The following is a 133,569-nucleotide window of genomic DNA, read 5'->3' as shown; positions in this document are numbered from 1 at the left end:
ACCGAGAAAACTAACGGCCGCAACTATGTGAAAAAACAGTAAACAAAAACAAATATAAATATACACCGAGCAACAAACAGACAACCACCGAATTACATTCTCCTGACTTTTTGCATGTTTAATCCCGTCACATCATGTATGTATAAAAAAAAAAGAAGATGTTCTATGAGTGCCAATGAGACAACTCTCCATCCAAGTCACAATGTGTAGACAGTCAACAAGTATAGGTAAAAGTTACTTAAGCATTTCTTTATTTTACAATCAAACTTACTTAATTCTTCGATACAATTTGAAACAGCTATTTTCCTTAAACATTTTAAAGGATTTTTACCTTGAAATCATAATTTTAACAAGAAATCTTCATACCAAAGTTTTTGATCAGGTTGGCGGATATTTCTAGGCTATATATGATTTATTCAAAAGTGTTATTTTATTATTGAGCAGCTGGTTATTCCAGTGGATCCTTCTTGCCGCAATTATCATGATACCAGGGTTGTCATTTGTCCAGAAAACTACTTTTAGTAACATCATTTATATTGTGTGTATTTTGAAAAAGACAATTGCCACTCCTATAAGAAGCTGAACTAACAATGTGTCCCAGTTATTCTATCCGAAATGTTCTTTTATCATTTGTGCAAGGGGCTTCCTCACTGAGATGAGTTATGGCATACATAGATATAGGAAGATGTGGTGTGAGTGCCAATCTGCATACTCCGCCTTATGTGTCCATGTGTCTCACTTTGTTGTCAATTCAATATTAGAATACATATTCAATTTTGAGTTAAGATCGAGTTTTGATTTACCCATCACTTACTGCGTATTTTTGGATTTATTTTTGTCCTTTGTTACTGTGTTGTGTTTTTTTTTTAGTTTTTTTTTTTTGGGTGCTTGGTCCAATTTTGACAAGTCAAGCTCTTTTTGAAAGTTTTTTTCTATCTGTTCTAATATCAAACTGGTACCCGACATGTCATGATCATCTCATTTTAAATGTTTCACATTGAATTATATAGTGACCAATTGTGCACACAAAAAAGAGAGGTAAAAGATACCATGCAAAGAGATATTCAAACTCACAAGTCAATGCCATGGCAAAAAAATAATACTGACCAAAAGACAAGTTAAATTTACACAGGCAGAAAAGAATACTAAAGACTGAGCAACATCAACCCAACCAAAAACTGGGGGAGATCATATATATATAACTATTGTATAAGGCAGTACGACAACCCGTAGTTTATAGCCTTGTCCCGATGACTTTGGTGGCTATAAGTGACTCATTTGTTACCATACGTACAGCTATCATGACTTATTATAACGAACTCTTTCAAAAATAATAGTGGTGCCAAAAGAAAATTCTGAATTGTTCATTTTAACAACCATTATTGTTAAAAACAGCTATAGAATAAAACAATATATAAACACGGACGGCAGTGTATAATTCTCTATATATAAATTACATACAAGCTAATACTAGTACTGACAATTCAAACCCAACGCACGCAATTGATATACGACTGACTTGTTTATATACAGAAGTTAGCATGCAGATCAGTCCATCTGATCCATTAAAATTATTACATTATTGTCGTAATTTTGAATCGTTTTTTTTTTCGTTACTAAGAAAGACTAAACAAGACTGCAATCTAGCTACATTTGTACTTCGTATGACTAAATATGAAAAAGATTAAGATATAATCAAATAGAGCTAAGGAAAAAAGATGAAAATATAATAACATATAATGAGGCATCTCTTGTAATTCCAGTGTTTTTAAATGTTTCCGTTTGGTTTAAAAATCAAATTTTCAACTTGAAAATAAAGGGTCGTCTAAATTTGCGTATTATTCACACAAGTCCAATCTTCTATCTAACTATATGGATAGGATATGAATGACTACATTTTAACCCGGGACCATTTATCTGTGTCAATCAACAGCGATGTTTTCCACTCATGTCTGAGAGTTGTTTTATTGAATGCAGGACAGAAAGTCACAGGACAAAAAGTCACAGACAAAAAGTCACAATTCATTTTTTCTGATTATTTTCTTTGAATAAAAACCGCTTATTTCTACTAAAAATATGTTTGTATTTTTCTGGAACTATTGTATAAAAACTAACTTTGTAAACAATATTTATCAAAAAAATTTCAAAGATGATCAAATAATTGTTAAAAAAACAAAATGTCAAAGTGGGTTGTCACTTAAATGGCTTCATAGTGCCAAGAAATATATCTTTTGCATGATTAAAATTAAATAAACCTTGATTTTTCAGGCATAATGACACATTTCCTAAACTTTAGTATGAATATATGTATTTAAAAGTAAATATTTCAAGATATTTCTCTTATATATTCAAACAATTGTCAACAAATTATTTGTGACTTTTTGTCCTGTGACTTTTTGTCCTACCAAATTTGTGACTTTATGTCCTGTGACTTTCTGTCCGTTTACCGTTTTATTGTCCCAGTCCAGTCGTTGTTTTAGATAGTATTTGAGTTGGTTTTGTTTTTATTGGCTAAGCGGTTGTGTTCGTTAATATCAGACTTCTAAATTTTAATTTAGGAAGTGAATAGTATAACAAATATGTGTAGCCTCCAATAATTTATTCGCAGTCAATTTATACTTTTGCTTTTAGAGTTTGAAATATCGTATAATGCATATTTCCGACTATCTTTTTTTTAGACTGTAATTTGACCTCTATATATCTTTGTAAATTTGTTTGTGTACTGGAGTTAAAGTCTCATTTTCACTGAGTCTGGCATGCATGGATCTCTTTTTAAAATTTAGAGAAGGGCTTTTAATGTAAGTCGACCAGTTTGTGATTATATTTGTGCATTTATTAAAATCAAATTCATTACTTGAAGAATTAATCTCAGTAAAAAGGAAAGTACGTTGTCCGTTATTATGATTGGAGTAAACTATTGGTACCACCATTAACCTCTTTTATTTCAAACTTCAAACTAACTGTGTACATGTACTAGTAATTATACACTATACATCTAATAAGGAAAATAGTTCAAGCATTTAGGGCTATATCGATTTTGACGACATTCCTAAATAAACCCTTGCCAAAAGAATGTGTATTTACGATGAGATAGTTTCTCCTCATTTTCTGCCGAAATCACACACATGAAAAAGGGGTTCATATCAAATTTTCGATGTTAATGATCGCAACAAGAAACATAAAATTATTTGAGCGACAGGCCCCATTTAATGACAAAACTGAGGTTAGGTCAGACATGTATTTAGCACAGCAAAGTATTTCTTAAAACTGTACCTTTAATTGTACACTTTTTAGAATCGGCTTACTCTATAAAAAGGTCAAGACAGTTTGAACCACAGGTATTAATACATTAAATTTAGACACCAAGTGCTTCATAAATAAATATTTAGTGAAATTATGAAAATTTGCATGCCGTTGACATGTAAAACATTAATTGACTAGCTTGAATTATAGAATACCAAAAAATAAAATACTTTTAGGCTATATAAAAAAAAGAAGCAAAATGAATGCTAAATATTTTCAACTACATGTACTGGTCTAGTCAGAAAAGTGACATTCTTCAAAACCAAACCGGCAAATCAAAATGAAAGATAAGTCACACAATTGTAATGTTAAAGCAAACTTATTTCAGATTATACATCAGAAAAAAGATAAGTTAGTGTTGTATATTCGTGAAATATTTGCCGCTGAACTATTTATTGCTCAATAAGTTGAGACTTATATGATTGTTGAATTATAACAATGCTATATACTGGTATCCCTAATTTTGTGGTGATATGCAAAGATCTGCAAAGTGTTCAGTCGAACTCTTCATCGATGGTGCTTAAGAAAAAAACAGACACGCGCCAAGCATGAAGAAACTGAGAACACTGATCGTTTTTTTTTAATCATTCGATGATATCAAATCTTACATTTGATGATGCTTTATAGAGGGCGTAAAGAGAGGGGGTAGGCTCTTATCATAGAGTATAAACATACAATTGATTTTGGTATTTTTAGAACACTGTACAACGTGACTTAAGTATCGCAAGAAAAAGTTTCACGAAAGTTGTGAGGGGAAAATGCATCAGCTTGAATAGTTCTTATGGTGCGAGTTACACCATATTCCCCTAACTACACGAAAGAAGGCGAAATAAAATTGCCATTTAACGATGAACGAACAATTAAAACTTTCTTGCACATTGATCTTTTTACCGATTTCACAAATTACGATGAATAACGACAACCTTTTTCACGGCTGCACGTGGAAAAAAAATGTCAAAACATGTTGCACGAAAATAACCCTTTACATGTACCACCCTCTTTATATCAAAATACAGAAATTGAGCTATAGTTTCATCAATATATCTTCATTGATAATGATATTCATCATGCTATAAGAATCTTCATTTATTTCCATATTGTCGGGTGTTTCAAATAGTATTCTAGAAAAGAATAAAAGAAAAAACTTCGAATTCTAGCCTGAAAATTAAACAAAAATCACTGGAAATACGCATTCGCTACGTGAACTCAAGTTAATTCAAAGATGGCCGGATATATGGGAAATTTCCCCGAATATATGAGATGTCCAATTAATCAATTACGGAGGATATCGTGCATGTGCTTGTACGGTAATGTGTTGACGTTACGTTACGTATCATTTTAGTAACGTCATTGAAATATGTATGGCAACGTAATCATGTGAAAAAACAACGTCTCGGCGCTGAAAGGGTTAAAATTGTTACACGATGGTGACTGCTGTACCGATATTTTGACTATTTATTGTTTCTGTTTAGTAAACGCATCACTGTAAATATAACCGAATTTGATGAAACTGTCATCAAAGTGAGAGGGTTAGCGCTATCATTCTAAACCCGGTTTAATCCACCATTTTCTACATTTGAAAATGCCTGTACCAAGTCAGGAATATGACAGTTTTTGTCCATTCGTTTTTAATGTGTTTTGTTATTTGATTTTGCCATGTGATTATGGACTTAGACTTTCCGAATTGATTTTCCTCTGAGTTCAGTATTTTTGTGATTATACTTTTTGACTAACAGTTCGAACAACTGATGTTATTTAACCCTGCTGACTGCCATTGGCGATTGCCAAATAAAATTGATCACAAGATGTAACATGTGTAACAAAATGGATCTTAATATAAATTTAATACTAAACAGAAAACAATAAACTTGTGGCCAAGATGTTATGCCACAAACATAAGGTGTCAATATATTATTTTTTTTTTGTACACCAGATCCGAATTTCGACAATAAATGTCTCTTCAGTGATTGGATCGAAACTGTATTTGGAAAGCCAGATAATTTACCCTGAATTTAAGATAGACTCTTGAATTTAAAGTCAATATAGGATGAACGGATCATATAAACCGGAGGGAAAATATTTATATATATTTTTTTGATAAAAACAGACTATTTCTTTGCATAATTTTATTCAACAATATCATTTACATATATTGACAATGTAATTGCGCTTTGGCACAGAGTATTCAGCAAATGAGGTATAAAAATTCCAGAAAAAGTACATAAAAAAATGGGTAAATTGCTGCCAATATTTTTTTTTTTTTTTTTTTTTTAAATAATAAGAGAATCCATTTCAGATTATGATTTGCATTACTTAAAATGCAGCTGAATCAATAGCAATGTCACCTTTATAATAAATTAGTGAATTCCCTTGAAAAAAAATAAGAAAAAAATAACATGGAATGAAGGTTATATTGAAAATTTTAGTAAATTTTTTTAACAGTTTTAATAAATGGAAAACTATTCAATTGAATATGAAAAAAATATAAATAAAATAGTATAAATTTGCAAAATTTCTATCAAAACAAAATACAGATCTGTAATTTAAAAAAAATAAGTTTAAAAAATTTTGAATCTGAATTTACAAATACAAAATGATGCATAAACTGCATTACTCTATCTAAAATGATCTCAAATAGAATTTTTTAGAATCCCAGACAAAAATACCAGATCACACCCTCACTCTTAAAAAGAAAATTCAAAATCCCACACCAAAGTACCAGATCTAGCCCCTACCCTTTAAAAAGAAAACTTTGAAGCCCAGACCAAATGGTAACTATCTGATTTGTAGCAGGTCAAGTTTACGGTCATATTCCATACACGCCAGTGACTTACAACTTTATCATGCAAACAAGAGGTTGCACCCTGTCTCCAAATCATGTAGTACTGATGCACAATTTAAATTCTGTGCTGTTTTGGTTAAATTTAATTTTAGTTCAACAGGTTTTAGAGCAATGCAGTTTTTCACCAGTAAATTAAAAAAAAATATGAAAGCCCTTTTTCTCCCCCACTAAAAAAAACCATGAAAAATATAAACTAATTTTTGGATTTAAATTGAACCTTATCAGATTTTACCATGAATAATAGTTAGATCCCAGTGACCTACTTTTGTCAGAAGGGCAGCCCCTACATAGACTCAATGAACTGATGCAATACCGTACTCTTTAAACTTTAACCAAATTCAAATGTAATAAATACAAAGTGTCAGATCTACTTCTACTATAAACGCATCTATAGTTGGATTTTATCATTTCAAACTATACTAGTCACATGCAAAAAATATCAAAATTAAATTTAACATACTAGTCACATGCAAAAAATATCAAAATTAAATTTAACTTAACAAAATGTAGACTAGTAATAATGTTCAGGATATATATTTAAGAAAATCTTTTAATTTAAAGAAAAATTCAAAAGCTAAGATAAAACAGCATAGCATAAAAATATTGCTATGTATAAAAGGGCAGGATATATAAATGAATTTAAATACTGTAAATTTGATTCCCTGAGATATAAATATATACTGCAAATATCAAAACATAGATCACTAAATTGAAATGATTGAACATTTTGTCAGTATAAATGCTGAAAATAGTTTGAACTATATAGAATGATTTATGTATAAGTGTGAGAAATATGTAGTAGACTTAATCTAAAAACAAAATGGTGGTCTCTCCTGGTGAGCAGGTTTCCTAGCTGCACCCCTTGGTGCAGGTCTTCTGGATTCACAGGATTGCTTTGGAACAATCTTGGATTTATCTATCATTTGAGATCCTTTAACAATATCAGGGAGCTTGAGAACCTCTGATTGTGTGCCCTCATCTTTCCTTGTAATTACTGGCTTATTCTTGAATATAACCTAGGAAAAATGGTAAATAAATTAATGTGGTTATAATAAGAAGTTTGCTTACAAATCACCTTCTTCCATTGGTATTTTTCAGGAGACAAATTTACATATGACATTTCAAAGGGTATCATGCAGATTTGTTGAATGACACGTGGGAAAGTCTCAACCAATCAAATTATTATATATACCAGATTATAAACCATCAACATGATCAATATGTATAAACAGTGGAATAATATATTTCATTTTATCTGCCTTACTGTTCTCTTATCAGATGATATTACCTTATTGTCCTTTTATTAATGTCACCAGTCAACATTATATTTTATTTTATCTTCTGACAGCCCTCTTATCAGATGATATTACCTTATTGTCCCTTTTATTAATGTCACCAGTCAACATTATATTTTATCTTACCTGTCTGACAGTCCCCTTATCAGGTGTTATATCTTTTATTTATATCCCTTTTATTTATGTCACCAGTCAACATTATATTTTATCTCACCTGCCTGCCAGCCCTCTTATCAGATGATATTACCTTATTGTCCTTTTTATCTATGGCACTAGTCAGCTTCCTATTTTATCTTACCTGTCTGACAGTCCCCTTATCAGGTGTTATTACTTTATCATCCCTTTTATTAATGTCACCAGTCAACATTATATTTTATCTCACCTGTCTGACAGTCGGCCCTCTTATCAGATATTATTACCTTATTGTCCCTTTTATATATGGCACCAGTCAGCTTCCTGTTTTATCTTACCTGTCTGACAGTCCCCTTATCAGGTGTTATTACTTTATCATCCCTTTTATTAATGTCACCAGTCAACATTATATTTTATCTCACCTGTCTGCCAGCCCTCTTATCAGATGATATAACCTTATTGTCCTTTTTATCTATGGCACTAGTCAGCTTCCTATTTTATCTTACCTGTCTGACAGTCCCCTTATCAGGTGTTATTACTTTATCATCCCTTTTATTAATGTCACCAGTCAACATTATATTTTATCTCACCTGTCTGACAGTCGGCCCTCTTATCAGATATTATTACCTTATTGTCCCTTTTATATATGGCACCAGTCAGCTTCCTGTTTTATCTTACCTGTCTGACAGTCCCCTTATCAGGTGTTATTACTTTATCATCCCTTTTATTAATGGCATCAGTCAACATTATATTTTATCTTACCTGTCTGACAGTCTTCTTATCATGCTGGTTCCTTGGACCATTTAGTGTACCAGTTTTATTTGGATATGTTTTTCTGTTATCTCCTACAGAAGGAGCTGGTCTCACAAAAACATGATTCTGCAGGATAGGTGTACTGTTGGACAGCTTTGGTTCTGGAGCCTTCATTCTCCTCTTGGTACCAGTGTTGAAATCAGTGAAGTTTTCCTTGGCCAAAGAATTCATGTTTACACCTTTTCTTGGTGCTTTTGGTGCATTCTTCAATGGTGGCAAAACTTTGTGCTCCCCAAGTTTTGACAGATCAAGAGGAGGAACAATAGGCTTTTCCTTTTTAGATTTTAGCATGTCTAGCTTTGACATAATGAGGGAGAGCTCAGCTTTCAAACTAGCAATGCGCTTTCTTGTGCTTCTCTCCTTTTGATCCAATTTATTACATGCGATGTTCAGAAGGTCAACCTCTTTGCTCTTGCTTTTGTTCTGCCCACTGCAACTTCTACTAGCCAATTCCAGCTGTTTCTGGATGTAGTACTTCTCATCTCTGAGAACTGTGTGCTCATTCTTGAGTTTATTGATCAGATATTGGTTCATTTCCTTGTGTGCTTTCAAGCTATCAATATCATTCTCAATGTTATCCAGGAGGCAGTTTAAAGCATCATCCATTTCCTTATTGAGTTTATCAATATCAGCATCTTCGTGTTTATACTTCTTCAAAATATCCAGTAATCTATTAAATACAAGTAGTTATAATCAGTTATGAAATGGAGATAATTAAGAAAAATAAAACAGTATTTCTAATAAACAACATTATGTTGCGTAGGTAATTTCCTTAATTTTTCTGTTTGTAAATAAGCTATTATTTTCAAATTCTGAGATATCCTCAATAAAAAATCAAAATCATTTCATCTCGCCTGAAAATCATGTGTTTGTGAAATTTTATTTTATACTGAGGTGCTTGCACCTGCATGCTCAAAATTCTTTAGCTTCCAGTGACTAATATAAGTTTGATACTGGGAGTGTAGTTAATGTCAGCCTATACAAATATATTTACTGTCAGAATGTTACATAGCCAAAATCTTAGGAATATCTAACTGATGTTAATTGGTAAGTTGAGTTTGATAGCGAACCCTATGATAGTTTTCCATAGATTCACCTGCAAGTTACCTGTCGATTTAAACTTTTGGCAGTTCTATTGTCCCATCTAACAAATACAACAGGTATTGTTCTCTGTATAGTTTATTCACCAGGACCTTTAAATTTCAAGGGGTACAATCAAAATCACGTGATGGATATACACACACCGGAAGTAACAGTCGAACAGACCGCTTGAAAGGTAAGGAGTCGTATTTACTTGTTTATATCAATAAAATTTAATAAATAAGGTAGTGCACCGAATGTCGGATACTATCTAGTTTTGAAATACACAATTATCCTTGCTGAAAAGCGTGCAGTTAATGCTAACACTTCGACACAGTTCCAAAATTTCACCAGATAACACACACACCTCATATGTTTTTATAACAATTTCTGAAAAGTCAATGTTATTGGAGTTTTTAGTGGAAAAAAGAATGTATTTTTTAATTCATCATCTTTAATTTTGATTTAATCAATCAAATAATTACGATAAATGGTCGTTTGACAGGAGAATAGCCGATTTTCACAAACGATACCACACACACCCCATTAATTTAACGGATAACACACACACACAAACACAAACCGAAACTGAAGGTATGTACAAAGTTTCAAGCAAAGTCAAATGATGTATTTTCCTACATTATACTAAAAACATAAGAACAATTTAATATAAGCCTCAACCTATATAACATTTGAATTGAAAAGCAATCTCTCATCGCTTTAATTTTCTTATATATATGTCGCGTGGTGTATCTTACAAAACCTGGTTAAAGGTCTTAAAAATTTATACAAGTGAACTCGGAATGGTGTTCTGTTCGACAAATCATTTTGAAGCTTTCACGATCTTGATTGTTTTTCTGAATGTTAATCGAAGGGATTTAACGCATTTGTATAACGAAGGGCGAACAGGTTTGATTAACATACAGAACCGAAATCATCTCATTTGCATATCAATATAAATACATAAATTTCAGTTTTCCAACCGTAAAAGGGCTTTATAGCCAGTCATAGTCGTTAACCTCTCCCGTAGTAGTAACTCACGCATGGCATGATGATTGTTTGTTTTTACTTTCTTTGCGATTAGCTTAAATAATGCGTGTGTGTTATCCGTTGTTTTTTTTCGGTGTGTGTGGTATCATTTTTGAAAATTGGATTTTCGACAATAAACCAAGCGTTTATCGTAAAAAAAATTATTGTATAAATCAATAGTAGCGGTGTTGAATTGAGACATGCATTTATTTTGCCAAACAAATCATAAAGAAAACAATTTTATGAAATTTTGATTAAAAATATTCAAAGTGTGTGGTTATCCGTTGAAAAAATATTGAGTGTGTGTGTTATCCGTCGGAAATTTGGAACTGTGTCGAAGTGTTTACAACAACTGCACGCTTTCTAGCAAAAACAATTGTGGATTTTAAAACTACATACTATCCGACATTCGGTGTGCCAACTTATTAATCAAAATTTAATTGATATAAACAAGAAAATGCAACTACTAACTTTTCAAGCGGCGAGTTCGACTGTAACTTCCGGTGTGTGTATATCCATCACGTGATTTTGATTGTACCCCTTGAATTTCTCCCAAGAGAAATCTATCACTCATTGATTAATTTACCTGAACAAAAAATTGAACTGTCAATGATGGAAAAATACTTATACCAATACATTTTTTTACTAAGAAAGGACTCGCAAAACTGCATGTGGTGTTGTATTTATTCAATACTAAAAACTCGTTTTTAATGTGTGCAATATTAATACTGTTATAAAAATTAAAAGTTGATTTCTGATCATATATTCAATATTTTTGTGTGTTTGATAAATAAAAATTTGAATATTATTATTTTTAAATTAAGGTCTTCATAAACATAGTCTATAAATTAACAACAACAAAAACATGCAAATTCATTGGAAAATACTAAAAAATGTGTCTAAAATAAACTTTTTATTATTAAATCAGATTTTATATTGAACAGATTGAAAATATATTTAATGATATATTGAATAAATACAATATTGCATACAGTTTATGTGAGTTTATAGAAGTATTTCAATAAAAAAAAGAAATTTTTTTGGTCAGGTAAATTAATCAATGAGTGATATATTTCTCCTAGAAGAAATTTAAAGGTCCTGGTGAATAAACTATACAGAGAACAATACCTGTTGTATTTGTTAGATGGGACAATAGAACTGCCAAAAGTTTAAATCGACAGGTAACTTGCAGGTGAATCTATGGAAAACTATCATAGGGTTCGCAATAATATGAAAATTATACCATTACACAGAAATATTCATGAGTTTTTTTAATTCATCAATTACACTTTATCCTTCTTCTTGGGTCGATCATGGCCATCAATGGCATGTGTAGTCGTATCAATCTCGATAGCTCTAGTAGTAGTATCATCCTTGACAGCTCTAGTAGTAGTAGTATCAATCTTGATAGCTCTAGTAGTAGTGTCATCCTTGACAGCTCTAGTAGTAGTAGTATCAATCTTGATAGCTCTAGGAGTAGTAGTGTCATCCTTGATAGCTCTAGGAGTAGTAGTATCAATCTTGATAGCTCTAGGAGTAGTAGTGTCATCCTTGATAGCTCTAGGAGTATGAGTATCAATCTTGATAGCTCTAGTAGTAGTGTCATCCTTGACAGCTCTAGTAGTAGTAGTATCAATCTTGATAGCTCTAGGAGTAGTAGTGTCATCCTTGATAGCTCTAGGAGTAGTAGTATCAATCTTGATAGCTCTAGTAGTAGTATGAATCTTGATAGCTCTAGGAGTAGTAGTATCAATCTTGATAGCTCTAAGAGTAGTATCATCCTTTGATAGCTCTAGGAGTAGTAGTATCAATCTTGATAGCTCTAGGAGTAGTAGTATCAATCTTGATAGCTCTAGGAGTAGTAGTATCAATCTCGATAGCTCTAGTAGTAGTATCATCCTTGATAGCTCTAGGAGTAGTAGTATCAATCTTGATAGCTCTAGGAGTAGTATCATCCTTGATAGCTCTAGTAGTAGTGTCATCTTTGATAGCTCTAGGAGTAGTAGTATAAATCTTGATAGCTCTAGTAGTAGTGTCATCCTTGACAGCTCTAGTAGTAGTAGTATCAATCTTGATAGCTCTAGGAGTAGTAGTGTCATCCTTGATAGCTCTAGGAGTAGTATCAATCTTGATAGCTCTAGGAGTAGTAGTATGAATCTTGATAGCTCTAGGAGTGGTAGTATCAATCTTGATAGCTCTAGGAGTAGTAGTATCAATCTTGATAGCTCTAGGAGTAGTAGTGTCATCCTTAATAGCTCTAGGAGTAGTAGTATAAATCTTGATAGCTCTGGTAGTAGTGTCATCCTTGATAGCTCTAGGAGTAGTAGTATCAATCTTGATAGCTCTAGGAGTAGGATTATCAATCTTGATAGCTCTAGGAGTAGTAGTATCAATCTTGATAGCTCTAGGAGTAGTAGTATGAATCTTGATAGCTCTAGGAGTAGTAGTATGAATCTTGATAGCTCTAGGAGTAGTAGTATGAATCTTGATAGGTCTAGGAGTGGTAGTATCAATCTTGATAGCTCTAGGAGTAGTAGTATCAATCTTGATAGGTCTAGGAGTGGTAGTATCAATCTTGATAGCTCTAGTAGTAGTATTAATCTTGACAGCTCCAGGAGTAGTCGTATCAATCTCGATAGCTCCAGGAGTAGTAGTATCAATATCAATAGCTCCAGGAGTAGTAGTATCAATCTCGATAGCTCTAGGAGTAGTAGTATCAATATCGATAGCCCCAGGAGTAGTAGTATCAATCTGGATAGCTCCAGGAGTATTATTATCAATCTCAATAGCTCCAGGAGTAGTAGTATCTATCTCAATAGCTCTAGTAGTAGTATCAATCTCAATAGCTCTAGGAGTAGTAGTCTCAATCTCAATAGCTCTAGGAGTATTAGTATCAATCTGGATAGCTCCAGGAGTAGTAGTATCAATCTCAATAGCTCCAGGAGTAGTAATTGCAGTTCCTGGTATAATCATCTCTAAAGCAAAAATCATTAAACAATAAAAGAAAAATGCAAGGTAAAGCATTAATTTTCAGATTTTTCTACAAAAGCAATGATCTGTAAATTTGTTCACAAATTGTTTTTGAAAAGATGATAAAAGTATGCATTTTGAGATAATTTCTTCTGCAAGTGCAGTGTCTATAAGGGCCCAATATAAGAATGAAAAAAATTGTAAGTTAAGGTCAAGGATCAGTAAATGAACTGGGACAATATCCCTAATGCGCCTCCGATTGAGGAACAGAAAAGTTGTTTGTAAACAAAAAATCTCTGTGTAGTGATATTGGACATGTTTCAATTGTTAACAAGTGACTGAGCTTAACCATTTGTGTTGATCTGGAAAGTATAGATCCTTAGAATAAATGTTTAAAAACTATGGAGTTATTATATGTATTCAAAGTAATAAATTTTCAAAGACATTATTGTGTGAAAAAAGGGACTTTTTACCATGAAGAGCCGCATCACAAATAGTGGAATATATTAGCAAGCAAAATCGAGGGAATTGTGCAAATGATGATACAAGCAAGAAAGTAACCACAAAGCATCATTATTATATACTTTTTAAGAAATAGCTGCTAGCCATTAAAAAAAAATTGGCCATTTTCTAAAATGACTGTTTTCTTCAGTTTGAATATACTGATTTTTCCGGAAAACTTTTCTTTGAACTTCTTTTAGTAAAAAAAAATTATCAGGTTTGGCGGCTACCTTCCTTACATCACATTTTCATAAAAAAAATCAGTATTTGACATATCCAGTATTTACGCATGCGCGAAAATGTAACAAAATTCTTTCAAAAACATTTGAACTATTTACTATATATTTAGTGTTTTTGGATTGCTAATGATATTATGAATAGACCACTTTCGAGTTCATCCGTCACCGGAAAAAACTCGTCAATTATACGCGCCTTTATCATCGTCATTTGTGCGTTTGGGGGCGTCGTCACTTCCTTCCAATGTTGAGCGAGTGGTTGGAAAACTATAATTCTATATTGTACGAATTATTCGGCAAATTGAATTCTCAAAATTGACAATCAACACTGCTGTCATTAGGGAAATGTCAGTAAGTACCTACAGAGCAACCATTATTTCTAGTTTATCCTGCACAAAGACGATCACTAAGACGCTTGATGAACGTAAATAGTGCAGGGATACAGGCGAGCCCCTCTATCTGGTAAATGACGTCATAAAGGCGTGTATAATTGACGAGTTTTTGCCGGTGACGGATGAACTCGAAAGTGGTCTATTGGTTTAATAACATTTTTCAAGGTTATGATACACATGTGTTTAACACTTTTGCGCATGTGCTTACTATTTATAGACATCAAGAGCGAGAATAAGGCGAAAATGTGGTGAATCCCGTAGAAACATCAAGTGTAACTGCAGATCAGCCACTTTTGGAAATGCCTAGTGAGCAAATTCACTGGGAATTGCCTGATTTTTACGGAAAAGATAAGTTTATCGTCATGTTTGGTGGATTGCACATTGAAATGACTTGTTATAAAACTCTGTGTGATATATTGCGTGATAGGGGATGGACGTGTTGTCTTACTGAAGCCAATATTCCAACATCAAGAACGGCAAATTCTTGTATGCATGTTCAAATGTACATAGGACTAGACAGGCGCTTCAGACAACTTCATGTATTTTGCTTGAACTGTTAATTTCGGATTATGAAAGCTAAACTAAGAATTTATAATTATGTCATGTGACGTTCAATGATTTAAAACACTGGTGTATAGAGTCATCTCAACTACAGTTTCATTCCTGGCGTTCAATTATAAATTAAGAACTTCTTCTGATTTTGGTATTATGCTAACTTCATGAGTGAGATTTTGTACTTTACAACACTCCATATAAAGCATGATAGCGTATTGTTTTAGGTCTTGATCATGTAAATTATGCTCGAGCGTTACCGACCCATCTCCAAGATATGACTTCCCTTCCCAAACATCACCCACAGGTGGCAATAGAATTTGAAAATGATAATTTCACTGTACGTAAGACCAGTAAATTTCTTTCTTATAACACAATTGATCATGCACAAAAACAGAATAATGTAATTGTGAAGGTCGATGTTGGTGCCATAGGATTAACCGAAGATCCAATTTAGACAAATGGATGGTAGCTGGACTAGGAGTCAGTATACCAGAAGATGAATTTGAAAGATTTTGTGGTTTGGGTCATTCTATAACAGATGAACGACCTAATGAAGACTCTACGAAAACACAAAAAGATGTCTTTAAACAGCTTTTAAGACTTTGTAAAGTGATGAACGAGTTTGGAAATTCAATTTTAGAAGACTCGTCAGATTTGTAAAAAAAAATACTCCATTTAGGAAATTGTTGAACAAGTAAAATATGTAAATAAATTCCAAGATATTGGTCCAAACAATACGAAGATCTTTTGAAGCAAAGGCAAAACGAAGGAGAGCCTGCTTTTTATAACCAAATAAAAATATCAACTTCTTTTTTGGCCATAAAATGAAACTGGAAACGTCTTTGTCAAAAACAAAGCTAGAAACCTTAAAAGTGATTGCGATATCTTTTCTAGACTTTTCATTTCTTGTCACAGTAGACAGTTTTACCTAGAATATTTCTTTATCCATAAAAACCAAACTTCTACTCCGTCTTTATCTCAATATGTTTCTTGAAATAGTGGTATTAAATCGCTGCAAATGTGTTTACTTGAAACATTCTGCGATTTTCTGATCCAAATTCGGACACATTTATCGTTGGTGGGACAGCAATGGTTAATTCCAGGTCACAAAATTGGGCAAAAATATTTGATAATTATGCAAATGATGTCATACTGCCTTACATAAAATTTTGCATCGATAAGTATTCAAGAGTAGACATTGCGATTGATGTTTACTTAATGAATAATTTAAAGGCTGTGACAAGACAAAGGCAAACATTTTGTGCCAGATGGAAAGGTGTTGGATCTGGTAGAACACCAGGGGTTTTGAGTAGTTTTCTCTGTGAAGATGACAACGAAATGAAATTGTTCAAGTTTCTTGCTGACAAAATTGCTTCTTAAGAGACTAATAAAAATGTGTATGTTACTCATGGTGAAAATATTCTTTGCAATTTCAATAAGGATACTTCCTATCTACCCCTTGTAATCATGCAGAAGTAGTAGATACACGAATGATTGTCCATGTGCGGCATGATTATGAAAAGTGTTGTAAAATGTAATTTTATATAGTACTGACACAGATGTAATTGTGAATAACAGCAATTGCAAAACTAGGTAGGACACATTGTGGATAGGTTATGGAAGGAATAAAGACTTTTGATGGCTTCCTGTACGTGACTTATCAAATGCGTCTGGTCCTTGTGTAGCTAAAGGATTTTCGGGGTATGCTAATTTACGGAAAAATGAATCGCACTTCGTACACCGAAAATTTAACCACATATGTGAAAATGTCTCAGCTTCGAAACAAGCCATCATACATATACAAGTTTACGATATGGGCTGAGCTGGAGAAGAAAACGTTACCATTACGGCCTATGGGGAAACAATTGCGCATATTGCCCCAACTAATAGCTTATTTACAAACAGAAAAATTAAGGAAATTACCTACGCAACATAATGTTGTTTATTAGAAATACTGTTTTTTTTTCCTTAATTATCTCCATTTCATAACTGATTATAACTACTTGTATTTAATAGATTACTGGATATTTTGAAGAAGTATAACCATGAAGATGCTGATATTGATAATTAGAAATACTGTTTTATTTTTCTTAATTATCTCCATTTCATAACTGATTATAACTACTTGTATTTAATAGATTACTGGATATTTTGAAGAAGTATAACCATGAGGATGCTGATATTGATAATTAGAAATACTGTTTTATTTTTCTTAATTATCTCCATTTCATAACTGATTATAACTACTTGTATTTAATAGATTGCTGGATATTTTGAAGAAGTATAACCATGAAGATGCTGATATTGATAAACTCAATAAGGAAATGGATGATGCTTTAAACTGCCTCCTGGATAACATTGAGAATGATATTGATAGCTTGAAAGCACATAAGGAAATGAACCAATATCTGATTAATAAATTCAAGAATGAGCCCACAGTTCTAAGAGATGAGAAGTACTACATCAAGAAACAGCTGGAATTGGCTAGTAGAAGTTGCAGTGGGCAGAACAAAAGCAAAGAGGTTGACCTACTGAACATCGCATATAATAAAAAAAAACGGTTTCTTTAGCAGCGGAACATGTAATAGCTTGTGTTTTGGTACTATATCACGACAGACGTGTTCTGTCCATATACTGCTGCTTAACATCGCATATATAAACAAACATTATGTCAATGATTCTACAAATTCTTGAAAGAGTATCGTGTGGTTATTTATACATCCGCAAGTTAACAAGTAAAACACCCAGACAAACTGACATCTTTGTTAATATTTTTTTTGTATTGTATAAAATTTATTGTATACAAGTCTACAAAAACGTTTTAAAAAGTTTACTAAATGGTTATTGTTCCATAAGTGTACAATGTATGCTCGAAGTATATATAGAATCAGTACATGATACACAACATGCGACAAATAAAGGGGGTAGTAATAACAGGAAACTAAATTAAACTAAGGCTTTGATGGATGTAAAAGAGGGACGAAAGATACCAAAGGGACAGTCAAACTCATAAATCTAAAACAAACGGACAACGCCATGGCTAAAAATGAAAAAGACAAACAGAAAAACAATAGTACACATGACACAACATAGAAAACTAAAGAATAAACAACACGAACCCCACCAAAAACTAGGGTTGATATAAGGTGCTCCGGAAGGGTAAGCAGATCCTGCTTCACATGTGGCACCCGTCGTGTTGCTTATGTGATTACAAATCCGGTAAATAGTCTAATTCGGTAGGTCACATTCATGAAAGGGAAGGGGATTGTAGTTTCGACGTAAGGAACATATCCGATATAATTTGTGAAACGGCTATTCCATAACGGTCAACCAACTCGTGATGGCGTCCGTAAAATTTACGAAGGGATGATTTCAACTTCACCATTTGGAACTCTTGGTTTAATAGCTTCCTTGTGAGCAGTAGCCCTCTATCAAGAAAATCATGATAGGAAATGCAAGCCAGGGAATATCGTATCAATTGGGAGATATATACCCCGTATGCAGGTGCTGCTGGAATGTTGCTACTTAAAAATGGAAAGTTCACAATTGGAAAGCTGAAATCATCTCTTTTGTCGTAAAGTTTTGTTTTCAACCGACCCTCATTGTCAATTTCTAGATGTAAGTCAAGATATGAAGCCGACTTAACTGTATCTGTAGTATCCTTTATCTCCAATTCGATGGGATAGATGCGTTCCACATAGTCACCAAATTTTGAATTGTTTAGTGAAAGAACGTCATCTATATAGCGGAAAGTAGAGTTAAAGGATATTGCTAACTTCTTATCTTTCTTCCTAAGAAGTTCCTGCATGAAGTCAGCCTCATAATAATAAAGAAACAAGTCGGCAAGTAGAGGGGCACAGTTTGTTCCCATTGGGATGCCGACAGTCTGTTGAAAAACACGTCCTCCGAACGTTACAAATATGTTGTCAATCAAGAAATCAAGCATCTTGATAATATCGGTTTCAGAGAATTTTTTGTTTGAATCAGAGTGATTCTTTACAAAGTATGATTTATACCTCCCTAAGACAAGATACTTGTATCTACGTTGGCCATTCTTTTTTATGAAGCAAAGTAATACCAACTCTTTCAATTTGTCTTTTAGTTTGGAATGTGGAATACTTGTGTACAGAGTAGAAAAGTCAAATGTTTTAATACTGTTATAAGATGAAAGAGAGTTAGATTGTATGTACTCTAAAAGATCTTTGGAACTTTTAAGCCGTAGTATCCACATCTGATTCACGCCATCTCTAGAATAGGCAGTTTCACAATAACTTTGAAGCCCGTCTTTGATTGCTGATAAAATAGATGTTAATAATTTAGAAAGAGGTTTCGTGGAGCACTTGGAAGACCCAGCAATATACCGTTGTTTGTAAGGACACTTATGTAGTTTAGGTATCCAATACAGTGCATGATGGAAGATCCAGTTCTTCATCTTTTGTTGTAAACTTCAATAAAACTGGAAGTTACATAAGGGGAACAGGAAAATAAGAATATATTGCATCACTTACAACCACCTTTAAATTGACCAGTGATACTGATTTTTTATTCATTACTGACCAGCGAGATAATCCAACGATTTTTTAAGGGTCCATATGAAGTGTGGACCTAAATGTTCTTTATCTTTAAATATAACGCTTATTCTGTAAAATCTTCAATTTACGATTTTGTAAAATGCTTCTATCATTTAATGATTTCTTAATTCTGTACATGGTCTACACTATTGTATTAAATAATTATTTTACTTTCCGTTGTTATTCTTTATAATTTTGCAAACTTTCAAGTTTGTTCAATTTTGACAATTTTTATATATACATCGTGTAAAAACATTTCCAAGGAAACCAAACATACGGAGGTTGAGATATGACATAAAAACAGATGTACATATATATTTATGTTTAATATGCCTACAAAAATACACCCCTCCCCCAAACCGAAAAAAAACCCAAGAAAAAAACAATCGCACACAGGTTGAGACATGACTGGAAGACTGGAAATATTGTGTTTTGTTATTTAGTCCATCTACACAAACGAGGGGGGACCTTTAACGGAATCCGTGATCGGATGTTTTTCAGCACGGGATTTCGGGATTGATCCTGTCTGGATCCGGCTAGTCTTTTTTCGAATTTCGGGATGACGGGATTTAAATTTCTATTTAAAATTCGGGACCTCGGGATTTCATGTTTTATAGTCCGGGATTAGGACACCCCCCCCCCCCCCCCCCCCCCAATCGACAAATGCGTAATGCATATCATAAGATGTCTTTTCTTTTTTAATTTTCTTTTGGCCTTGTGTTGTTGTCTGGTTGCTGTCTTATTGAAGTACTGACTACTTACGGGATTTACATTTTACCTAAGGTACTGAAAGTCTGTGACACTGTGCATATTTTTCAGTAGGTATATATAGTAGTAGTATGATATAGAGATGATCGATATAATCTCGTTCTCGACCTTCCAGTTTTATGAGTGAAATTGAATTGAGAACAGTTCTATTTTATATTTGAGGTGCTACTTTCAGCTAGGGACTAGGGTACATTTTTTTTTAATTCGATTAATTTTTACCCATATATATATAACAATTTCTTTTGAGGAGACAACCATACGAATCAATACTATTAGGATACTAAGCCATGTATAAATCTTCAAACCATATACTATTATACATGTATCTATTTAAAATTTTGTGTTCTATTTTTAACATCGAAATTGCAGACGTGAAAGAAAACACCATTAAAAAAACAACGTTAGAATACAAAATGTGGAGATGGATTAATGATCGTGAAACATTTATAAATGTCCCAAACTTGTCTTACCGTACAATACTAAGTTTTAATATTAATGTCCCAAACTTGCACCCCTTCTGCTTATTTTCTGCTACACATGTCTTTTCCCAGTGAATATAGGGTTTTTGTAAGGACAGTTTTGATATACTACATAATTATATACAGAATACTTCCGAGACCACACTGTTTTTTCTCTCATCACAATTATGTAGAAATAGTAGTGAGCAACAGTTTCCACACTTGTTTTAACTGGTCAGCAGATATAAAAACTCTACCACCCTACGTCCCTGACGCCAGTCAAACACCTGATTTTGAAGATCGTCTTCATGACTGTTTTCATATTCATTTTCAATTTTTAATTTTAGAAAAAACAAGTTCATTCTCCGTAGAAGTAACATACTTTCCGTCAAATTTACCGTTAACATGCCAAGAAATTGCCTCCGTTGAAATTCTGCAAACACCCCATAGAGCAAATTACATGGATAATTAATATTGACCATTTGGTATATGGCTGTGTTCTAAGCGACACGTACATGAAGGTCATAAATTAATTTCTTCAATGAAATCAAATCTTTAGCTACTAATGACTGCCGTAGGGGGTCGACCGGAATTTTTAGCGAGGATTTCTTGGCATGGAGTAACAGATAGAAAACTCAGGGTTGGAATTCATATAACAGAAAAGGGGCAGTGGCAAATATTTCATGTATATTTTGAACATGGAGAGAATTTACCTGCACCTTTCGCCAAAAAAAAATGTCTTTTTCTTATTTGTGCCTTCCGACTTTATGTTTTGAATTGTAGTTTCACTTTCCATATTCGATATTTATTCAAATGTAAGCTCCACATGGTCAAGGGGTACAATCAAAATCACGTGATGGATATACACACACCGGAAGTTACAGTCGAACTCGCCGCTTGAAAGGTTAGTAGTTGCATTTTCTTGTTTATATCAATTAAATTTTGATTAATAAGTTGGCACACCGAATGTCGGATAGTATGTAGTTTTAAAATACACAATTGTTTTTGCTAGAAAGCGTGCAGTTATTGCAAACACTTCGACGGTGAAATTTTGGAACTGTGTCGAAGTGTTCGCATTAACTGCACGCTTTCCAGCAAGGATAATTGTGTATTTCAAAACTAGATAGTATCCTACATTCGGTGCACTACCTTATTTATTAAATTTTATTGATATAAACAAGTAAATACGACTACTTACCTTCCAAGCGGTCTGCTAGTCTCGATTACCCAGAAGCATATTTAAATATAGCGTCTGGGGTGATTAACCAGACTGGTCAAATATTTATAGGGGGCGTAACAAATAATTAAATATAGAACATATATATAAATAGCACTTCCGCTATCCCCAATATCTTTTTTCTTTAAACAATAGTAAACAGTGTAGTAGTAAATGTAAATGTATATATGACATTCTTGTAGCTTACTCTATGTTGATCTATGTTGGCCAACTTGCTGATGGGAAATTTTAATGCAAACATGAAGTCAAATAAAATAGAACTACTGGGGGAAAAGAAAAAATATTTCACACGTATTCATGTTCTCAAAGTTCTTGTCTGAAACTGAATGATTTATAAACATGTAATAAAGATCTAGAGTCAAAATTAAGCTTTAATTGGCCGTACTTTATATTCAGATTTCGGATATTTTTTTCGTTGATTAAAATTACTTTATATATAAAGTTTTACTCTTTTTTCTAGTCATGTTTTTATCTAATTTTTTATTGATCACTGTACTTTTCTAGTTTTCGGCCGGTTTTTTCACCCCTGGTTTCCCCATTACCTGGGTACCGCAGACGGCGGCACCTAAACGCCTGCCTCGTTTTATTCTGAGACCTAGTTACGGCCCTGTGTAAATATTATAGCACTCGTCATAGGCGGACCCCCCCCCCCCCATTTTTTTCGTAAGAAAAATGTGGTTGATTATATCGGGAAACACAGCATGAGTGAGTGTAGTTCCCCTCCCTAATGACAAGTTCTGGATCCGCCACTGTTCGTGTATAGAGAATACCAAGCTCTCTACACGTTTAAAAATGAGTCCCTAGGTGGACCGTTATACCTAAATCTATATTTCTGCTTCAATACAATATACCCTTATTTTTTAGTGAGTCATAATTTCTCCAACCTGTATTCCGAACGGACTATAAATAAGAACCTCCATTTTATAATTATTGTTAATTTCTTTTCGTCCTGAACATTATCATTATTTACCACAAGACGATAAAAAAAGCAACCCACGATCAAACTATTCTTATATTAGTGTACACAAGTCCATTGTTTCTCTCATCTTCATACTATAAAATACCACCATTCTCCAGCTTCTATTCTCTATTCTTTGTATTGTATCAAATCGTCCTAAACATGCATGAAATATTTGTCACTGGACATTAAGCAATCAACCATCAGTATAGTGTTTCACCGTTAGTCTCTATTCTTTATTTTTTTTTATCCATTTTTCCTTTCTTTGTCTCATTATTCTCAGTTCCTTTTTTATATATATATCTGACGCACTTACCTTACAAAAAAGCACACATCAAGCTACGTCTATGTAAAGAAAAACATCTCATACAAATACTAAGATTGCATATGTAGAAAAACTTCCTTAACAAGTATAACTGGTATATCAGCGAGATCACACAATGAGCCAACTCAATTTCCATTTACAAAATTAACTGATCTTAAAACTGCAAACGACAGAATAGTCTGAATGTTTCTTAGCTGTTACACCAATAATTGCCTAATCCTTTTGGGAAGAAAATATTTAGGAACCAACTTTCACACAAAACCACTTTGCCTATGTAGCCCGTATCCATGGAGAAATACAGAATTTAACCAGTTAGTCATGAAACCCAATACTCTTTGAATGCATGTTTGAATCATGTACATGGAAAAGATGGAATGGGATTTATCCCATACTGCATAGTAACTTGTAAAAAAAGATAATAACTTATGATCAAAAGTGTATTCTACTTCTCCAACTCTTATAATTTCCATCATGTATGAGCATGCAATAAAGGACAGCTTCACAAGAACAATAGCTTCTGCTGTGAATCTTTTATATAAAAATAAGGAAATTGGTATGATTGTTTGCGAGGCAACAACCCAGCAGAGTTCAAATAACATGGATATACGCAAATGTGATCACTGCATGGCCTTCAATATTAAGAAAACTCCCTACCATATAGTCAACTATTAAAGGGCCCGACATGAAAATTAGATACAATTCAACCGTAAACACTAACTGTTTAATTGTTCATATGATTTTTAATTTGTTAATACAAATCTTATTTCTCTAACATATCTGACAACAATGAGTTTCTTGATATTTGTTCCATTTAATCAATATACGTCTGTGTATTTTTTTCGCTTTGTGGCGGCTGTCAAAATAATGTATACCCAACATTGTTGGTACTGTGATCTATTTATACTGATTGATGCTTCAGTAATTAAAAAAAATTCTTTCAGTTTGAATCTTGTTTATGTTTATGATACAATGATAATCCTGAGTATTACATTTTTTTTTAATTCTTCACATTTTACAAATAATATCTGTGTCCATAAATCATCATTGGTTTGTCTACAAAAGAAAGTAAATATTAAAATCATATCAATTTTTAGCCATAGCATATATATATTAAAAACAAATTGTTTAAAAAATCACCATAGAAATATATTGTATAAATTATTGTCCTGGTGCAAGCTGAATCCGGCTTCAGGGTGCAAGATTATTTCGCTGCGTTGAAGACCCGACCCATTGGTGACATTGGGCTGTTTACTGCTCTTTGGTTGGGTTGCCCAGTGTCTCTTTGACACATTCCCTGTTTGTATTCTTTATCCAAACCATGCATGGATTTTTCTCATTGTTGAAGGCCATACAGTTGCTTATAATTACTCACATTCAATTCATTTGAACTTGGTTGGATAGTTCTCATTGGTATTCATACTGCATCTCCTTATTTGTGTAATGTTGAGCTTTTGGCAATTTTATCTTCAATTTTTGTTTTAGTCTACATGATAAACTCTTAATCATAATTATGTCTACTTTTCGTAATTTATGTCATTGGGTTCACTGGTTGCTGCCTCATTGACACCTCTGTTCATTAATGCTGAATATATTGTTTAACCATTGTTAACTGTCTTTCGTTTTGCAGAAAATCGAATGTATAATTTCATTATGTAAAAAATGGCATCTTCTTGATACACTTTGTTTTTCTCTGAATGTGTACATCATTGTGTATCTCTACTCCCCCCCCCCCCCCCTTTTTACACATATCAAAATGCAAATCCCCTTACTTAGATAGATACAACGAACTTATCTTGGATGAAGGTGATATTTCATAGCAGTTTTCCATCAAGTATTTATAAAGTGACGATACTACACATCCACCCAAAATGTATTTATAACTACGTACATGACCGTTCGAGTGGTCCCAGTCAACATAACAATTAACATTTATTGTATAATTATAAACTCGTTTTCGTTGCACGGACATGCATGAAAGAATATAACTACTCGGTGTATCAGGTTGCATTGCAATTTATGTTACAGTGTGTGTTGTTATAACATCTTACCAAGGTTGGATGTGCTGGTTTTTCCTTCGCGTCCATGCCCATGAAAGCCATGCTGTATGGTGTTTTCCATGAATTGTATGTCGTCACAAAAATATATAAATAGCATTCAACAACAATCGGTACACTCGGGCTTTGCAATAATATTATCGTCATGTCATTTCTTCCGAAGTCAATAACCAACTTCTTGGTTATTCGTCTTGGACATTATCTCTTACAACAAGTTAAAAAAGCCGATACTATTCCGAATGTTATAAATTACCATTTTTACATCACTTCTCATCCAGACGCTCTACTTTGAAAAATAAAGCGGCTGGATGATCGAGACTAGCGGTCTGCTCGACTGTTACTTCCGGTGTGTGTATATCCATCACGTGATTTTGATTGTACCCCTTGATGGTACAAATCACGTGATGCAGGAATATAATATCTTGGAGTTACGACTATTTCTTTCCTTTCGGGTGGAGACTCCAAGCATAGATGTAATACCCGGGTATTACATCTATGCTCCAAGCAAACAACATGCATGTGTATAACGGCACTGTAGATTTTCGTATTAAATAAAGAAAGTTGCCGGTCCGGTACATGAATAGATTGGTAAGAAAGCAAGGTTTTAATTTTAATTAGATTCGAAAGCTTAATTCGAGGGTTGAAAATAGAGAGCACAAAAAAAAGGGGGGGGGGGGGGGGGTCCACAGGGAATATTTGTATCTGATGAACTCTATATTTGAAAGGGTTATTTTTTTATGTAATTAAAAAAGAGAAAAACAAATATAGGACAAATTGTGATTGGTCTTTCTTCCTTTCTACCATGCCATGAAATTGCCTCCGTTGAAATTCTGCAAACACCACATAGAGCAAATTTACATGGATGATTAATATTGACCATTTGGTATATGGCTGTGTTCTAAGCGACACGTACATGAAGGTCATAAATTAATTTCTTCAATGAAATCAAATCTTTAGCTACTAATTACTGTCGTAGGGGGTCGACCGGAATTTTTAGCGAGGATTTCTTGGCATGACGTTGTCCTATCGAAAAGTCGCCGGGTGCAATTTTCAACATTGCAAAATCTGGTCAAAGGAACATAATTCGTATAAAAAGTCCCAATATTTCACAGAATCCGCTAGACGGCGTTCATTTACTGTTACTTGACCTTAAAATATTTATTTTCAGATTTTTATTTTGCTTCTTCAAGTGCAGTGCACTTTAAATTTAATCACAAAAAAACTTTAAAAAAATGATAAAATTATGCATCTTGAAATAAACAACTTTAAAAAGTATCATCTTTAAAAATGTTCAGTCCTGTTATAAAGGTGAACACTTTCATTTTTCTATGACAAGTATATAGGTATAAAAAAAATAATAACAAGCAAAAATTGCATATTTCAAACACAAAGTATTGAAAAAAAAATTAAATGTTTTCTCTTAATCTGTAATAAATAAATTTGGTGTATTAACTGTCTTCTGATTAGATTAAAGTATTAACTTTTATTTTCAATGTTGTCAACTTTTATGGTGACACACCCACTCTGATGATGTTGTGTACGTTGTTATTGTTAATATAAATAATATTAAAAGTTATTTGAGCCTTTTTTTGATAGAATTTATCTATAATGAATGGTAATCATTTATTTTGAATTTATTGAACCATAAAATTTATTTTTGACTCTTCACAGTCTACACAATCTGCTTCGCAGATTATTCAATGCTAAGAGCAAGGATTTGTACACTATACAAATCCTTGCTAAGAGTCAAAAATGAATTTTATGGTTCCATAAATTCAAAATGAGTAGCTATTCATTAAGTAAAATTACTTTCTTATTGTATATAATACAACTTACAGTACAGTATGTTTGAAAATTGTGAAATAACAGATAAGGCAATATCTTCCTTTTCAGACTTAGCATTAAAACTTAACTAAAAAGCTAGTTTATATATATATATATATAGACAATAATAGTGCATTGACTTGACATATCAACGATATAAGGATGAGGCTTAGAAACGGGGAAATGCGAGGCTCTCCCGAGCTACTTCCCCGTTTCGGGCCGAATCCTTATATCGTTGATATGTCAAGTCAATGCACTATTATTGTCTTTGTACTGCAATCTAAAAAAAACATTTTCAATTGTTGTTTAATGCGTTAAAGTTATTTATTTTATTTACCGGTAAATATTTGGGGAAATACCCTTTAAAAAGGCATCACATCATGCTCGCGGAGAAATATACACCACAATAAAATTTACATTTATCTGTTGAAACCAACACTCGATGGTGAACGAAGTCGTTTGAGTATGGACTTAAATATCAACCATAAGCATAAAACATAATGATTTATAGGTTGCAAACAAAAAATATTAACAAATTAAATATGTTTTTCCAAGAATTGCAAAAGAAACAATGTTGAGTCGTTCCACACATCATTGTATGCATTTGAAAAAAGAACAGGTTGAAGAGGTCGTATGAATAATTCAATATTATGTCGGCAATTTCTATTTAAATATTCATGAGGAAAAGTGATATCTGGTCAGTGACTGTATATGACTGCTCAAATAGAATGAGTGCAGTATAAATATATATATAAAAAAGGTATAAAACAGCAACTATAAATGACACAGAAACAACCACTACCCATTGAAAACTCACAGTGCAGTGCATAAATTAAATTAAGATAGAGGAAGCATAAAGTAAGAACAAACTGAATTAAATTAATTGAAATGTTAGATAAAAAGACAAACATGCAACATAAAATAGAAAACATCTAAAATACCTTACATTGAACACTGAATTATCTCCCCTTTGCTGGAATTGTACAAATTGAAAAAAAAATCATAAACAGAAAATGTTGACCTAATAAATTGTTATAATGCATATTATATTACTGGTATCTTTTTAACTTTTCAATTAAATAGTTTTGTTTTTAAATGCTATTTCAAAGCCTATATAAAAAAAATTCAAAATCTTGATAATTAAGGTCTTTCCTTTTACTAAAGGGAAAGACCTTACTGTATTTCTTCTGATTATTATTCTTCTTGTTCCGCCAAACTTTGACAAAATTTCCCTCCGTAACCGTAAACCATGTCGCTTTCATGTTCACACTTTGTATTGGTGTCATGAATACCTATCCGGAACTCACCCTGTGAGTCGAAATATTTTGTCGGTTCGGAGTAATCCCTCCGAAACCCAAAAACCTTGTTATCGTTCCAACACCGTAACCGTAATAGGTAGAAAAAAAATGAAGGGTGAAATTTGTTCAGGACCAGACCCGGGTTCTTCGTTACATTTGGATCGAAAAGATTCAACGACTCATTGGTAGAGTTATGCCCCTATGAAAATTAACCGGTGTCGGTTGGCCACCAAAACTCAGAAACCGTAAGTCGTAGACACATAGGATCTTCACCAATCATCATCATTTCATGTATCTTTAAAAAATATCTCAAGGTCAAATTTGTATGTTGACCTTGACCTCTGACCTAACAGCTTGTTATGGGATAATCTCAGAAACCATTATACTTACAGAAGTTTTAAATGGTGGAAAATGTTTGGGTCATTATGGCGCAACTTTGTTACATTTTGATCAAAGAGATTTGACCTTTCTATAAGGGGCATAACCCCTGTTTTAGGTTTTTGAAAAGACAAAATCAGCTTTTACTATATAACCAAAGGTCCTAGACCCTTGGGGTCTTCAGTAATGGCATTGGGGACCAATGACCTTGACAAAGGTCAAAAGGTCAAAGGTCAAGGTCATGTCCCAGATAGCGAATTTAGTGTTTTTAACCTTATTTAAAGGATTTTTAGTGTGTTTTCGAGCTTTTTAAGGTTGACCTTGACCTTTTCAATACATTCTACGTCTGTTGGAACATGTATTTTACATTAAAAAAGGAAAGACCTCTCAATTGTTCAAGAACAATTGACAGTTTATTGTTATTAACAAGTCTTTTACATAAAGGTACAGCATTATCTGCCCTGAACTGAAATTTCTGCATATCTTAATATTGCTTCATTTAAAAAACCATTATAACATAATTCATTGCATCACACAAGTATAATCAAAACTCCTTTCCTTAGATACTTTGCTTTTTGTTTTTGTTTCAAATTTTGTTTTTGTTTCAAATTTTGTTTTTGTTTCAAATTTTGTTTTTGTTTCAAATACAATATCAAAGTCTGAATCATAAACATGAAAAAAAAGTCTTTTTTGTAGTAGTACAGCATAATCTCCCCTGACCTGAAATTTCTGTATATCTTTATGCATCATTTAAAAAGTCCTTATACATAATTCATTGCAAGACACAAATATATTCAAAACATCTTTCCATTTATACTTCGATTTTTTTCTATTAAGGTTTGCAGCAAAAAAATCTTTCTGAGAGATCCGACATTCTGACTTTAACAGTGCTTATTGAAAATGACAAAGAAAGTTTAATGTATAAAGCTTTTTTTAAAGCTAAAAATAGGGAGGATAGGGTAATAGGAAACAGTAATACACATTTTATTTTATGAGGATTACTCAAAATAGATGAATGATTGCCTGTTTAAACCTTAGAAGTAAAAAGAGGAACCAGAGGTCAAACAGTGAGGTTCCAAGGACAATGACAATAAAACATTAAATTTTCTTCCTATGTAACTGTTAACAACTTTGTTTGATATACTATTTGATGCCTGACATTGAAATATATGTTGGATATTTTTTTTTCCCTATAAAAGTGAGGAACTTATTTTATATTGATAGAACAAATTAAACAGAAATTATCTGTGAACTTAAAAAAGTTAATCTCCCAGAAAATACTTCCTGTGATTCAAGTTCCACTGGAATTTTTTTTCTTCACAGGAACAAATTTCGGCTTTATAGCAGTAGAAACTATTTTGACCACTTGGCCACCGATGCCCCCATATACAGTAGAAACATGCACAGCAATAAATTGAAGGGATGTATGTCTATCTCCTGTGTCGAACCAGCTTCATCCTAACTTCATGTTAATTAAAATCAGATTCAATGGTTCTATTTTGACTGAAGGTTGTTATTACACAGGACAGCTATTGAATATAATCAAAACCAACTGTAAATCTGGTCAGAGAGTCCTCTTTTGTACACTTAAATTGAAGTTTTTTTAAAAATGGAAAAATTATTACCTCCAATGTTTTGTGAAGCAATATGCACTGCCACTGGTAATGAAGTTTCTGTGGCCTCAATATCAACCTCTTGTGACGGTGATAATTTAACCAGCTCTGTTGTCTTTGGTGACATTCTCATTCTAGTCACCTTCTCAACTTTTGGTGTTGTGGTCTGTTCGTCAATGTTTAGAGATGAAAATGATTTTATCACTTCTTCAATATCAAGTGGTGGTGGCGATGGAGAAGATTTGATAATCTCTTTCAATTGTGGTGACGGTGGTGTTCTGCTAGACTATAATATTAAATGAGAAAAATGATCTTATTACCTCTTCAAGTGATGTTGATGGAAATTGTATGGCCCTCTTTTCCATCTCTTGTGATGGAGTTTGTATGGCCCTTTCATCTGAGTAGCAAAATACTGTGTGTATCAATCTAACTTTACTCCTAAATTAGTATGTGTAGTCACACCTTGTGACAATCTTACTTTACTGGTTAGTCTATGTAGCCACACACCTCGTGTCAATTTAACTTTACTCCCTAGTATGTGTAGCCACAAACCTTATGTCAATCTTACTTTACTGCTTAGTCTATGTAGCCACACACCTTGTGTCAATCTTACTTTACTGTTTAGTCTATGTAGCCACACACCTTGTGTCAATCTAACTTTACTCCCTAGTATGTGTAGCCACAAACCTTATGTCAATCTTACTTTACTGGTTAGTCTATGTAGCCACACACCTTGTGTCAATCTTACTTTACTGGTTAGTCTGTGTAGCCACAAACCTTGTGTCAATCTTACTTTACTGCTTAGTCTGTGTAGCCACACACCTTGTGTCAATCTAACTTTATTCCCTAGTATGTGTAGCCACAAACCTTGTGTCAATCTAACTTTACTGGTTAGTCTGTGTAGCCACAAACCTGGTGTCAATCTTACTTTACTGGTTAGTCTGTGTAGCCACACACCTTGTGTCAATCTAACTTTATTCCCTAGTATGTGTAGCCACAAACCTTGTGTCAATCTAACTTTACTGGTTAGTCTGTGTAGCCACAAACCTGGTGTCAATCTTACTTTACTGGTTAGTCTGTGTAGCCACACACCTTGTGTCAATCTAACTTTATTCCCTAGTATGTGTAGCCACAAACCTTGTGTCAATCTAACTTTACTGGTTAGTCTGTGTAGCCACAAACCTGGTGTCAATCTTACTTTACTGGTTAGTCTGTGTAGCCACACACCTTGTGTCAATCTAACTTTACTCCCTAGTATGTGTAGCCACAAACCTTGTGTCAATCTAACTTTACTGGTTAGTCTGTGTAGCCACAAACCTGGTGTCAATCTTACTTTACTGGTTAGTCTATGTAGCCACACACCTTGTGTCAATCTAACTTTACTCCCTAGTATGTGTAGCCACAAACCTTGTGTCAATCTAACTTTACTGGTTAGTCTGTGTAGCCACAAACCTGGTGTCAATCTTACTTTACTGGTTAGTCTATGTAGCCACACACCTTGTGTCAATCTAACCTTACTCCCTAGTATGTGTAGCCACACACCTTGTGTCAATCTTACTTTACTGGTTAGTCTATGTAGCCACACACCTTGTGTTAATCTAACTTTACTCCCTAGTATGTGTAGCCACAAACCTTATGTCAATCTAACTTTACTCCCTAGTATGTGTAGCCACAAACCTTGTGTCAATCTAACTTTACTGGTTAGTCTGTGTAGCCACAAACCTTGTGTCAATCTTACTTTACTCCCTAGTATGTGTAGCCACAAACCTTGTGTCAATCTAACTTTACTGGTTAGTCTATGTAGCCACAAACCTTGTGTCAATCTAACTTTACTGGTTAGTCTGTGTAGCCACAAACCTGGTGTCAATCTAACTTTACTGGTTAGTCTGTGTAGCCACAAACCTTGTGTCAATCTAACTTTACTGGTTAGTCTGTGTAGCCACAAACCTGGTGTCAATCTAACTTTATTGCTTAGTCTGTGTAGCCACAAACCTTGTGTCAATCTAACTTTACTGGTTAGTCTGTGTAGCCACAAACCTGGTGTCAATCTAACTTTACTGGTTAGTCTATGTAGCCACAAACCTGGTGTCAATCTTACTTTACTGGTTAGTCTATGTAGCCACAAACCTTGTGTCAATCTAACTTTACTGCTTAGTCTGTGTAGCCACAAACCTGGTGTCAATCTAACTTTATTGCTTAGTCTGTGTAGCCACAAACCTTGTGTCAATCTAACTTTACTGGTTAGTCTGTGTAGCCACAAACCTGGTGTCAATCTAACTTTACTGGTTAGTCTATGTAGCCACAAACCTGGTGTCAATCTAACTTTACTGGTTAGTCTATGTAGCCACAAACCTTGTGTCAATCTAACTTTACTGGTTAGTCTGTGTAGCCACAAACCTGGTGTCAATCTAACTTTACTGGTTAGTCTATGTAGCCACAAACCTTGTGTCAATCTAACTTTACTGGTTAGTCTGTGTAGCCACAAACCTGGTGTCAATCTAACTTTATTGCTTAGTCTGTGTAGCCACAAACCTTGTGTCAATCTAACTTTACTGGTTAGTCTGTGTAGCCACAAACCTGGTGTCAATCTAACTTTACTGGTTAGTCTATGTAGCCACAAACCTGGTGTCAATCTAACTTTACTGGTTAGTCTATGTAGCCACAAACCTTGTGTCAATCTAACTTTACTGCTTAGTCTGTGTAGCCACATACTGTGTGTCAATCTAACTTTACTGGTTATAAAAAAGATGTGGTATGATTGCCAATGAGACAACTGTCCACAAGAGACCAAAATGACACAGACATTAACAACTACAAATGTATAGGTCACCGTACATCCTTCAACTATGAGCAAAGCACAAACTGCATAGTCAGCTATAATACCCCGATAAGACAATGTAAAACAATTCAAACGTGAAAACTTGAAAACTAACGGCCTTATTTGTATAAAAAAATGAACAAAAAACAAATATGTAACACATAAACAAACGACAACCACTGAATTACAGGCTCCTGACTTGGGACAGGCACATACATATATAAGTTGGCAGGATCCGGACTCTCCCCTAACCTGTGACAGTGGTATAACAGTACAACATAAGAACGAATTATAAAAATCAGTTGAAAAAGTAACTTTATTGCTTAGTCTATGTAGCCACATACCTTGTGTCAATGTAACTTTACTGCTTAGTCTATGTAGCCACATACCTTGTGTCAATCTAACTTTATTGCTTAGTCTATGTAGCCACAAACCTTGTGTCAATGTAACTTTACTGGTTAGTCTGTGTAGCCACAAACATTGTGTCAATCTAACTTTACTGGTTAGTCTGTGTAGCCACAAACCTTGTGTCAAACTTTACTGCTTAGTCTGTGTAACCACATACCATGTGTCAATCTTACTGTTTGTTTAGTTTAACAATTACAGTTTGACCTACTTGGTGTATTTATGTTAGAACTAATTATTTGATTTATACATTACAAACCATTTATTTTTTGTTTCAGACTGACAATTTACTTACCCTTTTCCTGAGCAAGGGTCATGTCATCTACACTCTTAGGTGATGATTTCCGCGACCTGCGCCCTGGAGACGGAAACATTCTGAAACAAAATAAAAATGTTAGCACTTTTTTGTGATAAACCTTAACCTATAATTATGTCGTTTAAGAAGCGTATAATATTGTTTTGCTTGGACTGCCTTCAATAATGGATAAAAAAAAGTCAAAAACGAAAATTACTCTCAGCAGACGGCAGATTTAATATCGAGAAATCGGGTTGAAAGCATCTCATCCTTACAATTTAGGTAGTTGTATGATTTCAAGGCAACAACAACAACAAACAAATATTTGTAACATGATGCTCAGTGGCGGAGCCATTTTAAAAGGGGGGGGGGGGGGTTCCCACAATATCATATATGCTCCCATTCAAATGCATTGATCGGCCAAAAAAAAGGGGGGTTCCAACCCCCCCCCCCCCCCCCCCCCCCCCGGATCCGCCACTGATGCTTATATAAAAAAAAAAAAAATTAAAAGCGTGATGTTTAGAGGCAGATCCAGCCATTTTAAGAGGGGGTCCAACCACATGTCTCCTTCCAAAAAAAGTGGGTTCCAACCCCCGGGTCCCCGCCCCCTCCTTGGATCCGCCACTGATGTTTAAGATGCTGCGATCTGAACGTACCCGATACCCTTCAACTTAAGCTTATGACACTGACAACTATACTTTTTATTTTGCTTCTGTGCCTTCTCGTTTTTACCAAACAAATGAAACAAGTCCGTATAAAATGATGTCGATATTATATATGTAGGAACACAAGTAAATGAAAATTAATTTTTTATACTTACTTGGAAAACGATGACGCTTTGCTGCAATCAGAATCTTCGGAAAAACTAAAATACTCTAAAGATTCTGTAAGTCCTTCTGCTACGATGTCGTAGTTGTGGAAGAATGACCTACTATGACGTAACAAGACGTTTACTCTTCGCGCAGGGATAAAATAATGCATGCAATAAACTTAAGTATGATTTATGAACAGACGTAAGAACTGTTTTTGCTCTACTGCCTTACAACTCAACTTTTGTGAAGAGGGAATTTGATTTGATTTAAATTAATAATGCAATTTTAAATAAACTGATCTACAAAATTTGGCGCAAGAATTAGATGATAAGTGCACATATTATGACGTTATTTGACGTTGACCTTTAGGCTTTCCCTGTAGAAATCAATCGTAACTACTAGGCCATTCTCGCTATGCAGTATAATAATTATTTCTTCGTGCTCGGTTGAGGTCGATCCCAGCTGGCAATTCTGCTTAAAAAATCACAAGCAAGTAAAATATATTGATGTCTTAAAATGTATTTGCTATGATTCAATAATTTTAGAGGATGATTATTTTCGAGAGTCTAGTAAATGACCCAAGTTGTGAATGTGGGTGTCCATTAGAAGATTCGATTCATTTTTTCTTAGAATGTCCACTCTACATAAACTTTAGAAATCAGCTCTTTAAAAACAATCATCAGCTGATATCTTTATAGAACATATTTTATTTGGAACAGACAAAATTTCTGTTGAACAAAACACGTGACAATCCTTTTTATTTCAGAAATGTGTATACATAGTTATATACGCCATACAAAAAGATTCTTTGATTAATATTGCTGTATCTTAAAATGTACTCGTATCCAACTGTTACACTGTTTAAACATAATATATCTATTGTATATTTTTTTTTTCATATTGCACTGAAATATATAATTGCTGTCATCTTGAAATTTTGTGTAGTGTACTTATATGGAGAGAATTATCTTAAGTTGTTATAACTTGTATCGAATCCTATTGTATATTGATCATCACATACGGACACATAAAAGAGGGGGGCAAGGGGTTTAACTGTTATGCTGTTATGGGGTTATTTAATTCTTTGTTATCTGTTATTCTAAAAATTTATTTGCTGTTAGCTGTTATTGTCATATTCCTTGTTAGCTGTTATGGGACTATTATTTTTATTGTTATCTGTTATTGTGAGATTGTATTTATTGTTAACTGTTATTGAAAATTGGAATGTTAGGATTTTGACAGCCAATCTAAGTAGAAATTGAAGATAATTGAACATTGTGACTTGGTTTGAGAGTTGCTCATTTGCACTTATTCCACATCTTCATATATCTATTGTGGTCTTTCCACTGGTGATATGGAAGTCACGTATTTGCAGGATTCCAGTAACATACATGTACACCCCATCATATGTATTTTGACTTTGTACACATTTGTTGTACAAATTATAACTTATACAAATAACCATACACCATCATCTAAATTGTCAATTTCAGCCCATTTCTATTAAGGGCATACGATACAGTTTTAAACCTGTATTTACAAGTTGATGAAAATTTGCATATAGGCTATTTTTCACCTGATTAAATCAAATATGTAATAAAAAATATACCTTCATGTGCTACTTTTTGAGTAAAATGTGGTCGAAATTTTGTATATTTGCTCAAAATTCAGATTTGTGTCCGTATTTTTTTTTTTTTTCGAAAGAATTCATAACTTTTTTGTTTTAAAAGATAAACACAAATGCTTTTTTGTTAAATAATCGGTAATTTCTGTATTTTATAAGTATCATTAAAATTATGCAATTTTTATTCAGAAATAACTCATAATTATCAAATGTTCATGAATAGAGGAACAAACGTCATCTTTTGCTGCATGTTTATCAAAATTTAAAAAAAATCCTCTATTTACAGTTTTATAAAATTTGGGTCATATAATCTCCTTGCAAAATGAAACAAATTGCCGTTTTAAAAAATAGGGGTCCATGCACTCGTTTTCAAATTAAATCAGTTTGAATGATAAAAATCAGTCGAAAAATGCATCTTTTCCCGATATGTCATAGTTTGACGTCGCGAAAATAACATTTTACGTTAGCAACGTCATTACCTCCCCTGTAACTGTATCGTATGCCCTTAAGGAGCTATCATTTGATTTATAGGTAGGGGAGGGGGTGAGTAACAAAAGGCAGGATGAGACACGTTATGTAAAAAAATGAGGATATTAAACTAAAAAAAATTGCAGGACCAAATAGAGTGAAAAATAAATACATGTAAGCAGGACAGAGATTACAACAAAAAAATGCAGCCAGGACACAATTTTTCATCCTAGCCTCCCCCCAAAAATATTTGTTTTTATTAAATATTTCTTTAACAATCACAGAAATTAGTAATTTTGTTTAGTTTCAAGTGATTTTATGTCGAAAATTATAACTTGTATAATTGTATGGTTTTGGTACAAATCATAATAAACTTGTGAATAATATATAAAAGGTGATTCTGTTGAGGTCTTATGGACCTAGGCCTATCCTCATCAGGTATCCCTAGCCATATGATTCCTTTTTTTGTGATATTGTTTGAATTTGAGTTTTATGTATATATGGCCGGCGGGGATAATGTACTTTGTACTCCTAAGTGTACATGTATATCAAATTCAAATCAATAATTAAAATAACAAAAAGGAAATCATGTGACCAAGACTACCTGATAAGGATTATATTTAAAATGTATATATATGTCTCTGTTAAAGCATATATATATAGCTAGGTCCATACAGCCAGTTATATAATAAGATTTACTGTATTGGTCCTGGACCAGATTGATTTTTAAGATTTCATTTACTGTTATCTGTTTTTATCCCTTTTCAATTCCTTGTTATCTGTTTTAAGCCAAATCAATTTACTGTTTTGCTGTTATTGGGACCCCCCTTGCCCCTCCTCATAAAAAACATATCTTCTCCATTTTCTACATTGATGACGTTACAAACATAGATACAAAAGGTCCGAGACCACCATTGTCGTCCCCAAATATAGTCCCTAGTGTTGACAGTGGGTTACTTGCCATTAATTTTTATACCCCTTCCAAATTTATTTCTCCATGTTTAATGCCTCAAATTGCAAGTAGGGGGATGAAATTACACTTTAAACAAAATTTGGGTCCAGAATTTTAAAGGAAAGTAGTGATTGGGTCCAGCTGAAAAAGGTTGAAATTAGCACTTCGGAAGCTGTCAAAAGATTTCAAGACGCCCTAAACATACAATTGTCCATATTTTGAGTTAGAGCCGATAAAGTTTTCTATAATTTTGATATAATTTGTCCCAAAAGTAGTACAACACACTGTAAAAGTTTCTTTAAGAAAGCGCAGGTGGGATTTTTTTTATTTGCATTTATGTTCTAAAAGAAATGCACTACGAAATAATTTTGTTCTCGGACCAAAATGCTGACAAAAGGGGAACAACTCTCTCTTACAAATTGAAACAGAAACATAATCTGACCATATATATACATACTGATATATAACAGTATATATATATGAAAACTAGTCTCGATGCACCAGAGTATCGTTCTTACAGCAAACAATACATATGCATATGGAGCGTCTGGATAATCGAGACTAATATGAAAACCTGACTAGATAATGATCACAAATTAAATGTAGGTGCCGATAGCTAAACTAGCTTTATATTGAAATCTGTTCTTTATTCGAATAGCAAACACCGGAATTTGATTCTTGGTTATTTCCCTTGGACAGGTGCTTGTCAACTAGCATAACAGCCGACAAAAAACTACTGCTACTACTTTTCTATGGATAAAAGTTATGATCACTTACTGTCAATGTATTGCATTACATGTGGAAATTATTATGAAAAAATAAATAAATTTGCGGGGAAGCATTACACCTGAGCGGACAGTGTCTATTATAACTTTTATTCTTTGCTTTACTCTTGACAGCTGAGTCTTGTGAATGTTTTAACCTCAGAAGTAAGAATGTCAGATATTGTGATGCCCAGTGATGAAATGATGAGACATACATCAATGTCAATGTCTAGTGTATCTTGGTTTGAGTTTCTGTTGGATGAGCATAAACTGGATAATCATTTGCAGCAACAAAATCCAGGTAATACACCTAATCGGTTGGACCAGGAACATATATCATATTAGATATACTGTTCCCAGGTTGGACACTCAAATGGAATACAGTGCAGCCAACAAATTTATATACATTACTTATTCATATAATAATTTCAATAAATCGAATCAACAGCATTTTTCCAACAAAAGTTATGAAGTTTTTCTTTCATGCTAATTAAAAAATGTTATGCATCATTCATTTACTTTATTTTTGTCGAGCCTGAAACTTTTGTTGCAGAAAGTTCGACATAGGGATAGTGATCCGGTGGCGGAAGCGTTAGCTTACTTCTTCAAAGCTTTATAATTTAGAAGGTGGAAGACCTGGATGCTTCATACTTTGTATATAGATGCCTCATGTTATGAACTTTCCGTCAGTCACATGTCCAATGTCCTTGACCTCATTTTCATGGTTCAGTGATCAGTCAGGGATATAACTATAGGGTTATTACAGGAAAATAACATACATTTGTTATTGTGGACTAAAAAAAGAACTGTGATAACATATGTATGTTACATGTTTCAAAGGGACAATATATATATACATCATCAGTTTAGTTAAAATGTATAAAAGTTCTATTCATATAATATTACCTTTTTCTATATATGTATACTTAACTATTTAAAGATATAACAGTTCATAGTTTGCCAATTTTGCATAGTACACCTATATGTTATTACAGAAAAAATATGCCTGTAATAACTAAAGGGTGTTATCACAGCTTCTCTATATCACTTTAAAGCATTTGCTCAGACATACATAATGCTTACAATGTAACTACAATGTACATTTTTTTTTTTGTAGTTTAATTTATTGTAAGAAATAATGACCAGAGCATGTAATGAGGTTCTGCACAGGTTTCTCAGTAATTCCCAAGTGTCTTATATAACAAGTTACATTCCTTTAATAACTGAGCCTTGTTATCACAGCTAAGTTTATCCCTTAATAGCCTCGACTCATTGATTTGCCATGGTCTATCAAAAATGTATTAATTTGATTAAAAAATTAGTTATCAAGACTGCATTTAGTTTCTGCGCAAAGTCTCAAGAGTTCCCTAGAGCCCACTTTAAATGAAATAATTCTACAAATAACAAGCATATATATATATATGTTAACTACATTGTAGTATATATTTGTTTAGGGGCCAGCTGAGGGACGCCTCCAGGTGCGGGAATTTCTTGCTACATTTAAGACCTGTTGGTGACCTTTTGGTGTTGTTTTATTTATGGTCGGGTTGTTGTCTCTTTGACATATTCCCCATTTCCATTCTTAATTTTATTATAAATTTAGAAAATTTAATGTGAAAGTATCTGTAATAACATACACAAGTTTATATTTCCTGGAATAACCCTATAGAGTTATATCTCTGACTGGTGACTACTTGAAAAAAAAGTTCAAAGATTTTTTGTAATGTTAAATTCTTTCTTATTGTAAGTAATAGGATTACTATATTTGGTATGTGCGTACCTTGCAAGGTCCTCATGCCTGTCAGACAGTTTTCAGTTGACCTTGACCTATTTCATGGATCAATGAACAAGGTTAAGTTTTGGTGGTCAAGTTCATATCTCAGATACTATAAGCAATAGGTCTAGTATATTTGGTGTATGGAAGGACTGTAAGGTGTACATGTCCAACTGGCAGGTGTCATCTGACCTTGACCTCATTTTCATGGTTCAGTGGTTACAGTTAAGGTTTTGTGTTTTGGTCTTTTTTTGTTATACTAACTACAATGTATATTTATTGTAGATCCCTCACCTTGTCAGTTGATTACTTTGAATTATTTAGAATAACTATTATTGTAGGTACCCCACCTTATCAGTTGATTACTTTGAATTATTTAGAATTACTTTTATTGTAGATCCCTCACCTTGTCAGTTGATTATCCAGTTTTTACAGCAAGCAGAGGCTCATCTAGCAGCCAGCACTGCCCTGGTCAGAGAAATACCAACTACACCTAATGGTCAGAATGATTCCAGGTCTGAAGATGGAAATATGCATGGTAAATTTATATATACTAGAACACACCCGCGAAATCGCGGGCATTCAGAGCGTAGTTTAAAGTATGTAAAGTGTTGTTGAAAGAATTTTGTAAAATACAGAATGACTGGAGAATTTAGCAAAAGTATCATAAGTCATAGGTTATTGGGGACAGGAAAAAATTTTTTTACCCTCCACCTTTATTTCCAAAGTTCCCAATTTTTGGTTTTCTATCAATTTCAATATGAACATACATTTAGTATGTTATCAGTGGCGGATCCAGAACTTTTCCTAAAAGGGGGGGGGGGGCGCTCCAGTCATGCTTCAGTGATTCCCTATATAATCAACCAAATTTTTCCCACGAAAGCCCCCCCCCCCCCCCCTGGATCCGCCTATGGTTATGAACATTTATTTAAGTAAGGAGTCTGTAATTCAGTGATTGTCGTTTGTTTATGTGTTACATATTTGTTTTTCGTTCATTTTTTGTACATAAATAAGGCCGCTAGCAGTGGCGGATCCAGAAATTTTTATAAGTGGGGGCCCACTGACTGACCTAAGAGGGGGCCCGCTCCAGTCACGCTTCAGTGATTCCCTATATAAGCAACCAAATTTGTTTCCAAAAAGGGGGGCCTGGGCCCCCTTACCCCCCCCCCCCCCCCCCCCCCCGAAATCCGCCTCTGCCTAGTTTTCTCGTTTGCATTGTTTTACATTGTCATTTCGGGCCTTTTGAAGCTGAGTATGCGGTATGGGCTTTGCTCTTTGTTGAAGGCCTTACGGTGACCTATAGTTGTTAATATCTGTGTCATTTTGGTCTCTTGTGGAGAGTTGTCTTAACATGGCAATCATACCATATCTTCTTTTTTTTATGTAATCAATGAATTTTGTAAAAGATTTAATGACTGGAGAATTTCACAAAAAAGTATCAAAAGTTCACATGAATAATTTTAGCGCTTATCTGTATATTATGAACATTCATTACTATATAAATAAAGCATATTTACTTTCAATTCTAAGTTTACTAATCGATCCATGGTGATCATTGATATAGTATACAGACCATCTCTATTTAATAAACTCTGTGACCGCCGTGGATAGTAAACTTGAAAATGATAGCAGATAAAATTCTGAAAATACACTTTATTCGTAGTATATGTATGTTCCCCATAGGCGACAATGGTAGCCTTTTTCGAGATACAGACTTTAGAAAGTTGATTTTCTTAACGAAACCTTGCTAGAATCAAAGAAAAGTTATTAGGACAGTATTTTTTGGTCCAAAAAATATAGGTTCGCGTTGCTTTTATTAGCGTATTTTGTACTTATCTCTCATGCCTATCAGTTTTGCCCTTAAAAATACGTGTCTTGTCCTAGCATTGAAAAGTCATCTCAGTGCCTTTAGGGCTACGGAATAATTTTTATTTTGCCTTTTGTATAAAGCAGAGTGCATGAAGTCTCTAATAATAAAAAATAACGGGCGCACATATCGACCAATCAGGATTAGCCATACTCTTAATTCTGAATACCATGTTAATGGCTGCGCCCATAAAATCTAATGGTGTATTGTAACCTCAAAGTATACAGAAAAACGCAAACCGGAAGTCTAATCTGACTTAAAATTTCGTACAATGACGGGACAATATCCGGATGCCTTTTTTCTCGTTTTTCTCCTAAAATAACTCAATCTGAATAATCATATGAATGGATGACAAATGCGACTATGCACTGTACCTATAGGACACAGAGGCGTGTTGATTAATTTATTCTGGAAAGAAGAGAAGCGACACCAAAAATGAGGTCTTCTCGTTTAATAGTATAGATTTCATCTATGTTTGAGAAAAATTGTGAAAATATTTCTCTGTAGCTAAATATACAATGATTTGGTCCATCATTTGGATATTGACATGAAACATAATATTCATGATATTTGTTGAGTTATAAAGTTTAATGCATTACACATTTTTGCTCACTGGTTAACATGGTTAATGAAAAAAAAATCATGGCTCTAAATATTTCCAAAATAAAAATCATAAAAAAAAAATAAGGACAGTTTTCTAAGCAACCTTGCATCGAAATGATTTGATCATTTATTGTTTTATTTGTCATTGTTTGTGAGATGCAATATGTAAAGCCATTTTAAAAGTTTGATCACCCTGTTTCAATGTGTTTAAACTTTAAATATACATAGAAGTACAAATTAAATGTAAGTATATTAAAGAAATAATTCCTTCATGTTATGCTTTTAGGTTCATTTTAACATGTGCAGGCATTATGAGTTGACTAAAAAGTACAGGTTTAAAGGTGCCCACTGTGATAGGATAAAGAAAACATATTTGAGTAAATGTTTTTAAAATACAAAATGTATTAATTTTCACAATATTTTAGATTTTTTTTTTAAATATTATAGCAAGCACTTTGTGGTTCAAAATATAACTGACATTGCAAATTTCAGACTTCTACTCGGAAATTTCTTGCATCATCCTAGTAAAATCTCATTGTTTACAAAGTGAAGGCAGAGCCTCATTTTAAAAATTTAGATAGTTTACTTATAGGAATAAGAATTTTTCTGAATCGCAATTAGGGTCATCGTGTAGATATTAACAGTGCTCAAGGTCTGAAAAAAAAAAGATTTTAATATATTCAGGGTTGAACATGTTGAAGTCAAAATTACTTGCAAATAAAAAGGTTCAAGATTTGATTTAGATCCTAATGAAAATTCCTGCTACAGAGTTGTGTATGTCATTTGAGGTTGCTTAGCTACGATAGATCTGACAAGAAATTACACTTTTATGTGTTATGTAGAATTCATATTTTTATGATCCACCTTTGATAGAAGGGGTACATAATGTTTTTGGTCAGTCTATTAGTTCATCCATCAATTCCTTCTGTATCCATGGTATCAGGTTAAAGGTTTTATTTAAGAAAGTTTACCCTGAAGTTGTGGTTTAATCAGCTTTAAAAGTATACATAGATATAAGAAGATGTGGTATGAGTGCCAATGAGACAACTCTCCATCCAAATAATAATTAATTAAAGCAAACCATTATAGGTCAATGTACATGATCATGATGATGTACGGCCTTCAACACTGTTCATGTTCATATGAAAAATATATACATGTACCATTGCCAACTTATTCTACCCAGATTTGGAATTCGCTGTTTACTGAACATTGAAATGTGACGATGTGAGCTGACAAAAGTGAAAAAGGTGGATCAAGTATTTGATAGAAAAAATGGAAGCCACATTTCATAGATTTATGATTTTGATTAATGTTCTTTCTGCCTGTAGGAAAATTAAATGAATGATTATCTTTAAATGCCTTTTAAGGAAGTTTTTCATCTGTTTTAAACAAATGTATTGATAATTTTAACTAGTTCTTAGGCCTATATATAAAAACTCAGAAGACATTGCTAGAAGTATTGACCGGTTTTTAAAAGGTGACAGATATTGAATTTTTAATTTATGAATGATTGTTTTTTTGATTAACAAGTCAAGTTATTAATTGATTTTTCCGCATATTTCCGACCCCTGGATAGAGTCAGATTTCCTGTCGGAAGATTTATTTCTTTGGTTCCAGAATAATTATGCTTAATAAGATTCTTGAACTTCTTTTTGTCGATGGAAATAGTTTTGTGTTAGTATAGCTATTGACAATATTTAAATGTGTTATATAGTCTATCACGGAACAATAAACATATTGTTACAAATTTTGTAGGACTTTCGTCACTGTCTTTTCACAGCTGTAAAACCTTTAAAAATTATTAGAGAATGTCTTTAAATGATTGGAGATAATTTAATTGATTTTTGGATCACTGAAGTAAATATTTTTACATTGAGATGATATGGTAATATTGGAAGGTTAAATAGGTATATTTTCTGTAGTTTGTTTTTGTTGTCATTTGAACAAGACTTTTAAGTAGAAAGTGTTATTATGCATTTGAGGATATATATATTAAAGCCATTTCGTCTATTAAAAAATAGCCCCAAAAATTGAGTAGAATGCCAACCAAAAAGCAACAAAATAAATTGTACTTTGTTTTGAATTAAACTTTATTTTAGGATAAAAACAATGAATTATGGATAATTACCCATTTTTTTTTTTATAATAAAGAATAGGTATATGACAGTTATGGGATGTGAGGAAGGAATTTGAAGTATTAACGAAACATCAAATCGTCATGATATTGATAAAGATTTCTTAAAATACTGCAGGGATATTTGTACTATTTATATATTAAATTGAGTATACATTTAAGAACTTGATTTAGGGCTTATAAGTACAATATTTTTCAATAAATATAATAATACATGTAATAGGAAGATGTGATATGACTGCTAGTAAGACATCTATTCACAAGAGACCAAATGACATAGATGAAAAGCCATTATAGTTCAACATATGGCCTTCAACAGTAAGCAATGCCTACACTGTATAAAAAAAGTTTAAAAATTTTGAAATGACAATATGTAAACCAATGGCCTGATTTTTGTACAAAATATTAAACTAATAACAAATATGATAGACAGTCACCAAAACCTTTATAAGTTAATAGACACAGGGAACATTCTACACAAGTACATTCCAAACCAAGGGAGACATGATAGGAGTTCAAACATTTATACTTTAAACATTTTAACACAACAGAAGTACCTGTTAATGGCTTGTTTATTGTAAACTTGATGGAAGTATTTTATAGATTTTGATCTGTAAATCAGTAAATGTTTCAAAAGAAAAAGATTTACTTTGCAAAGATTATGCACTTAAATATTGACTAAGTATATGAACATGCAAAAGTGATGAGAAATACAGAATGTGGACAAAAGTTATTTCTTTTGTAATATATAGTTACTAATTGTGGTGGGTTTTTTTAACTAAAGATTTTTTTAAATAATTTTTTCTTTGATTTCATGTGTTTTTCTCCATTAGATCTCATCATTTTAAGAAGTTTTTGCCATGTCCTATGCTAATTGTTGTTTAATTTTCCAAATGGTTATAAAAGCATTCATGATTAAAAAACACACTTTAGCTTATTTAGAACAATTAAAATTCTGATACAGTTTATGTTTTCAACTTGCAAATTGTGGAAAACTTATAAAACTGAAAGAAACAAAAATTATGAAGAATTTTTAAGGAACCGCTGCTAATCTAATGATATTGAAAAATCGAAACAGGTATTACTATTATAATTTTATTGCCCATTATTTCTTATTCTTTCAGATTCATTTTCATGAACTCCAGAAAAGTTATTCAATATTGAAGTTATAATTGAAATCTCATCTTTTGTATATTCTGGTGGTTCAAACTCATAGTGAGCAGAAAAAATAAAAAAAATTCTGCCTAATTCTTACATACAAAATGTGCATGTCAGACATTTTTGCTAGTCCAATTTTCAGACAGATATTAACATGTATAAGGGACATTCTAGGTCATATAGGTGTCAAAATCTAGCACTTAACAAATCAGACAAATGTATTTGAAAAGTTTTGTATAAAGTCATTGATTTCCTTTAAGAATTAGTGCATTAAAGGTTTTCATTAACAATTGCATATTCAATAGCCGAAGTATGAAATATGACAAAGGAAATCATATGGCTTATTTAATCTTAAATGAAATTATTCAAATTACACATGTATGCTTATTATAAAAAATTTGTACAATACATTTTTTAGGATTTAACAGTAGAGCTAGATACTCCTGTAAAATATATATATTTAACCATTTTATTCCCTTTAAAAAATAGAATATATAAAAATTGTTGGACTGTTGTGTCATGTATGTCTGCCCAATAATTGGTTACATGTCTATGTATTATAATTGTTTTGTAATCTAATTTAATATGCTTTCGTCAATGTCAAAGAGTATGCTGATAATTTTTTTATATAATTGTGTTTTACAATCTGCTTACAAACAGTATAGTAATGTATGAAAGGTTTACTTTTAAATGCTTTACAAAGATTATCTTTGAAGGACTATATGTCAATGCCAAGAGATTGATCTTAACTCAAAGATAGACATTTTTTTTGTGTCCTGGATATGTATACCCTTGATTTTTTATTTTGTGTTTGTTACAGTTTTTGCATTATCCATGTCGGTTGTATTTGATCTTTATTCTTATGTGTACTATTGGCTCTATTGCATATTTTTACTGAATGTTTAAAGAAATTGTTATTGTCCACCTGAATTGTTTGCCCTATTTATACATGTCCATTATTTTCTGCCAAGTAATTTTATAAGATCTTGCTTTGCTCATGTTGCTCTATGGTCATTCAAATGTAATATATGCATGTATTGTTTCTCTTTTTTACAATGAGATTGTTCAGTAAAATATGATAGTATTTGTTAAATTACTTTTCTTGTTATTTTCTTGTTTATATAATGTTACAACCTTATTGACACTTGCAATAAAGAGTTTTCACTATGTTGACCATGTTGACAGCATCATTATGAAATGAAGGACCACTATTAATGCAGTGTTTAATATATAGCTTAGGTTTTGTTGAGTGTATTTAATACTATTATGTAATTAATTGAAATAAACTTCCTTTCTTTCTAAATAAAATTTTAAAATTTATTCAGTGTGATTCTCTGAAGAAAGAGACAAAAGGAAGATCTTAATTTTACTATGAAGTTAGACTTGTTTTATTTTCAGACAAATTAGTTGTTAAAGAAAGCAAAAAAGTGATTGCACTGAAGTTACTAGCATTGAAAGTAGCAGCCCACTTAAACTGGAATCTCAATATTCTTCTCAAAAAGTAAGTGTATCGTGTTTAAAAAGAACAATAATGAAATATGCTACACAGAGTTTATTTTTAGCTTTAAGATAGATATTGTCATGAATATGCTTTCTAGTAAGTTTTTCCTTGAGTAAATTTCAGTTAATAAATTAATGCAATTTACATGGAAAAGCTCATGTTTGAATTCATTTGAAAACAGGAAAGACTTGTAAAATTTATTCCTTTAAAACCAAATAAATACATACATTAAAGATAAGTGTACATATTTGATCAGGGATTAATGTAACACAAGTACATTGTTTAGGTAAATATGTTACTACTTTTAATTCAGAAATTTTTACAATGATTTTATTATAGAGAAAACAGCAGAAGAAAGTCTCACAAAAAATAAAAATTATTTCCAATTTTATTTATATACCATTTACTGAAATCATTATCATTAATCTTGAAAAAAAATCACACTAAGAAAATACCAACAAAATTTTCTGAATTTTAATTTTAAATGTACTTATTTAGCCATCTTATGAAATGGAATCAATAGCAATTCTTTTGTGCTTATATTTGTAGTATACCAGTAGCATTACTACAGATCCTTCTGAATGAGCTGATGAGGTTAACAGTTGACGGAGACATTGAAGAGATCAAGTCCACTGTATCAGATTATAACAGTATCAGTGAAGAAACTCTCTTCTCATTACAACTCTTTCATAGATGGTAAATTATCATTACTGTTAGTGCTTCCATCTGAGTGGATGGCAATATATATAACCTGTACCCAACTCGCCATGATCCTTACAATGTCTTATTGTTTAATAATTTAAAACAATATACAGTGAATGTGTACTGGTAAAAAGTGTAATTTCAAGACAAAATTACCTAACAAACCCTTTTTTTTGGAAGATTCTGCTTTTTAATGCAAAGAAATATGAAAATATATTACAAAAAAAACAGTTGCCAATATGAGTGGTGAACAGTTCTAATAGATTTCAAAGAGCCACTTATACTTGTATCCAATTGCCATTTGTTCACAAAATTCAAACATCCATCTGTAGACTCCTTAACCAATAAGAATTATAAATCTTGGCTGTAGTAGGAAAATAATCTCAGTTCTTCAAACGTTAATTTTTTTTGCAGGGCGTTACTAGCAGTTGTAAGAGACAGTTTTCCTAGGAGACCAATCAAATCGTTTGTTCAAGTGTAAGTTTTGTTTTATTGGTGGAATGTGTGAATAGATATTTACAGGATTAATTTTTCCATACAATATGTGTTACTAAAAGACCTGTTAAATATTATGAATTTTAATTTTTGAATTATGACTGATAAAAGTTAGATTTTTTTTATCATATTTTAAAAGGTTGGTTCTCATTCTTCACACTTGAAAACTATTTTATTATACTATTACAAATACAATTGGATTTGGGTCAATGAGTTAGCAAACCCATTCACACATCAAAACATGAAGACATCTAGAGGTCAGCACATTGTCTTTAAAATAGATTGGTATCTATTCAATATGTTAATCTTTAATCTGTCAAAATGAAAAGATAAACAAATACCACCAAAGATCTGCCATTACCATCAAATTCTTTAAATGACAAAAAACATGAAGCTATGACTTCTGACATCAAATGATCAGGTTCTACAGGAAAAGTCACTGACACTCATGGGTAGGTTAAACTAGTTTTGAAAGAACTCAACACCCCTTTTATTATCAATGAGTTGAACAAAAAATTCAAAGAAAAACATGACGTCATGATTGATAATGTTAAACTGCATAACTCTTTTGCTGGTAGCCTGGTATGACATACAATGTACTACAAAAATGGATATTGATAGGTTTTAAAAACCTTCTGAAAAAGAAGAATTTTCAGTTACAGAATGAATGTTCAAAGTCTGGTTGTAGAATCATACATTCTTAATGTATTTCTTACAGATATCATGTATTCCTACACTCCAATGTTCAAAAAAATTGGAAACATAATTTCAATCTAATTTTCCGATGATTTATACATATAAAGTCAAAGTTACTATTAATTTTTACAGTTTTACCTGATTTTGTTCAGGTAAATTGTCAAATGTGTTGATTTGTGAATGTCTTAATTTTTATGTACAAATTTCACAAAGAAATCAACAATTCATTGAATTTTTTCTTGGTGTAGGTTTCATTGGTTGATGGATAACTTTTCATTTTATTGTTAATTTTTCTGTGTCTTTTCTGACATTTTATATGTAAATCTGAGCTTGCAGTCGAGATATATTTTAGGCAGACGTGTTTTTTGTTGTTATTTATAAATGAATGATATAATAAAACACAAAAATTTATTTGAAATGTCATTAAAATTGAAAGATTAATTAAAAAGAAGTTAGTTCAGATGGTATTTTTGTGTGTTATTTCATTTGCTGGTCATGTAACGTGTGTGTAGTTCAAGAACTAATACTGTTGTTTCTTTAATTTGTTTTTGACCAGGTTAAATGAGACTATGCATTATCGCTATTTTGTGCATTTTTCCTTTGATCTTTTTTTGTGATAATTTTCGCATGAGATGGAAAATTATCGCCAGAAACTAAGGACGCATGTGGCATTGCTAATGAAATGACATGAAATTAACAACGTCGTCATAGGTAAAATAGTGATAAACAGATTATCATTGGTCATCTCAACTAGATTGCCTTTCTTGCTTTCGCCGTACCGTCTTAAGCAAGAAAATCAATCTCGTTGAGATGATCAATGATAATCTATAATTTTACAAAAAGAAAATTTTTAATTGGTGAAACAATCTGTACATAACAAGATAGCTAAAATATCTAATAAACATAATAAACACTGAAAGACGTTTTATGATCTTTAAGTAAAGTATGATTGAACAAACAAATAATCAAAGTACAGTGCAGTGGATTCATTATTATTTGTTGGATACCATTTCTTTTTTCTTGATTTAATGGGTACAGGGTAACTACAAAGTGTAAGGTACAGCAAATTACAAAGTATCTATAGGAATGCAATGCAAAACCAAGAAATCAAATATCCATGAAAATGCAAGTTTTCTTCAATCCACAAAAGTAGGTACTTTTAATAATACATGAATCCATAGAAAATATACACTGTACAAGAATAGTTATATAGTTAAATGCTATGCATTTGACCTGAACATTGGTTATTGTTAAAATATTGGTTGATTAGCGTAATTATTCATATAGAAGGACTTTGAAAATCTTAGCTGTTAAATCCATTAACAGTAAATTTACATACATGTAACTTGGGGTTTTAATGAAAAGAAGATAACAACATTAAAAGTTGAAATTCAATAAAAGAAAATTAACCTTGATATTTGTCATTTCAGTCAAGGTCAGGTAGACCCTGCTATAGCATACCATGCTTTAAATGAAATCATAATGAGAAATGTAAGTACATCAACATATAAGAAATATTTCTACTTTTAAAGGGAATGGTAGCACAAGTATATTTTTAATAGTTAAAATAAATGTTTGTATTTGAAGACATAAATCTTGGTTTTTTTTATTGCCAAAATCTCAAAAATCTGTCTACTGGTACCAATTTCACTGCAAGTTTCGAGTAGAAGTAAAAGTCTCCGCAGCATATTCTTTACTGACATTGGAATCGGCATGTACAATACAGTTATCTCCAACCAACCTTCCTTAAAACAGATTTTTAGGCTAAAGATGAATTTTTAAAGCTTTAACCTTTATAGCACTTTTATTAGGATTTTTTCATCTTAATTTTTATTCAACAATATATCTGCTGTAGTAATTGATAACTAATTCTATTGACATAATGCAAGTATCTGACTCCATTGATCAAAATCATTTGAATCATCATCACTTTGTTCATTGTCATATTGTATGTGGGGAACTTTAGGGCAATTAAGTTTTGGAATTATCCAGGTTGGGAGAATAGTGGTTAGTATGCACCAAACTTATTATACCAAAAAAAAACCTGAATAAATAAATACATATGTAATTACCAAATATCTGTATCTGATTATTAGTTGCCCTATAGCATGTTTTGATTTTAAGGGCTTGTGTCATTCTTGTTTTTGTTATTTCAGCTAAGAGAGTCTACTGCAGTGTCAATAGAGAATTTAGAGAAGTGTATACAATGTGGTCGTGTCCTAAAATTACCTGTCTCAAAATGTTTTCCTGTTCTAAGTGATAACACTGAGGATTTTAGTTTGATATGGGATAACTGTGTAACAGTAACTCCACAGGAATATCACTGTCAGGTAAAATATATATGTATTTATATAATTTAAAACATTATAAATATATGACAGATGGAATGATATTTCAAAGAATCGTTTGACTACCATGTTGTTGTGTCTACATATAAAAAATAAAAAGATTTGGTATGATAGCTAATGAGACGTAAAAGGTTGGCAACTATAGGTCACTTTAGAGCATTTAACATTGAGCAAAACCCATACAGCATCACTAGCTATGAAAGACCCAGAAATGACAAATGTATAACAATTCAAACAAGAAAACAAGTAACACAGCAACAAAATTACTGAACTACAAGCCTTTGACTTGGGACAGGCACATACAGATTTTGACAGGGTTAAACATGTACAAATAAAAGAGAAAATAATTCAATGACCATGCATATTTTTACTTTTTGCGTATACAAGAATGAGACTTTTAAATGGTTTAATAGAAAGGACTTAAAACATGAACCATTTAAGGCATGTTGTAATTAATGTTAAAACAGTAATCATATCGGATATGGATAAAAACATAATGTTTTGTATTAGACAGTGCTTCATTTATAGGTGCAGGTTTAGATAAATGGATTTATCAACCAGTATAGTTACTATCTCACATTTGCTCCATATCCAGGTTTTTAATGATTCGCTATATTTATATTCTGAATTCATAAATTTTAATCAAAATTGTAATATATTTTAAAAACGCAGTTATGCATAGGATTTTTTATTATCTGTTTTATATTTTCAGTTATACTATGATTTAGGAACATTCTTTTTCTACCAGGAGGCTTACACACAAGCATACACAATGTTTAAGCATACGTCAGACCTAATAATACAGGTATGTACACACAAGCATACACAATGTTTAAACACACATCAGATCTAATAATACAGGTATGTACACACTAGTATACACAATGTTTAAACACACATCAGATCTTATAGCACAGGAGTCGATTTCACAAAAAACTTACGACTAAGATTGATCGTAAGTCATGAACAATTCAGTATACTTACGATCAATCTTAGTCGTAAGTTTTTTTGTAAAATCGACTCCTGGTATGTACACACAAGCATACACAATGATTAAACACACATCAGATCTTATAGTACAGGTATGAACACACAAGCATACACAATGTTTAAACACATATAAGATCTTATAGTACAGGTATGTACACACAAGCATACACAATGTTTAAACACACATCAGAAATTATCATACAGGTATGTACACACAAGCATACACAATGATTAAACATTGCTGTCTCATTGACATGTCAATGCCATAAATGTTATATAAAGAATCATAAGAAATACTTTCTGTAAAAAAAATAAAGTGTACATCATATTAGGTTGTGTTTTTGAAAACTGAAATTTTAATGTACTGACATGGGCATTCGTGGATTACTGAAAACTTGAAAACTTGTTGATGGATATTTGATTTCATGGTTTCGCCAATCTCTGTATACAAAGCCTATAGAAAATATGTTATTGGTTGAACATTTAAATTCATGGTTCCCCTGTACCCATGAAACTCACGAAAATTGGTATCCAACGAATAATGATGAATCCACAGTATATTGAAAACCTTACATTTATAGGTAGAGAATCCTATGTTTATCAATGTAGATAATGCCAGATTAAAGGGATACCGCCATGGTTGTTAGAGTTTATGTACAAAATAGTTAATATATTGAAAACCCCTTACATTAATAGGTAGATGTTCCTAAGTTCATCAATGTAGATAGCGCCAGGTTAAAAGGATATAATCATGGTTGTCAGGTTAAAGGGATACCATCATGGGTGTTGTTCGAGTTTACGTACAAAATAATCAATATATTGAAAACCTTTTACATTATTAGGTAGATGATCCAGTATTTATCAATGTAGATAATGCCAGGTTAAAAGGATACCACCATGGTTGTCAGAGTTTACAAGGTGTCACTCAACAAGAACCTCCTGAAAAAGTTACATTGTATGAAAAGTCAGAGGCTTGTCGAAGAAATGGTTTCAAGGTAAGAACCAACACCTAAGTGAAAGTCTACTCCTAAAAAAGATTAAAGCTAATAAAATTTCTAGGTTGGTTATGTTTGATGAAAGATCAAAAGCATTTTTAGAAAATATTTTAAGGTAAATATCCTCCTATGAAGTCAGAGGCCTATCCTCAAAGGGGTTTCAAAGGAAAAATTCCCTAAGTATTTAAAGGTTAAAGAAGGATCACAGGCTCGTCATAATATTGATTTCAAGGTTAATATCCTCCTGTGATGTTTGGTAAAGAAATACTCCAATAGGATTTATAGTGTCAGAATAAAAACTATATAATTTGACTGAAAAAGTTTCAAAATATTAGAACTTCTATCTTAAAAGACTTTCAACATCATTTTAATCATGATCAGTAAAGCAGGCCAGACATTTCTGTGTGTGCACTTTTTTTCTATAATAGGAAGTAATAAAGATTCTGCTCATAAATAAAGGAAAAAAATCTGTGTTTGTCATAAATTTGTCTTGATATATTTGTAGGGTATAGTTGATGTATTAATAGAAGACAACCTAAGACAGGAACTAACTATGATATACAGAAGTGAATTAGAAGATGAAATAGGCACAAAAGGAGATAGGTAATGAATATAAACTTTATCTGTACAAGTTGTCTTTGAATAAATTCAACCACAGGGCTGAATATGGCATTGCAATATTGTCAGGAGGATTTTTCTACTGAGACCTCTACTGTGGGTCATAGGTTTGACTCTGTGAGAGTCATAAATATGCAGTTCCCTTTTAATGATTTGAAATGCAATAAAGGATTTTTCTACCTCTGTTTTTTTTTATGCCCAACCTATGATAGTAGAGGGGCATTATGTTTTCTGGTCTGTACGTCCATTGGTCTGTCCGTCTGTCTGTGGGTCCGTTTGCCAGGATGCAGATTAAAGTTTTTGGTCAAGATAGTTTTTGATAAATTTGAAGTCCAATCAACTTTAAACTTAGTACACATGTTCCCCATGATATGATCTTTTTAATTTTGATGCCAAATTAAAGTTTTGACCCCAATTTCACAGTCCAGTGCACATAGAAAATGATAGTGCGAAGTTCAGGTTAAAGTTTTTGGTCAAGGTAGTTTTTGATGAAGGTGAAGTCCAATCAACTTGAAACTAAGTACACATGTTCCCTATGATATGATCTTTCTAATTTTAATACCAAATTAGAATTTTGATCCCCATTTCAAGGTCCACTGAACATAGAAAATGATAGTGCGAGTGGGGCATCCGTGTACTATGGACACATTCTTGTTTTTAAATAAGGTGAAAAGATGAGTTAAATTTTGGAAATTAAGATGGCATGAGAACTAATTTTCATTACTGAAGATCTCAAAGCAATTTTGACAATGAAGATAAACATGAAAACAAGTTGTTTCTTTTATTTAAGATGATTTTCTTGTGTTAAAATTATTGTCTTATCTACATCTATATCCTAGGCTAATACATTTATAAATAACTTTTTTTCAGTTTAAGTGAGGTATATGTACAAGTCAGTATATGTAATGTAGTGAGAGGTGTGATGGAGGGCAAAGCTTTAGTTTCCCTGTTAGCAGATGTTATAGAAGATGCTGATCCACAAACTATAGAATTCCTCATATTAGTATGTATACTTAGATGTATTATTAGAAAGTGTTGTCAGCCTAGGATGGAAAGATTTACTCACAGTAGTTCAGTGAAATACAAGTGGGTCTGGGTTAGGTTTACAGAATAGAGATTAATGGGAGGGAGATTAAAGGACAAAAAACAAAGAATACAGAATAATAAGGTGGTCAAATAAGAATAATGGAAAAAAATGTAGATTAAGTGTCCTCATGTAACCATACATGTACTTATGAATGATATATGATATCATTTTTATGGTTGGTCAAAATTATAAAAGCTAGGATTTGAATGTCAACAGATAAAATAGAATATACCAATAAAGAACCAATAATCCAATGGATTATAGTGTTAAAAGAATGTATAAAGGGGAAGTAATTTCAAGAAGGAAGTGATAAAAAACTTCCTAAATTTTAATGTATTAGACTGAGACGTAAGAGGTACATTGAATTTACTGTTATTGAATATTTTGCAGGTTTTAGGGAGAGCATTACACGGGGCCTCTTTTAGCCAGAAATCAAATCTGAAATGTTTTGTGTGGTAAGAGGTTCTTATATTTTATATTATTAATTATATGAAGTATGTAGTGTTACATATATCTGATACTGAAAAGGTCTGGTAAAAATGCTCAAAGACCAGGAGAAAAGATTCCCTGAAATTTTGTAGTAACACATAATAAAACTTAAAAAGATACTAACATATAGCTTAAAAAACCAAAACCAAAATTAAAAGATTTTTTTCATCAACAGCAACTAAAGAGAAACCAAAATAAGAGAATTTTTTGTATTAGAAAACATTTCACCACAATATAAACAATCTTAATCCCCACAACTATACTTTATAGTACAATTGAAAAAAAAGATTTTTCATCTCAACATAACAGAATCATAATGTTACACTAGAACCAAATGTATGCCAGTAATAAAAACATAAAAATCAAAAGGGTAAATGAAGCTCATTTCATTAATAATGTTAAACTACTGTTTACAGACAATATTAAAATTTTCTACAATAATCAAAACTAACTTCTTGCATTTACATCTAATCTTGGAAAGTAGAGCTAACAATTATATTCGTTCTGTAACATGTATGTTGATTTCAGGCATTTAATGGACCTTTCTGCTGCAGCATCACATTTTAATCATGCCATAATGAATGGAGATTTTAAGAAACATTTTAATGAACAGGAGATAATGGAAATGAGTGTTTATATCAGGGAACCAGAATTAAGTTATGCAGACTCTTTTGATGATGCCACACTTACATGTAGTAGTTTTCCTTCCAGTAGAGGTGAGTGTGTAATTCATAAATAATAAGATTAATTGCCATGGTGACTTGTCACACTTGCACTGCATGATATAAGACATTTTATAAAAGCAAACAAACAAAATGCACTACCAGTTTTAAAAGTATTCTTTAGTTGTATGATTTACTTGGAATTGCATTGTTTGCAAACAAATTGGAAGGAAATAAGGTTAACTTCCTGTTTGCATCTGTAATATTGCATAACTTTTTATTTCAAAATTAAAAACTCACAAAATTACATTGTTTTGATTTGAGTTAGTGTTTATTTTTGGGTAAAAAATATGGGACTTCAATTTTTTCTTTTTCACCAAGAAAAATCATCAGAGTCCTTGCGGAGTGGCTTGTGTTCCATATCTATTTGTAACTTATACATTATAAGCTTGGCAGTATAAGGTATATAGGTTGAAGGTAAAAAAACATGATATCTTGTTTTGTTTTAAAAATCAGAATTTAGTAGAACAATTTGAAAATGAATAAATCTAAAATTTATCTTAAATCTATTATAGCCTTTAAAAATTTATTAGAAGACCTACCAATTTTTTTGTTAATTTTATGTGTAATTTGCTGAATTAAGGCATTTATTTGTCACCCAACTACAGAAGAATAGTCACAATAATTTTGATACTGTAGTTGTTTTATAACTTATTTGGAATGAAATTCTGTTTAGACTTTATTTTAAGGTAACATTAGGATTTCAAAATTAAATAATTCAATATGATTTGCAGACTTTAAAATTTGTTATCAAATGAAATTAGAAAATGAAGTGTACAAAGATGAACATGATACACTGTTAATTTCAAAATAATTTATTGTTTTGTATTTTATGGTAGAAATGACAGGTTTGTGAAAATGCTGAAATTTTTATGTATAAGAATTTAATTAACACTAAACACTGGTTTAAGAGGTAATGCTTTTATATTCGTTTGAATTTTTCTGTTAAAACCATAAAACAAATAGTTCCAGGTTTCTTCTAAAAAAAATAAGACGAGGGATTTATTTTTAGACAAGATTTTTCTTAACGCTATTTAACCATAGCTCTAGGAGTTAAGCAACCAACAATCAATCAATCATACCATGTATTTTTTATAAAGATTAGGTTTTATGAATTTGATAAACTTAAAATTCAAACAAGCATTACCTTATGAACAGTGTATGTTTTCATAATGAAAATTTCAATTCATGGTTTTTTTACCCATAATTCATCTCATTTTATAATTTTCAGTAACCTGAATTATGAAAAATATATGTTTGAAATGACTCCATTGACTCCTAACATGTTTATTTTGGACTAATTTCATAGGTCATTGAACTGTATAGAACAAAGTCTTGTCTTTTGCATTTAAATGACTATTTGAGTCATACAAATAAGTTTTTATACAGTTCAGTGAATATCCTTTGCAGTTTTCAGTTATCAGTTTAAATCATGTTGGCTGGTGACAGTATTTTACTAACCCTTATGAGAACAAGGTCTTGCTTTGTTATCTTATAATACCCCTTCTATAAAAGTGAGGGCTATATTGTAATCATCTTGTATATCTGTCCTTTCAACAAATTATTTTGTCACTCTTTTTACATGAACCACCGGAATTGAATGTCTGAAAGTCTGATATTTGATGAGAACTTTTTGGATATGTCAGAAAAACACTTCATGTTTTCCACTTCTTTCAGTTACGTGTGGGGGACATTACTTGCATTCTTGTTTTCATTTGGGTTGATCTATCAATTAATTTGAGTACAAACAGTTTTGTGTTGAAAATAAAATATTTTTATTGTAAAGTTTAGCCATTATGTGTAAAAAGGGTTTTCATATTTTTGCAATTGCATCATTATGTTAGAAATTATTCATTATATTTACAATGGTTACAATGCATAACACAAAGTGAGAATGCATAGAAATGAAATATTCTGCATTTTTATGTCCCTGTCACAGTGGAGGGACAGTAGGTGTTACCCTTGTCTGTATGTCCATCTGTACATACTTATGTACTAAGATTGGTTTCCGTTCTCATACTCTAGTTTGCCTCAACAAAATGTTATGAAACTTATACTCAATGCTTATTACCAGAAAACACAGACCAAGTTCAAATTTGAGTGGACTCACTTTTACCAATCTTTCTTTAAGTGGCAGTATAGTCAACATGATGACAATGGTTACTAACCTGTAGAAGGAGTCTGACATGCTCCTCTAAAACATTATATGCAAGTGAGGCATCATCTATGTCCTATGGACACATTCTCCGTTCATTTAGTTTATTTACATAAAAAATCAATGAATAGAATAACAGGAATAAATAGAATAATTCAAATATCAAATTCTTAGATCATTTATTTTTAATTAAATTATTAATGTTTTTTTTATTTTAATAATTTTAAAGTTATCAGATCACGATTCCCACCTATTTCACGGTACAATACTCAGACAAGTTTCTCAAGGGAATCTACCTTGACCTCTTTTTCTACGAGGACTCGTCCATCAACTGCTCATTCTACAGGTAATCAAATTGGTGCACAGATAGCTATTAGACTACCATCATAGATGTGTGTAGCTTCTGTATTTAAAAAAGGAGCATACATTTTGATAAATAGCTCTGTCAGATACTAACTTTTTAGTACATCTTAATTTTTGTCTCGCTTGAGTCAAAAAGCAAGACATAGGTATGCTGTTTCCGGCGATGTGGCGACAACAATGTATTAGTTTGTAATTAGGTCTAGTTTATGGTGAACCATTATTGTTAAGTCAAAGATATTTGGTATGCAGTTGTATTAGTATTGGCACATCTCATTACCATGGAGATTATTTGGCCCTGCCCCCTCAGTCATGGTCTATTGACTTTGAAATTTTTTTGTTTAGTTTTCATGTATTAGTTTGTGATTAGGTCAGTTAATGTGGAACCACTAAAGGTAAGTTAATGATAATTGGTATGCAGTTGTATAAGCATTGGCATATCTCATTTCCATGGAGATTATTTAGCCCTGTTCCCTCAGTCTTTGTTTATTGACTTTGGAACTTTTGCTTAGTTTTCATGTATTAGTTTGTGATTAAGTGGGTTTTATGGTTTATGGGAACCACTGGTGGTAGGTCAATGATATTTGGTATGCAGTTGTATTAGTATTGACACATATCATTACCTTGGAGATAATTTGACCCTCCCCCTCAGCTATGGTTTATTGGCTTTGAAAGGTTCATTTAACGAAATATTTTGAAGTGTTTATTTCAATTGATTCAATTAGTTCATGTGAAAGATTTCAACTGATTAAGTCATTAAAATGCTCTGATTCAGGCTTAAATAATATGAAAAATCTATCAAATATGCAAAAAAATCGTCACTTTTAGGATGGTTTTTGTCAAAAAAGAAAGTGGCCGCATCCGTGTTCATCGTTAACCTTTATATATGTTATGTATTATCATCAAATACAACTTACATTTCAATATTATAAATGAACACAAATGTGGCCACTTTCATTTAAGACGGAAACCGTCTAAAATTAAACTAAAATGCAAAATTGTGAAGATTTCAGTAATTAAGCATAACTTAATGATGTTAGTACCTGATATATGTGCATTGTATTGTCAAAAACAGCCCATATTTGTGTAGCAGAAGCATTCTACTTTCCAATATATAGCTAAAAGATTTCATTTTCACAATTTTGTAAAACTGCTATATTTTGGGTCCAAAAAGGGGTCTTACTGAACCTACTCCTTTTGGTTTGTTTACATGTATTAGTTTGTGTTTAGGTTTGTTTAAAGGGAACTACTTATGATAAGTCAATGGTATTTGGTATGTAGTTGTATTAGCATTAGTTTGTCTCATTTCCATGGAAATTGTTTAGCCATGTACCTTCAGCCATGGTTCATTGACTTGAAACATTTTGCAAAACTTACATGTTAAAGTGTTGCTATTTTAATTTCAACATTGCCATTATTGAAATTACATAAAAGCGAGACATATCTCTGTGATAACAGTTTATTATCATTATTTTTTTTCACTTAAAATATGTGGAGATCACAAATTATGATTTTTATTTTAATATTGTAGACACTTTGCACTGTGGTTTTGAAATATATTTGATAGAAGTGCTTGATCACTTTTCATATAAAATTATTTTGGTAAGCTCTGCAGTCACCAGAAAATTAATACAAGCTTCTTGCAAATGCTTTTCTTCCAATCAACCTAGTATTTTAAGATAAATACATTTTTCATATAAGTTAATATAAAAAAGAAGATGTTGTATGATTGCCAATGAGACAACTGTCCACAAAAGACCAAAATGACACAGACATTAACAACTATAGGTCACCATACGGCCTTCAACAATGAGCAAAGCCCATACCGCATAGTCAGCTATAATAGGCCCCGATAAGACAATGTAAAACAATTCAAACGAGAAAACTAACGGCCTTATTTATGTAACGAAAAACAAATATGTAACACATAAACAAATGGCAACCACTGAATTACAGGCTCCTGACTTGGGACAGGCACATACATAAATAAGTTCCTCAACAATATAGAACTACAATTTGAGAGTCGTTTTAAGGATAACTATAATGGACAAGCACACCCATAGACTTCAAATTACAAAAGCTACAAAGAAATAAAAAAATCAGTTATATAAGAAATTAAAAAGATATTACTATACAAAATACTATGTTAAAATCTTATTTTTGATGATAAAATGATAATAGATGTGGGGTATACATCATTGCGACAGCAAATAAACAATACATAAAAACAAAAGGTATTTATACAAATGATTAATTTTAGAAAAACAACACATCAGGAAATAGGACATAAATGGTAAAAAATAATTAACTCATGATGAAATTAATTTCTGTTTGATATTGAACAAGATCCTAAAGGTTTTTTTCAAAGTTGATAAAACACATATGCAGTGACTTGTGCCTACAACATTATGTGATTGGCAGTTATTGCTTTATCAATTCTCATTACCCGAAACCAAAACATGTCGTGTTTACTTTTTCTTAATGGTATTTGTGGTTTTTTTTTTTATGGAACTAATAACTACGTTGTGTATTATACATGTGATTTATATAATGTATATAAATAAAATCACAATGAGTGACTCAATTCTATATACTGTGTGTGTCAATTTTAATTAAGGAAGGACAATATTTATTTTTGGACAAAGTGTTTGGAGAAAATTAGTCTAGCAAATATCTCCTCGACCAAATTGGAAATGAATAAATTAACCAATAATAAATTAATAAGAACACTAACCATTTTAACATCATCATAATATTTTTTTTTTTTTTTTTTTTTTTTCAATTACTGATATATCTATGTTTTTGAGCTAGCCTGATTTTTGATTGATAAATTCTAGATATGATCAAAGGTAATCTGTTGAGGACTTCCCTCCCGACAATGAGGAGTCTATCTACGGTGTCTACTTTGTCATCTCTCAGCCAGCAACCAACTGAATTACAAATGATCAGAGGTATTCAGGGTTGCGTTTCTGTAGCATGCAGCTCCATATTTTACATATAATACAATTGAGGTGATAGGACATGAAAAATGTTATGCTTGAAAAAAGAAAGTTGCTTTTTTAATTTTTGTGTTATGCTAATTTTATATGCCAGTCATTTTATTAGTAAATTAATATTTTATGGATGGTTTGGTTTTATTCCCAATTATTTTAATTCAACACTTAACTTTTTTCAATAGTTTTATAAATAATATATAATATTTAAAGAAGTTCTGTAATAGAAGGCTTATTTATGTTTAACTATAAGTTTGCTACCTAAGATACTTAAAAAATAATGTGAAATTATTCTACTATTGTTAAAAATATGTGGCACAGAAGCCCAGATATTTCAGTTGTATACCGTTGTTTGACTGTCTTATGGCCCTTCAACACTTCAGACAAAAACTCAAATACTTCCACCAATTTTCATCAAACTTTGCTGAATAGTTTATATTCAAAGATGTAAGCTCCCTTTAATTTTTTATAAATTTCAGATTTTATGATTCTGAGTTATTCTTTATTCATTAAATGTGTAGGATTTTTTTTCTTTTTTTCTATAACTCAAAAATGCTTTTCACAATTTTCATGAAACTTTGTTGAATTGTGTAAATGTATTTTAAATATTTTCTATTTTTAGAAAATTCTGATTTTACGTTTCAGAGTATAAAGACTTTATTCATAAAAAAATATTAATAACTCAAAAACACACTGATTTTAAAATTAGGAGATGTGGTATGATTTCCAATGAGAGAACTATCCATCAAAACTCTAAGTGGAGTGGATGTGAGCATGTTTCCCAAAACATTGGTGACTTTTTTATATGTATTTGAATTTGTAGAAATTTGCTGTCAGAATATTAAATGTTGATTTGGTGAATATTTAATACATAATCTGAAGCATGTAAAAAATAAATTGTTTTTAATTGATTTGATAAATACTTATTTAGCAAGTAATCATGATAAAAGAGGTAAGAACTATATTAACAAGAAATGAAAATATTCCTATTAAGACCTATTTAATCACACTGGTCCCTAATTTGATCACACTGGACTTTTATTAATAATCCATAGTTTATTTGTGTGACATGAACCCTCCCTACCTTTGGTATCACTTCTATGAGGTTGTAACTGAATAAGAATATGTGGAGTTCCTGATAATGCATGGTTTTATTTATCCATATGTATTTTGCAAATTTGTATGGCGATTGATTTAGTATGTAAATATTAAAATACACTTTTAATAGATAAAATGGATATATAATTATAACATTTATACATTTATTATTACTTGGGATATTGTAGATTTTGGTATTAGCAAGATTTGATTTGTTTGTTCTAGATATTTACATATTTTTATTTATATATTCTAGTATATGCATAAAAGTAATTTATATACCTGAACTGCAAAACTTGTTACTTTTTAGCTTGGTTAATAAAGATTTGCATTTTGATTTTCATATTTTTTGGTTTTATAAATGACAAATATTGATTCACTGATATGATTTAACGTAGAATATAAGATAAATCCATAATTATGATATGATTATAGTACAGTTTATCAATTACTAGAAAGAAATAAGAATAAGATGAACTAAACTGCAGATTCATGTGTAACAACTCAAATTTTACAACAAACTTTTATATTGTTTTAGTTAGCATTTAATGTTAGAAAATAATTTATTTTTTGTACTACAATTTTTCAGATTCCTCTGTATCATTAAGTAATCCTGAACAACAGTTAATGTACTCATACGACCCTGACATAATACGCCATGTTGTATCAGATCTTTGTACCAAACTTGGAAGGTCTCCAGCCTATGTCATGTCACTCAATGAAAAGGTATGGAGTTAACCACACCACTGTAAACCAACTAAATTTTCAGAGCAATTTGTTAACACGAAAATTGGCTGTAAAGCAAAGTTGAATTTTAATCAAAGCAAATATGTCAAACTTGAATCATCTGTTATGTGGATGTACGCAACTAAAGGCCACTTTACAACCTTCAACAATGAACAAAACATATATGCTGCCTAGCAAGCCTTGAAAGGCCTAGACTCTGCTTAAAAAAGTTGACATAGATAATTTCACTTGGCAGTTATTTAAAAACGGGGTTAAAGCTATGTTTAAATGCAAGTGGTAGAAATTTATAAAAAGATTGTAACATTGCTGTAAAATGGTGAGAATGTTGAACAATTGAAAATATAACCAATATCATATTTCCGTTGAAAGATACAAAATCTGGAAAAACTAATGTGAATTTTTAAATATGATCACTTCACTATCTTAAATTCAAATGGAAACACCTCACTTTTATTTTCTTTATTAACTGAATAATATTATTTTACAGTGGAAGGTTCCTAGAGAAATGCATCAAGTCATATACAATTTGACATCTAGTCCTGATCAAGCCTATATATACCTCCTGGTGGGAAAAGCTTGCCATTTGATGGACGTTAGGGTAAGGTTCATTATGGCCTTGTAATACATGTAGTCATTGAGAAGGTTTAAATAGTCTGTGTATGATCCATTGATGGAATTAGTTTTTGTCAAGTTCTACTGCTGTCATAATTTTATGTTTAAACATTTGACTTAGAATTTTCGAGATACACCTTTATTCTCAGCCCTATGAAATTGTTAGGTCCAATAAGACATTATATTGGAAATCATATCAGCAACTTGACATTGATTTCATAACAAAGAATTCAAAATGATTTTAAAATAAGTGAAAATCATGTGCAAAAGTTTAATTCAGGTTTGAACATGTTAGGTCCCAAAATCCCTTTCCATTCTTTAAATTTCTTTTGCCTCAAGTAAATGTGATGAAATTTATTCATACTTTCACTGTTCTCCAGTTAGGTCCCGTTGTAAAGGGAAAAATTGCCAAATATATTGTTTTCACACTTTAACTTTACTTTGCATCTAACAAATGTTATGAAACTTATACACTGCTTATTACCACCAAACACATACAAAGTACACATTTGAGTGTTGTTACTCTCTCCATTCTTGAGTTATGTTCATAAATAAAAAAATAATAATTTAAATCAACTAATTTCTCTTTTAAGATATATGAAAGAGCTAGACAGTTGCTGATGGTGGCTGATCGTGTTGTAGCAGAGTTATCCTACACATTATCCAAACACATACGATGGTATACCCTACTAGCAGATCTACAACAATACAACATGAATGAGTCACTTGGAGAAAATTCAACACTTCAAGATCTTATCAAGAAAACTAAAACTTGTATAACTTCTGTTAGATTAGGACAAGGTATTGTTATAGAATATTAATGAAAGAATATAAGAGCTCCTTTACACTTTAATTATTTTTAAAGCAACTCTCATTTCATTTTATAAAAGGGCTATTTATTGTTATTTCTTTGAAAAGATATCACAATAATTTGATAATTACTCATTTTATTTTACAATCATTGCATGGAACAATATAGAGCAGAGAATAAAACCTCAAGAATCAAATTGAAATTTCTATTTGTAAATGTCTTTAAGACCAGGCCCGTAGCCAGGAATTTCCAAATCATAAATCGACCAGAACGTTTTCTTTAACCATGCTTATATGTTGTCGTCTGAACCCCCCTAGCTACGGGTATGTAGCACTCCCTCTTATGAATTTCCAATTGCTTGGGGCCATTATTTAAACAGGATACACCAATTAACCTTAATTAAAGTATCTAATAAGGTGCACTATTTTTATGATATTAGTAACATGTTTTAAAAGAATGATTTTTTTTTAGATATCCAACCTAGTCATAATATAATACAACACTGTGCTGCCTTCCTGATGAACATTAGAGATATAGGATACCTAAGTAATATGGACCAAAGTGGAAGTGGACATATAGAGGTATTGTCAAGAAATATGTTTAATTTTGTCTCATTTTACTTTTTATTGAAATAGCTACCATTTTGGCAACTGGTTCAATATGGGTTTACTGGGACAAAAAATTGAAGTTATAAGGAGGGAATTTTATTGTTGTTGATTGAAGATAAAATAATGATTTTTCTTCTCAATGTGGAGTCAGTTTTCCTGATCTGTAAAATGTAAATTAATTGAGTGCCATCCCAATTTTGAAGAAGGATTAAAAGTAAATTAAGGATTTGAGAAATGTGATGAAAAAACATTTAGCATTATTTCAATAGGCCACTGCATTGTTAAAAGGTTAAGAAAAATGAAGAAAAAAAACCCACAAAATATAGAAGAAAATCATTTGAAATCAGATAAAATACTGCTTTGACAGTTCTTTTTATTCATCTGAAAATTAGCAAAAACATGACAGGATCAGATTGTGTAGCATAAACCTGAATTCATTTTTGTCGAGCCTGCAACTTTTGTTGCAGAAAGCTCGACATAGGGATAGTGATCCGGCGGCGGCGGCGGTGTTAGCTAACTTCTTAAAAGCTTTATATTTTAGAAGGTGGAAGACCTGGATGCTTCATACTTTGTATATAGATGCCTCATGTTACGAAGTTTCCGTCAGTCACATGTCCAATGTCCTTGACCTCATTTTCATGGTTCAGTGACCACTTGAAAAAAAAGTTCAAATTTTTTGTAATGTTGAATTCTCTCTTATTATAAGTAATAGGATAACTATATTTGATATGTGCGTACCTTGCAAGGTCCTCATGTCTGTCAGACAGTTTTCACTTGACCTCGACCTCATTTCATGGATCAGTGAACAAGGTTAAGTTTTGGTGGTCAAGTCCATATCTCAGATACTATAAGCAATAGGGCTAGTATATTCGGTGTATGGAAGGACTGTAAGGTGTACATGTCCAACTGGCAGGTGTCATCTGACCCTGACCTCATTTTCATGGTTCAGTGGTTATAGTTAAATTTTTGTGTTTTGGTCTGTTTTTTTCGTACTATATGCAATAGGTCTACTATATTTGTTATATGGAATGATTGTAAGGTGTACATGTCTAGCGGACAGATGTCATGGGACCTTGACCTCATTTTCATGGTTCAGTGGTTATAGTTAAATTTTTGTGTTTTGGTCTTTTTTTTCATACTATATGCAATAGGTCTACTATATTTGTTGTATGGAATGATTGTAAGGTGTACATGTCTAGCGGGCAGATGTCATGTGACCTTGACCTCATTTTCATGGTTCAGTGGTCAAAGTTAAGTTTTTGAGTTTTGGTCTTTTTATCTAATACTATATGCCATAGGTCAACTATATTTGGTGTATGGAAATATTTTATGATCTTTATGTCAGTAGCGCAGGTTTCTTTTGACCCTGACCTCATTTTCACGGTTCATTGCACAGTGTTAAGTGTTTGTGTTTTGGTCTATTTTTCTTAAACTATAAGTAATAGGTCAACTATATATATTGTATAGAAGCATTGTTAGCTGTACATGTCTGCCTGGCATGGTTCATCTGACCTTGACCTCATTTTCATGGTTCATTGTTTGTTTAGTTATCTTGGTTAATGTTAAGTTTATGAGACAGTTGTAATAAAGCTTTATACTTAGGACTATCTACATAATATCAATGATTAGTATAGAAGGCGAGACATTTCAGCGTGTGCACTCTTGTGTAATTTGATTTAATGTTGTCTGTAGAAAATATATTTACTTAAAATAATCAGAATATATGAGCTGCGTCGGATAGAAATCGACCTTATGCAAACGAAAATTAATACCTCTGTTAACCTATTTTGGGTTGAAATAATTTCTACGGAAAGTCTGTAATTGTTCCTAAGGTAGATTTGCAGAAGAAGACAACCCTTTAAAACGGACCAAATTGCATCTTTTATATCTAAAATTATTCCAAAATCGATCAAAGTCTTATGTATGTATCTGTGTACATGCACTTGCATAAGGTCGATTTCTATCCGACGCAGCTCATATTATGATAGAGTTAATGATTTGCTTGCAGTAAAAGTTGTCTAAATTCAGCATTTCTTAATCTAAATACATTTACTGTAAACAAGTATTAAAATATGAATAATTATAGCAATGTTTCTTTTATTTACATAGTTTTGTAGACAAGTAGCCTGTATGTTGAAAGAATTACCATCTGTTAAATCTGTTCGGAAACTATCCAGAGAAATATGGGACACAGGCAAGCTTATATTTTTGATTGACATTTACTGCCAAAGGAGTAGGTCCTATTTCTGGCTGAAATTAAGAGTTTACAGTTGTTAACCCAAGCCATCAAATTTATTTTAATCAATGAATAGGAAATATGCAGGTTTTCATAGATTTTCTGTTTTATGACTTCAGAACTATTATAAATTTCAACTTTTTATTAAATTTATATAGAGTGAGGTGCTCATTTTCGCCACATCTTTCCATGTTTTCTACAGTTTATGTTCAGGTCTAAATGTTTTTGAAGTATACTGATATTTCTATATGAAGATAACTTCAAATGCAAAATATACTTAAGCTTGAAAACCGGTTTGTTTTAAGAAAATCATCTGAAAAGTTAGATTAAAGGGTGTTTGAAATTTCCGGATGTTTTGTCAATGGGGGACACATATTCGCCGTTTTTACACATCTATTTAAAACCAAATAACCGAAGCTTTTAACAATTTTTATCAAATCAATTGCATTATAGATGAATAGCAGACATTTCAAAGGTATAAAGAATTCAAAATTAGGGCATTCAGTCAAATATTTACTTAGAAATACTTCTTTGAAATCCTGTTTTTTATTCAGGAAATTGTCCGAAAATCGTTGTCCCTTTTTCGGTCATTTTCGGTAGGAGTTGCAATTTTGTCTCAGTTTAAAAAAATATTATATTTGTTATAAAAATATAACTTACGGGTACATTTCTTCCATTTCAGCCATCCTTTGAAGTTTTTACACATCAAAATCCTTAAACGGCGAAATTGTGTCCCAGGCGAAAATGAGCACCCCACTCTATATGAATTTTCATTTATTTCAAGACAGAAAATATATATAATTGTTATCTTTTTACAGTTAATATAAGAAGATGAAAAAGAGTTCTACAAACTTGAAAACCGTAATTTACATGTAAACAAAATCTTATAAATTCTTTAAAATACAAGTATTAAAAAGGGTTTATCTTTTGTGTGTACTTATTTTAAGATATAACATTTTTATTTCAGTGAGGAATATTTACACAATAGGAAGTCAGAGGATTAGTAGTAGTGGTCGTCACAGTGCAATACACAGAGATCCAACGATAGCTATCATGGCTGTTGAAGCTTTTCAAACATTCCTCACAAAGTTCAAGGTAGGTACCGTTGTTACTATACACTGAGGCCGAAGGATAGCTTTCAGGTATATCGTAGCTTTCCAAACATTCTTTACTAAGTTAAAGATGGGTAGTATTAGTTTAGAAAGAAGATATTTGGACTATAGCTATCTTGTCTGAAAGCCTTTCAGGGAGTCCCAAAAAGTTTAATGTAGGTCATTTGCTATACAGTGCATGGACTGAATTCCTAATTTTGCTTATTTTAGACATGAAAGGTACTTAAAAAAGACACTTTAGATTGTTGCTATGGATAGTTATATCAGATGTTACTAAAATACAAAAGTTTCAAACATTTTTAGTTGTTTAGTATTAAAGTTGTTTTTGTTGGAGAAGATATTTATCATTCACAGTTCAGTTATATTTTGTTTCTTTTGAAATAAACACCATATAGACTTTAAGAGGTCAATATTACAATTATTCTTGACTTGGCAAGGGATGCTCCAAATTTTAGTGACATTTATGCAATTTTTTAATTAATTAACAAACAAAAGGTCAATCTCTGTATATGACATTTGCGTTTGATAGTACCAAAGCGTTTTATCTTAAAATCGAACTTCATCAACAATATTCCAAATGTTTGGCATAGGAAGAGCTTAACGTAAAATAATGATGCCTATTACCTTTTGTAGAATTTGAATACATTTTCTGATAGAAAAATGTTCATTTTTTTTTCAAGGATCCTTCATGTATTTCTGTATTAATATCCTGCTTCACCAAGTACTACAATCTACTCAGGGTATGTATATATGCATAAATTGTCAACATTTTAGGTTCACTGCTTTAAATATAAACATTTAGAAGAAAACAGGAAATGAATGCAGAATATTTTCAGATTTTTTTTTTTTACTTTTCAAAAACAAACTGAAAAGGGAATAAAAAAACGTCACATTTTATTCATTAGAATGTTTAGATGTTGAACACAAAATTTCGTTAGTGAAATGATAAAGGGTTAAATCATTTGAGAGTAATGTAAATTTTGGTAACAATTGTTTTATTTGCATTCATATTATTTCTTTGTATTTAATATTTAGGATGACATTTCTTGTGAGATCTATAGTGAATATGTACAGTTTTGGCCCACTGTTGTCAACAAGTAAGTAAATACGTATTTTTTTTTCACCATTTATTAAAGTGTGCATTATTCCAAAATTGAGGAAAAGTACTGTTGAAAGTGGATCTTTGAATCCAAATATTTCTGATCCTCTATAGTCAGGAACTGTCAAAATCAAATATGCAAATTCCTGATCCTTTTTCATATCCAAAGCTGTTGCTAATATAAAAAAGAAGATGTGATATGATTGCCAATGAGACAACTATCCACAAAAGACCAAAATGACACAGACATTAACAACTATAGGTCACCGTACGGCCTTCAACAATGAGGAAAGCCCATACCGCATAGTTAACTATAATAGGCCCCGATAAGACAATGTAAAACAATTCAAACAACTGAGTTTGTTTTAATATATTTGTATAAAAAAGGAAAATAAATATAAATAAATTTATATGAAAGAGGGCAAATAAATTTACATAAATTCATATTAAAAAGGGAAAATATGTATCATTTATTTATTCAAAAAAGGGGAAATAAATTTTCAAATCTCATATTAAAGAATTTTTTCCAAGTGTGAAACTTGTTTTGCAATATATTTCAGTCCCAATACACTAAATGTTCGAGCCATAGAAGAGAGTCTTTCCATTTTGATGCAGCATGCCCTAGTTACTAACCCTTCACAGCCTTCTTGGCTAAGGACACAGGCAGATATACACTTTGGTGAGTTGAGCTTGTATGTAAAATCATTTTCATTTAAATGAAATAATAATTTGTTAATATTTGACAAATACAGGATCTTAATTATTCTATACTTATTTAACAGGGTTTCCTTTAGCTTCTTATTTGTTTTGACTATTAAATATTTCATGTACCAGAGAAAAAAATGCCTTTGTTTATTAATGATTAAGATATGAATGAATATATAGAATTTTGAACAGTATGAAATTTTATGTACATGTTTTCCCTTGTTCCTCTTTGATTATTTGTCTAAAAATAGAAACTTCTACCAAATGGTAACTAAGAATATTTGTTTTTCAAAGTTCATTAGCTGAAAAAGATTTCATTTTTTTGTAGCAAATAATCAGTATTCTCCAGCCATGAAGTTTTATATGGAGTCTGGAGTTGTAGCATCAGATTTCTTTTCAATAGCTGTACCTAAAAGTTTATATGATGATCAGGTTAGCACTACTTATGTTATCACTTGTGACCCCTTGGAATTTTTAAAGGTTGATACAATATAACTCCAACATCCTGATTTATCCGACACATTTTCATGGACCCAATATATGCCTATCCTTGAACAAAAAATCCTGAGTATTCTGAAACTCTGCTTAATCCAAGATTTTTGTTTGGTCCCCCAGTGTGTTGGATAACACAGGTTACACTGTATTGCATTCCATGAGGTAATGTTTAAAAAAGAAGACGTAGTAGGATTACCAATGAGACAACTCTTCACAAGAGACAGAATGACACAGAAATTATTCATATGTCACCATATGGCCTTCAATAATGAGCAGAGTCCATATCACATAGTCAGCTATAAAAGGCCCCAAAATGACAAATGTAAAACTATTCAAACAAGAAAACTAACTGCCTATTTAATTTACAAAATAAATAATGACAAATGAATATATATAAATATGTAACACAGCAGCGACTCAATAACAGGCTCCTACAAATATATGATATGTTGTTTATAAATTTCTATAATATATTGGCTGATGTGATTAAAAGCATTTCTTTTGATTACATTTCCTCCATTTCTGCTTACTTTTTTAAAGATTGTGTTGGTCAGGTAAAAATCCCTTTTAGGTTAAAAGATAAATATATGTATACAATGTGTAAATGTCTTGTTCTTTTTCAGGTATACAAAAGAATGATCAAGTGTTGTTTATATCTACAGTGCCATACACAGGTATGTTAATACCAGACAAAATTTCAGTACAAATGTATTTCATATTTTAAAATAACAATGGTGAGATATATATAGAGATTATTACATGGCCTTTTCCATATTAGCCTAGGTATCATCCCGAGACCCCCATATCAGCCCGAGACGGAGTTGAGGTGCTGATATGGGTTGAGGGATGATACCCAGGCTGATATGGAAAAGGCCATGTATTAATCCCTTTATCATATACTTCCGACAATAGTTTTATGTAAGCAAATAAACTAATGCAATAACTAAAACAGTCAAACACTTTATAAAGAAAATTAAAATTATAAATCAAATATACTATAGTTGTCCAACAACAGCATCATTAACTCCTTATATATTTATGGTAACATTTCTTATAGAGGCATTTTGAAACATTGAAAATTTGGAAGAGTTTTACGATCATTACTACTCCATGTTTGTTGTACTATAAAATGATTCATAATTGTCAATGGCATTTGTTAGCAAGTATTAAACTATCCCCACAAAAGTTCCTGTAAATTTTGACGTCGTCATAAAAAACATCTGACGTCACAATGGAAAAGTAAACAACCGATACCGGAAACACCGGAAGTAACTTGCACGAGCGGCACTTTTATGGGTTTTGTACAGGAGATGCACCTGATATGGGTTATCAGCCCCGGTGGGAAATTATGGCTTGTGTACTTCCGCTCATTACACATATGCAAAAGCTATCATATCAATGCTAAGTATATGATAAATATAAAACACACATAGCTTTTTTTCGTATATACTTCCAGTCTTCTGTAAGTCACTCTACAAGTTTGTTTTCTCTTCAAAATTAAAGGTTATGATATTTTAAGACTAATTTGAAAATTCTTTTTCAGGTAGCAGTATTATGCCAGTTTACAGATGAAGTAGACTATACCACAGCTTTCAAAGCTTTACAGGAAAGGAACTCTTACGATGCCATGGACTCATATTATTCCTGTATTTGGGATATCAGTATATTAGAGTTTCTAGTCCGTATCCTTCTATAAATTATTATTGACCAAATGCAGTATGAAAATAGGAGATTGAAATACAGATTTCATAATTTTTGGATGGATGAATCTCAATCTTTAGTTTTCTCGGTTCTGTTTAGAACTATGTCTTGTCTCCCTGTTTGAATAGTTGGTAAAAATTATGTGCAAATATCTCTCAACTCATTTTCCAATATTCTGCAACAGTTATGAAAGAAAAATACCTACAGATCCCAGGCTTGCTATTTGTAGGGAATTTTCCTACATAAAGTTAGAGTTATAAAAAGAAGAAGAATAAGTCTGCTGGACCAGAGATTTATTTTAAATTATATTGTCACATCGTTAGTGTTTTAATATAACTCCTTAATTAAATATAGATTTACATACAAGACGAGGAGAAATGGATAAAAGACAGACAGCTGTAAGTAAACAATTCTTTATAGTATAACTAATCGCCGTATTTGAATATCAAAAATAAGACAACGCATGACCGAATGACTCATGGATTAAACGAGTGCGCAGCACGAGTTTAATCCATAGCGGCGTCGGTCACAAGTTGTCTTATTTTTTATATTCAAATACGGCGATTAGTTATTCTTTTTATTACATTGGCAAATGGCTTTTTTTTATTGAAATTAATGTAGAAAATGTAAGGAACTATATCTTTTTCCTACGCATTGACAATTTGTTTTGATCCGAAGTTATCGACGTCTTGACAACGCCTATTGTTGTATGACGTCAGAGAGTGAAATAACCACGTTTATTTCACATGTGAAATTATCGGTTTTTATCTAACTGGGAAATCAATGTAATTCATTGCAACCAATGTAATAAATTGAAATAACATGCTCATATTACCATAAATCAATTGCTAAATTCACCTTTTATTGATGCATTTGGTAGTTGCATGAAGATATGTTTTAGTTTTTAGATCACGATCAATACTTTTAGAAATGAGCAACATCATGTTCTAAATGTAGTTAAGTGATCAGTTAAGTAATTGAAGTAACACTGAGATACTTGACATATTTTTATACATTGATATGAATTTTGTATTTTCCAGATGAAAGCATTGAGCCAGTTAGACCTGAACAGCAATAACCCTGATGACATTATACAGAGAGCATTACAGATTAGAAAAAGAAAATTCTTAAGGGCACTTGCAAAACAGTACCTGTAATATTATTCAGACCTTAAATCTACAATATTAGTACTTGCTAAACAAAGGAAAAGAGCTGAAGAGTTAAAACTGTTAATGTTTTTGTTATTTTAACTAACAAAATATGTCAATATTTTTACTGTTCATCGAGGAGGCTTAGACTCAGTCACAATTCGGTGAGCTAATGCACTTAATTAACTGACAAAAGAAATACCCTTGGATAAGAGCAGTAGGAAAATCAAGCAGAAGAATAGAACATTTGTCAGTTGTAATGATTAGAAGCACATTATCCTGCACAACAGTAACATGGAAAAGGACGATTCATCACATATATGCATTAAGTTATTACATTTAAAATGTGCAATTTGAATTTCTGTTACCATGTATTTGTGCTATGAAGTATGACTTATGTTATTGTGGTCTCATTGAACTGTTTTGTATTTTTGTGTGAATGAATCCAACAGAATAAACATTTCATTGTCTCGTATCATAGGTAGTGTAATGGAAAAAATAGAAAAAAATAAATGTGTTTTTTACTTCCAATTTATTAGCACTACCTTTTGAAAGTATATTTTTTTTTAAACAACTATCAGTAGTGGATAGAGGTTTTGTTCATCTTTGAAATACTTAAAATGTTTTCTAAACAAATAAGTGGTATTTGTGTAAAATCAATGTTAAAACATACTTCATACGATAAAAAATTATTATGTTTTACACAACCCTTTCATTATCAATAAGTGTTTCATAATTATTTTGTAAGTATCAATTAACTGATTTTGTACCTTCTTTTTCTAATTTTAAGATAGAAACCACTAAATGATCATTTTATATTTTGTTCAACTGCAAGAGAGGTGTTGGTTAGAAATCTGTTTTAAGTGGTACAATTATCATAGAACAAATCATAATTGAGCACTAATTATTATGGAAAAGAGCCAAAGTTACATTCATTTGAGGGAATTGAAGTGTCCCTAGAAAAGAATCTCGGACAGAAATCAAAATATATTTTTTTTATTTTTTAAAACATAGCCTTAGAGGGTTATTATGTATTATTTTTGTAATTTCTAGTTAGGTTCCTGGCTCTAAGTCAAACATGGAGATGTCATGGGTAAAGTCACTGTCAGTCAGTTCTATGTTTGTCACATATACAGATACTGCACATTACTTTGTTTTGAAAATATTTATAGCATCAGATTAGATCTGTGTATATAATTAGTGTCTGTTGTGACCTTAATTCTAAACGCCACAAATTGAATATTTGGAGTTGTTTTTTCATGCCTAGCTAATATCAAATACCTCTGATGTGCTGAAATTTCATGTTAATACATATTATTTTCTAAAGGAAACAATATAAATAAGTTGTTTATGTACTATTTACATATTATTTTTCTATATTAAATATATGAAAGGTTACTACATTTGCCTGTCTTGTTAATATTGTTATTACTTTACCTCTGAATTTAGCCTATTAAGAAGAATTCCACGGTGGTTGTTTAGTGACCTAACCCATTGGAACCTCATTGTCACACACAATTCCCTTCTAGTTAGTGTTTTATACTTTTGACTGGGTTTGATGAAGTCCAAAACAAACTTATAGTAAGGGGATTTTATCGGATGAATGACAGTTGGAGTGATATACTAGTCAGTAGGTACATAATTTATGAAAACTTCTCCTCCTTTAATTTAAGAACTCAGAACTGGAAAAATACACATATGTTGCTTGTATTTCCTGTCATGGTTTCCTTGATAGAAGGTTGCTGCTCACAAGAAAGCTATTGAACCAAGAGTTCCAAATGGTGAAGTTGAAATCATCCCGTGGTAAATTTACTGATGCTATCACAAGTTGGTTGACAGTTATAAGCGATTCACAGATGATATTGGATATGTTCCTTACATCATAACTACAATCCCCTCCCCTTTTCATGAATTTGACCACCGAATTAGATATTACAATATTTGTAATAATATGAGCAACACGATGGGTGCCACAAGGGGAGCAGGATCCACTCACCCTTCCGGAGCACCTGAGATCATCCCCAGATTTTGGTGGAGTTCGTGTTGCTTAGTCTTTAGTTTTCTATGTTGTGCCATGTGTACTATTATTTGTCTGTTTGTCTTTTTCATTTTTAGCCATTTAGTTTATTTTCGATCTAGTAGTTTGACTATCCCTCTGTTATCTTTGGCCCCTTTTGAATTTGTGCACCTGCTATTATGGAATTGTCTGAGGAATTCGTCACAAATCCAGATTCTATCAAATACTAGTATTTAACAAGGACACTATCTATATATTTTTTCAGGTGGTACAATTCTAGTGTAGGATCAAAACATATCAAAAGGAAAACAATCTGTTTCCCTTACACCGTTACAACTTCTGTAATCAATACAGAACCCTTTATCTATTCCTGTACAAAATTAAATTGAAAATCACACATTTATTTATCGAATTTTTAATTATTAATTGTCAACTACAAAATTGAAGAAAAAAATTACTGCTTTCCCTTAAAAATGTTTTAGCTGGCAAAATCAGAAAACAATTAAATGAAGGTCAAGGTACATTTTGGAGCTAATTGGCCCTGTAAATTTACCTAAAATAAACCATTGCTTTGAATATTTCTTTCCTATTGAATAGATAAACACACAATACACTTACTGTTTGAGTGACAGTATTATTTTAAAGCATGTGCAAGTGAAATATATTTGCATTATTCATTAATTTGACTCATAAATCATGAAAAGAGTATACTGTTCCTAAGACAATAGTCTACTTGCAGTCAACCCGAAACAAGACACAGCACAAAGGCAACAGAGAACCGAGGTCCAAATAGGGGTAATGAGAATAAAAATGTAATAATAGACTTCCAATAACTGGTCAATCTAAGAAATGGAAGATTAATCTAAAATGTTTCAAAAGAAAGTTGTTGCTCTTACTTCATGAGTTATGAATTTTAAACTTGCCTCTTTGATAACATTGAATCTGCAGAGCTAGCAATAATAAGGACTGTTTAAGAGAGGTTAGTAGACAACTCTTTTTAAAGGAACAAAACTATTCGAACATGGTTTCTTGACAACTGAGAATTTGGATAAAAAAAGTCAAATTATCTTACAAAACTAATATACAGTTTTAGTTAGCTAAACTATTCTGGCAAGGAGAGATGGATCATTCAAAAGTGAAACTGAAAACTTGTCTATCGAAAAGCACATGCAGGATATAGAAAATAGAGAGTGACTTATTTCCATCTTTCTTCGTCCTGTAGTCAAAACCAAATTGATTTCGATGATTACATGCAAAAGGAGCACTGTAGAGTTTGAAGATTTGCACAAGGTGTCTATGATCAACAATTTTTCACAAAATATGAACACCCAAAACTAAAAGAAATCTAGCTGATCTGTAATATTTGATGGACGCTCAATAACCTTAAAGTTATCTTGAAAAAAAAAGAATGCAGGGATATATTAGTCAAAAGAATGACGCAGGAGGAATATATATTTTCTCTGACTTTTTTGTTAGTTCGACAGCACATGCTGAATGTCGGACTGCTCTCTCGTACGCTTTGTTGTCCCCCCAGAAAATCTTTTGTTTGTGAGATGACACGACAGCAAATTAGCATCAAGATGTAGTTTCTCCAATGTTTGACGTGTATTCTTCTCCTTGGATGAAGCGATAAGTCCTCATACTTGGAAGATAAATTGAAAATCTCATTTCGGGGATATTCCTTGCCCATCCCAACTGGAAAAACTTAAGATTTCCAACTTAATAATAAAACTAGTTCCAGGCAGATCTACAAGGTCTGTGTTGCGATCCAATTTTAGATTTATAGCTTGGAGAACTCCTATATGTAACTCCTATTCCATAATCCCATGAACCCGGAATTGAGATTAAGAATCCACTATTAGAAAATGATTGCTTGGGACATGCATCATTGACAACAATGTATGGATACCGTAGAACCAGATATTTCGTTTGCATTCAGAGAAGTTAAAGAGAACACGCAAATTCATCCCGCTGTGATTCTGATGCTAATCAATATACAACTTCCTTATCTTATGTAGCTGTCAGCAAAGACTGCCTTTTAAAGTCTCAATGTGATTATGACTATGTGGTCATCTACTTGGGACGGTTTCAACAAACTCGACGCTGTCGTGAATTATATGAAGACACGCTGACCATTATTGCATGAATTAGCCTCTATCCTTAAGATTGTAGGAAGGCATCTGTGTTAAGAGTTTTGAATTTTTTTCAAATGCGGAGGCACATCTCTAATAGATTCTTCACCTGGAGCCACCTATGCAGACGAAGCAGCAGTCTGGGATAACAGATGAATAGCATCCTACATCTGGATTCTGGAAAACTGGATTTCCGAACTGTGATGTAAAACTTATGAAGCATAATATGAAAAAGGTCAACAGGAATAACATCCATAACAAAATCAGACATCAGTTGTAAAACTAAGGTGCAGCTGATACCTTGAAAGCACCTGCTTCAATATATTGAAGAGGGTTGAAAGTTTCTCATCTGTTCAATAATGCTCCTCTAAAAATAACAATCTTTGCTTGGAACCAGCTGACTTTTTTTTTTATTAAATGTGAACATCCGGGTTACAAACCAAAACCGAGGGAAACACATCAATTATAAGAGGAAAACCAGGGATTAACAAGATCATCGAAGTGCAACAAAAATAAACGTCAATACACCTAGAAACGAACTATATGATAACAATTGCCATATTCCTGAATCTGTACAGGTCATTTTAAGAAAAAAAATTGTGGGTGAACCTGGTTTAATGGCATTCCAAACCTTCCACTTTATGCAGTCAGCACTTCGGTGATGACATGAATATCAGTTATATATGAAAGCGAGATGTGGTATGATTGCCAATAAGACAACTATCCACAGGAGACAAGACACCAAAATGACACAAAAATTAACAACTATAGGTCACCACACGGCCTAAAATGTACTGTTTGTAAAAGTATGAATTATTCGAAAAACTAAGGATTGTGTTATCACAGTCATAGATTCCCTTAGACGTATTTGGCCGAGGTTTTTTTTATTGGTATTTTGGGTCCTCAAAGCTTTTCAACTTTGTACTTGTTTGGCTTTCTAACTTTTTTTTATCTGAGCGTCACCGATGAGTCTTATGTAGATGAAACGCGCGTCTGGCGAATTAAATTATAAGCATGGTACCTTTGATAACTATTTACACCATTGGGTCGATGTCACTGTGGTGAACATTTCGTCCCCGAGGGTATCATCAGACCAGAAGTCAGCACTTCGGTGTTGACATGAATATCAATTATATGGTCATTTTTATAAATTTACTGTTTGCAAAAGTATGAATTATTCGAAATACTTAGAATTTTCGTATCCCAGTTATACTTTCCCTTAATTAACCGTATACGTATTCGTCACAACCTATTGGTATTTTGGGTCCTCAATGCCCTTTAACTTTGTACTTGTTAGGCTTTCTAACTTTTTGTTATCTCAGTGACTCAGTCTGGTGAGTCTTATATGTAGACAAAATGAGCGTCTGGCGTATTAAATTATAAGCCTCGGCTGGTACCTTTGATAACTATTAATTTATGACAATGTTAAACTGTGGTAATTTGAAAACAGATAACCTTACTTATAACTGTACAATGTATTCTGTGGTGTTGAAAATAAATAACTCGGCAGGTCTTTTTAACCATTTTATAAATGATAAAGTATATATGTCACCAGAAAGTTCTAGCACGAACACTACCGGGTTAGAACCCATTTATGACAAGCTACTAGCTGATGTTGTTAAATACTCTAATTTAGGGCACATTATAGTCCAAGGCGATTTCAATGCCTATACTAATACCAAGGATTTGTATAGTAAGATCTTACTATACAAATCCTTGCTAATACAAAACCAGATTTTATTGCCTTTGATAATTCTTGTACTTCAAATCAAGATGATTTACAATATATTTCTGATCAAAATATACCAAGGAATAACCTTGACACCAAACTTGTCAACAATAGTGGAAAGTATCTACTGAATTTATGTAAGGAATCAAGTCTTAGAATACTAAATGGTAGAACCATAGGTGATTTACATGGTAAACACACTTGTATTACATACAATGGATGTAGTGTTGTAGATTATATGCTTGTGTCTAAAGAATTATTACATATAGTTGGTTATTTTGAAGTACATGACTTTACTTCTTTGTCAAATCATTGTATAATAAGTTGTTCTTTATTAATAGGTTTTATTATGCCTCAAAATACACCCCAATATCAGTTGGATCCTATCCCAAATAAATTTATATGGACACCTGAAGCAATAAATCTATACACATTAAATAGTAATAGTATAGAGAGTAAAAACAAATTTGAACAGTTTTTGAAATCAACTTTTAAAGACTCTGAATCAGCAGTAATTTCATTTAATAATATACTATATGAAAATGCTTTGAAGTCTGCTAAACTAGTAAAGAAAGTCCCAGTCAGAAATAAAAATCAAAATAGGTCAAAAAGACGACCTTGGTACTCTGAATCTTGCCGTGAACTTGCCGTTACAGTAAAAAATTATGCAAAGTTAGTTAATAAACATCCCTATAATTCTGAATACAGACATAAATTTTATTCTTTCAGATCTAGACTTAGACGTCTATGTAAATATGAAGAAAATAAATACAAAAAAGATATATTTTCAGAACTTTATACATGTGAGAAAGACCCAAAGATGTTTTGGAACATCTTGAATAAATTAAGTAGACAAAAAAGTAATAACAAAGAAAATGAATCTTTACCACAAGAAGATTTCATCCAGTTTTATAAAAAATTGAATAACTGTGACATAAATCACAATAGTTTTCACTCTAAAATTATTAAAGATTTTGACTCTCTAAAAGAAAAGTTTAATTTATCACATGTTACAGATGACTTAACTCACTTGAGTTCAGAGATAACAATTGAAGAGATAGTAACAGCTATTCGTTTAATTAAAAATGGCAAAAGCACATCAGCCGACATGATTTCAAATGAAATGTTGAAAAATGCAATCCCCATCTTAATAAAACCACTTCATAAACTCTTTAATAGCATATTCGAATCTGGTCAATTTCCGAGAATATGGAATGAGAGCTTACTTGTTCTCTTGCATAAGAAAGGGGACAAATTTGATCCAGGGAACTATAGAGGTATATCTATTAGTTCCAACCTAGGTAAACTTTTTAATAAAGTTTTATATAAACGTTTAGTAAAATTTATGGATATCAAAAATTTAATAAGTAAAAATCAAATAGGTTTTAAAGAGAAAAGTCGTACAGCTGACCACATATTCACTCTTAAGACCATAACTGATCAATATAGACAAAAAAAGAAAAAAGTTTTTGCTGCCTTCATAGACTTAAAAAAGGCATTTGATACTGTATGGCGACTAGGTTTATTTTCTAAACTCATAAAACATAATATCCCCCAAAAAATGTTTAATGTTATTTATTCAATGTATACTGATACAGTAAGTAGAATAAAATTCTCTAATGGGTTGAGTCCTCCATTCCTATCAGAAAGGGGTGTTAAACAAGGTGACGTATTGAGTCCACTTCTTTTTAACTATTTTATAAATGATCTAGTAGGTAATCTTGATGACAAACATACGGATCCAGTTGCTATTGGGGATACCTCTTTGAACATTCTTTTATATGCAGATGATATTGTTTTACTATCTGAAAGCAAAGAGGGTCTACAAAAATCTCTTGATATTTTACATGAATATTGTTCAACATGGAAACTACAAGTTAATACTGATAAATCAAAAATTATGATATTTAATTCTAATGGCAAGACATTGTTAAACCATTTTACTTATGATAATGCATATCTTGAAACAGTAACAAATTATTGTTACTTGGGTATTGTTTTAAAGTATAATGGCAATTTTTGCCTTGCTGTGAATACTCTAATGGAAAAAGCCAGGAAGGCATACTATAAAATAAAGAAAACTATAGGTCTCAACAACCCATGTAGACTTCTTGAAAAATTGTTTGATTGTTTAGTTACTCCCATTCTTACATATTGTAGTGAAATTTGGGGGGTGGATTCACATTTTAAAGACTCTGATCCATTTGAAAAACTTCATGTTAAATTTATCAAAGACATATTAGGGGTTCACTGTAAGGCATCTAATGATGGATGTCGAGCTGAACTTAATAGAATTCCCTTGAAAAATAAAATATTATATTCAATATTCAACTACCTGAACCATATAGTTTCTTCGGAAAATTCTTTGGCATATGATATATTCACTAAATCTGTAGATTCAAACCCTTGGTTCATAAAGGTCAAGAGTCTTTTGAATGAACTTGGAATGTCTTATATCATCAATAACTTTAATTATGTTAAAGGTAATTTAAATTCTATTAAACAAAGAATTAATGACCAATGTTTGCAAGTTCAAAATGCAAATATATTTGAATCCAAAAAGTTAGACTTTTTCAAAAGTGTCTACATAATGGGCAGAAGACCACCCTATGTTGATATATTAAAAAACAGAAGTGACAGAGCTGCAATATGTAAGATCCGTATAAGCGCTCATACACTGATGATTGAAAGAGGGAGACATCTAAATATTCCCAGAAATGAGAGATACTGCTCTGTATGTAATTCTGGTCAAATTGAAAATGAAAAACATTTTCTTTTACATTGTGAAAAATACTCAACTAAGAGGGACATATTTTACCATAAAGTTTCAAATACAATCGTTGATCCTACAAAATTTCAAAAACATGAAAATAATATAATCTTTTTATTAAATAATAATTCATACACAATCCTAAAACTAACTTCCTCTTTCATCTCAGACAGTTTGAACCTGCGTAAAGCAGAACAAACTCTATAAAATTGCTAATAATCATTGTTCATAATATTACATATTAATATAGTCATTATTTTCAATACTTAATATGTTTGACCAACTATGTAATTGATATATATTTTTTTTTTTAATCATTTACTGTTGATGATATTGATATCGTTCGATGATATTGTTCTAAATATGCCTATTGCTATTCTATGCATTATTACTATTTGTATACCAGTTGTATGGGCCATTGCCAATTATTGTAATTGTGTTTGTGCCAATAAAAATATTTGTATTTGTATTTGTATTCGAAAGTATGAGATGGCATCAGATTCTTCATAAAATTCATATTTTAAAAACATTTATTCAGGAACCACTTCCCAAATCTCTTAATAATAAAAGTATTATAAATATTATTTAAATATACTTGAAATGTTTGAAATTGGGTTTCATTTATTAACTTTAGGTATATTGTCTCAGGAACACTTGCCTCACTTTTATTACAGGGCCATGAATGGTGGATGTACAAAAGTTAAACATCGAGACTAGCCGCACAGCAATGCAAATTCACATTCAGTATAACAGTAATATTATATGACTGCACTTTTATATTTCGCGCCAAATATTATTAGAGTTACCTCCCATAGAAAATGGCAATGGCAGCAACTGGAACTGACGATCTAGAAAATGAACTCGTAAGATCGTATTTGACGTTGGAAGATATTGACACTAATATCTTCAGGTAGAAAATAGTTTCTTAATGTTGTTTATATATCATTTTTGTTTAAAGATCAAGATCAAGAGACATATTATTTTAAACATGAAATCATGCAACAACAAGAGTGACACAGGTCCCCCTTTTTAGTATTCAAATCGGAATATATAGATGTTTTATATGTATCTGTATGTGTCCCAGGTTGCAGAAATTTTCTTTTAAAAAATGTTTTACGCTAGAAAATTCTCTATATATATTTGTAAAAGCATTGAGTTATGAAATTTCTCAAAAGTAAAGTTGCAATCACAGTAGCATGCAGGGATGGGCACGATTACTGACAAATGTAATCGATTAAAAATAATCGATAACATGAAGGATTTTTGTGCAATCGATTAATAATCGATTACTCAAATTTTAGTATGTAATCGATTACTTTATCAAAAGTAATTACATTACTTTTCGATTACTGTCAATTACATACTTCAACATTTCAACAAAAAATAACAGGAGTAAAACACAATTATATTGCTCAACATTTGTATATATAGTGGAAATTAAGATCTTTACCTAATGCATCATTTATAGCATTGTTTCTAAATTATAAGTTAATAGCTGCTTTTTAGATCAAATCTCTTGATGAAAATTAGAAATATTTAAAAAATCTCGTAATTTTGACTTTCAACATATATGAAAGATGTCATCGCATTGCAATAATCACTTATTCATAACTAATTGTTTTTCAAAAAATTAGTTTTCTTACTGACACGTTATCTTTTTTGTTTTTACTCTTTAAAAAAAAATATTTTAGCATAGTTAATTACAATGTTTAAGGAAATATAAAAAAAAAGTAGAATAATTAATTAGTTCAGCTAATTTTTAAGATCAAAATTTATTTTTATAATGACATGCATGTTTTAAAACTTTTGTTTGGATAACCACCCTAATTACAGATTATTTAACTGCCACTGGAGTATAATTTATAACCTGGGGCTAAATATTGTAAATTTCCTTCTTTATTAGACATAAGATAATTGAAATAAAAACAAAGTATGTTTGTTATTGATTAGAAGACTTTGATCATCTCATTAGTAAAGGCAAGAATGTTGTTAACTTCTCCAATCAAATTATATACAAAATATATTTATAGTGTCAAAGGGATACATGTATCTATTTCTAAAAAGAATTGCTATGCATTGCCATTGGTTCATTGTTAAAAGGATTTTGTGTTCATTTTTAATTTAATTTATATACATGTATATATATCATAACATTTAAGAAATCAACTGTTTATGTATTCTAAGCTTTAATTTCAACTCTGATTGAAAATGATGTTTTCAGGAAATTTAATACAAATAAGCTTACTACTTTTAAAAAATGTAGTACAGAACTTAACGAAAGACAGACACATTTCTTATTTAAGATCTATTTTATTTTTTCAAATCTATTTTCTTATTTAAATAAAAGTAATCGAAATGTAATCGGAAAGTAATCGATGATTACATCCAAATTTTTGCTGTAATCGATTAAATTACGATTACATGTAATCGAAAATGTCTTCAATTACAGATTACTGTCGATTACTTGAAAAAATGTAATCAATTACAATCGATTACGATTACAGATTACGATTACCCCATCCCTGGTAGCATGAGTAGTCCGAGATAACTCTGACGTCCAACGGCTGTTTTGTCAGACAAGCTGGGGCCCCAAGCTTGTCTGGCAAAACTGCCGTTGGACTTCAGAGTAATCTCGGACTTCAATCACAGGTATTTAGGTCATGGATCCCCCTTTTTTGGACCCCACTAAAAATATTTACAATTTTCTACAATGTATGATCCCCCTTTTTTGGACCATTGTAGAAAATGTAAATATAGAAAGAAAAAAAAACACAACATTTTTTTTTAAGTGGGGTCCAAAAAGTACAGTTTCCATCTCAAACTAAATGAACAATAGTTGAGTAGAACAGGAACATATATATTAACGGAACTTGACACTACCTGATTGTAGTCGATTTTATTGTCGTGCCATTGTAAATAAAGATACAATACGGAAACAGACAAGTTTTTAAAACATACTCACTATTATCCTAAAAATTTCTGATAATATCAATAAAATGTCATTCAAACTAGTTTTATAGTGATGCTAGCGTAATTTAAACTTGTATTCTGTCACTTCAAATTTGTTAATATCGCAAGCAGTTCATCACAGAACTGTGCAGAATGCAAACAAGGTAATAAAAAAATGGCGGCCATTGCCGTGATGATTTACAAATTCCCAAACTATTATAAAACACTTCACATCAAATAAATCATACTTATTTTAGTAATTTTATATGACAAAATATATCTTCTTAATGATAAAACTTGTATTTTTACGACTATAGAGATATGTGGTTTATTTATTGAGCAGTTCCAATAGTTTTTCAGTCAAACCCTACCAAAATCCATAAATCTCAGGAAGTCTTGGGAGTCCGAGATTTTTCAATTTTATACTGAAAAGCGTATCAGATTCATTTCCTGTTAGATATACTGTTCCCAGAGTAGAAACAATATCTTATATTATAATAAAATTACTAAACAATAAGTTGCAAATTTAACAAAATCTGTCAACATAATCAATGAATTATAGTAAAATAAATTTGCTTTACATTTTGACATTTTATAAAAAAAACAATTATTTAATCATTAATTTAAAACAATTTACTAATTTTACAAGCCCACAAGGGAAATAATTCAGTTGAAGTTTTATTGTAATCACAAATAGGCAGTGGGATATCCTGTGAATGAAACCGAAAGAAAATTCACCCTTTTATGATAGAATTAAGAAGGTCAATAATCAAACAATACCAGTGTCGATACTAATCAAAAGTTATTTCTAAAAAATAATTGTACATTTTAAATAATTTGAAAATTAAAAAAATTGAGGCCAATATTAGACTTGAGCACCTTCTCTTTTTCTATTTTGCAATAATTATCTATATGTCAAATGTATGTCATTTATTTATACTTCCTGCGATTTATTTTCCAGTTTTTGTATACTTAACATGCTTAAGTTTCATGGATGACTTTTACCAATGAAATTCACAATTGAGTTATAAATGTTATAAACCCCATGATTAATTATGAATCCATGTTCGTTTTTTTACCCTTATAGTCATAAGACTAATTTATTATCATTATCAGGGCTTCACCAGTGAATCTTTGGCGCCCCCTTGCTGGAAGATTTGTTTATGGAGGACAGGTAATTGGTCAGGCACTGATAGCAGCCTGTCGTACTGTCAAAGAAGAACAGCATATTCACAGCTTACATTGTTATTTTTTAAGAGGAGGTAAGTTTAGTTCTCAGACAAAAGAAATTCCAATATTTTCGTTTCAATTTGGTGCTGTTGTCAATGAAATTCTGACTCTGAATCAATTTTACCTTTGAGTAAATGGATGTTCATCATGTTCATGTGTCTGCCTCAAGTGAGAAACTTGTTAATGGTAGTTTTTGCAGCATCTTTAAGTGTAATTGTCATTTTGTTTACCTGTAGATTTCTTATGGGTTTTTTTCAGTGTTGTCGGGTAGCTGTCTAATTGGAGTATACCCTTCATTACCTTTTATGAATTTATCTACATATATTTTTCGTTTTAAAAAACAATTTTAAAACCTAAAACAAAAAATTAACAAATCTAATTGTTAAGAAACTGATCATTGCCAAATTAGAATATATAAATATATGTAGGATTATTTTTTGGAATTTATTTATGTAAACCTGTTACCCATTACATCATATGCACATGTTGTTTGAAGAAACTTTTGATTTTTTTACCAGGAAATGCCAAGAAACATATCCTATACCATGTAGATAGAACTAGAGATGGATCTACATATAGTTCTAGAGCAATCAAAGCTACACAGGATAGTGTACCAATATTTACCATGCAGGCTTCATTTAAGATGGAGGAGTCTGATCCATATAAACATCAGTATGTCATGCCTGTAGTCCCAGGACCAGAAGAATTAGTAGAAAGCTATGATTTTTTACAATCCCAGTTAGAGTAAGTAATATAAGTACATGTACATGAAAGCACAGTTGCCTGACGATTTCATATTTATTGCAAAAAAATGGGGGAATTAAAAAAAAAATAGTAGTATTATATAGTATATATTTTATTTTCCCCATTTTTTCGCTAAAATTATGAACTCGGGTGACTCTGCTTACATGCTTACATGCTTTGTATAAGCTTGTCCCCTTCTGACAAAACTATATGTGGATAAAAGGAGATATGAGGTATGTCAATTAGAGAGCAACCCAACTACAAAAACATTAAAACATCTTGATGTCAAAATTATATCTTTAAAGGGGCACTAGCTGTCAAATTCATGGTCACCGATTTGACTCAAATTCTCATATTTGATTTATAACAATGTAAAACATTTATCCAAACTATCACAAGTCTAAAATAAACAGTTTACAGAGCATGGGGTAGATAATATATAGGTTCGTTTCGTGGTAATTTTAGCCAAGACGCCATCTAATTAACTATTGATTTAACCTCAGATGACCATATAAGCGATGTAAACATAAATAAAAATATGAATAGATTAAACCAACACGTGCAATTGGTTTTTATAGGTCTGTTTGATTTTATTTTATAGATTAAAAATATATGTTTCTCATTGATTTTAACCGTATAAGAATGATTTTATGTGCATCGAATTAGTAATCAAATAATTTACCGTAGTTTTACTTTCATTGTTGACATTCTTTTTCTTTAAATAACCAGTACACATACAATGCATGCGTTGTCAATCTCTAGCTAGGGGGTTGAATTGAAGTTCACATGAATACAGATTTAAAGAGATCAACATATTCACTTGCAAGTGAATAACTAATCATCAATGTTTCTTAGAGTAATTTGACAAAATTGAACCTTTTTGGCTGCAAAAAGCGCGAATTGTTATTTCACTATTCCACTTTCATTATTGATTGAACAAAAAAATCAAACTTTAGCAAGTGCCCCTTTAACAATATCGTCCAAAAAGATTGAATTTACACAGGTTTCATTATATTTTGAATATGAAATGTAGTTATAAATGAAAATTTTTTCAATGACATCCCAAGTTTTGAGCTCATATACCGTGGATTCATTATTAGTTGATGGATACCAACTTTTGTTGATTTCATGGATACAGAGGACCCACAAATTTAAATGTTCACTGACAACAAATTTTCAACAGGAAAATAAGGAGACTTAAAGGGAAACTTCGCAAAAAAATCAAAAATTGATATTATGTCCATTCTGTATAAAAATGCTCAAATTTATAGATATTATAGTTTTATTCCGCTAGATAAGAGATCACCATCGATTTTAAATTTTGAGTTTCAATTCTCTACGTTCCGCCATTTTGTCATCTTCCCCGATTAAAAATTACGATATGTCTATAAACCACAAAGGACCAAAATTACAGTAACCGATGTAGTCGTAATTGCGTGTCAATATCTTGTACGGTTGTTTTATCTGACTAACTAACATGATACCAATTTTTTTTTTTTTTTTTTTTTTAAATAACCATAGTCTGTTATTTTTAAACTGTAATGTTGGAATTAGTTAAAAAGTCAAAGTTCAAATCATAAATAAGTGTTCCGTGAAAATTGTTTTCGAAAATCTAATTCGTTCATAATTCTATAAAGTAATAAACTTTATTCAAATAAATTCGGATCTTCCCTCATCTGATCACCAGCATGGCTAAAGGTATTACTCCCAAAGGTATTGTTAGGGGTGTGAGGTGACACGTCCAGGTATTCAATCGATTTCCTGTCGGGCTTGCAAGTTCATGCATCGTTTCACTCCTGTAGGTATTGATCAGTGTACACGGCCGATTACTTAAAACTTTCCATTTTGAACTATCAGGTGTATAATATACATCTCTGTCAGTGATATAATATACTAGTCATTACTTAACTCATACGCTTGTTTATAAATAACATTTCTGGTGTAAAGAATATCATTTACAAAAATATAAATAATACCAAAAAAAAAAGATTTGAAGAAATAAAAATTTATTTACATATTTTTTCCAAGGGTTAATTTGTGAAAATGTAATGTATACTCGTTGTCAATAGTAAAGGACAGATTGGAACATACCAGAAATATTGATTTAAAAAACTGTACGCACTTGTCGACGATTCGTTTATACGCCTGGATAGAAAGTTACGGAACTATAGCGCAATTTAAAATATATACATGTATATACATTGAACATAAGAAAGAAACATACATTTTGTGTAAATTGGGGTAAAAGTTTTGTAAATAGACTAGTCAACGTATGCCAACAGTATATGTAATCAACGAATTCGATAGACTATTGTATACCAAAAGAAGAAAAAGAAGAGAACCAATTTGATTTAAATACAGGTCGATATATAACTTGCTTTGGTTCATCGAAGTTATGAACATAGTAAAATCACAGATTTATATATCAATTAGATTGTTCTAGAATAAAGGAAAAAATTCGTCATCATCACAACTATTCCGACATTCATGTAATATATATGCAACTGGACGTACACTAATAATCCCCAAGGGATGTGAATGTTTTCTAGGAAAACTATTGAGTATTAAAGTTTCAAATCAATTTCGAGATTTATTTTCTTTCTTGATATTTAATGACAGCAATTTAAAGAATAAACTGCTTGTCCGCTTTAGGGGTATTCTTGCCAGTTGAACAGACTTATAATTACATTCAAAAAATAGGGAAAGATGACATTAAATTCGTTGTCTTTTGTTTTTAAACATCGTTGGTCAAATAGCTATAGTATTATACGTTGTGAGACGAAGACTATTTGAATAAGGACGTTCCCGATTATAAATAAATTTGGTTGACATTTTTCACACTTGAAAAGAATATCTATTCGTAATTTTTCTATTCCATTCCAAGAAGATCCTTAAATTTCCTGTCAATTTTTTAAAACATCTTTTTTTTTAAATAGCTGAAGTATTCATGCGTTGTGAGATTTAAAATATTTTGATGAGAACATTAATTCCTAAATAGGTAAATAAAGATCGCTTTGGATGGACTAATTTATATAATTGCAATTGTTAATGATTTGTTTGAAATATAAAAGGTTGCAGATTCTAATTTAAAAAAGTACAATTTTTAGTTCATACACTCGTGTTTAGTAGGCTATTTTTATTTATAAATTTATTCAATTAAAATAATTCAGTATTTTATCGTTACAAAAGTAATCAGAAGTCATAATTCATTTAAAAGTAAGCTTATGCAAAATATATAAAAATATACAACAGCTATTCAGTTATTGTGCGACCTTATTACTCCCGTAAATTAATCTTATTTCTTTTCTTACATTTCTGTGTCTAAAACTACAACTGACTCCCGTATATCATTCATACGAAATATTGTTCACACCTGAAATGGTGAACCGTGACGCCTAGATGTCACTGAATGAAGATCAAAGGATTAGAATTACATAATGCTAATCTTTTAATTACCTTGATTTTTACTATGCATTCAACATTCACTAAGTGTCACAAATTAATACACATTTTATTTCCACAGTACAAGCAAGTGAAAATGTTTGCTGGAATGAAGCAAAAACATGTATTTTTAATACACTATCGATCATGTCAGTTTCATATGTTTGTTTAAAGTATTTGTCGAAAAAAATCATAAATATGATCAATTGTATTATTTACTTTAATTACTAAAATTCGTATAAAAAATTTAATTTTAATTAGATTGAAAAAAATCCACACATAAATCCTACAATCTAATTTTAAAAGTTGCATGGCTATCACTTACTTTTTGTTGGTTAATAGCTACACCAAAAGTCGTCGATGCGCTTTAAATAGCGTTATAAGATGGTTAACGAACAAGACTTAAGTGAGATTAATTTCACTCCCGGCATGCAAAAGACTTAAACTACGTCACATAAGTCAGGCAGTTTTGAAGAAATAAAATTAGTAATTCCCAATTTTCTTCTTTATTACTTTTCATATCAAAATAAAACTTGGTGAATATGTTTTTTATGGTATTATGAACATAATAAGATGAAAAGTGAAAAATCGCGAATTATCCCTTTAAGCAAAACTATGAAATCAAATATAAAAGAAAATGCAAGATTTCATCATTCCATGAAAATCAGTTCCAATAAAAATGACAGAACCAACAGTATATGATTCCTTGTGGAAAGCTTTAGTTAAATATAAACTTGATATTTTTCATAGAAATGAGGAAACAACTGAAGAAAGTAGAGACTTTATTAAGAGGATATTAGAAAGGAAAATGCACATAGAGAGACGACCTGTTGACCCTCATCTTTATCATGGTTTGACCCAGGGAGAACCAAGAAGATACATCTGGGTTAAAGCTAGTGGTCATATTGGTAAGTAGACAAACTTGAACCTCATCTTTACCATGGTTAGACCCAGGGAAAGCCTAGACGGTACATATGGGTTAAAGCTAGTGGTCATATTGGTAAGTAAATAACTTGACCCTCATCTTTACCATGGTTTGACCCAGGGAGAACCTTGATGGTACATCTGGGTTAAAGCTAGTGGTCATATTGGTAAGTAGAGGACTTGACCCTCATCCCTTCTGTATTTTGAACCAGGAGATATTGAGCTAATTTTTTAGTTGTCTCACAAAGGAGGGACATGTATATTTTCAGTGGCAAAGGAGAGCAAGCAGAAGGAGGAAATTTATTTGTATGAAATGTGTGAAACCATTTACGATTTAGTTTTTCAAATCTTTTAATCTTATTCTTTTTTTGTTTAGCCATTACGAGGGTACCCATTTTGTATCCTCGAATCCTAAAAAAAAGCCCTCTTATTAGAATTTTTGGCTACTTACTTTACCATATAATGCTATTGTGCACTTCCTACTTAATTTTTGTATCCTTTAATTCTGGAGATTTCCCTTTGTAAATTGTGGACATTTGTTCTCAAACTTTGATTATAATCCGTTGTCAATGTGAAGCATGTTTTCTTGAGATTTTTCTAACTATTTTCAGGACCAGACAGAAAGTTACAGCAGTGTATAGCAGGATTTATGTGTGATATGTTATTGTTGGGTGCAGCATTACAACCTGCTGTACCAGGGACCAAAGTAGGCTTCATGGCATCATTAGATCATAGTATGTGGTTCCATAATCCTTTCAGGGCAGACGAATGGATGTTGTATGAGATAGAATGTCCACAATGTGGTAGGTAGACAAAACTCACACTTTTTCTTCACATCACGGTGAAGAGCTATTAGGCAGCAACCATTTGATTTTCTGGGGGGGGGCTATGGTTTTTTTTTTCTGTACAAACTTTTTTTTTCGCCTGTGGCGAAAAACAATCTATTTTTTTCGCGACAAGTCGAAAACAATTTTTTTCTTTCAATTTTAGCATTATATATAGTGGCAGCTGAGGGTGAAACAAACAATTTTTTTTTCTCAGAATCAAAAACAAATTATTTTTTTCTCCAAAAACTGGAAACAAACTTTTTTTTCCAAAAAAAACCATAGCCCACCCCCCCCCCCCCCCCCCCCCCCAGAAAAATCAAATGGTTGCTGCCTTAGTTTCAGTCAAAAATACACACCATTTTGAATTAATTACTTATCACATGATAGATTCTGATTGGTTGCATTATAATGTGGCTGAGATACAGCAACAGCTATTGGCTTAAATGAGATAGAGAATTACAGTCTTTTCTCGTCCAGGATAAGACATCAAATGCTGGAAAATTAACTATGTGTATTTCAGTTCCGATCAACTGTCATTAGTTCATGTTCATTTTATTATGCATAAATTTTACAGATACATTCAATATTGAAATATCAATTATGAATGCCTGTTTATTTGCTTTGTTACTCTGCAATTTGCTGGATGTGCTTTGCTAAACAATGTTCCTCTACAATGTTTACAAAAATGCATTATCTGTATTCTATAACTTCTGACAATCTAGGTACAACATGTACACCTCCAGAGAGGCCCACCTCAATAGTTATGTCTATTTATAATTGTTTTAATTTTCAACAAGTCATTTAAAAATTTTAAAAGTATGGGTGTATAACGCACACTCTTTAAGTACATCCATTTTATATCAATCAACATCTAAAAATACCACGTTTCCAATACTGATTTAACAAACACATGCACACATATAACCTTAAATTATGATAAAAAGAAGCAGTCCAAAGCTTTTTAGAAAACTCAAACTTTACTTTCCAAATTATGACTTGGATGGAGAGTTGTCTCATTGGCGCTCATACCACATCTTATTATATGTATAAATGCCCATTTTTGCAATTCAATCTGCAGGATCTCTTACTTTCAGGCACCTAGATTTATTTTGCTTTTATGTGAGTAAGTGAAATTTAATTTCTTCAATCGTTAGTTTAACTCTTTAAATGGAGATTTTTTACCCTGCCATCTCAGTCATTGTCTATTGATTATGTAAGTTTTGCATAGTTTACATGGTGAAGTTTGCTAAAAGGTATGGGGAACTGTTAATGGTACATTGTAAGTCAATGATATTTACTATGCAGTTGTATAAGGATTTGGAAGTATCATTTTCATGAAGATTATTTGGGTAAGCCCTTTATTCATTGTCCATTTACTTCCCTAGCTGTAAAAAATAAATAAATTCACAAGCAGGGACTTACATTTTGTAGGTTACAGAGTGGTTAAAGTGGTTTAAGTAGTCCAACTACTGTATCAATAGCCTGTCTATACTGAGGTTGTGAGTTAAAATCAAGCATGTGCATTGGAATTCAATATTGATTGACTATAGGATTGATAGTTTCCCTACCAAAGTTCTGTGGATCTCTCTGGTCACTCTGGCTTCCTCCACCAATGGATACTGACCGTCACTTTTAGCACAGTATTTCTAAAAGTGTGTTTCAACACCAAATCAATAAATCAATCTTTTATCAAAGATTTATTATATTTCATTTTACTATTTGGTCTAATTTTTGTGATAATTGAATTATTTTTTACAGGAGCAGGGAAAGCTTTATGTACAGGGAGAATGTGGAGACAGGATGGTGTATTGGCTGTATCTATGGCCCAGGAAGGTGTTGTCAGATCTGCTCTGTAATAAAGTCTGCACATAATATTCCAGATCAGACCTTGCTTAAATTTTGCAAGTCAAGATTTCAAGGCAATATCAGATATGAAACTTGTGTCATATTTTTTTCGATGATTTTTTTTTATACAGAATAGTAATGTACACAATATTATATGATCACTTCATAAAACTCATTTGAACAAAAGAGGACTTAGGCATGTTTCATGTATCATTATTTCTTTAACTCTATATAACTTTTACATATAAATTTACAATGGATTTTTATATATAATAATATACTTCATACTTCAGAGTATGATTGAAGCTGAGTGGTTTTATTGTCAAAGGGAGATAAATCACACTCCAGGCAGTTGTAAAACCTTTATTTTAGGTATAAATCATGTATTTTTTTAATAACTTAAAACTTGTTAATAACTAACAATGATTATTTTTAATCTCAGAAATATGTATCTTGCATATTTTATAGAAAAATTTGACAAAACATGTTATAATTAGATATGTCAAAATATAATGTGCATCTACAGATTTTGATTGTACATCTTTTATGACTTATTTGTAAATGTATTTATTAGATTTTTTTTTTATTATCAATGAGCTAATTGCAATTTTTTACTCTCATTCTAAGCTAATTTACTGTTATACTTTTTGGAAGGCCTTGACTTATTTTTGTTATAATCAACATGTGGATTTAATCACTTAAAGAAATATGGATAATTTAAAGATTGCCAACAAATTGTCTAAAATCATCAGAGAAACTGATTCCACCACCTTATCTTGTGCGATAGGATATTTCTTCACTTTGAGATATAACTGTCCAGTATTTCACAGTCAAGGGAAGGATTGAAAAACACTCCAAGCAGTGTTAGAACTTTTATATTAGATATAAATCATGGTATTTTTTAAATTATCTAAAATTGTTATAAACAAAATGATTTTTTTTAAATCAGAACTTGGATATTAATATCTTGCATATTTTATAGAAAAAATTGACAAAATATATTGATTAGATCTCATAAATAGTAGTGAGCATATTATGAACAATAAGATGAAAAATGTATTTAATACAGAATTCATCAAACTCCTACTCATTCCAGGTAAATAATAATGTTGTTTTTAACTTTTTTAATAGTCCAAAAAATTGAGCTATAAAAAAATACTGAATTTCCAAAGGATACTTATGTATATTATTAAAATGAATGTTCCAATCCTTACATATTTTTTTTAAAGATATATATTTTGTATTTATTTTGTTATTAAAATGATAATTCCCTATAGTGATATAATGAAACATTGAACATAAGATTCTTATCATGTCTTAAAGAATTTTAGCTGAATTATCCTATACACTGTATTTTGTATCAAAACACTTTGAGGAAAGCATACTATTTATAACATTTTGCGATTGTTTATTAAAACAAAATGAGACTTCATAATTGAAATGTGTTTTTTAAATTATTGTATTTATGAAAGGATTAATTGAACTAATTTGTATTAATTCAAATACTGTATAAAAGAAAGAGAGAATTTGTTGTTATTTATGAATATTTAATTTGTTATGATTTGTTAATAATTTTTTTTAAAAATAAAAATAATTTTATACTATGCATTTCATTTCTTTTACCATAAAAACGCAGAATATTCTGGTCTTATTTCCAAAGCTTGTAAAATCCTTATTTTGTAAGGAACTTGTAAAAAGTCATAAGGTACCCAGTAAAATGCAGGAGCCATGTCATCCAAAATGTCCTAAGATTTGTCTTAAGATATATCTCCAACTGTACATTGAAGGTATCCTAAGATAATCTTAACAAAGATGTCTTATTGTAGTCCTAAAAGCAATTTTCTCATTGCTGTATAATGATGCAATTATTTTAACAAGAATATACAAAAATGGTAGGATTTCTGTATGCTACAATAGGTTGTATGTAAGGTGGCAGTAAGGTGTGTATATAATTATATATAATGAAAAATTCATTTTATAATTTTTTCTATTCATCTCTATAGGTTTGTATAATAAATTGTTTAGAAGATTTTTCATGGACCACCAAACACCAAAATATTCCCAATATCATTTTATACAAATATCAGAAATCAATATCAAGATTTGATAATTTTTACCATTTCCCTGCACCCCACACCCCCTCCCCCTTCTCATTTGCCAATTAAAGAAGTTTTATATTTCTTACCTTAATGTGTGTTTTAAAGTTTGTTGCAATTTTCAAACTTCCAGATATTAATGCTGGACAATGTCGGTAGTTTTTCCTTAAATGTTCCATCAGTGTTAGGTGGTAAATCAAATTGGTCTATTATATTATTTTCCATGTGGTCCTTGCAAAATCTCATTCAACAGTGACAAGAAAATGCAAATTAAGAATATAATTCTTACTAACAACAGCTCACTTTTTCATTTGCTGGATTAAAGTTTAGTTAATTGGCCTAGGGGATTAAGTTATGGATCCTTGAAGAAAAGTTTTAAGGGCAAACTATATAATGATTTAATACAGTTATTAACTGTAAAATTGGTTAAATTGTTTTAAGACTATCCTAAGACATCTTATAAGTAGGCCTAAAGTTGGGACCAAAATATAAGATAAGATCTTAGTGATAACTTCTTAGAGCAAATCAAATCTAAGATGATCTTAGGACATATCCTTAGATGAGATCTTTTTTATAACACAGTCTAAGAGCGCAAAAAGTTCTCTTAAGATGATGTAAGGACTATCTAGGTTCTAAGATGCCTTCCATGACATGCCCCCTGGAACCTAAAGAAAACCAGCCCTACCATTGCAGACCTTAGATTGCATGAAAGTTTTAGTAGCTGACCAACAATATATCTTATTGTATGTAGCTGAAATGTATCATTCATCAATCCAATAATATTTGGGGGGAAATCAAACATATCTGTTTGGCTGTGTTCAAAGGATTTTTCAGATGGTCTTTCACTAGAACATTTTATACATCCAGGTTATTGTTGAAGAGAATGTGATGGGTTTTCTTTTCTGATGAGAAATCTTAGCAGCTCCTTGTTTCCCAGTCCATCTACTGATACGTTCTCTGTCACTTTCTTTCTTTGTGTATGCATTTTTTAGCTCACATGGCCCAAAAAATGATCAACAAGTCAAATTAGTAGACTGTCACTCTTTCTGCACTAAACAGAATAAATGATCAGCAATGCAACATCAACAAAAGTTAATTTTGTCATGAATTATATTCACATCTACAATGTTGGAGAGTGCCCTTTGTTGAATATGCACATAGACCATTGTGAACAACACAGGCTCATAAGAGCCTCTAGTTCTAATATTTTTAGTATATTTTGGTGCTTTTTATTTGTGATTTTAAGCTATATTAACAAATTTATTTCCTCTGTATTCCTGTTCTGGCCTCATTTGTTATCATAGTGATGTCATGTGATTTTCACAGCATAACTGGCAAAATACATCTTAGCTCAACAGCATTCTATTGTTAGTAAAAAGTGACTGAATGATTTTGCTGCAGATCTGATTCTAATTTTGAATATGAACATATGTAAATTATGTATGAGTCGTGGAATTTATATTTCAACTCAGTGAAGTTGAGGATTACTTAAAGTGTGCCCTCAACATGCGATGAAAGCCAGTTCTAAAGTAATGATTGTCATACAACTGTTTAACTTTTAGTGCAGGTGCACCTTTATAGTACTGACCAATTGCCTTGCATATGAAGGTCTTGTGAATCATCTCACAATTCAAGTTTAAACACTTTTGACAGCAAGTTGGTGCATCTCTGAAACTATGTCAAAATATCCTGATTCTGTCACCTAACTTTCTGATACTAAGAACCTAAATAAAAGAACTAAAATTGAAATTGAGGATGGAAATGGGGTATGTGTAAAAGAGACAACGACCTGACCTCAAAAACTGCCAAAGCCCACCAATGGGTAAGAAAATCCTTAACCCGAAGGCTTTCTTCAACTGGCCCCTAAACAAAACTGTGTACTAGTCCAGTGATAATGGAGGCCATACTTAACTCTAAAACATATAAATGAACTAAAATTATAAATCATACAAGACTAACATAGGCCAGAGGCTTTTGAATTTGCTTGGGACAGGTGCAAAATTGTGGCTGGTTAAACATATTTTGTAAGATCTCAACCCTCCCCATTTACCTCTTGCCAATGAAGAAAAAACAAACACATAGCAATTTTAAGTTTAAGTTAAAGCAAGTTAATACTCTGTATAGCTGTCATGGTTACATGTTAATTTCTAAGGTATCAGGTGACACGATATCTTGGACAAGTTTGAAAAATCAAGATTGATAATTTAAAAAAAAAAAACGTTCTTGGAAATATAAATAACACGGAAAATCAACATTGTTAGCACTCACAAACCTCCATTTCTCATCAGAGGTTAAGAAATGGATGTCATGTCATTAAGTTTGCAATGTCTTTGGAGTTTGAAAATCTGGGCTGATAAGCTTTTTTTTAAATGTAATTTGAGTGGTAAATTAACATTTCAAGCCTCATAACCACTTACCCTAACACTGGCTAAAGAAATCAATACTAGTGCTGTTCACAACCAGATCATCTTCACTAAACCATTATTTAAAATAAGCAAGAGAATCACAGCTTTAAAACAATAAAAACAATTATGTAATTGTATTTCAGTCTCTATTTATTAAAAATATCTTTTTGATATCAAAAGTATTATAAAAATATCACAGTAATTCAGCAATGTGGCAGAATATTGTACATTTAATAGGTGTGGTTTTTTTTTTATGAAAATGCATAAAAAATATATTGCACAGAAGTAGGAATGATAAAAACAAACAACCTGATACAACATATTTTACAAATCAATTTGTTCATCATACAACAAGAATTTGTTATTAAAGAGGTTTATAAAGAAACAAGAGTTTGAATATAAAATCTATTAATCTGATATAAACTGTTGTCAGACTAGAGAAAAGTTGTGGGTTGCATCTGTCAAATTAGGAGATAACTGTATTGTATTTTAAGCTCCGACGGCATCAATTGGGGATTTGATGGTCGTAAATTAAGTTTACTGGCGACGTGTTAAAATACAATATTGTTATCTCCATTCTAATAAAACTGACAGAAAACAACGTTAAAACATGTATTTAAAATCTGTCATATGCCGTCTGCGCTTGCTCGTACGTCCCATAGCATCAATTGTCAATTGATGCCATGTAAGAAAGTGACGTTATCCAATCAAAATGAACGTTACAAACGTTGTTGCAATATAATAACTTATATCTATGTCAGAATGCAAATTAATTGATTTTTGTAATAAAAAAAGCTTTAAAAAGATTAATTGACAAAAAACAATTTAAAGATAATTTGCTGGTAAGTGTTTATTAAAAAGGAAAAAAGTAATATTATAATTACAAACAAAGAATTATTGTCTCACCTTGTCAAAATTCATGAAATTTATAAAACTTGTTATTTACTGCAAATCGACCTAAAATGAAACCTTTTAAATCTACTTTAAAGTGTAGAACTGTATGGGAATGCAATATACTTTCTTTAATTGACTAGTTATAAATGGTATCTTGCAAATCTCGACTAAAGTTTAATATTTTCAAATGTTTTATTAATAAAAATAATTAAAAAGTATGATTGATTCTCTCAATTTTGTATACCCTGTAAAAAAATGAACTTTTGCATTTTTAAAAGATCATTAACAAATAAAAATGATATCTTGAGTAACATTGCATATAAAAAAAAACACATTTGAATTATAACTATAAAACCATTTGTTTAATTTTAACTCAAATTGTTGGATAGAAATAAGATAATGCCTAATGTTTACAAATGAGACATTTTTCCATACAACAAACAAAGGACTTTAAAAAGTCAGTCCTTGGCCATCTGTTAGTAATTAATTATGAAATTTTAACCATCAATTAACCTGTTTCTGCTCAGAAACTGTTCAAGAATTGGACTTTTATTATCAAGGGATGGAGATAATATGTTCCAGTACAACATATGTGATTCTGAAGCTAGTTGTTAATCAAAGATGGCTGCCATATATGATAATTGGGCCCTATGGGGAAACACATTCAAACAGCCTTCTCTATGTAACAGCATCCCTGACTAGAGAATAATTCAATCAAACCTTGTGTATGCAGGTCAGATATATAGTTTTAACACTCCCCCCCCCCCCCTAATGGGAAAAAAGCATACATGCAACTTCTTGCAAACAGCATCACTGAATGGATTAAATCGAACAGTCACAAACTGGTTTGTAGAAAAACAAGAGGCTCTCAAGAGCCTGAATCGCTCACCTTGATTTTTTTGGCATTTATCTTTCGTTTAAGTGTCCAATTTCATCATACTTTGGTTTTTTTTGTTTAATGTATATTAATAAGTGTTTGAAAATGCAGTGTTTTGTCATAATTCTATGCTTTGGTTTTTGAGATATAAGCCAAAAACTGTATTTTACCCCTATGTTCTATTTTTAGCCATGGCAACCATGTTTGTTTTAAAGAAACAGAAAATTAAACACAAACTTCATTAAAGATACCTTAAGGATCATTCAGCTAAAATTTGGTTGGAATTGGTTCAGTAGTTTTAGAGGAGAAGATTTAAAGTTAGAAAACATGATAAACAAATTGTGTAAAAATTGTCCTTAAAGGGCAATAACTCTGTAAGGGGTCAATTGACAATTTTGGTCATATGAACTTATTTGTAGATCTTACTTTGCTGAACATATTTGTTGTTTACAGCTTATCTTTATCATTAATACTATTCAAGATAATAACCAAAAACTGCTAAATTTCCTTAAAATTACCAATTTTAGTGGCAGCAACCCAACAATGGGTTATTAGATTCATCTGAAAATTTCAGGGCTGATAGAATGTTACCTTATGAACACATTAACCCATGTCAGATTTGCTCTAACTGCTTTGGTTTTTGAGATATAAGCCAAAAACTGCATTTTACCCCTATGTTCTATTTCTAGTCATGGCTGCCATGTTTTTTGACGAAACAGAAAATAAAACACAAACTTTATTCTAGATACCATAAGGATCATTCAGCTTAAGTTTGGTTGGAATTGGTTCCGTAGTTTCAGAGGAGAAGGTGTTTGAAATAGTTTACACCAGATGGACGACGAACGCCAAGTGATGGCTAAAGCTCACCATTCCTTCGGAACGGTGAGCTAAAAAATTAGCTGATGCTTTGAAACTGCATCATAAACTAAACTTATATTATGCACAGAGAAGGAATTATAGTACTTCATAAAGTTTGTGATTTTAGTGTCAAACCTAAGTCCCAGACAATAGCCACCATGGAAAATTATTTCAACAAAGAAACTATGTGAAAAATGTAAACAGTTGCTTATCAACAACATCAAATACTGTTGTTATATTATGCATGATGAAATGAGTTTATAATTATAATTTGGCTTGATATAAAAAAAAAAAATGGTTTCCAACAGGGAGCATATTTTAAACATACATGTAAATAAGTTGATCTTGATTCTGAGTTGGCTTTTGATACAATATGATAGGTTTACATCCTACCATATAAAAATAAAATGACAATATAATGTCCATCAATTTGTGATTCTTGTACAAAATTTGAGCTTTTATTTTTGTCTGTTGTTCTAAACATAAAAAGTTTCTCTCTCATCAGATACCCAGAATTAGTTCATACTAAACCAGTATTTTTATCTTCATGATATCTATATTCAAAGAAAAAATGCACTGTGTGATTTCAATGTGAGGTAATGAGAGAAAATGATCTGACCTGAAAAGTATAATCATTTCTTTTGGTTTGGATAATACATTATATAAATATGAGTATTTATGGATAATGAATAGTATAAATATGAGGATCATAATTCAAATATATTTTTTTTTAAATTTGGGAATAAGGTTACATACAAAATAATGACAAATAATGCTAATTCAATAATTATCATATCAACAAATTACAGTCTCTTCTAAGGTCACAGTTCATAAAAACTTATCATTTAACAAATACAATCGGATTGTCATTGGAAGACATTAGTCAAACAAACAGAGCATACTAAGACTAGAATAGATGATACTATTTTTCTTTCTCCGCCAACACAATTATCAAAAACAATGCTGACAAATAACTCACTCTCTACTGTGTTTAATCCTAGGGAGAACGGAGACAGTTGTCAAAGCATGAGATAATACAAACAGTACCATAAGAAATATAATCATACACATCACTATCACATAATGACTAATACTGGTTCCAATCTCTAACCAACTACCATAGTCTCTAACCAGAAAGAAAAAATTCTGAAATATAAATCAATCTTTATATTTATTTATAATTCTCAGAAATGTTCATTACACTTAAGGTAATTCAAAGTTTCTGAATCATTGTAAAGTTGCTTTGCCAATACAGAAAAGAACAAAATTTTAAAAAGCGCAGCCTGATCCGACCGCAGAGGTTGAACCCTAAACAGTTGTGGTAAATTTGGACACAATATTCAAGCTTGATTCTGTCTGAATTTGGGTTGGGATCAAATTTTTGACAAAGTATAGATTTCTGACACAAAATAAATGTCAAGATCTTACAAATTTCTTGCACAATACTGTGCAATTAAAGATTCTTCTTGAAAACTTTGAAAAATTAGAAATTTTAAAAATTTTGAAAAACAAATTTGAACCCCCCCCAAACTTTTTGAATCCCAGTTTGGAGCAATTACCCCCACACTCAAACCCAGCCTTTCCTTTGTAGTATGGAACCTTGTAGTATGATTTCACAAAGATTCATATTCTTCAACAAGAGTTATTGTCTGGAAACTAGAAAAATGCTTGTTTTTGGGTCCTTTATTGGACCCTAATTCCCGCATGAACTGGGCAATTACTCCCAAACTCCATCCCAGCCTTTCTTTTGTGAAATGGATCCTTGTGGTACAATGTAAGAGAGATCCATACACTTATACACAAGTAATTGTCCAGAAACTACAACCAGATGCTCCGCAGGGCGTAGCTTTATACGACCGCAGAGGTTGAACCCTGAACGGTTAGGGCAAGTATGGACACAACATTCAAGCTGGATTCAGCTCTAAATTTGGATTGTGATTAAATAGTTGACACAGCATAGGTTTCTGACACAGAATGAATGTGTTCTAATGAACTTAAAATTTTTGTTTCTCTTAGAGCAATTCACTATGCTGTTGAATATTAATCCTCTCAAAAAAATGTTTGAAGAAATTTTCTTTTTTATTTATGAAATTTCAAATGAGAAAAAATTGAACCCAATTTTTTTAATCACATCCCCCTTTCCCTTATTCCAAAACTAATCTCAATTAAAATTTCTAATGGAGTTTGCAACAATAACTACTCATTTAAATACATCATAAAATATAAAGATGTAAAAAAACTGCTTGTTATCACTGAATGGTAAAGATTATTTTAATTTATCAGTTGGTAGTAAAAAGTGAATATACATTGTATATTGTATATAACAAAGATTTAAGTTGATTCTGGACAAAGAAAGATAACTCCAATTAAAAAAAAATCTTGCTATTGCACAATATTTTGCAATTAGATATTTCTTGCTTACTATTCTGGACAAAGAAAGATAACTCTAATTAAAAAAAATTTTGATATTTCACAATATTGTGCAATTAGATATTTCTTGCCATTGCGCAATACTGTGCAATTGAAAAGACTTGCTATTGCACAATACTTAATATAATAATTATAGATCCTGATTTGGACCAACTTGAAAACTGGGCCCATAATAAAAAATCTAAGTACATTTTTGGATTCAGCATATCAAAGAACTTCAAGATTTCAATTTTTGTTAAAATCACACTAAGTTTAATTTTGGACCCTTTGGACTTTAGTGTAGACCAATTTGAAAACAGGACCAAAAATGAAGAATCTACATACACAGTTAGATTTGGTATATCAAAGAACCCCATTTATTCAATTTTTGATGAAATCAAACAAAGTTTAATTTTGGACCCCGATTTGGACCAACTTGAAAACTGGGCCAATAATCAAGAATCTAAGTACATTTTTAGATTCAGCATATCAAAGAACCTAACTGATTCATTTTTTGTCAAAATCAAACTTAGTTTAATTTTGGACCCTTTGGACCTTAATGTAGACCAATTTGAAAACGGGACCAAAAGTTAAGAATCTACATACACAGTCATGACAGTTAGATTCAGCATATCAAAGAACCCCAATCATTCAATTTTGATGAAATCAAACAAAAGTTTAATTTTGGACCCTTTGGGCCCCTTATTATGTTGGGACCAAAACTCCCAAAATCAAACCCAACCTTTCTTTTATGGTCATAAACCTTGTGTTTAAATTTCATAGATTTCTATTTACTTATACTAACGTTATGGTGCGAAAACCAAGAAAAATGCTTATTTGGGTCCCTTTTTGGCCCCTAATTCCTAAACTGTTGGGACCTAAACTCCCAAAATCAATACCAACCTTCCTTTTGTAGTCATTAACATTGTGTTTAAATTTCATTGATTTCTATTTACTTAAACTAATGTTATTGTGCGAAAACCAAGAATAATGCTTATTTGGGCCCTTTTTTGGCCCCTAATTCCTAAACTGTTGAGACCAAAACTCCCAAAATCAATCCCAACCGTTCTTTTGTGGTCATAAACCTTGTGTCAAAATTTCATAGATTTCTATTAACTTAAACTAAAGTTATAGTGCGAAAACCAAGAAAATGCTTATTTGGGCCCTTTTTGGCCCCTAATTCCTAAAATGTTGGGACCAAAACTCCCAAAATCAATACCAACCTTCCTTTTGTGGTCATAAACCTTGTGTTAAAATTTCATAGATTTCCATTCACTTTTACTAAAGTTAGAGTGCGAAAACTAAAAGTATTCGGACGCCGGACGACGACGACGCCGCCGACGACGACGACGACGACGACGACGACGCCGACGCCAACGTGATAGCAATATATGACGAAAATTTTTTCAAAATTTGCGGTCGTATAAAAATGCTAGTTTTTTGCCCCTTTTTGGCCCTTAATACCTAAACTGTTGGCACCATCGCCCCAAAAATGAATCTAAAACCTTCTACCTGTGGTATTAAACATTGTGGTACAATTTCAGAGCAATTGAAATACAAGCAAGTTGATATCCTGAAAGTAGACAAATGCTTGTTTTGGGCCCCTTTTGGGCCCCTAATTCCAAATCGGTTGGGACCATCAATCCCAACCTTCCTTTTGTTTGAACCTTCTTTTAAAATCTCATAGAGATCATTCACTTAAACCAAAGTTATTGTCCAGACACCAAATGTGTCTTTGGAGGACGACACAGATGACATCATACCAATACATAATCCAAAAAAAAAATTTGCGGTCGTATAAAAATGAACTTATGACAAAAATAAACTTTACACCAAAAAAATTAGACATTTATTGATTGGTATTTGATTTACACCCAGTGGAAATAATTTCATGGATATTTTTATTTTTTTTTCCTTCATATTCTCTGCATTTTTTAAGATTTTGGATTTGTACTTGAAAATCAAATTAAAGTGTCAATTCAAACAAACAGCTAACGTTGTAATTTATAATTACAGTCATACTAAATGCCCCATTAACTTAATACCAAGGCATACATTATGTTTTTGCAGAGACATTTGACAAATGGTTAAAAATATAACTATGAAAGCTTTTGAATACTTACTAATGCCATGAAATCTGACATAATGAGTACTATCAGAAACAAAGCTTTAGTTGGAATGGCTGTCAGAACATGTATGGCATGGAAAACACAGCTTACCAAAACAAACGGTAGTACATTCTGAAGAAAAAAAAATTGAGACTACAAACAAAGCTTCGGTTGAAATGGATGTCAACATATGTTTAGCATGCAGATACTACTAGTGTTGTCATTATTTGGAATTTCAAAATTGTCATCTTCATTTTATGCAGACCATATCAAATTGAACAAACATGAAATACTATTTTTTCTTTGATTGGATTTTTAAAATTCTGGCCTATCTTGTAATTCAGTCTCTTTGGTAACTTTATAATATTTACTACTCAAATTCCAAGGAGGTAAAAAATATAAATGATTGTGCTTCAAAGGAGATCAGTAATGACTTACCTTTAACATCATGAGAGATCCCATCACGAATGGATCAAACTTTGTAACAAAACAATACACTGAGGCTGGTTCAAAACTGAAAATAATATGTATGAAATATTAGGTCAGCTCCTGAATTGAAAGTGAGTGAGTGTGAGGGGAAAGGACAAAATACAACATAACCACCCCATTTGGGAAATGTTAACTATTTTGTTAGTTTTTTATTTTTAAAATGATTTGAGTGTGTGTGTATGTGTGTGTAATTATCGTTATTTTAATAATCCTGGTTTTATCAAATCCTTAATCTATACAATGACTATTTAGGTTCCTTTTGGAAATCAGTAAATAAATCTTAACACATTGTCTTTTTATTCTTTAACTTCTCAACAAATTTCAATTGGAAAAACAGCATAGTTAAGAAAAGAGTATCAAATCACAAACAGTGTAAATAATCAACATCAAAGCAAAATAGGACTGTTTGCTGCGACACATGAGATCAAATTATCCTTGAATATTCTACACAATTTACCTGTTAATACTTGCAATATTTCCTGTTCCAAAAAATGCCACTAGTATAAAAAATATCTGATAATGGCTCAGGAAAATCAAATGTAATATTATGTTATATAAACAGAAGGATACTGCAAATAAAAAATAAAAATAAAAGGGAAATTGTCCATGGGACACAAATGCCTCCACTTGTTAATATACTGCAAGTTCAACTATTTTTCCATTTATAAAGGGACATAACTTGAGAACTGAGAAAGTTACCCCACACACATTCCAATTTGATCAGTCTTTGGTGGCAAGATGCATTGTGGTTAAGTTTCATAACATTAGGTTGAAGCTAAAATTAGTGTGGAATTGGGAAATTCAGCAATTTTTCTATTTATAAAGGGACATCACTCAAAAAACTATTTAAAATTAAGACTTGATCTGTGTATGGTGATAGCAAGCTATGTGTTTTTCTTAATATTTGGTGGAGGCAATTAATGTTACTATGAGGAAATGTCAAATAACTCAATTTTTGTGTTCCTAAAAGGGACATAACTTTAGAAAAGAGTGAAATTGATGTATCCAAATTCTAACATAAGCTGTGTTTGGTGATAATTTTTGGTTTCGGTAACTAAAGTTGCAGAAAAACAAAACCATAAATATAAAAGCATGTAATATGGATAGATGTATGTACATACAGAAGCTCAGGGGTAAGCCTTTAAACCCCTTTGCCTAGCAACGGCAATATTAAAACTAGCTGCATTTCATTAAAAAAAAAATCTTCTGTAGATATAAAATTCCAAATTTAACAAAAAAGGATACATAATAGAAAGCTCTTCTAATGTCTTCAGTGTTTATAATTCTGTGTAGCTGATTTTTACTTGATGCAACAAAATCACAATCTTCTAACTGAAAAATAAAATAATTATACATATAAAGCATAACTTTTGAAATCATAAAAGAATAGTTTTGTTACAAATTATTTGTTTCATTGACAGCAATGGTTAAGTGTTTTAATGTGGAATATGTTTTAAAGGTTTAAATCTTGGTTTAGTGAGAGACTTTTTATAACAAATTGTAGAACTATCAGTGAGCTGAATATATTTAGTCAAAGTTTTAAAATAGAACTATTTTCATATCTTCTTTTATACCATCCTTTCAATAAAGTTATTCATCTCTTTGCTATCTCTAAGCTAGTTGCCATGAGAATCATCAGCCCAATAGTCAGTTTTTGGTAATGGCATGAAATTACGAATATATAGATTCTACCACTGAATCTGGTGCGATATGATATTTATCCACTAGAGTCGATAAATTTTCAAATTTAAAACATGAGGCTCGCCGTGATAGATTAATTTCAAATTTCAAAAATTTGTCATAAAGAGGTGAACACTTTAAACTCTAAAACGTACCCAAGACTGCAAATTGCATCGTAAATGTAAGCAATTGGTTAAATGCCCCTTTGTGTTATAAAGTAAATGATACTTACACTGACTTTTTTATCATTCAAATTTATCTCTAACTTCATCCAGAAATATAAAACTGCTGTCAAAGTTACAAAAAATAAATCTTCATATCTGTATTTTATGTAAGGATATATAACTTTTAATGAAGTGCCAACTAAACTAATAAAAAAATAGTTTCAAGCATTACACAATACATATTACATTCATAGACTTCACACACAAGATGTATGTAAGTAAGCCTATATTATGTAAAAGTTCAACGTAAAATTTTGAAGGAAAAATTTGTTAAACAGTTTAATTGTGTTAAATAAAGTAGCTATCAATTAAGAGGGGGGGGGGGGGGGGGGGGGGGGGGGCAATACATTTTTATGTTGACCTGTTTTGGACCTTTTTATGGTGTTGTTAATTGTTATCTGAGATCAATTTAAGCTGCTTACTGTTTTCAACCCACTTTGTTAACTGTTATCAGCATTTTTGCATTTTTTGTTAACTGTTTTTTTCCAAAATGGAGGTGTTGTTAACATGTTAACGAACCCTCTATTGCCCCCCCTCAATTAATAAACAATACCCCACATATACATTAAATTTGCATCACATGTAATGTACATGCTGTTATATACAAGATGAACCACGAGCTAGTTCTCAGTAATTGTATCCTGCTCAAAACTGTTGACTCAATTTTGTAGTAAAAGTACTATGAGCTATTTCTCAATCATTATACCCCAGCTCAAAACTGTTCACTCAATTTTGTAGTAAAAGTACTATGAGCTATTTCTCAATCATTATACCCCAGCTCAACACTGTTGACTCTATTTCTTCCCTCAATCTTCAAAAAATCCATGAAATATAAACGAATCTTTAAAAGTTAACAATATCTATTTGCCTATGTTCAAACAGTTACAATCAACTACTTACTATGATATATAAATATTTATATATAAAAATCAATTCCCAAGTTTGACAGTATGATGACTATTAAGGATACGATATACTCAGCAGTAAATATGGAGGAAATAAAGCCAAGGTTACTGTAAACAATCTGTGTGTTACTGATGTCCCTCCTAGGAATGGTGATATCATTGAAAACACTGAAAAATATGAAAACAAAAATGTTTTCTTTCTCAATCTAACACAAAAATGAATCATAAAATATATCAATTACAATTTTCCCGGAAAATCTGCATTAAATTTGTTGATAGATTCAGTAAATGTAACAAATACTGTAGCTGCAGAAAAATTACTCTTAGATCCTGATGATATTTTTTGACTATGGTCAGCAAATAGTTAAAAAATATCATAAGGACCTGAGCTACAAATACTGATGAAAATCAAAAGCAAATGGTTTTGAAATAAAACAAAAAAGTGTTCATTTTGACACTGATTATAGTCATGGCTTTTTATCACAGAAAATTTCTAGTCCCTCTGAAGACAAATAACAGCAATTTAATCACTTCTGCAGGACAGTTTCAGATTTTCAACCTTTTTTTTCATGGAAATCATTGTGTATGTTTCAGTTAAAAGTTTTCTTTCAAACAAAATGAAAAATAAAGAAATGTGTTACCTAATATGACATAGCTTGTTAGTCGATTTATGAATGGAAGACCTTGACTTCTGGCTATACTACTGGAGACTGTCCATACATTATATGTGGCTAAACCAATAACTATCACCTGAAATGTAAATGTCAAACTTTCTATTATTGTTGATTGAGAGTTTGCTAAACTACATGTAAGATTAGAAACATTAAGATAAGGAATATTGATCAATTCTAATGTCTTTTAGGGGTTTCCTTAGTTCAACATTAGCACTGCCAACAGTATGACATCAATAAAGTAATCAAATTCCGTTAAAACAAGAATTCCATACATATACAGTCATGATACCTTTAGCTGAACAAATTGGAAAACAAGCTTTGTAACTGCTGTAGAAGTATCACAATGATTTTCTATTCTTTATTTTGATGCTTTCCTTTCACACAGTTCCATAATGTTTGTATTTAACTTTTAAGGATATGGTTTGCACTTCATGTTTGCAACTTTTTTCCCCCCAAATATTTATTCTGTATATAGAATTAAACAGTTATTTTTTTTACTATTACCAGTAATAGAGTTTTCATGCATTAAGTTATCTTGATTGTTGTCAATTTTCTTCTGGTGAAAACTTAATATCCCTTGCTTAACAATACTTTTAAATAGTTTAAATACATGTTAGGAGCCTGTAATTCAGTGGTTGTCGTTTGTTTATGTGTTACATATTTGTTTTTTTCGTTCATTTTTTTATATAAATAAGGCCATTAGTTTTCTCATTTGAATTGTTTTAAATTGTCTTATCGGGGCCTTTTATAGCTGACTATGCGGCATGGGCTTTGCTCATTGTTGAAGGCCGTACAGCGACCTATAGTTGTTAATGTCTGTGTCATTTTGGTCTCTTCTGGACAGTTGTCTCATTGGCATTCATACCACATCTTCTTTTTTATATTATTAATACACAAATAACTACTCACATATTTATATATATAAGCTTCTCATTTACCTGAATAATGTTAACTATAAAAATATGCTGATGTCTGAATTTTCTTTCTTTTCTTGCTTCATGACTTCTCTTTAAACTAAAATATAAACTGATTGGTTTATTATAAAAGCTTAAACAAAACTAATACTTACATTGTCCTAGCCTTGACAATGTTTATAGAGGGTGGCAAAGGGTTATTTTTGTGCAACATGTTTTTCCATTTTTATTTCATGTGCAGCCGTGAAAAAGGTTAATTATTCACTGTGTTTCGTGAAATCGATATATAGATCAACGTGCAAGAAATTTTTAATTGTTCGTTCATCGTGAATAGGCAATGTTATTTCGCCTTCTTCCCTTTACGCCCCTCTTTATATAAAACTCAATGTAAAAAAAAATAAGTAATCAATTCCACTCTGTGTAGTATTTCTATTTGTATCAATCTAATGAGTTGCCTTTTTCAACTGATTTTTATAGTTCATTCTTATGTTGTACTGTTCCACCAATATCCCAGGTTAGGGGAGGGTTGGTATCCGGCTTACATGTTTAACCCCTCCACATTCTGTATGTTTTTGCCTGTAATATAGTGGTTGTCGCTGTTGATGTGTTACATATTTGTTTTTCGTTCATTTTTTGTACATTAATAAATAATTAGGCTGTTGAATTATTTTACATTTGTCATTTCAGGGCCTTTTATAGCTGAATATGCAATATGGGCTTTGCTCATTGTTGAAGGCTTACTATGGCCTATAGTTGTTAATTTCTTTGTCATTTGGTCTCTTGTAGAGAGCTGTCTCATTTGCAATCATACCAAATTTCCTGTTTTATATTTTAACAAATGATTTGTGACATAAGAAAGTTTAACCCATGTGGTGTGCACACATTGAAACATACTTACTCTATCAGTCCTGATGTTTTAAAATCTATGATGAACATCCATGCCTTTATTCCTGTACATTTTGTTTTGTCACCCTAACTGATCGTATGTTCATATTGCTTGCTTGTTATCTATATGTAATTGTTTTGTTGTCATGTACTGTGGATTCATTTATTTTCGTGGATTGAAGAAAACTTGCATATTCATGAACATTTAATTTCTTTGTTTTGACAAAGACTGCATAAATTCCTTTAGAAAATTTGTTTCTCATTGAACGTTTTAAATCCCCTGAACCCACACATCCTATGAAAATTGGTATCCAACGAATATTAATGATTCCACAGTACGACACAAATTGACAAAGTAACCTTATATAGTTGTTGTATTCACAATTGTACTGTTCATTCATATATATGGGTGAGGAAATTCAATATTTGGATCACACAAAATCTGAAAGATTTATATAAGTCATAATGCAAAAATCTACTCACCAGAATATCAAATAGGAAGTTGATAAGACAACAAAAACTCCACTTGTTATTCTGAAAATTAAAAACTTGTAAATTAATATTCACAGGAATATTATGTTGAATCCAGTTTTTTGCAAACTCAATCTGTGGCAAAAATATTGTGTAGTTGTGGTAATCAAATTCAGCAGGAAGGAAATGATATCTGCTGGATTTTGGTACAATAGATATTGATAGGGTTTTTATAGAATTTTGATACGTTATTCTCCTACAGTTGCTATCCAATATTATTCACAAACATGTGTACTATAAGAAAATCTCAAGGTATTTGGTCCCAATGATTTTAGATAATAAAAAAAAAAGCGTTTAGAATAAGCAGATGTTTGGATATCAAGTTATTTAGAACATTTAAACCTACCAACAGAGATTCTTGCTTAAGTAGATCATAAAAATGTGATCTCTGAATATATTCAAACAAATGAAGATGGACAAAAACAGTTATCAAAATTTTATCAACTTACACATAAACATAATTAATTTGCCTTCCAACAACTGGAGCTAATGGAAACACAGAAAGCAACAGGCATGAGACAGTCCAACCAGCTGCTGTTACCTGCAAAATATTTAGGGAGGAAACATGTGTAAACTGTAAAACATAAATGACAAAATATGTATCCCAAAACAAAATCTCTTTCAAAAGTTCCATTTAATTGCTTGCTGTTGTTGTTATGAACTGTGATGTTAAGTTGTCTCCCTTTCCCTAAAATGTATATTTTTTTTTAATTTTGTAAATATTTGAATATAACTAAAAGGTTATGACTAAAAAATAATGCATTGCTGGAGAAATCCCAATATTTATGATGGAAATCTAGATTCAAATTTCATGAATTACTGTTTTCAGATCAAACCACAAATCACAAATCAGGCTTTAAAATTATTATGTCAGAGAGTCATATCTTTACTATGAAATTTCATTATGCTGAGCAAATGAATTCTCAATCTCCTTGTTTTTCAAATTAGTATATAAGAATGTTTGGTCTTAACAGTATAACTTGATACAAATCAGATCTCACTTGGCCAATGTTTCATAAGGTTAGAGCTCTCATAATTTTTCCCTGCTGAAACTAATATACTATTGATCTAACCTTATCTTTCCATATATTTTTGGCTGTTATCAAAGGCCATACTGCTATCATAATTAAGCCAACGGATAGCAGTTCTCTTTTAAAGAAACCCATCACCTGAAAATAAATTCATACAATGAAAGACAAACGTGTGTTTACCTCTATTAAACATACAACAGCTTTCTCAAACAATCTAGTGAGCCTACATCTTTAATATGATTATATTTCAAAAATATACTTTAATAGTAAAAGTTTATCAGTCCATTTTCATAAAAAAAATTAAAGAACCTTGTCACTGGGCAAACAAAATTTCACCAGATTCCTAAGTTCTAAGAGTACTTAATTACTCTGATAAAAGTAAACTGATAAAAAAAATTTGTGTATGTGCACATATATTTATTATGCCTTTATTATCTACAAAGATTCCTGAAATTTTGTTATGTGGTTTCAGAGAAGTTTGATGAAAACTGGCAGATGTTTATTTAGACAAAATTTTATAAGTGTAACTTAACAACTAGGGAATAATTTGAATCAATATATCCTAACAATATGCACACCAACATAGTATATCCTTATTATATACCACGTTTCATGAAATTCTGTTGTGTGGTTTCAGAGGAGTTGCAATGATAAACTGTTGCAGAAGTATATTTAAGCCAAAAACAAAAGTTCAAAGGTGCATAATTCCTTGAAAAAAGGATGAAACCTAATTTCTTGTCAAAATCATTATACCATTTGTTCCATGGGGTAAAATTAATTAGTACAGCACTGGCAGCAGTATTTCTTCCTTTAATTGTACATTAAACTTTTCTAAGGTACAACGTTTCTTCTTTAAGACAGTTATGAGAATTAGTAACCAGAGGCTCTAAAGAGGCTGTGTCGCTCACCTTGGTCTATGTGAAAACAGCTTATTAAACAAAGGACACATATCATAGACGAGAATAGAATTCATGATAAAATCATGTTTTGGTGATGATGATGTGTTTGTCAATCTCATTTTACTGAATATTCTTGCTGTTTTCAATTTTCTCTATCTATAATGAACTTGGCTCAGAAGTTTCAAAGGAACACATTTTGCATAAGTTTACAAAAATTTACAAAATTTTATATGAAAATTGTTCAAAAATTACTTAAGAGTAATAACTCCTTCAGGGATCAATTGACTGATTTGGTAAAGTTGACTTATTTGTGGATATTACTTTGCTATACATATTAAATTGCTGTTAACAGTTTATCTCTATCTAAGATAATATTGAAGATAATAACAAACCAGATGCTCCGCAGGGCGCAGCTTTATACAACCGCAGAAGTTGAAACCTGAACGGTTGAGGCAAGTATGGACACAACATTCAAGCTGGATTCAGCTCTAAATTTGGATTGTGATTGAATAGTTGACACAGCATAGGTTTCTGACACAGAATGAATGGGTTCTAATGAACTTAAAATATTTTTTTGCCTTTGAGCAATTCACTATGCTGTTGAATATTAATCCTCTCAAAAAAATGTTTGAATTAATTTTCTTTTTATTTATGAAATCTGAAATGAGAAAAATTTAACCCCCCCCCATTTTTTTTTCACATCCCCCTTTCCCTTTTTCCAAAACTGATCTCAATTCAGATTTCTAATGGAGTTTGCAACAATAACTACTCATTTAAATACATCATAAAATATTAAAATGTAAAATAAAGTGCTTGTTATCACTGAATGGTAAAGATTGTTTTAATTTATCAGTTGGTAGTAAAAGTGAATATACATTGTATATTGTATAAAACAATGATTTAAGTTGATTCAACTACTATTCTGGACAAAGAAAGATAACTCCAATTGAAAATTTCTTGCTATTGCACAATATTGTGCAATTAGATATTTCTTGCTATTGTGCAATACTGTGCAATTAAAAATATTTGCTATTGCACAATACTGTGCAATTGAAGATTTCTTGCTATTGTGCAATACTGTGCAATTTTAAATTTCTTGCTATTGCACAATACTGTGCAATTAAAGATTTCTTGCTATTGCTGAATACTGTGCAATTGAAAATTTCTTGCTATTGCACAATACTTAATATAATAATTTTGATCCTGATTTGAACCAACTTAAAAACTGGGCCCATAATCAAATATCAGTATATAAGTACATGTTTAGATTCAGCATATCAAAAAAGCCCAAGAATTCAATTTTTGTTAAAATCAAACTTAGTTTAATTTTGGACCCTTTGGACTTTAATGTAGACCAATTTGAAAAGGGGGCCAAAAATTAAGAATCTACATACACAGTTAGATTTGGCATATCAAAGAACCCCAATTATTCAATTTTTGATGAAATCAAACAAAGTTTAATTTTGGACCACGATTTGGACCAACTTGAAAACTGGACCAATAATCAAAAATCTAAGTACATTTTTAGATTCAGCATATTAGGGAACCCCAAGGGTTCATTTTTTGTTAAAATCAAACTAAGTTTAATTTTGGACCCTTTGGACCTTATGTAGACCAATTTGAAAACGGGACCAAAAATAAAGAATCTACATACACAAACAGTTAGATTCGGCATATCAAAGAACCCCAATTATTCAATTTTTGATGAAATCAAACAAAGTTCAATTTTGGATCCTTTGGGCCCCTTATTCCTAAACTGTTGGGACCAAAACTCCCAAAATCAAACCCAACCTTTCTTTTATGGTCATAAACCTTGTGTTTAAATTTCATAGATTTCTATTTACTTATACTAAAGTTATGGTGTGAAAACCAAGAATAATGATTATTTGGGCCCCTTTTTGGCCCCTAATTCCTAAACTGCTGGGACCTTAACTCCCAAAATCAATCCCAACCTTCCTTTAGTGGCCATAAACCTTGTGTTTAAATTTCATTGGTTTCTATTTACTTATACTAAAGTTATGGTGTGAAAACCAAGAATAATGATTATTTGGGCCCCTTTTTGGCCCCTAATTCCTAAACTGCTTGGACCTCAACTCCCAAAATCAATCCCAGCCTTCCTTTAGTGGTCATAAACCTTGTGTTTAAAGGAGTAAGTTCGGTAAGTGCCATATTTGGCCCCAATTATAAAGTTCATGGTTACAAGACAATAATTGTTTTAAGTTGCCTTAGAGACATGTGAGAAAGTTAAACAGAGCTGTTTTTGTCAAAGTTTAGTTCTAACACGTTGATTTTTACATCCCAAAAAGGTCAAGATAAGGGATTTTGGTGAAATTTGACAAAATTAGCTGGATTTCAACCAAATAAAGGACCGGGAAACATAGAGCGCAGGCGTCGACAAGCTTAATATTCAAATAAGACATGTTAAATGTCTTCACAAACATTATTTTAAAAGATCTTTGTTGTCGACGTATGCGCTCTATGTTTCCTGTCAAATAATCTTTGGAAATTTACCCATTTTCATTGATTTTTTCGTGAAAAATCAATATGAGTACAACTTGTGATGTCATAATGAAACGCAGAAACGTAAAATTTTCAACAAAATGGCTTATATCCTATCTAGTCAATGTTTTAGCTATAATCTATTGTGATATTGGTCAATAAATCCGAATTTGAAATTAACGCTAAAAAAGGGGGCCATTTTAGGACCTTATCGAACATACTCCTTTCATTGGTTTCTATTTACTTATACTAAAGTTATTGTGCGAAAAACAAGAATAATGCTTATTTGGGCCCTTTTTAGGTCCCTAATTCCTAAACTGTTGGAACCAAAACTCCCAAAATTAATCCCAACCTTCCTTTTGTAGTCGTAAACCTTGTGTCAAAATTTCATAGATTTCTATTTACTTAAACTAAAGTTATAGTGTGAAAACTTTGCTCTAAATGCTTTGGTCTCAGATATATTAGCCAACAAGAATGTGTCCAAAGTACACGAACGAACGCACAACGGAGCCACAGAACCAGATAACATAATGCCCCTCTACTATCGTAGGTGGGGCATAAAAACTGTGTTTTACCCCTATGTACTTTTTTAGCCATGTTGGCCATCTTGGTTGGTGGGCTTGGTCGTCGAACACATTTTGCCCGAATGTTGACTTATTTGTTGATCTTACTTTGCTGAACATTATTGCTAAAACAGTTTATCTGTGTATATAATATCATTCAAAATAATACCCAAAAACTGCCAAATTTCCTTAAAATTACTAATTCAGGGGCAGCAACCCAACAACAGGTTGTCCGATTTATCTGAAAATTTCAGGGCAGATAGATCTAAACCTAATAAACAATTTTACCCCATGTTAAATTTGCTTTAAATGCTTTTAGTTTCAGAGATATAAGCCAAAATCTACATTTTACCCCTATGTTCTATTTTTAGCCATTATGGCCATCTGGGTTTGTTGGCCGGGTCACCGGACACATTATTTAAACTAAATACCCCAATAATAATTGTGTTCAAGTTTTGTTAAATTTGGTTCAGTAGTTTCAGAGGAGAAGATTTTTGTAAAATAATACTAAAATTTAAAAAAATGGTTAAAAATTATCTATAATGGGCGTTAACTCCTTAAGGAGTCAACTGACAATTTTGGTCATGTTGACTTATTTGTAGATCTTACTTTGATGAACATTATTGCTGTTCACAGTTTATCTCAATCTATACTATTATTCAAAATAATAACCAAAAACTGTAAAATTTCCTTAAAATTACTTATTCAAGGGCAGCAGCCCAACAACAGGTTGTCCAATTTATCTGAAAATTTCAGGGCAGATAGATCTTGACCTAATTAACAATTTTACCCTGTGTCAGATTTTCTCTAAATGCTTTAATTTCAGAGATATAAGCCAGTCTACATTTTACCCCTATGTTCTATTTTCAGCCATGGCGGCCATCTTGGTCGTTGACTTGGTCATCGGACACATTTTTTAAACTAGATACCCCAATGACGATTGTGGCCAAGTTTGTTTAAATTTGGCCCAGTAGTTTCATAGAAGATTTTTGTAAAATTCTACGGCCGCCAGACAACGGCTGCCAAGTGATGAGAAAAGCTCACTTGGCCCTATGGGCCAGGTGAGCTAAAGATTGTTTATCTGGTATATCCATTTCATCAAAGTGCCTTCCTTCTTCTAGGTACCTTTATTTTCAATTTAGTTTTTTTCAATTTTTCCGCTAGGGATCAAACCTTTTGTTTGCTGTACTAATACAATGTAGAATCAAGACATTTCTGAATTGAAGGAGATGATGTATACATACCAGTATTTCTAATCCTAAAACAGGTGGAACAATGGCTATGAAAACAGTCTTTATATTCTTTGTAAGATTCGTTTTTTTAAATAACTGCTTGAAAACTGTCAATCTGAAGAAAAATAATATTCTGAAAATAGTTCACCTTAGGTTTTCTATATACCACTACAAAGAATCTTTATACAGTTTCTGTGAATCACATTAATGTTGGTTTGTGTTTGTATTTTTATTTTAATCTGCAGTATGAGAATTAAGGCAGAAAAAAACCAATTGAAATATTTGTTTTAATTGGTAGCTAAATTTTACAGCAGACATTAACAATTTAATCTATTAAACTGTTACCATGATACAATAATTTTTCAAATACCATGTACATTAACCAATATTCGATTCACAAATTAACAGTGGCATTATATTTAATTGCACACTACAGATATTTTAAAGACTTTGATATTCATCTTAAGATTTGATTATTTCTTTACACAAGGTGTAGCAATTTTAGATAGTATCATTATTTAAAAGTGCAATGTTTTGACAGATTCGAGGTATTAATACAAAATTAAAACATACTACAAAGGTTGAGTGTTTATTGGCATAAAGTCATGTACAAATGTGATATCACTAAAACACAAAATTCATGGTAAGTGCATATTCAATACAGAAATTTATGTTTTCTGTTGCATGAATCAAAAAGATACCTTGCAACTTCACAACTTATTAACTAAACCTTAGTGCAATATTTGTGACTCCTAGACATGACATTCAATTTTTGTCTTGTTGGATTGCAGAATCATTGACATTTACCCAACATTTCATTTTATTCATATCAACATACCTCAAAGCAACAAACATCCATAAAACTACTGGTATTAAACAATACATATAATTGGTTAAGGGAAGTGACTGAACTGAAATATAAAACATACAGTGAAATGAGTACAAAAAGACACAAATTCAACCCTTTAAAATTGTGAACAAAGAAGATGTGAAGAAAAAAGTTATTGCTTTTATTATTGTTTCTATTATTACTACCGGTAGTAATCAGTTATCTGCAGAGTTGACATGCATGTAACTCTTATAAAGATTTGAATAAGTTTGGTCATTTAGCAAAACTATTTATAAAATTCATTTTGTTTTTGTTTTTATGAACAAAGACTTAAAACTTTTGGGATAATAATGGTCAAAATTGTATAAATATTGTAAAAGTGTAGCCTTCAAAAGTTTAATACTTATTTCTGGAAAAATAAACTAACCTCAACAGTAAATATTTTTAATCTTTATAAAGGGCAAAATGTTTTCTTTCCAACTTTAAAAGGAGTGATTAAGGATTTCATTCTGTACCATGTGTACAATTAAATGTCCTTATAAACAATATTTGAAGAAGAAAAAAATTGACTTCTGACAATAAATTTTATAATTCTTTGAAATTTGAATCATTTACTAAAAAAAGTGTGTAAATTCTTGCAGTTATCAAATACCTGTTAAAAGAACAATAACAGCTAATCCAACTATAGCAAATACCAGTTTAATTGGCTTTTCTTGTAACCATATTGGTTGTGACAACTTCTCAAGCTTTGTCATTACATTAACCAAACCAGAGTGATCCCTGACTACTAACGTCAATGTGTAGATCATCCAACCAACAAATCCAGAAACAATACTTAGGCTGTAAATAAATATATAGATTGAGTGAAGAACAGTACACAGTCTTTTTTCTAATAATTGATTGTTTTATGACAATAATTTTTAGGGTAAATTTATGTAGTTTGGGGAGTGGAATAACATTTTTAGAATTAAACATTAAATTTCTTTACTTTGGGTATAAATACTTTTTAAAATTCTTAAAAAAAATTAAAAGAAGAGATTTATTTGAAAATGTCTTGATGAAGAAATCAAATGAAACTAGACTTGACTATCAAAATTTGTAAAGAAATAATCAACAAAAGGAAGAATTTCACAGAACTTAAAAATATAGATCATAAGATCAAAAACTTTAAAAAATAAAACTTACCCCAAAAAGAATCGATCATATCCATGATAGTAATTCAATCCTTCTAAACCCAGCTCTATCAATGTTTGAGATTCTGTAATCTAATATAAAAATAAATCAATAAAAGAACTGTGTTTCAATGGTTCTTTCAATGGCAAATATATAATATTTTCTTTAAAAAGGAATGCTTTATAAGTTATATCACATATGCTCACAGCTTTTGTTAAACAACAGCATGGCATTGTGGCCATGCTTGACAATATTTCAGAAAAAATCTTCTCAGAGATCTTTAAAAGACTATGCTTCATTTAAAGGTAACTGCTATACTTCTTTTTAAATTTAAAAATAATCAAAAACACTTTATATTTAAAACTTGGACAGGATAAATATCCTATCTTACTAGATGCCACAGTAAAATCTATATTACAGTAAAACTTACAGCTAATTGATATTGCCCACTGCTGATCAAGTTTCTGATGTTTCTGATTCTGTCTTTCTGTAAAACAATAACAGTGTTATGATGCAATGAAGGAAATATGTTGGAATTATATTCGAACTATTAACATGAAACTTTATATGATAAAGAATATAAGTAAATGACCAATTGAAATTTTCACAGAATTAAATTTTGTATAGTTTTAACAAATCATTTTGTTATACTAGTATGTTCAAATTTCTATAGATGTTTTCCATTCAAGATATTAAAAAAGCATTTAACAAATGAATTCATGGATTTTTTTCTTTCTTTCAAAAACTAAATAAAATATATAAGAAATTACTAGTAACTTAGCAACTTCTATCTAAATGGCAACAAACTACCTATATCACTCAGGATCACCATACCATTAAGGAGCACCCGACATCACCTGCAGTTTTTGGTTGGTTCGTGTTGCTCAGTCTTTGATTTTCTATGTTGTGTTGTGTTTCATTGTTTGTATTTTCATTTCATTTTAGACATGAGTTTGTATTTTCCCTTGGTATCTTTTGCCTCTCAAGGAATAGGATATTTGTTTTAAGGATACCTGATTTTGTACTTTAAGGATGTACTTAGGTGAGGTTAGGTGAAAATTTATAAATTAAGAAGTTAAAATTGATACCATAAGCTGGTAGAGCATCAATTAAGGATAAAACTAAGCAAAAAATATTTATAGGTCATGGACCTCCTTTTCGAGATATTTGAGATTTAAAATATGGCGGGAAAAGGCTGACTCGGACTTTTACTTTATATTTGCATTGATATTATAAGGTCTCAAAACAAAAGAACGAAAATTAAGAATCTTCTAAAATTTTGGTTGTTGATCTTTCATGAGCTATTAAGTCTTATATATATATGAAAAAATAAATGAGTGTTATGGGGCAAAATATTTTACATTGTATTGTATGGAAAAACACCAAGGAGTCCGAACATTTGACACAAATTCCAAAACCTCACCTAAGTACATCCTTAAAGAAATTAGTTACGATCAAAGCAACTGAAATTAAAAAATTGGTTAAGGTCTTAACTTCAGCCAAAATTTTATTATTATAGCTAAGTTGTCAAAATGCTTCGAAGTAACTTTTAACCACACTTCACTAATCTGAATAGAAATAAATCACTAATAACTACAACTTACTTACCTGAATACTTGGCAGTAGTTTACTGAAAAGGTAAAAGAAATAATAATCATTACCAGATAACCTCACTAGCATAATAACAAATATTTAAATGTATCCATATACTTTGTGAATAGTTTCTAAAGGTAAAAACTATTATAAATATAGGATTTTGATACACTAATCATTTATATATTTAATGTCAATGAAAGAGGTAAAGATGTTCTTGTGTGGCTTTGCACAAAGCACACCCAGTTTCTCAACCTTACAGTACACTAAATCCTGATTAAGCCTATATGCAGTAAAATCTGTACATATGTAGTGAAATAAATTTGATCTTATCTGATAAATATTACACTTGGAGAGTAGATACAGTCTATATGTACTAAAACAATTACCTAAATGGCCTGAATGCAACTGATAAAGTTGTTGACTTCTTCTGGTCCATTTTAACCTGTAATCAAAATTATTATAATTCAAATATATCTTTGCACTATATATTATTCTACTTGACATATTGGTTACTTTTAAAAGCTGTCAGTGAAAAGATTTATTGTAGAAGTTGTATTTTTTTCATTTTTCAAAACAATTATCCAAACCAAAATATCTATTTTTTACAAGCAGTAGAAATTTTACTCAAGCAAACATATTTTTGACATCAGGTGGCTGTCTCATTGCAGTGTAATCAATATTTTATCAGAAATGACAGTAACATCAGGTGCTTTAGTAGTGTAAACATATAAATAATATACAAATGTATAAGCAAATACAATATAAAATCTGACCTGATATTGCTCCAAAATCTGTTGTGCATTTGCAAATATGCTTTCAGCTTTCTCAAAATCTGAACTGTTGAGGAAACTTAATGGAAGTGTACCCTAAAATAAAAGGGTACTTCAAATGAGGCATATATTTATATATTTATTTAATAATGAGATGAAAACATTTAGTGCAAAAATGTCAACATGATGAACTAAAAAGGTAAAATTTACATAGGACATTTTTTTCATCTATATAAAATATGCAAGATAAAACTCTAAAACTTTAGTGCTGATATGTTCATTTGAAAATTTGAAGATATTTTTTGATAGATTTATAATTTATAATTACTGTGGATTCATTAACATTCGTTGGATGCCAATTTTCGTTGATTTCATGGGTACATGGAAACAACAAATTTAAATGTTCAACGAAATGCATGTTTTCTAAAAGAAATGCATGTGAACTTTGACAAAACCATGAATTTAAATATCCACGAATATGCAAGTTTTCCTCTGTACACGAAAATAAATGAATCTATAGTATAAATACGTTTTTCATTGATGAATTTCAAGGACTAAAAATATCTCTTTTAATAAAAAATCTTGACTACTACTTACAACAGAGTTCATAGGATAAGGTACTCCTACAAGTGATGACATCAAAGGGGCTATATCTGCCTGTTAAAAAAGTAAATTAAATATTTAGATAATTATCTTATGAATTTTGGAAACCTTGAAATAATATACTGTATGCCCTTTTCTTCTTTTTAATATCTCAATATCTAGCCAGGTATTTTCTAGTACCGTAGGTACTTGCTTATAAATGTCTCAATATATTTATTACTATGACTGGTCTGTTATGAATGATTAACTGGATTAATTTATTTTTTTCGTATGACTTTTATTTTGTTCAGGTTCATGTTGGTTTATACTCTTTTTTTCTCAAACAATAGGTGTTTGGTCATACACAAAATCATTGATGCATTACGTAAACAATATGAGGCAAAACAGTGAATTAAAACAAGAAACAAGAAATGAATACATCTTATTATTATCAACAGAATAAATTATCAGGATGAACATCAATTCTATGTACTTTTAAAAAGTAAACAAACATTCATTCAAAACATGAATCTCAATTTAATTTCTTCATTTTGCCGATGATCAGTTACTTTCTGCTGTAAAAAAAAGTCCCAATTTAAACCGACTTATAGGAGGGTCAAGACTAAATCCTTAGATTTTAAAGCTGAAAAGGGCATCCGCCTTATAAGCGGATCGACTTATACTCGAGTATCTACGGTAATAAATGTTTGTATTGCTACTGTATGAACATTTATATTTCATTCAAAACAAAGGGAAGCTTACCCATTTAAAGGTTTAGCATTTCAAAACTGTGTTCATTTACTCTTTCTGACACAAAACTACTGAATAAATTTAAATATTTTAATCTTTCACTCTAAAACAATACATGTATTGGTAATGACCATTAACAGACTTGAATTTCAAACTTAGTTAATGATCCTCAAACATTTTTACCTGGTTAAGGTCAGTTCTCTTTATATCTTGTAATTTCCATTCTGCAAGTAAATACTTGATACTGTTTACAAACTGTTAGAACAATTTTCCAATAATTCTATTTTATTGACTGTTTTAAAATATAGAACAATCTGGTTAATATAAGTAAATATTGTGAATTCTGGGTAATATAAGTAAATATTGTGAGTTCCTTTCATTTTTCCAAATGATTGGTGTTAGACTAATGACTTTAAATGTACATAAATTAGTTGTCTTCCTAAAAAATGCTTAGAATAGAAAAATGGCTTGAAATACGATTTTATTTTTCTATGAAAAGTATTATGTGTAATATATTGAAAAGATTGATGTCTTCTTTTTTCTGGTTTTTGTAAATTAGACAACCATCTGAAGATTGTTATTGTTAATGGTTTTTTTTAGTTTTATCTCTTCTTACTTCTTTTTATCATACTAGACTTGTTATTTCTCAGTCATCGATCTAATATCTTCTTTACAAAATTATCAATGTACCCATTTTCAGTTTTTTGTACTTATATTTTCACATTGCCTGTTGAATTTTATTGATTCTGTCTTGTTTCAACACTGACCAGCAGATTTTAAATTGATATATAAAACAATTAAAATGAAAATAATAACTTAATTGATGACATGCCTTTAGAATATGAATCAGGGTAGATATCTTGATTTGAGGATTCTAGGGGTCCTCTGATACCAGCTCCCCAAGCTACGACAGGAGTTAATGTTTCATGAGGATTCCCTGCTCCATGTGATCCTGTAAAGAATTGAAGATGCATCATTTATTTCTAACATTTACATAAACAACACATGATCAAATGATAAGAAAGCATAGTATGTTTTTACAGGTAATAATAATTCTTTGATGAAATAGTGTGTCCAGGTTTTTTTTATTTGTAAAATTTTTTACAGCAATGTTCAATGTCCTTATCTACCCCTTATTATTTTAATGCAAAGTTAAGACTCTACGGCATATGCTGTACTTCAGAACAGTATTAATTTCTTTATACATATTTATCTTTATTGATAACCATATAGCACCTGTCAGTCTTATTTATTGAATTATAACATATAGAAGTATAAATAAGTATAAATAAGCACACAAAACATGTATTTGATTTTCGAGTTGCAGAACTTTACAAGACTCAAGTAAGAAATGACTAATGTTATTTCATTTTCCTCTATTTACACAGTCATGGCAGTATATAGATCATAGTATAATTATTTAGCAAGGTTTATTAAACACACTGTCTGACAACATTATATCAATTTTCTATTTTATAGCACTCTTTGTTTTATTCATATCTTATAGTATTTACCCCAATTTGTCATGCCATGGTCTGATGACATTATATATGTAGTTTTACCATCCCTGTCATAAAAATCATCAAACAACTTCACCATTTCTTTTATTCCTGTATCAACAAGCTCTATATTCTTTAAATACACCCTGAAATAAAATATAAATCTATTTATGCAAGTATAGATTGTGATTAATTATGTTAGATTTTTCTATTCTTTGAGTACCAAAATAACAAAACTGGCCACCATTGTTGATCACATTTACTTCTACCTATTGTGTATAATCAGCCAAAAGAGAAGAAAAACATTATTAGTCAACTTAACATAATTGCATAAAAAATGTTCACCAAAAGGAAATGTGAACTTGATAATTGTTCCTACACACTATTCCACTACAAAGTACTAAATAGCATAAATAAGGGTCTGGATGGGAATAAGAAACCTTTTGACAACACATTGAATATTACTTACAATATATTCATTCTTTAGTAATACATGAAAAAATCAAAATGATTTGGTGTACAGTATTATAAATATATGTATATATGTGATGGTACATGTAACTTGGCTTCATTCCTATATATAACAAATATTAGTTTTACAGGACCAGTTTTACATGCTGTCTCATTGACCCATACCATGGCATGTTATTTTTATTCATAAAAAATGATTGTTAATACTTTTTTCATAATTTTCATATAAAATAATACTGTTTAAACTTGAAAATTTAACCACAGATTGCTGCCCTATTTATCTGATCTATGGAGTATATTTTCTACCTTATTTCCAACACTAGAGCAAGCCAAAAAAAGGCATGTAGAAACACCTATGAGTGACAAGTATTAACTTTATATTCTAGATCATCAGACTTACTCAGAATGTGGTTTGTGTGAGTGTCCATTAGTGTCTATGCCAAGCAGATGGAGGAAGAATACAATTTTGTCTTTCTGTAATTTCTCATACAAATCTCTGTCTGATTTAGCTCCTTCAAAAAAGGCCTGGAAGAGAAAATATGCATACCTATATCAACAGTATTCTACCCAATAATTCACAATAATAGACAATGTTAACAGAGTTTTTCTAAAACTTAGATTGCTGTTTCTTAGTTGTTCAAGCTTGTATTTTTTAAAGGTTACAATCATTTTAACAAGAATATTTTGATAAAAACAATTAATAAGTTCAAAAACATGTATAACTGAATATTTTTATCCAAGGTTTTGAAAGCCATTCACATTCTTATGACGTGGAAGACTTATTTGCTGATAACATTATCAGTTTTTAAGAAGTAGTTTTAATTTTGCAATCTATTTGGAAATGGGTAAGTTTTGTTTTACTATACAATCAACCATGAAATTCATACAACATTATAAAAGAATCTATTGAAGAATTTTAATTTATATGCAAAAAAATTGTATGGACATTTATAACTTAGACTTTATCAAATATCAAAGTTTCAAGGTTAAACTATTCTTACCTTAACCTTATCAAATACCCAAATGTCAAGGTCAGAAGCATGTGATGCTGCAAAATCTTCCTCATCAGATGTATACATCTCTGTAAATACATGGTCACCACTGGCTCCTGTGAATTAAAGAAAATACACATACAAAGTTAACTGAGTCAGAAGCACATACACATGCAATGACATGATACAAAATATGTTTAATATGAGAAAAGATAGCTTAGTAATCAATAAAGGAGGGTAAAGATGTGACTTTTTTTCAATTTTTAGTTTACAAATTTAATGTTAACCAAAAAAGTTATTATTATAAATGATGTTGTTTTAGGGGCCAGCTGAAGAACGCCTCCGGTGCGAGAATTTCTTGTTGCATTGAAGACCTGTTGGTGACCTTCTGCTGTTGTCTGCTCTATGGTCGGTTGTTGTCTCTTTGGCACATTCCCCATTTCCATTCTCAATTTTATTGTGTCAGAGAGCTGAATTTGATATTGACTTCTTGGCATATGACTGTTTTCAAGGACAAGAAAAGTTACAATAGTGGTATCAGCACATGTACAATGATTTTTTTTCAGATGGTATTTAAAAATATTTACTCTGAAACTTTACTTCAATAATAAATGCCTAATACAAGTCTTAAAGCATTTCTTATATAAACTTTATCATGTTTATAGAATTAAAGAAAAAAGTATAGGGTATATTTCAACGAGACAGCACCAAATGATACATAAAAACCAAACATGTCTTTTTTTTCTTGAAAGCATTCTGCTTTAAAATCAAATTAGAGATGTTTGATCAGAATGAGAAATATCATTACTCTAGGTGTTAACATTTTTTTTTCTCAAATTCTCTTCTATATTTATCTTTAAAATGTTTTGAGTACTTTACCTTCAATTTCACACATATTCAAATGGCAAATATCTGTATTTAATATTCATCTCTATTTATATATTATCTATGAAGTCATCTTACCTTTTGCAAACATTGGTAAGATATCAGGGCTGCCCCATGACCAAGTGTTTCTACTCTGGTTAAAAACTGAATCAAATTCTACTGGGTTTTCTTTCCAACCTGCAATGAATAATCACAAAATCTGGGTTAAAACCCTAACTGAGGATTTATTTATAAATATAACATTAAAATAAACAAAGGTCAGAATTTTCAAGATGTTGTAACTACAACTTGCACAATTTCATTCATGATTAACAACTTCAAAACAAAACTTTAATCTGAAATGAAGCAGACAAAAGGAAAAATGACAGACCAGAAACATAATGCCCCTACTATCATGACAAGATATACATGTATATAGTTTGTAGGGAATAAAAGGGTAAAACATTTACATATCATCTGATGAAACCAATGGTGAAAACTGTCACATGACAAAATGTTATTTTTAGACACATTCACTTGTCCAACAGATAAAATAGGCAACAGAAATCCTTTGTTGTTAATATAATGGAATTTTATTTGACTGTCATACAAGTGAGAGGTTTATATAGCTAAAAAAACAGGTTTGATCCACCATTTTCTGAAAAGTTAAGAATATGACAGTTGTTGTCCATTTGTTTGATGTGTTTGAGCTTTTGATTTTGCAATTTGATTAGGGACTTTCCATTTTGAATTTTCCTCTGAGTTTGCTATTCTTGTTATTTTACTTTTTTTTTTATATTTTAGCCCAATTTTTACCTTTTAAGAAATTGAATTTATCTTTAAGCATACCAATGCATGTTTTGCTATTGAAATAGTTTTTAAATGTTTTTTTTTAATAATAACAATAAGTTGATTTTTTTTATTTACATGGGTATAAGAAAGATGTCAATTTTTTTATCATACCTTTGGCAACAGCACTAACATCTTCATAAAACCCAGCAATAAGTGCTACATGGCCGGGTCTGGATTCTGTGGGTACTCGAGTGTGAGAAACACCCCAGGCACCATGCTTCTGTACTATATTCCTGAAAATATAAAGCCCAACAAATAGTGATACATTTTTTGTTCATCCTGAAAGCACTAAAGTGAGAGAAAAATTCATAGCCAAATTCTTCTTATCATTATCTTATTGTTCAAATATGATACTTCAATGTAGATATCTAAATTTTGTTTACCGGTAAGTTAAATTAAAAAATACATTGATTAAATCTAAATGTTAGCCATCATTAACTGATATCATTATGTACACAATATTTCAAATATATGTTCTCAAAAAGGATAAAACTGGAACCAAAATTTTATTTAGTTATCTCATTTGGTCTTTAACTTGTCTGTATTGTATGAGCCTTATATATCTTTAACCAGAGTAAACAAAATAATTGTACTTGAAAGTCCTGACTAAAAATGAAATTTTATAGTGCAAATGTAATTTAATATACAATACATAATCTTTACCTAAGGTTAGGTGCTCTTGATTGTCCATTTTCATCTAGTCCAAAAAACTTATCAGCTCTTAAACCATCAGCAGAAAACAGTACAAGACGATTGGCAGCAGGTTTTAAAGGGGAAACATGTGGAGTCATTCCATGAACCAGAGGTGATGTGAAGTAAATATCAAATATTGAGTAAAAAAACACCAAGTGTGTAAACAAACCAGCCAGTACCAAACATATTGTATCTGTGTTCATCCTAAAAAATACCCACACTATAAATCACATGCTGTTATTATATATATTCATCCTACATGCCCCCTATTCATGAATGTGACCTTCAGAATAATACTTTTTTAAGTTTTTACCAGGTTTGTACTAACATGAGCAGGATCTGCTTACCCTTCCAGAGCACCTGAGATCAGCCCAATTTGGATATTTTTTTTGTATAAAGTTTATATTTTCTTATCATATATTTATCAATCTCACATATTCCTTAATTTATGCACAAATATGGTAAAAGAGATATTAACACTCTATCAATCTCTTTAATATATTCAAAATGTATATCATTGAATGTGAAATCCATCTGGTCAACTTTTATTGAAGAAAAACTTTTACGTTTTACTATAAAGTTTATATTTTTATATGATATACATGTATATCAATTTAGCATGCAGATGTATTAGTTTTATGAAATAGTATTGTAAAACAAAAGAGATAACACCAATCTAATTAAAATTAAATATCTGCACTCGCTGATTTTTTTATGCTTGGTCGCTACATGTAGCCTTAGTCATGTTAGTCCAAATAATTATGACGACTTGGAGCACAGGCACTTGTTTCTATCCATTGGAAGACCCACTATCAACATATATTTACGTTGATAGTGGGTCTTCCAATGGATAGAAACAAGTTCCTGTGACTTGGAGGCTATTTTAAATTTTAGCTTTGACGACTTGGAGGCTTTTTTAAGTTTTAGCTTTAACACCTTCCTGCGATGTAAGGGGTCAAAGAAAAATAATACAATAGCCTTTCAAGACCTCATAATCATTTGGACTAGCATGACTAGTGTAGCATATGAAGGCAAATTCGGCTATGCTTCCCTGCATGTGGTTACACGCAGACACTGCCTTTCTTAAAATATACTATACAAATCTTTGTTTAAAGGCACAATTTAGTTGGTAAATGTTATTGTGTTTTTGAATATGCATTCATAGTTTTTCATTATAAGTAACAGCATCTTACAAAAATATTTGATTTGAACTTTGGTGAACGGCTTTTTTCGTGTCTATTGGCATTTCTACATTGTTTTCTGATACAAAATGAGGCCTTTGACGACCATCTTTCTTTTTTTCCGTTCATGGTATTTGAGTGATCATGTCAATCTATGTGATCCTCCTTGAGAAAACTTTGAGTGTTAACAGTGCCGGTAATTACCTCCCTTGCTTTGTTTATTTTAAGTCTCTTTTTAAGACGCGGACTTTCATTGGTCGTAGTTATATTGCTGTCCAATCAGCAAAGTTGATATAAATTTCGCTCTGGAAGTATTAATTTACTTCCGGGATTGGATATTGAAAGTAGGGGAGAGTGAAAATAGGCGATATGACTTCTGGAGTGAAAATGGGGCAAATAGAATGGGCGATGTGGGCAAATGAACAAGCCATCGTCAGTTCTTCTAGTAAGAATGGTTGAATTTTATATAATCACTGTAATTCAGGATATTTTTTTTCTTTTTGAATGGGACAATCATTTTTACTTGACATCCTGGTTGACTAAAGACTACAATGGTTGAAATTGAAGATGTTTTTTTTGCAGTAAATTCTGCCCTCAGTAATTACTTACCCAACAGTTCACCCCAAGTAGTCAATGCTGGACAATTCTGATTGGTTGACATTTCCAAGGTGGTCAGTTACTATTGAATATATATGGAAAATATATAGGGAAATATTTAAACTTCTTAATTTCCTTTTTTATGATTCAGTTTAAAAATAATATAAATGAATGTTATTGGTATGTTTTAATAAAAACAAAAACATAAGTTATGTAACCGGAGAGCACGAATTTCATTACAAAATTGCTTGTCTCCACCGGGACTCGAACCCGGGACCTCTGTGTTACAAGGCAGCGCGCTAACCGACTGAGCTAAAGAAGTACTTCCTTAGCTCAACCGCTTACGGCTGACTAAGTATCTACTAAGTTTTTCTAAGGGAAGCAATCCCATCACACTTCCCCCACCTCAAGAGTCATTATACTCTATAATGATGATATTTTCATCTTTTTTTTATATTTATATTTTAACCTGGCTAGGTAATTCTTCTAACCGTGGGTTATTATTGTTGGGCGCCAATGTAACCGGAGAGCATGAATTTCATTACAAAATTGCTTGTCTCCACCGGGACTCGAACCCGGGACCTCTCTGTTACAAGGCAGCGCGCTAACCGACTGAGCTAAAGAAGTACTTCCTTAGCTCAACCGCTTACGGCTGACTAAGTATCTACTAAGTTTTTCTAAGGGAAGCAATCCCGTCACAGTTATATATATTATGTACAGTCCTTATTTTATGATATTTATGCATGCATACTTGTCAATGTCATGCTAGTGATGTATATAAAATTGTGTAAATAAATTCCAACATGTGTAAGGGAGCAACCTTATGACTCCAAGAGGGCAATGGTTTTTGTCTTAGTCAGAAAAAAATTTGGGCAAACATTTTTTTTCTTCTAAAAAAATCAATATTGTTTTTTTCACAAGGTATAATTTACAGGGAAATCTGGATTCAGAATAGTTTTTTTTTTGTCATCTGCTAAGGCCTTACCAATTTAATTCCTTGTTCGACGGACCCGCCCACACCTATTTTTTTCAAAACAGATTTTTTTTATATTCCCACTTCCCACATCCGGAAATGTAATCATGTCCATTTCCCGCACCGTTTTGTTT

At 31.4% G+C, this 133,569-nt stretch overlaps 5 protein-coding genes across 9 annotated transcripts in view; 3 read left to right on the top strand and 2 right to left on the bottom strand.

Annotated features, from left to right (window-relative positions):
• Window positions 1-12,235: 12,235 nt before the first annotated feature.
• LOC139525231 (mucin-2-like) lies at window positions 12,236-35,131 on the bottom strand. The gene is made up of 4 exons (XM_071320424.1): window positions 34,971-35,131; window positions 34,151-34,230; window positions 30,645-30,920; window positions 12,236-13,469 (listed from the first exon to the last, which is right to left on the bottom strand). Exons 1-4 carry the CDS (start codon window positions 35,129-35,131, stop codon window positions 12,271-12,273), a joined length of 1,716 nt encoding a protein of 571 aa, XP_071176525.1. The 3' UTR covers window positions 12,236-12,270.
• A 3,523-nt stretch (window positions 35,132-38,654) lies between these two features.
• Window positions 38,655-76,230, top strand: LOC139524400 (integrator complex subunit 8-like). 5 transcript variants are annotated; one of them, XM_071319170.1, is made up of 29 exons: window positions 38,680-39,071; window positions 40,942-41,082; window positions 47,708-47,810; window positions 48,360-48,506; window positions 48,927-48,989; window positions 51,134-51,194; window positions 51,860-52,033; window positions 52,764-52,856; window positions 53,884-54,036; window positions 54,542-54,639; window positions 55,525-55,657; window positions 56,132-56,196; window positions 56,759-56,946; window positions 59,337-59,453; window positions 62,305-62,418; window positions 64,148-64,284; window positions 64,793-64,903; window positions 65,511-65,718; window positions 66,200-66,309; window positions 68,446-68,530; window positions 69,540-69,667; window positions 70,365-70,424; window positions 70,720-70,781; window positions 71,344-71,462; window positions 71,817-71,920; window positions 72,607-72,657; window positions 73,527-73,665; window positions 74,039-74,082; window positions 74,725-76,230. In XM_071319170.1, the coding sequence occupies exons 1-29, from the start codon at window positions 38,942-38,944 to the stop codon at window positions 74,839-74,841; spliced, it is 3,255 nt and encodes a 1,084-aa protein (XP_071175271.1). In that variant the 5' UTR covers window positions 38,680-38,941; the 3' UTR covers window positions 74,842-76,230. The 5 variants fall into 5 exon arrangements, with proteins under 5 accessions (XP_071175276.1, XP_071175271.1, XP_071175275.1 ...); XM_071319174.1 differs by lacking the exons at window positions 59,337-59,453; window positions 62,305-62,418 and adding an exon at window positions 63,392-63,412; XM_071319173.1 differs by lacking the exon at window positions 59,337-59,453.
• An 8,037-nt stretch (window positions 76,231-84,267) lies between these two features.
• LOC139524399 (acyl-coenzyme A thioesterase 8-like) lies at window positions 84,268-97,042 on the top strand. The gene is made up of 6 exons (XM_071319169.1): window positions 84,268-84,390; window positions 87,546-87,691; window positions 88,178-88,403; window positions 92,595-92,752; window positions 93,380-93,571; window positions 95,354-97,042. Exons 1-6 carry the CDS (start codon window positions 84,299-84,301, stop codon window positions 95,449-95,451), a joined length of 912 nt encoding a protein of 303 aa, XP_071175270.1. The 5' UTR covers window positions 84,268-84,298; the 3' UTR covers window positions 95,452-97,042.
• Window positions 97,043-102,978: 5,936 nt separating this feature from the next.
• Window positions 102,979-132,090, bottom strand: LOC139524398 (GPI ethanolamine phosphate transferase 1-like). The gene is made up of 30 exons (XM_071319168.1): window positions 131,878-132,090; window positions 130,655-130,888; window positions 130,103-130,224; window positions 129,239-129,337; window positions 128,285-128,391; window positions 127,684-127,808; window positions 126,828-126,958; window positions 126,146-126,265; window positions 125,497-125,537; window positions 124,579-124,638; window positions 123,985-124,077; window positions 123,598-123,653; window positions 123,224-123,245; window positions 122,046-122,102; window positions 121,628-121,707; window positions 121,095-121,282; window positions 120,452-120,524; window positions 119,626-119,728; window positions 114,463-114,558; window positions 113,839-113,930; window positions 113,342-113,392; window positions 111,998-112,073; window positions 111,027-111,135; window positions 110,451-110,553; window positions 109,489-109,576; window positions 108,822-108,908; window positions 108,034-108,089; window positions 107,526-107,601; window positions 107,103-107,219; window positions 102,979-103,716 (listed from the first exon to the last, which is right to left on the bottom strand). Exons 1-30 carry the CDS (start codon window positions 131,928-131,930, stop codon window positions 103,546-103,548), a joined length of 2,886 nt encoding a protein of 961 aa, XP_071175269.1. The 5' UTR covers window positions 131,931-132,090; the 3' UTR covers window positions 102,979-103,545.
• An 86-nt stretch (window positions 132,091-132,176) lies between these two features.
• LOC139524396 (cytochrome b-245 light chain-like) overlaps window positions 132,177-133,569 on the top strand; it is an 8,957-nt gene continuing 7,564 nt past the window's right edge. Inside the window, exon 1 of the mRNA XM_071319167.1 lies at window positions 132,177-132,310. Within this exon, the coding sequence (XP_071175268.1) occupies window positions 132,235-132,310 (76 nt within the window). The 5' untranslated portion in view covers window positions 132,177-132,234. The remainder of the gene's footprint in view (window positions 132,311-133,569) is intronic.

Source organism: Mytilus edulis, chromosome 5, assembly GCF_963676685.1.
Source record: "Mytilus edulis chromosome 5, xbMytEdul2.2, whole genome shotgun sequence".
NCBI lineage: Eukaryota > Metazoa > Mollusca > Bivalvia > Mytilida > Mytilidae > Mytilus > Mytilus edulis.
Note: the sequence above shows the minus strand (reverse complement) of the source record. Positions and strands in the feature narration are given on the sequence as shown.

What these genes read in the sequence shown, in the direction of transcription:
- LOC139525231 (XM_071320424.1), bottom strand. Translation starts at nt 35,131, where the DNA reads ATGCATTATTTTATCCCTGCGCGAAGAGTAAACGTCTTGTTACGTCAT. An exon ending in AAAGCGTCATCGTTTTCCAA is followed by an intron (nt 34,231 to 34,970) that starts GTAAGTATAAAA and finishes ATTTTGTTTCAG; the next exon opens with AATGTTTCCGTCTCCAGGGC. An exon ending in GACCCTTGCTCAGGAAAAGG is followed by an intron (nt 30,921 to 34,150) that starts GTAAGTAAATTG and finishes ATTTAATATTAT; the next exon opens with AGTCTAGCAGAACACCACCG.
- LOC139524400 (XM_071319170.1), top strand. Translation starts at nt 38,942, where the DNA reads ATGTCAGATATTGTGATGCCCAGTGATGAAATGATGAGACATACATCA. An exon ending in AAAGTTTATATGATGATCAG is followed by an intron (nt 71,921 to 72,606) that starts GTTAGCACTACT and finishes GTTCTTTTTCAG; the next exon opens with GTATACAAAAGAATGATCAA. An exon ending in TGGATAAAAGACAGACAGCT is followed by an intron (nt 74,083 to 74,724) that starts GTAAGTAAACAA and finishes TGTATTTTCCAG; the next exon opens with ATGAAAGCATTGAGCCAGTT.
- LOC139524399 (XM_071319169.1), top strand. Translation starts at nt 84,299, where the DNA reads ATGGCAATGGCAGCAACTGGAACTGACGATCTAGAAAATGAACTCGTA. An exon ending in ATTGACACTAATATCTTCAG is followed by an intron (nt 84,391 to 87,545) that starts GTAGAAAATAGT and finishes TATCATTATCAG; the next exon opens with GGCTTCACCAGTGAATCTTT. An exon ending in GATAGAATGTCCACAATGTG is followed by an intron (nt 93,572 to 95,353) that starts GTAGGTAGACAA and finishes TATTTTTTACAG; the next exon opens with GAGCAGGGAAAGCTTTATGT.
- LOC139524398 (XM_071319168.1), bottom strand. Translation starts at nt 131,930, where the DNA reads ATGCCAATAGACACGAAAAAAGCCGTTCACCAAAGTTCAAATCAAATA. An exon ending in TGGATGTTTGTTGCTTTGAG is followed by an intron (nt 119,729 to 120,451) that starts GTATGTTGATAT and finishes ATTTTTCTTCAG; the next exon opens with ATTGACAGTTTTCAAGCAGT. An exon ending in TTAGAAGAGCTTTCTATTAT is followed by an intron (nt 108,090 to 108,821) that starts GTATCCTTTTTT and finishes AGCCATTATCAG; the next exon opens with ATATTTTTTATACTAGTGGC.